The sequence below is a fragment of the Lytechinus pictus genome, chromosome 3 (assembly GCF_037042905.1).
Source record: "Lytechinus pictus isolate F3 Inbred chromosome 3, Lp3.0, whole genome shotgun sequence".
NCBI lineage: Eukaryota > Metazoa > Echinodermata > Echinoidea > Temnopleuroida > Toxopneustidae > Lytechinus > Lytechinus pictus.
The window spans coordinates 75,622,077-75,766,255 of record NC_087247.1 but is presented as its reverse complement, the minus strand read 5'-3'; the positions used below and the strand labels follow the sequence as shown (position 1 = coordinate 75,766,255).

Here is a 144,179-nt window from a genome sequence, read left to right as displayed (position 1 = left end):
TTACACGCACGTGCAAACTCGCAAAATAAGTCATAAGTGGGCAAAAATATGCCTATATAAAATTCACTGTAGCTCTTCAGGGAGTCCGTTGACCCCCAATTTTTTTTTCCTATTCGAATAGAGTATGAAAAGGAGATATGATTTCATGCCACATTTGACCCTTAAAAACATCGTGACGTCATCAAAATGGCGTCGGAACTAAAAATTAACGTTTTCTGTTTCATGATGTCACCACACTCATGTAAATTGATTCTAATTCCGTAAATATTGGTTATTTCTCGCCAAATTTTCAATATCTTTTAGCTTAGAATGTATCCTTTAGACAAGATGTCCATTGTATCATTTTAAAGCTTGTGCTATTCTCAAAACTAGAACTTGTAGAGGTTTGTCATCATGCCAATTTTCTACTTGCAAAAATTTACATTGACAATATGTTTCCTGTTTTGCATTTGCCGTCTGTCGGAAACATTGTGGTCGACTGGATAACGCACCTGACTAGTAAAGCAGGGGTCGGTGGTTCAAACCTTGCCTGCCTTTTTTTTTTTCCTTTTTAGGTGGTCTGTCATGAATATGACAGATCACCTATTATATTCGTCAGATTTTACTTTATTTATTTTTATTGCCAAATTTTGTTCCCACTTTATCTCAAAATCGGGCTTGTCAAATTTCTTGATTTTCATGTCATGTATGGAAATTATTATGGAATCGCGAAACGAAACTTTTCAAGGTTATCAAATCATGATGACGTCATCTAGGCGCCATTTTGTAAAAATGAATTATTGATCATATCACCGCAACTAATCATACAAAATCATCCATATTTGCATCATATCAAGTTCAGGTGACAGGTCATCAGGACATGTCATCAGAGGTCATGCAAAGGTCACGACGCGCACGTACGCGCGCGTCAAAATTTAAAAATTCCCCAAATCAACCGTGGTCAAGTTTGGGTACGTTTCAGGTCATTTTGAGCATGTCAAGAATTTGCGCGCGCACAGGTATGCGTGCGCGTTCTTGCACCTACCATCGGTATGCATCTTCGAGTCATCATTTATTTTATGTCTGTCCATTGTCCATTATCTTCTGATTAATTTGATACCTCATTCAGCCTCTTACGACCAATAATACGGGAATGCGCGTTCATTCAAATTTGCATTACACGCACGTGCAAACTCGCAAAATAAGTCATAAGTGGGCAAAAATATGCCTATATAAAATTCACTGTAGCTCTTCAGGGAGTCCGTTGACCCCCTACTTTTCCTCACTCTTGGATATAGTCAAAATGTCATCTGGAGATTGCGTAATAACGTCAAAATTACGTTAGAGGTGAAAATTAAACTTTTTCGCAATTACGTCAACGTATTTATGCATATTTGACCGTATCTTCGTTATTACTAGTCAATCTTCTCTCAAATTTTGATATGATGTAGTGAAGACAATCTTCTACAAATAATGTGTGAATGATTTTCACTTTCAACCACAGCATTAGTGTGTTATGACCTGTTTAAGTTTTTGCAAATTTGTTCTGGACCTAATTTTTGAGAATTTTTTTAAGAAAATGCTTTATTAATCAATTGTACGGTCTTGCTGAAAATATCAAGCCCACTTGCTTTGCGGTTTTTTATGTAGGACATTTTTTTTAATATTGCCGGAACTTTTTAAGGGGTAGTTTTAACATTGTAAAACATCATTTATGCATTGAAACGCTATTTTGTTGATTAATTTCATTCTAGACATTTTGCGGAAAATCCTGGATTTTTTTTCTATTTGGTTATTTTCTCTAAATATAACATAACAAATTTTCAGATACCTTCTGTTAAATTAAAAATAGTGCAATTTAGTAAAATACTAATTTTCCAGAAATTTTGCGGGAAAATTGCCAGTATTTGAATCTTTTACCTGACTTTTTTCAGTAAAATCATCAAAAAAAGAATTTTCAAGGAAATGTTTAAGTCATACACAATTAATAAATGGATATTGAAAATTCTTGACGGAAAATATTATGTGAAATGTTTAGGAATTTGCAGAAATTTTGCAAATATTTCCCCTCAAAAAATCCTACTTAATTCTTTTATCAAATACACCACTGATGATGAGTTTTGAAGTGAATGCTGTGAAAATGTATCATTGCGAAACTTCTCATTAAAAATAATTGAAATTTAGCAGAAATTTTGAATAAAAATATTTAAGATATTTTAGTTTTCAAAAAGTATCACCTAAGAATTTTCAAGCATTCTGTGAAATTGATACCCACTGACATTGTGGAAATTCTTGCTTGAAATCTTAAAAGAAAAATTGCTGACAGTAGAAAGAAATTTTTAAAAGATTTTGCATAAAAAACATGAAACTGTCCATTAAAAATTAGCTGCTCTGAAAATGAAGGCGCCTTTTATTGCGCAATTTTGGAAAGCCAATTTCGATAAATCGTCTGAAATTTTTGAGGAGTTTTTAAGGCATTTTACGTGCTCCAAACTTAATTTTGTATTTACCGTATTGCATTATCACCACCATCATTATAATCATCACGGTTGTCATCACCACATTAACAATCACATTTAGCAATGGTCAAAATGTATTCCTATGATGTCTATGATCAAGATTATCAATCATATCTAAATGATTCATTTCATACAACATTAGCCGACACTGAATGAAAAATCATGACAGACCACCTAATTCGTCCTCATGACGAATTAAAATCTAGTTATTATTATTATTTTTTTTTTTTTTTCCTCCAATTTTTTGTTCCAAGGATAACTCCAGATCGGTTTTGTCAATTTCTTTCAATTTTGGCACAGTCAAAGGTCATTGTCATAAGACGTGAAAATAACATTTTCAAGGTCATCAGGTCATCGTGACGTCATCCAGGCGCCATTTTGTGAAATCACATTATCAATCATATCTTCATGATGTGCAATCAAAGGTCATTCATATTCATATCACATATACTTCAAATCAAGGGTCAACAGGTCATGTCATCAAAGGTCACCTGGAGGTCACGACGCGCGCATACGCGGCGTACGCGCTCGTCAAAATTTTAAATTGCTCAAAATCACTTTTTGACCAAAGTTGAGTACGTTTGAGGTCATTTTAAGCATTTCAAAAATTTGCGCGCGCACACGTATGCGCGCGCGTTTCCGCGCGTAACGCCTCCAACGCAACGTGGAAACACCGTTTTTTTTATATCATTGCATTGATAATATAATTATGAGCAATTTGATACCTTGATCAACCTTCTACGACCATTAATAACGAAATTAACACCCGTTGAAGTTTGCAGCACGTGTGCGCGCGAGCTCTCACTATAGGCCATATATGGGCAAAAACATGCCTATTGAAAATTCACTGTAGCTCTTTAAATAGTCCGTTGACCCCCAATTTTTTTTTCATATGTGGATAGAATATGAGTTGTAGATTTGATTTCATGTCACCATTGTCTCTCAATTTGATCATGACGTCATCAAAACTGCGTCGGAAGTCAAAATATCCATTTTGCTTGTTATGACGTCATAACAATTATGCAAATTAGGCTCTAACTCCGTGAATATTGGTCAATTTTCGCCCAATTTTCGATATGTTGTAGCTGAAGTCTTACTCTTTCTGAGTTATTGCCTTTATTTTTCATTTTAGTAAACGGATCATCTTGAAAAATTGCAAATAATAAAGGCATGTCATTTTTACTCATTTTGCGTGTAATCTCTATGGGACATGACTTTTTCTCAAAACTAGATTCTACATTCCTCTATTTCGTGAGCTATATCTCCATTTTCTTTTATCAGTTATCTCTGAGCTTTGAATTTGTTGTAGCTGAGATTCTCAGCTTTCGGAAGTGTGCCCTCCATTTTTTGATCAGATGCCGGGATCATGCCCATTTTTCGCTTGCAAAATTGGATTTGCAATTCTCAAATTTGCTTACGTGTAATCTCTATGGGAACGTGTAATCTCTATGGGGAATATCGTGGCTCAATGGATAACGCACTTGACTTGCGTTCTCGGGGCGCAGGTTCGAGTCCTGGGGTGAACAACATGATTTTTTCTTTTCTTTTTTTTTTCTTTTTACCACCTCGTACATGATCCTTTTTGGTATTTAAAAGGTATGAAAGTTAAAATATAGCAAGATTAAACAGATTATAATTACTATTTTCATATCACATGTATTTTCATATATGTGGGCCATCCTGGGAAAATGGGTATTATAGGTGAAATTTTGGATTTTTGTTTTTTTATGTTTTCTGGTACCTGGACACATGTACAATATGTACACAAAATATTAAAGTCTAATTCATATTTAAATTAGAGATATGGCCAATTGAATCAGGGGTACCCCCCCCCCCCCCCTGCCTGGCTGTATGGGTCGTCATGGTAGTCGGGCTTATTATTCATCTTTTCATGATAGGGAAATGTTGGTGCTTTTGTAACGCCAAACATACCTGGCATCTAAAGGCAAGGTGATCTTTTGCAGTTCAGACATAATTTCAAATATACACAGCTAGGCGAATACAATAAAACAAATTATTCTACATATTCAACCACACCCACACTAGAACCCACACACTCACATTACATGCAAAAAAACCCTTATAGAGACTATTTGTCATACTATATATAGTTCGTCATAGCGCGTAGTTTTAACATGGGAGGAGGTTCCCAGATCCAATGACCAGGGGCAGATGGGGTGGGATTATTCATCTGATTTTTTGTTGTTGGGGGGGGGGGGGCAGCTTATCATTTTTTTTGGGGGGGGTGCCCACCCCCACAGGCGCCGCAGACATTTTTTTTAAAATGGGAGGGGCTGTCCATGCAAAAAAAATCACAATCAAATGGTAATTTTTTTACATGTTTATACATGCGTTCTGGGGGAAAAAAGTGGGGCCAAAGCCCCTGCCCACCTCCATCCTAGATTTGTCCCTGCCCATAACCCCCCCCCCAAAAAAAAAAGACACCACCTTGCTGTTTGTCCATACTTCACTTTCTCGCAAAGTAAAATCTAAAAAAAAATCATGCTTAAGCTTTGGAAAATAAACACAAACAAAATTCAATTTTGCAAAACCAAGTTTTTTCGGTGGCAATAAACAATAGTGAAAAGCTGATGCGAGCTACATTTCATAAAGATTTAATATGACAGCAACTCTTGATGAAATATCAACTTTCATTGAACTAGCGTATCAGGAAGCAGAAGGTTCACTGATTTCATGGTAGTTTTCATTCGAGCAAGGGATCATATCAACATTTCATGAAATGGGCCACATTTGGTTCTTTTTTAGGGATGGGGTAGTCATGAAAATATATTTCACAAATTGCTGCCAAATTATCTGGATCACTGAAGGATTTTTTTTTGGTCACTTCGTTTGAAAAGAGGAATAAAACTGTGCATAAAAACTTGGCTCCACATATTAAAACGACAGTTATTATAACTAACAAATAATCACAAATACATAATCTTCTTTTGTCTGCTACACTCTGTACACGTGTGTAATGATATGCGTTGTAAACATCTTTAAAAAAATAATATCAGAGTTTAATTCTTGATATGGAAGAGACTACATACATTTACTCTCTTCTATGCAGCAGTATTAGCAAAACTCAGCAATGTGCATCGCTCTCCACTGTCCAAATTTGCACTAAAAAGGATATAAAACACGATAATCTCTCCTTAGTGTGTGTCTTTAACATTACCACAAACTTCTTAATACAGCAGCAAACTTACCACATTTCAATTTTCTACAATGACATCCTTCTAATGGTTCAGCAAACGTTACAAATTAAGTTTAAGTTTTTTTTTCGAAAAACTTCACAATGTATTCATTGTTCAATTTCCTCTCCTACCGGGGGGGGGGGGGGGGGGCCGAGGTGCCTCGTCCTCATCTAAGATCTTTCCATATATCATATTCCCTCTATTTGGAAAATCCAGTTGATAGCTTATCTGGGAGTATCTGAGGAGAGAGTATTTCAGCAGGGTTCACCAAAGGGGATAATTTTCTTCCTCTGCATTGTTTGCTTTCTTCATGTTCCAGTCTTAAAAATGCCACGTTCCGATGACTCGAATCTGCATGTTTGATGAATACATATATAAAAACACTCACATTACACTCTCATTTCTTCATGATTCATGGACATTTATCAACAACATGATATTTAACATACATTAACTTTTCACTCTTTGACTTTGTGTAAATGTTACTTATAAAGGTGGAAGTACTCCCTGATGTCATATTTTTCTACCAAAAATAATAAGATTAAACTATTGTTGGGTAAAAAAGTCCCTCAAAATTCATGAGATGTTCATATTTAAATGTTTAATTTTGATATATCACTTGCAAAAAGCTTTCTCTGCATGAGCCTTTATCCAAATTCTATTTATTTTTTTTCATTTTTTATGGTTTTTATCATTTTATATTTTTTATTTTTTCCATAATTCTAGATTTCATGTACTAATAGTGGTAAAATTAGTTTTAAAACAATATCTTATAAAACGGCAATTAACCAAATTCGTGGAGAAATCGGTTACAACTGACATGATGAAGTCAAAACTGGCACACTATTTCCATATAGAATATGGATAAAGCATGGAAAGCTACCTGAAGCTGTGGTAATGGTGAATCCCATATCAGAGTCTTAAAGTACTTCTTGAAGGGCTACTGTCAGCTGTATGTTGGTTCTGTCTTGTCCTCACTGCACTAATGCAGTTGCTCTGTAGATCCCGTGCCTTTAACATGTTTAACACAAAGAAGAAAACAAGTCCAACTAGAACTTTAATTCGTCATGAGGACGAATTATCTGTCTCTGATTTTCGTGATCACGAATACAATCACCATGTTTATTGAGATCAATACGATGATCATATTGAAAACTGAACTTTTATAACGAAGAGAACATGTTGAATACCCTTGAAAAGAGGGAAATGAAAAGTTTTGTGAAATAAGTGTTACACATGGTATATGTACAAGTTATAATAAAAGGGTTTTAAAACTATTTTATTGTGCAATATATACCTTGTAATGGTCATAAAGGACCATTTGTGAAATGTTGAAAATAAACAAAAAAGAAAAAAAAATTCTCATATTCACCCCTGGGCTCGAACCCTCGACCCTAAGGACGCAAGTCTGGTGCCTTATCAACTGAGCTACACTATTTCCCATAGACTAATACACATAAGCACTATTTCCCATCGACTTTACACATAAGCAAATTGAGGGGATCTCAAATCCAATTTTTCAAGAAAAATACGGGCATGATCCCGGCTTTTTATCAGAAAAATAAGACCAGATTGCGATAGCTTACAATCTCAGCTACATTATACTCCAAGCTAAGAGAAAACCGACGATTAGAAATGGAGATATGGCTCGCGAAATAGAGGAATGTAAAATCCAGTTTTGAGAAAAAGCCATTTCCCATAGAGATTGCACACAAAATGAGCGAAAATGACATGCCTCTATAACTTGCCATTTTTTAGGATGATCCGTTCCTTTAAATGTTAATATAGCCATTAAGTTAGAAAGAGTATGTATTCAGCTACAACATATTAAAAAACTGGGCGAAAATTGACCAATATTTACGGAGTTATAGTAATATTTGCAAAATTATTAAAACGTCATAAAACAAAAATGGAAAATTTTTGTTCCGACGCCATTTTGATGACGTCATGATAAAATTTAGGGTCAAATGTGACATGAAATCACATCTACAATTCATACTCTATCGGAATATAAAAGAATATTTGAGGGTCAACGGACTATCCGAAGAGTTATATTAAATTTTGTAAAGGCATGTTTTTCCACATATTTGGCCTATTGTGAACGCGCGCGTGCGCGCGTTATTAAAAAATTGATAGAAGCTTATTCCTTTACTACTGGTCGTAGAAGGTTGATCAAGGTATCAAATTAATCAGAATTTCATAATAAATGCATTGATGTAAAAGAAACGGCGATTTTACATTGCGTAACGACGTTACGCGCGTGAACGCGCGCTAAAACGCGTGAGCGCGCAAATTCTTGAAATGCTTCAAATGACCTGATTCGTACTCTACTTTGATCAAAAAGTGATTTTGAGCATTTTAAAATTTTGACGCGCGCGTACATGCGCGTCGTGACGTGTTAATGACGTTTGATCACATGGACAGTTGACCCATGATTTGAAGTTAATTTCATGTTAATATTGTTCATTTTTGATGATTGATGATGGAGATATTGTTGATAATGTGATTTTACAAAATGGCGCGTAGATGACGTCACGATGACCATTTGACGTTGAACTTGTTTCGTACACATCGCATTATAACTGTGCATAATTGATAATAATTTGATGAAAATTGATAGAACAGTTTTTCTGATTTTGGTGGAACAAGAAAAGGGTGGAAAAAGAAAAATAAATAAAAAGAATAAATAAATAAAAAAGAAAATTCGTAGAAACACAAGAGGTGATCTGTCAACAGACAGATCACCTAATTAGTTAACAAATTTTTTGAGTTAAAGTTTATTAAAAAAACACTACTTAAGAAAAAAACTTAAAACAAAAACAATTAAAACTATAATAATTTTTTTAATTTTCAAAAATATGTCTTTTCATTTTTTTTTTATATTGAATGATTTTGTGTAGAAAGTTGGCGAACCTCATGTAATGTAGCTCGACCAGATTGTAGAAAAAAATAAAGAAATACCCCCCACCCGCCCCAAAAATATATTGTTATTTTTTAATTAATTTCTTATAAATTGTGACAATCTGTTTTCTAGTTATAATTTCGATATCATTTGCACAGCTTTGGTGAACCTCATACCAAATGGACCCCACTCCCTCCGAAAAAAAAACCAAATTTAAAATCAGAAGTCCGACAAATAAGAACTTGTTAGGAGAGGGGATTCGAAAAATGTCCATAATTAACCGATTTAAAAGGGTACTCCGAGCTGAAAATAATTTCATCAAATGTAAGCAAATGCTGCAAATTTCATCAAAATCTGATAACAACTAGATCTAAAGTAAAAGGGGTTTTCATGCATTATAAAAACAGTTATATGCACGTCTTAATAAATATTCGTTAGATGGGCTGATGATGACACCTCACTTTAACTTGTCTTATATCAAAACATGAAATCATACTTATTTTATTTGGTCATACGTGTGTGAATGATATGTCACCCTTTTGCATTAATTAATATCTAGTCTTGGAGGGGGGGGGGAATAGAACAAACATAATTTCATGTAACAAGGTGAGACATCTTTGCATCAGTTTGTCAAGTAAATTCATAAAAACATGCATAGAACTGTTTCACCGAAATCCATATCTTTAAATTATCATAGCTCTTTTACTCCTTGTCCAATTTTGATTTTTTTTTAATATACATTTTTTACAAACTTGTTGCATGTGATAGATTTATCTTAAATGGTTACAAGTATGTAACGAAGGCTTATCTAAGTAGGTGCATATCTAGATCTAGTTGATAGCATAGGCAGACATAAGTTAGATCTTAAAAAGGCCGTCAAAGTCCCGGACAAATACCGCGAATCGCTGCAGCAGTCGCATGTAATTTGACGTTTAAAGTCGTTCCTAAAAAAGCTCTCTCTCGATCGATCCACATAAACACGCAACACAAAATTCACACTCACGTGTTTAGTTGCCATGTTCCTCGCATCGCAATTATCAATTAATTTAACAAAACAACTCAATCTGCAACATAATTTAACTTACCTTCATGGATTTCAGCCAAAGGAATTAAATCCAATCAACATATATCCGAACCCGCCACCAAATATATCGAGCCGATATCCATAGTCCTGAAAAATGAAAATGCGCCTGACATTTTTTTTTATTTCCCGCGGGTTGTTTGTTTTGTTTTTCCTCGCGACGCGCGCCAGACAAAAGTTTGATGACACGCGTATTTAAATGACGTCCTAGCGCATTTATTGTCTCTCACCAATAGTCTGGTTTTCGCGCGACGCAACACATATCAAAGAGACCCTTTTCACAGTTCTTTATCATCTCCCGACTTTCACAAGTATTCCATCCATAATGAACATTCCGTTGTCATCATGAAGATCATATTGATCTGCTTGAACATGGTAATAGTGATCATGATGGCGAGAATAAGGACACACCACCTAATTCGTCCGCATGACGAATTAAAATCTAGTTTTTGTTTATGTTTTAAGGAGTTTGGCCATCTAAGCTACAGTTGTCCCAAAAATACCTTGGGAGATAGAGAACCACCTCCTAAGAAAGAGAAGAAAAAGAAAAGAGATCAAGAAGAATCTTCAAAACCGAAGAGAAAATACTATGATTATGATGATGATGGAGACTATGAGGATAGGTAAGATTAATTTACTGGTAATAGAAAAGATTTTAATTTACCTTGCATTTCATTAGAGACGATAGTTACATAACCTTAAAGAAATTATTAGGAGAGGTAACTTCAATTATGCAGTTATTTTGAAAACTTTTCAATCTGATGTACATTTTGTTGTTTTTGTAATTTAGAGATGATATTTAAGTACTCTTTCTTTAATATAATAATTGGTTTAGGCAATTATATATCACCTCCAGAATCTCATTTCCAATAAAGTTCTAATATCTCGAAACCTCCAATCTTCTTCTACACACTTATCTTTTATGTGTCTGTCCATTTCTCTTGAATCCTTGAAATCTCTGTAGAAAATAAATCTCTTCCTAATTATTGGCAATTAATTGTTCCAGTTTTCTCTTATTACTATTCATTGATTTTGTGTTAATAGCATTGTAAATCACTTTGAAATCTGTGTTGCTATACTCTGAAAATATAATATTATGTAGAATTACTAGGTCTACATGTATTTGATAATTTTAGACGTAAAGAAATACATTTAATCCAATAATCCAAAGATGTTTAATATAAATGCTTATACTTACCCCCTCTGACTCAATTTGTTATGTTACTTGATTTTATATCAGTGATAGCAACCATTATTTCAGAGTGCTTAGTTACTTCTGGCATGTGATAAGCACTATATTGCATAAGCAACTATAAGTATTGTCATTCTTTTCCATTGAATATAGATTTTCCATTATTGTTTGCGAACCTGGTTTTTGCACAATTCTTTTAATTTCATACAGTGACGATGATGAACAAGAAGGTGAGGATCCTAAATTAGAAAGCTTACATGCTGCAATTAACAGCCAGGTGAGTTTTAGGAAGTTTATCAATTTCATACAAGATCCAAGTAAATCCAGTTTGGAGGGCTTAGTGGAAAGTGTAAAGCCAAGTTCATAGTCACAGTGAGCAGCAATTTAAAAAAGAATTTCTTGTAAACTCAGTTGATGGTATTCTCATGACTAAACCAAGGTTAAAAGTCAAAGAATGAGTTTAGTCCACATATCCATAGAATACTAGTGTTAATCTTAAATGATATCCATGAAAAATATAACATACAAAAAAGATCATTGAAGTGAATTGTACTCGTATTATCCCTGCCTTCTAACTGCAAAAAAGATCATTGAAGTGAATTGTACTCGTATTATCCCTGCCTTCTAACTGCAAAAAAGATCATTGAAGTGAATTGTACTCGTATTATCCCTGCCTTTTAACTGCAAAAAAAAAAACTTGGTGACTAAAACATGTATTCCATTTCCAGGTGGTAAATTACATGTATAACCATTTCTCTAAGAATACCACCCAATGTGAATTGCTATTGTACTATCGTAGTAAGTTCTGACATTGTTTAAACATGAGATTAGGAAATCTAGCACAAAGCTAAGTACTGCTAAAAACCATTAAAAAGTGGGCATATGTTATATTGAGAGATACAGACAGATCTAAGGATTCCCACTTTTACAACATATTTGGAAAGAGGGAAATGGCATGAAATAATAGAATTGCGAATAATTATTCCTTTTGGGATTTTAAGTTTTCAGTTGTTTAATGCATTGTGCAATGTGATGTTAAATTTGAGTTCAGTTTCTACTTATTTAATATAAAAGTCAAATTGAATTCATCAGGTCACAGTTTTAATAGGTTTGTTCTGTCTTGTTTGTCTTTCAGAGAGAAAAAGCTGAAGAAGAAGAGTATCGACAGATAGTAGCATCTGGTAGTTATGACCTTGCTTCAAGTAGTTTACAACCTATGGTTAAAAGGCCAAAGGTTAAAAAGAGTGCTTATTTCAGTGATGAAGATGAAATCAGTGATTGAGGTAGTGGGTTTGAGGATCAAACATTCTGTGACGCTCTCATTGTGATGGAACCTCCAAAGATGATCTACTGCATCAATCCTGGAAGCCAGTGCAGGAGCATCATAAAACCCTCATTATGCAGGGCTAAATGAAAGATGATGATGCTGAAACTATGGGTCCTTCCCCCTGATGAAGAAACTGATATACAGGTGAATCTATCTGCCAAAGTCAAATTTTGTAAAGTCCACGGAACTTTGCTTGACTTTAAAGAGAAATTCCAGTAGTTGCAGTAAACACTGATTTCATGAGAAAGTCTGTAAAACAAGGCTTAATTGTCAGTATATCATCGAGGATCTAGATCTGGTACAGTTACATAAACTGAACTTTGTGAAATCTTGAAATCTACGCTGAAAAATGTTCACACTGAAGATCACCAACACAGATAGGCACACGTGGGACAGTGTATTATTATTGCTAAAATAAAGACCCGACGGAAGTGACCGAATCCGCGCTTATTTTGCTTATTTCTCAGCAATTACACAATTTCTTCCAGAATCCTTTGGCACATATTTTTTATTCATACAAACAGACACTTAGGTGGTCATTATATTAGATTCTGTAAAAAGTCATTTTAAGATCGTTACCAAAACTGGAATTTATCTTTAATAGAAGATGTACATGTATGTCTTGCATGATCTGGGATCCGTAACACAAAGCTTAGCAATGGTCGTAGAACGTTTTTCTACATTTGATTGCATCGACTACAATGTACACTCAGTCGTGAAAATCAAGCGTACAATTAATGGCTGACCTTTGTGTTATGGGACCCAGGTCTTGAAAATTGCTTTGCCCAATAGAAGGTTGATTTATGCGGCTCCACTGTACATTTGACCTTTAATTGTAGCAGTATTAGCTTCCATGTAAAGCACACACTTCCCAACTGATCCATTCAGATATCTCCATCACAAAGGCATCCTTGAATCAAAATTTTCAAGAAAGTTTGGTTATGGGAAATTAGATTTTTATTGAGTGCAATGGGTTTGTAGATGTTTATTCCATGTAGTCTGTAGAAAGTGAATCAAGATTCAGTGAAAACAGTGATGAGTATACATTGAATACTAAATACAACTTAAAGTAAGAATATGTTGTTTGCTTACCAAGCATCACATATAGGTGTATGCAAGCATGAGAGCATTACAATATCCCCAGGAAGCAGTACACATATCATTTGCAGATCAGCCTTATATGAGCTATTATTTGTAGTTCTTTATTTTTCATTACATCTTTTTATATTTATGCAATGAGTCAGTTATTACTCATGACATTAGTTTTGTTTTGGTATTGCAACCACCCCCCCCCCAACAAAAGAGTAAGGTTGTCAAATAATCGGTAGATATTTTTAAGGTAGCTTCATGCAAAAGCCAATCAATCATGAGGGATCATTTCAATAGTGTGAAATTCAATATTCTGCCCAGCTAGTGCCAAAAATAGTAGTATACTTTTATGAAGCTTTGGAAATAATTCAATTGTAATTTATGTTGTAATTCATGTGGAAAGCAATGATAATATGTGTTGACTTACAAGAAGAATAATATTCAAGAGTAAAGGTATGTGGAGCAACTCTCCATGATTTGAGTGTTTCACACCTAAACCAATTTATATTAATGTCAGTCATAGCTTGGGACTTCCACACTACAAAGAAAACAACATCCAATGAATTCAGTCTGGTATGTCAGTGCATATACATAGATTATGTTGTTAGAAATATGTGAAGCCTCTAGTTAGAAATTTTAAGGAAAAACAAACATCATGCAAACTTGTTATGTCATTGTTTTTTTTCTGTCATGATGGTATTACACACTGCTTAAAAATGGGAATCCACCTTTGAAATATTTGGCTTTTGTCTCACCTGGATAGCAGAGGGAGACTATGAAAGGGGATCCAAATTCAAACAGGAATGAGTAGAAAATCAGACAGATATTAAGAACAACAATTAATTAGCTCAAATCATCACAGAATTGACGGTTCGATCTGTCACAGAGAAGAGCTCCAATTTTCTGCGCCAATTACACATATCCTAAAAACAATCACATTAACAATATCGATATCATAATACTTACACTCTCTCCCACCAAAATACCCCATAGGGTGTTTTCATTTATCTTCAACAAAATATTACATCACATCAAAACAAAGTACATTCACACAGATATCTTCACTTTAATTGGTCAGACTGAATTTTAAAGAAACGCCATGGAATTCACAGCATTAGATGTAACAATATTATTATTATACTTGCTTAGATAGTGCTTAACACTTCCTTTATCAGAAGTCTCTAAGTGCTTTACAATAATCTGTGCTGCATTTCAAGGAATACATTCCTACCAGGAACCTATTTACCTCACCTGGGTTGAGTGCTGCACAATGTGGGTAAATTTCTTGCTGAAGGAAAACATGCCATGGCTAGGACTCGAACCCACGTACCTCAGATTGAAAGATGAGAGTCATAACCACTAGACCACGACGCCCCCTCTTCTACTAAAACAATCTTGAATATAACAACTTCTGAACAGTTGACAGTTATATTTACTTAGAACGATACATTTTTAATAATATCCCCTCTAATGTATTTACTGTTTTAAACTTGGACAAAATGATACATTGTTATATGCAAACTAAATACACAGAAAAAAAGCAACCTAAACATCTGAAAAGACGTTTAAAAAAGAACCTTGAAGGTGACACAACCTTCACTGGTCAAAGTACAATTTCATCACCCCGAGCTGAGACTACAAATTCATATAGTCCCTGTCTGCAGACTCTAGCTGCTGCGAGTTCTGAAATAAAGCTTGTTGAGATGTAAATGGATATGGTTAATGATACGTGGCATGTGGTGGTCCATGATAACTTGCATGTGGGTTGGATGGTGTCATGTCATTCCAATAATATGGCCATGCTCCACTATGTTGATTCTCTCCTGTCTTCCATTACCATCGCTCTGTTCTCCCTCCTACACTCCTCCTCTTCCATCTTCCTTTCCCAGTCTCCCTCTGTTGGTACTCCTGCTTCCTTACTGCTTCATCTGCTAGGTGATGTCTTTTGCCCATATCTTGTATCTGTTCCTTTACTTCATTGTGTAATGTGTGCAGAGCAGCTACAAGCTTCCTTTTGGTATGTTGTCTTTTGCCCACATCTTGTATCTCTTCCTTTACTTTATTGTGTGATGTCTGCAGAGCAGCTACAGCTTTGTTTTGGTGTCCGCTTTCCTCTTCAGCTCTTTTTTCTTGCATTTTTTGTCTTTGGGATCCTTAACTGAAGGGCTTCAGTGGGGCGTTTCATCAACATTTTTGTCCGACAAGTTGTCAGATCTGACATCTTTCCTTGATTTTGATTGGCAGAGCCGCACTGTTACTATGGTAACTGTCTGATATAATGGGACTTGTCGGATAAAACGTCCGACAAGTCCTTTCATGAAACGCTCCCCATGTGTGTCCTTATCTGATGCAGCACCTATGCTTGAACTGTCAGCTGAGGACTTTTCATGGATTAGTGTCTCATCAACCTGTGGCTCCTCTTCCACAGCAATGGCATGTTGATTAGGTTCCAGTCGGTCTGAACCAGGGCTTGGAGAGATACAGATCTGCTTGATGTGTTGCCTTTACATGTCCATTTACACATAACATCCAAAATATAAAGTCATGAACAATACCCAGAGTCAGACACCAGCACAGCTGAGTGACCATCAAAATACAAGAAGTAACAAGTACTGATAGTTGATGCAACTAGCATACATGTATTAGCAAAAATGCTTCAGAAAGTAGCACTCTCAATGTATCAAGGAGCATGTCAAAAACGGGTACACTGTAGAACCTACATGAGTAATAAAAAAAAAAAAAACAGACATGCACAAGTAAATAATGCATTCTATAAAGAACTAGAATTAGAACTTATTGCACTCAAAATATTAAAATGCATAACTGTACACAAGAGCAACAGAGTCATCTGGCAATACAAGAAATATATTAGCATCACAAGGTAAAAAACAGCAAATTTGCTACAGGCATTGATATGTCCGTGGATTAGGATGTACACAGTATTCATATTGAGTCAACAATTTAGAAGATTCACAAGTAAAAGTTGGAATGTTTTCTCCAGAGTCCCAAAGTTCACAGAGAGGAATCAACACGTAACATCAAGCAGGCAAATGTCCACAGTTCAAAGCTATTCACACTGATACCACAGGGTTTGCAGTCGATAGATTTCAAAGCCCAGGCTTTTCACTGAAGTATCAGTGAAGTTGCATTGAAATTTTCAACAAAGTTGCGTGTGACTGTTCGATTGGGGTTGGTATGGGATGATGAACTCCTGGTTGATTCCCCATTCTGCGCAGACAGCTTTCACCCCACCCCAACTCATCAGGAGCAAGACAAGAGACAAGCAGCACATTGACCTTCATCACCCTCTACACTACCTCCATCCAGGACAACCTCACTAATCTTCCAACTTTTGGGGTAACCTGAATTTCGGAAATCCTTGACAGTGCATCTTGGACAACATGCACTTGTCCAGGTCTGTAAACCACCTGAAATCGAATATCCTGGAGCTGGAGGACCCAACGTGCTAATCGTCCATTTTGTTTCTTTTTGTGGAACATCCAACTGAGTGCTTGGTGGTTTGTAACCATACAGCAGTCCCTACCCCCTAAATAATGGTTGTCACCTCTCTACATATGTAGGGCCCAAGCTACAGCCAAGCACTCTTCAGTCATACTGTAGTTCTTCTCAGCAGGAGACAAGGACAACTTGCATAGGCTAGCTGCAAAAAGTGTGGTGTTTTTCCTGCAGTTCATAAAAACCCTCCTGTACAGTTCCTTTGCATGTTTCATGGTTGTGTTTCCCATCTGTTGACCACTGCTGTTATGACATTTGATTGTCAATGATGACATCTGGATAGTTGAAGTGTCCTATTCCTGGACAATTGCCACATTCTCCTGACTTACAGTCGTTCTCATGGTCACATACCATCGAGGCTATAAAGATTCGAGATCTGTAGGGAGTGTGATACCCGCCCGATACAAAGCTTGAAGAAGCAACTAATCATTTTCATGGTATTTGCACAAGCAGGCATGGTATGGAATGTCAACCTGTAGCAGCACTTGGAGTGGCCAAAATTCTGAGAAGTTTGAAAATGAGATAGAACAGGTTAGGTTGTCATACAGAAACATGGCATAGGCTTCCTTGATTGTGGTGAGCATGTATTGCTTCTGCATTATTTTTCCATTTGTTGACCTGGCTGACAAATGATGAAATCGTCCTTCTGTCCAGGGCATATCCCGCATGTCTCCAAATAGAAATTGGTGACTTTCTTCTCGGTTTCAGTCTCAAGACCACAGTTACCCTTTCCAGCATCAGTTTATGGACTCTCTACTGCAAGCCCAACATCATTTAAAGTGATTGGTTAACATTGGTTTGACTTTTTAAAAATCTGAGCTAGAAGGTCACACTTGTCACCTATGATATCATGTTACAAAAATGAAGCCCAGAAAAAATTGCGTTCGAAAATAATTATTTAGTGCTTCAAAAATTGAAATATAAAGTGACCGAAAACACCTTAACATCTTAATTTCATCCCATACACTTATGTGTACTATTTAGGCGTCTATAAGACGCCTATTTACAAAATCGGGACTTGCCTTGTAGTTTTAGCTTTTCTTTCTCAATAATGGTTGTTTTCAGGGTTTATTAGTTCTAATACATGCACTTGTACACATGTTTCATCCTGGTTTGAGAATTTTTTAAATCGGCTGCTCACAAAGTTAAACAATACCTTTAATAGTATACAAATATTCAATGTTGATGAGTGCGATCGTTCCGAATAGTGTGCAAGTTGAAATAGTCTATTCAACGACGCGAAGCGGAGTTGAATAGACTGTTTCAACTTGCAACGAATGTAATATTCGGAACGTCGCACGAATACAACATTGAATATTTGTTTTATACAACACCGATAGCTTACACTTTAGACTAGATCTAGATAGGCTAGATCTATAGGTCTAGCTAGTCTATGACTAACGCGCTTTAGGTCTTATTTTGCTTACAATATTGTCTTTTCAGCGTCAGTAGATTTACTCCAGTAATCCCAGGAGAGTCAAGTCAAGAGTCAAGATCCATAGAGTCATAGATCCATGAAGTCCAATTTGTGAACGAATTCCATAAAACCCAGAAGGAAATCCAGAAGGTACGCAGCCGTACCCTGGGAATAATATGCTTAGCAACGTACGTACGCGCATTGTGTTCAGCTTAGCAACGTGTATGCGCAGTGCTACGTACATCGGTCAGAGATACGAAAACGTGATTACGCGCGTATACTGCTAATTCACTTAACGTGTACGGGGCATGGCCATGGGTTCAGTGTGCCCAGGGATCTTAGCGTGCTATAGCTGATTCCTCTGAATTTCATGTGACACACTTTCATCCAATCAGCTGTCAAGGATCTATCCATGTGTTGTATAACAAGAGCTGCAACAACTGATTTTTGTCTCACCTGCATAGCAGAGCGAGACGTCAACATCAAATCTTAACCTAAGGTTAAGTTTTTTAAATGACATCATAACTTGGAAAGTATATGGACCTAGTTCATGAAACTTGGACATAAGGTTAATCAAGTACTACTGAACGTCCTGCCTGAGTTTCAGGTCACATGACTCAGGTCAAAGGTCATTTAGGGTCAATGAACTTAGACCATGTTGGGAGATTTATTTTCAAAATCTTCACCGAAGGTTAAGTTTTTGAAATGACATCATAACTTAGAAAGTATATGGACCTAGTTCATGAAACTTGGGTATAAGGTTAATCAAGTATTAGTGAACATCCTCCTTGAGTTTCGGGTCATGTGACCAAGGTCAAAGGTCATTTAGGGTCAATGAACTTTGGTCGAATTGGGTGTATCTGTTGAATTACCATCATAACTTTGAAAGTTTATGAATCTAGTTCATGAAACTTGGACATAAGGTTAATCAAGTATTAGTGAATATCCTGTGTGAGTTTCAGGTCACATGACCATGGTCATTTAAGGTCAATGAACTTTGGCCGTAATGGGGGTATTTGTTAAATTACCATCCTAACTCTGAAATTTTATAGATCTAGTTCATAAAACTTGGACATAAGATTAATCAAGTATCACTGAACATCCTGTACGAGTTTCAGGTCACATGATCATGGTCAAAGGTCATTTAAGGTCAATGAACTTTGGCCGTGTTGGGGGTATTTGTTGAATTACCATCCTTAGTCTGAAAGTTTATGGATCTAGTTCATAAAACTTGCGATATTAGAGTAATCAAGTATCACTGAACATCCCCTGTGAGTTTCAGGTCACAAAAACAAGGTCAAAGGTCAGTTAAGGTCAATAAACTCAGGCCATGTTGGGGTAATTGTTGAATTGCCATCATAACTTTGAAAGTTTATGGATAGAGTGAATGAAATGTGGACATGGGTGTAGTTGACAAGTCTTAAGTCACCGTTCAAATGTCATTTATGGTCAATGAACGTGGTATTATGTCATTATATGAATGGTGTTTTTGTGAATGATTATTTTATAGTAGTTTTCAAAGTTAGCACTGCTGCTACATTAAATCGCGTAATGCAGGCGAGACTGCCAGAGGCGTTCCACTTGTTAAAAGAATGAGACCAAGTTAGAATTGCATCCACATGATAAGAATATATCAATAAAGTTTTCTGGAACATTTCAAGGTAATTGCTCCATTTTTCTTAGATTAATGTAAAATGTATTTCAAAAATTTTCAATTTTGGGGAAAAATGACAAAAATGCAGTTTTCTACTAAAAATCTCAGCCAAATTATCTATCTATTCCCTATAAATAGTACCAAATTAGAGGAAATTTATTTCTCTTTCATATGACACTAATTTTGTGGCAATTAAATGTTCATGTCAAAATCTATGTACGAAAATTCAAATTTTCTGAAAATTTGGACGTCTTTCCACTGGGATTTTTCTGGACTTTTAGTATGTCATTTTGTGGATGTCAGGGAAATGCATTGTGGTAAAAAAAATTCTATTGCAATTTGTTTGCGGTTGACCCCCAAAATCAGTTATTTTTCCTGGACTATTTACCCCTTTGACACCAGACATTTCAATTCCTCCTGAAGCCATGTCCCTTGCTCAAAAGTCCAACAATATAGTAAACATCCTCGTCACCAGTGTCATATCTCAACCTTAAATAAACCACGGGTTAGATGGATAAGAATTCAGTCCATATATATTACCAGCATTACTGGTTTATTGTTCCATACTTATAACTGTCAGATCGCTACATCGCGCACATGCGAACTGACCTCGGGGTCATCCAGTTATTCATGACATTCTTTATGTGCACTAACATACCAGACTTAATTCATTGGATATGGCTTTCTTTGTAGTTTAAGGGCATCATTGTCTAGTGGTTGACTCTCATCTTTCAAGCAGAAGGATGTGCATTCAAGGAAATATGGAAAATATATGGGCATTTTATAGATGTGAAGATTTGGAATGTGAAATTTCATAAGATGTTGGGATTGTTTTAGAGGGAAGTATTTTTTTTTGGGGGGGGGGTTACCCTGCTGGTCAACCCTAACTGCCTATTTATTAATGGTTTAAAAAAATAAATGTTATGATTCAGGACTATAAAAATTTATCACTGCTATTGTGAAACTATGAAAAAGGTGAAAATGCAAAATGTCATAACTTAATTAGTTTGTGAACAATTTTTATGATTTTAATAAGTATGTTTCAAGTTATGAAGCAGAGGCTTGTCCTTGTAACAAACGTCATGTATGCATTTGAATATATATTCTGGCTTGGATATAATTTGTATTGTTATTAAATTGATTATGAAGTATGTATATTTGTAGATTCCATTTGTTTCTATTGTTTGCATTTTCATTCTATTTGAAGGTAGTCCTTTTTTACATCTGGAGGCCTTCTAATGATACCATGAAAAACAAATGTATAGGTTAATTCGATTCAAACTACATTTGACCCTATTCAGGCCGGGGGGGGGGGGGGGAGGCCTCCGATTCGCGCAATATTTTCGCCGCACAATATTTTTTTACCACGCCGCTCACTGAATTTTTACTTTCAAGTTTTGCGTCACCCGGGTACGCGGTTCCGAAATTACGCAAAATTATGTAAGTGCATGTCGGACCAAAAATTGCTCAAAAACGTAATTTTGTGTACAAAGTCAATGCAAATTTTGTTTTCAACCAAAAATCATAAATGTATGATTATTTTTAGTTTTGCAGGTCTAAATGTATTTATTTTATGCTGTTTATGATCTCAGATGAGTCCCCAAAAAATTTCATTGAAAAAACAATTAAAAACAAAAGGTCCAATAAACAAATCATAAGAAATTGAAAAAACAATAAAATACATAAGAAACTGATCTGATATTGCAATTTTTTTCATGTACACTTGCTAGGAACTCCAAAAAGAGTTTATACCAAAAACTGGAACATTTGGAGCTTTATTTAGGGAGTAAGAGGGAAAAGTATGATTTTGCATACTAATTATGCATAAATTAGCATAATCCCTTAATAACAATTTGATGAATTAACTTATTGTATAGTATTGTAGATTATGTCCAAGACAACCTGCATGCCAATTTTCGGGGCAATCGCGCGGCCAACGGCCAAGATCTCAAGCCTGGGAGGCCCCCCCCCCCCCCCGGCCATATGAACTCCCAAAATACCCTGGCCTTGATAGGGTTAAGTTCGAAAGTAACCTACAGACATATTACCTCAAAACAGATTCTAAATCCGGTGTGCCATCTATCAATAATTGCCGCAGACAGGTGAATTTCTAAGTTAGGCCAGCAGGGCATAATCGCCTGCATATACTATACTAGTGCAGCACGTGCATATGTACCTTTTTCCCATGAGGCATGCCTGTCCGCTGCAACCGATAGGTGGCGCACTGTATTTTTAATCCACCAGATTGTACCATGGTACAAAACCATAATTTAGGAGGTTTCACATAATATTACACTTCGATTAGGCACATTTGCCAAAAATGTGCATTTATAATTGGACTTTTATTAGAGTACAATATGAAAAGAGCATAATTATTTACGCAAGTCTGCATAGACCAGGTTTCATAGCATTATACAATTGAAAACAATCGATCGGTAATGGGAGAATCTTTAATACGAATTAGTGTCCTTTTGGCTATCCCTCCAGGGGGGGGGGGGGAGGGGGGCACTTCCATTGACGAGTGGATACCATGCATGACCATGGGGTCTCGAAAAGCACCCTAAACACGCATTTTCCATATTCTGAAAATGCACCCCTTAACAAGTATTGGTGTGCGAAACCCTACCCTTAACAAGTATTGGAAACAAAACAATACTCTTGGCAAGTATTCCCTGAATTGACCCACTAAACAAGTACAACAATATTTTTATTGTTATGACACTGATTGGGTTTAGTACAGCCCCTGCACCTCCCACATCTCATGCAAAAGCATACTCTAATCACGTAGTGTTCACTCTTGGAGCAAAAAGTAATCCTTTATAAAACATTTTAGTCTTAATTTTTTACACCCTCGCAAATTTGACCCTAAACACGTAGCTTTCCTAGCAAAATAGATACCCTTTTTTCATTATTATAGTGTTATTGACACCCTTATTACGTTATGTACGTAACGTGCCCTATCAGCTATCTTGAAAAAGACATCCTTTTTACGTGGTTTTTTGGTCGCGCATGGTATCCACTAGCCAATGTAATGTAATGTGGCTATCGGTTGATGGGTCTTTCAATTTTCTTGTATGTGATTTCTTTTATTCTTTTGCCAGCAATGAAATAAATAAATAAATCAGAATAAGTGCCATTAACAGTAAGTGCTTTTCTATGTTCATGGCAAGAAAGAAAATAATAAGATACCCCCCCCCCCTGTCTCACTCTCCCCCCATCCCCCTCTCTTTGCTTGTTATATTTTATGAGTATTATTTCTCTCTCATTTTTTTTCTCATTTGATTACATATATATGGTCATTTTCACAATATATGGTGTAACTCTGAAATTTCAATGTTTTTATCTGTAGCATTCTCATAAAGCCACATAATTTAAAGATGCTTTGGCATATGAGTGACCTCAATGAGTGCTACCTCGGGTAGCATAGACATCTTCATTTATTACTTCGTTCAATTTTGGCAGGCACATAAGTACCCAAAGTTGCACCTTTTTTGTGTACATAAAATACATAGACTTTTTTTGTAATGCCCTGTATTATTTCTGGAATGTTGAGGATTACTTTTGTTATGCAGAATGTGAAGTTAGATGTTCAATGAAAAATACCAGATAGGTTATTAGTGTGATTGCTTCTTTATTTCTGAGAACGGGGTGGTCCAATTTGTTGTTTCGGAGGCTTCATTTTCCGTTAACAATAGCTAACAAACTTTGTATTCCGAGCAGTGGTTTAAAAAAAAAAAATTCTGCTCCCTAGGACCTTTATGCAACATTTGAAGTATAAACTTCCAAATAATAACAAAATATCTTTGATCACACTTCTTTTTACAATTTTTTCAAAGCCTTCATGATGAAGGTCAATTTTCCGTTAACTGTTTTGAAGCCTCCGAAACAAACTTTACAGACCGCTCATATAAATATGAACGAAGGAACATGACCAATCAATACATCACATTGTAGTATCTGGACACCTAGTTCACCTGTCAATAAATAGCAGAGATATTCCTTGCTTTTTGAAAATAAGAGATGATACAAACTTTTCGTTAACAATTGAAGCCTCCGAAACAGTCAAATCACTTGTTTTGATTTTTTTGTTACTTCAATCAAAAATTTTCAGGTTAAATCTGTATTGTAATCATATGTTATGATGTATAGACTGGCCTCAGGTAGAAATTGTATGTATATCAATTCAAATTTTTTCAGAACTCGCTGATAACATAAAAATTCTGTTTCGGAGGCTTCAAACATCAGTTAACACATGTTTTTTTGTTATTCTGAATTCATAGATAAGAGAGTGTTCACATTTTTAAATTTATTTTGGTTGGTTTTGATCTACTAAAGAACAGAAACATATTTGATTTTATAAATTGATATTTTTTAAGTTATACCTGAGCTAAGTATTTGAGATGGTATTTTCCACTCATAAAACATGCATTTCCCTATTTCTAACTCAGAATATATAAAAATTACACATTAACTAAAAGAAAGAAAGTTCACACATATAAACCATGTAACGTTAATATTGTATTAAATATACAGTGGCTCAAAATAAAGCTCTGCATTTTCCAAAATTAACAGGCATCCTAAACTTATGTTAACACTTGTTTCAGAGGCTTCAAAGAAGAGTTAACACCGTATTTTGTGTTATTCCAATGTCCTGGATAAGAAAAATTTGGCATTTTTTCAACAGCACGTTTGGTTTTGATCTCTAAAATTACAGGAATGAGCATGTCTTCATCAGATTTTCATATTTTTAATGATATACAAAAGAACTTGTATTTGTGATTCAATTTTACAGTTGTAAACATGTGTTACCCTCTATCAAATTCAGGTTACTTTATTGTGTGGATACGTGCATACTTACACACATGCGCACAAATATACAATGTAATATTTAGGAACAATTTAGGAACACTTTAATATACAAAGATTTAAAATTAATCTTTGCATATTCTCAAATATCAAGGCATCTGAGACATGTACATGTAAATACATGTAAATTCTCGTATGATTCAGAGGCTTCATTCTCTTTGCCATATACCATTTTAAGTTTTAGGCTTAAAGGAAACTTTCTTAAATTACTTTCTGTGACAGATGTATTGCAATCTGTTTGCCTTGAAGGATTTTCATTTCAGTTGAATTTATACAAAAGCTGCTCACAGTTTTGTCTTATACTTAGATTTCAATTGCCAGGTTGTCTCTACAAAAATATTAAGTTTTGAAAGGTATATTTAGATGCATTTTAGAATGTGATTTGATATGATTTGTTTATAAATACTTTATGTACAGCTTACATGTATGTCTTCATTAAGAAAAAAGGTGGGAAGAAAACCAAGTGCCAAAGATGACAAAAGATCAAGATGAAAGCAAAGCATGATTTAAAACTTAGATATTGAGAAAATAACAAACTAAATCCTTGAGAAGACTGTTGACAATAATATCATATGATTAACAATGTATGTAAATGAATTTTTTTTTCAACTATAATTTGATTAATTTTGTGAGCTTGAGCTCTAGGTAGCTATAGGTGGACAGTTAGTACTATTGCCATAAATAGAATTACCCTAACACCATTCACTACAAGTGATTCCAATACCAACAATTGTTTTGAATTATAATCATGTACATATAACTTACATGTATTGTATGAACTTTTTTAAACAGCTTGTTGTTGTATAATGCAAAGTAAAGTGCTATTAAGTAAATCTGAAAGTGCAGTATCAATAATTGCATGTACATGATTGCTCATGGCTATGTTCCTAAACACTAAACACTATGTTCCTAAACACTAAAGGCATATAACAAATTAATTGCCAACCAACTTTCTGCATTGAACTTAACAGATAATTTGGGATTTTTTTTTAATAATTGGATTTAACATAATAAACAAATGTTTAAATTTAAATAATCTGTTAGCTAAATGATGGAAAATGCAATATGTTAACATGATTGAAGTCTCCGAAACACCCTGTGAACCCTAGCACAGCCACTGAAGCACAAGTTTCGGCATTTCATCACTTGTTTATGCATCATAAATATTCTTTTCTGTAGTTAGATGTATTTCTATTACTATATTCCGTTTAAAGCTGAATGTTTACCTATCTTAGCAACAAGGCATTGGTCTTTGTGTAATAGTTAACATTCGTGAATTACATTTTCCCATTCACGAGACATTAGTTTGTTTGATTTTTTTTACATTCAGTCTTATAACTGATATGCCATATGAAAAAGGTAGAGTTGTAGAAGTAATCAACTTTAATAAGGGACTTTTATAGTGCTAACATGACTGAAGTCTCCGAAACACATACTTTTGTTAACTGAAGCCTCCGAAACACACTTGTGAGAAATTTCCAACTTTCTTACTTGGTATCTGATTTCCATGGGACTTGTGTTAGTAGTAAACCTTCATGGAGAAGTTAATGTACAATAATTTTTGCTTTCCTCTTCCTCTTGGAAGACATGTAATTTTAAACACTTTGTTGTCAAAATCCAAATTTGTGATAAATTTAAAAAACTCATAGAAATTTTTAGAAAACTAATAAAGTTTGATTCCAAAACTTTTAAAAACCTCAAAGAACATTCAATTTGTGAATAAAAAATGGCAAATGAAAATATTTTCCACGAAAAAATTTGTCATTTTGGTAATAAAATCGAAAGACTGATTTTATTCATTTTTTTCCATTTTTCACAGTTGCACATAATTTTTTTCAGGTTTCTCAAGTAGATTAAGCTCCAGAACAGACAGAAATGAAGAATTTAGACATTTATTGACCTGTTTTTAGTAGAAATGTTTATGACAGTCCATTTTGAAATTTTGATCTTGAATTTTGAAAGTTACACCCTTGACCGTGAAAAGGACCATATGTATTTGTTATTTGTTGTGTTATCTATTTTTGAGGGGCCCACATTGTACAAGCATTGCTTTTTAGTGGGTCCCTCTATTTCCATCTTAATTTAATTTCAATTGAAAAATAGTATACATATTTAAAACCTACAATGTGTTGCCCAAATTGTCTAAGTGTTTTTTTTTTCACAACAAATGTAGTACTATTTTTTTTTTCTTCTTTTTTTGCAAAGGATACAAATATTTGTGTTTATATATGGTATACAATTTGTTTTTGTTTGATGGAAGTGAAATAAATAAATTTGAATTTGAATTTGAATCATTACAAGAAAAAAATACAATATGAATTTCAGGTTACTTTACATTGACCATCTGATATTCAGACCACATTTTTTTCTCAAACATAACAAATTTGGGCTCGAATATTTAATACAAATATGTACTTTTTCATAATATTAAACATGTCCATATTGCTTCCTTACCAAAATCTTTTCATGTGTATCTATTTGCACATAAACTGCTTGGTCCATTGTTCTATAACTATTTCCAGGAAATTTATATAAATATTATCGATCAAGATTAAGAATAAATGCTTCTCAATTATGTAGATCCCTGATTACTAATTTCTGCTTCTAAAGGTTGGCAGCCCTTTCCCTGTACATTATGGATTCCTTGCCTCGTCATTTCTTCTTTATCTCTTGTTTTACACACCGTATGAAATAAGAATGAGTACACATACTATAGTACATAGATTTTTTTTAATTTTATTTTTAACACTGACACATGCAGGAAATATCACACAATTCAAGTACATTGTACGTAAATATCAGACTCTTCAGAGAGGAGGTGTAAATTTCTCAACACTCAAAGCATGAATAAAATGTCACATGAAATGCCATCAGCCATAACAGTTACTTTGACTTTTGATGTTTAAAGTGCAATGCATCCCAAAGAAACTTATACATTCTGCAAGAGTCTCAGCAATGCATTCAAAGAATCTCTTTCATAGAAATTGACCTGAAATAATAATAATAATAATAATAGCTGGATTTATAGAGTGATTTTAAGCTACCTTCACCAGCGTTCAATGCATTCAAGGAATTACTCCTGCTGGGAACCCATTAACCTCTCCTGGGTTGAGTGCAGCAGTGTGGATAAATTTCTTTCTGAAGTAAAACACACCAGGGCTTGAATTCGAACCAAGGACTCTCTGTTTGAAAGGCGAGAGTCAGAACCACTTGACCAAGATGCGCCCACAATGAGCCAGACAAAGTTCATTACATCAGTCAGTTCCATGCACCTATTTAATATTCTATCTGTCTACCGAGAGAATACAGTACAGGTATAAGAATAATATGCTGGCTTTAAATTCACACTACTCGTTGTACAGGCAGGAGGTTAGATCACCAAGCATTTAATCATGATAAATGTGTACTTTGAATCTTCTGATTTAACTTCCATACAATTGCTTTAGCACGGTTAACTGTATGAGAAATAAGAGCCTTCTAATGAATGGGAATTGGTGCAGATAACTTGTCCTACTGGTACAAGGAGATCACTGGGCAAACGCTCTCATTAATTATATCAAGATCAATACCAAGATCAATACCACATTAACAGGGTTTCATACTGCAATCTTTAAAAAGTATAGCTTTCAGATCTTGGTTTTTCCCCCCCTGGGAAATAAAGCAGAAAGAAAACAAACTCCAGCCATATCATTTTCTTTTAACAACATAATGTTTCAATGATGGTTTTATTAATGTGTGCACAGACAATACACGCAGAGGAAATTATACTGAACATGAAGACATTTGATCTGTCCGATTGTGTGATGCATCAGAGGTATTGACTCGTATAGGAAGTAATATGAATTTGGAAATGGCATGGTACCCAACATCTATATATTTCAAGTATCATTTTATTTCGTAATTCTCCTGGAGAAATTACAGGAGATCCCGCCCGCGCATGCGCAGTCATTACGTTCGCAGCATTGATTTGGCAGTCATTTTCCGCCATTTGGGGTAAGATAAAAATTTGTTTTTTCTTCCCCTTCTTCGGGTTGGTTGCTGGAATTTATGCGCTAGAACCCTTTTCTATAACAACCTCCTTCTGACATCGACATTGGGTTCGAGTTGGAGTACTTCCTGACGAAAATACGATTATGTATCGTGATCTCTTGAATGTGGATACCAGCCCGCCGGCGACTCAGTCGCAGCGGAGTGCGGTTTCTCCACCGGGCCAGACGCCGGCGAAGCCGGGCGCACGGACCTGTTTGGCGAGCCAGCAACCAGCATCGCATCAACAGTCTACGTCTTCGACTTCGTCGAATACAGTTATAGATAAACTTCTTGATAAGGAGATATGATTAAATCTCCGTCTGGCTTTTCGGGCATATATGGCACTATTGAAAGCCAAGCCCAATAAAATTGTCAAAAAAAACATAAAGATAAAGGAGATATTAAATCTCCGTCGGGCTCTTCGGGCATAGGAACCGATATGACACCATAAAAAGCCAAGCCCAAAAAAGAATAAACCTTCCCCCTCAACTTCAAACTCTGAGTTTGAGGAGAGACTTACTAAATTAGAATCGCTTTTGACTAAAGCACTGGAGAACCAGGCTTTTCAGAACCAGTCAGGGAGCCAGTTACTCCCCAGGCATAGGTCAGCCATTATCAAGATAATATTCCATCTGAGGCTGAGTCTTTTTACGATGATAGTAATTATGGTTATGATGATCAGAATTTTCAGTTCCACGCAGCTAGGTCAGGTCCATGTGACCAATGTCAATGATGACAATTCACAAGCACCAGATTTCGAGAGTGGGGAAGGTGAATGTGATGTGGGCCAATTAAGGCCCAGGCATACCGGCATTAGCCGCTAAGTTTGCCCAGCCCCAAGAGATGGGGCAAGCAATTGATAACCTTGGTCGATGTGCCAAGAGTTAATGCTCCCATTTGGGACAAACTAAAACAAGTAACTAGACAAAGAGACCTGCAACTACAAAAAATTCAACGTTCACTAACAAGAGGTTTGACAGCATTCATGCAATCTTTAGACCCATTGTCATTGAATATTTCTGAAGCTCAACAAGATTGCCTCGCTTTGCTCAGCAATGTCAATTTTGAGCTAAATTGCACAAGGAAACGTCTTATCAGACCTGATATGAATATGAAATTCACACCATTGTGCAAATCTTCCCAAGTGGGCAAGTTCTTGTTTGGAGATGATCTTGCTAAGCGAGTGAAAGACCTGAGTGAGCAACAAAAGGCAGCTGCAGGGATGATGAGAGGCCAATTGAAGGACAAGCAATTCAAGTCTCACACATATCACCCATATGCCAGGAATAAAACCAGTACTCGTGAATCTGGATGGGCTCAATCAGCCCAACATGATTTGTGGTCAGGCAACCGAGAGGGTCCATTTTTAGGGCAGCCCCAGTGGAAACGACGCAAGAACAAGGGTCAAGACCAGTGGCAGAACCCAGGCTCGCAGAGCAGAATGCCTTCCCACAGCCCCCTTTCCCCCAAAGTAGGGTGCACCTTCGAAGAAAACAAAGAAACTTCTTCTGCTGAAGAGGCGAGTTTACTTAATGATTATTCAAAGTTTCCTATTGGTGGCCGACTGAGGCATTTTGTAAACAGTTGGAAAAATATTACTTCTGATCACGTCATCTTATCAGCTGTTGAAGGGTATAAATTAGAGTTTGAAAATGTATCTATTAACCATACCGTTCACTACCCCCACGCTGTTTTCATATCAGAACAGCTGAAGTAAAAATCAAGAAATTATATACTTACTTGAGAAAAAGGTGATTGAACAGTGCTCCCATGAGAAGGGAGAGTTCGTGTCCAACATTTTTACTCGGCCCAAGAAAAATGGTGGGCTAAGAGTTATTCTGGATCTTTCTGACCTGAACAAGTATATGAGCTGTCGGCATTTTAAGATGGATAGCATACATACAGCAACACAATGTCAGAACATTGTTTTCTTGCCTCAGTGGACCTCCGGGATGCTTACTTTTCGGTCCTAGTTCACCCTTCAGATAGAAAGTACTTAAGATTTATTTGGCAAGACACTCTTTTTCAATTTACGTGTTTACCAAATGGTTTGAGTACTGCACCACGGCTCTTTACCAAAATTTTGAAACCAGTGTTCGCCACACCGCACCAAGCAAATCACATCTTAGTGTGTTATCTTGATGACACCATCATTATTATTGTTAACAATAAGGCCAAAGTACAGAAGGCAATTGATGAAACGGTTGGCCTTTTATCAGAGCTTGGGTTTATTATTTACCCTGATAAGTCGGTACTCAACAGGAAATTACTTTCCTTGGATTTGTCCTTAATTCAGTGTATATGTCCATTACACTCCCTTCTGACAAGGTAAATGAAGTTAAAAAGTGTTGCTTAGACCTCCTCCAAACTAACTTGCCTAGTATTAGAGCAGTCTCCAGAACAATTGGGAAAATTGTAGCAACATTCCCTGCTGTCCAATATGGCCCTCTTTTCTATCGGGCTTTGTAATTGGACAAAATTGTAGCACCGAAAATTAACAAAGGTAATTTTGATAGACCCATGCAACTCTCGCAGGCAGCTCTGTACGATCTTGAATGGTGGATAGCAAACCTGCACATTGTATACTCGTCTAGTCAGAGAAAGAACCGGACCTGGAGTTGTACTCCGATGCAAGTGGTTCGGGATGGGGAGCTCCATGTATAGAGCTAAATTCTAGCACAGGTGGGTGATGGAATGCCGAGGAGCTTGTCAAAGCTAAGAATAATGAGATTAATTATCTTGAATTACTGGCAGCCTTTTTCGGACTAAAGTCCTTTTGTACATCTATGAAAAATGCCATATCCTACTACGCATAGATCATGTAGTTCCAATGAAATTGCAAATACAATCTGGAAATGGTGTTAAGAGAAAAATATTTGGCTGTCTATTTCTTATATTCCAGGCAAGCTAAATGTAGAAGCTGACAAGCTGTCTCGGAAATTCAATGATAGGACAGAGTGGACACTGGATAAGCAAGCTTTTAACCAATTTACTCATTACTTTGGCTCACCAGATATTGTCAATTATTTGCATCTCGACTAAATAATCAATTGCCTAGGTATGTCTCTTTGCAACCCGATCCTAGTGCATTCTTGGTTGATGCATTCTCCCTAAACTGGGCCAAGTTGAATTTTTATGCCTTCCCACCATTTTGTCTCATACCAAGTTGCTTGCAGAAAATTCTGAATGACAAGGCTATGGACTTACTAGTTGTCCCAAATTGGCCCTCACAGTCTTGGTTTCCCTTGCTCCAAATTATGACAATAGGGAAACCTGTAGAATTCAAGAGGAGGAAAGGGTTACTTACATTACCTTTCTCAAATGTCACTCGCCCCTTTTGGGATCACATTGATCTGTTATGTTGCAGGATCTCTGGAAACCTTTAAAGAGACTGAATAAAAAGACTACGGAGATCATAATGTCTTCATGGAGAGACTCTACTAAAAATCAATACTGTATCTACATAAGAAAATTTTTTGTTTGTTTGGACAAAGGTTGGAGTTATGTTCAATCATCAGTAGACATTTATTGGAGTTCCTTACAAGTTTGTTTGAACACGGAGCTGGTTATAGTACCTTGAACACTACAAGAAGTGCCTAATTGTCTAAATTTTTAGTTTTAGATGGTCCTTTAAAAGTGGGAACTCATCCCTTAGTGCACCGCTTTATGAAAGGAACCTTTCAACTTCGACCACCCAAACCCAGGTACACTCATATCTGGGACGTTAAATTAGTGTTGAACCAATTAAGGAAGCTAGCACCTGCGAAAACCCTTACCCTTAAGCTCTTGAGCCTGAAAATTATTGTCACCCTATTAGCACTAACCTTAGCGCAGCGGGTGCAGTCGCTTCATCAGTTAAACATTGAGCATGCGACTCTTAAAGATACTAGTAGTGGAGCTAAGTTTTGGTTTGGTCAACTACTAAACAAGACAGACCAGGGCATATCACTGGAGATATGACATTGGAAGCTTACCCTCTAGATAAACGACTGTGTTCTTCATTATCTAAAACATTATATTCGAAGAACAGAACGTCTGAGGGGATCAGAAAAGTTCCTTTTTATCAGCTATCTGAAGCCTCATGGAAGGATAAGTGAACGAACCATCTCCCTTTGGATACGAGTAAATCTAGCTGCAGCTGGGGTAGACACTGATATCTACAAGGCGCAATCCACGAGGGCTGCGTCGGTGTCAGCAGCTGAGAGGTCAGAAGTTCCCATCGCTGCTATTCTCAGACAGGCTGGATGGACTAGTGAGAAAACTTTTCAACAATTCTACCATAAGCCTTTGGATCAGAAAAGTGATTTCTCAGCCTCCTTGTTAGGCAGTGCCTCATCCTCGGTTGTATAGAGGTATTGTGTTGTGTTCACATCAGGGTTGTGACTTGGTGTAATTTTGGTATCAAATATGCCTCCTGAGCTTTGAAATCTCCTGTAATTTCTCCAGGAGAATTACGAAATAAAATAGAAAGATTAAATGAGAACAAAGTTTGAAATTTAATATTTATTTTATGAGTAATTCGGAGGGAGAGATTACAGGCCCCCCACTCCCTCCCATTACTCAAGGACGAAATTAGCTCTAACTTGTTCTCATCTTAGTTTAATCTTTCTTGCTGTTTTTCAGGAGTCATATTTGATGCTTTGAATGATGACTGCGCATGCGCGGGCGGGATCTCCTGTAATCTCTCCCTCCGAATTACTCATAAAATAAATATTAAATTTCAAACTTTGTTCTCATTTAATCTTTCTATTATTTTGTTATTTCTGTACTTCTGGAGGTGAGGACTTGCCTCATTTCATTTGTGAGCTATGGCCTGGTTTACAAATACCTGGCTTGTAGTCTTAATACATTAACAGGGTTTCATACTGCAATCTTTAAAAAGTATAGCTTTCAGATCGGATCTTGGTATAGTAATATACTTGGCTTATATTTACCTCAAATAATGTTTTGATGAAGCAATTTATTCTTGGGGACCTATTTAGGAAGCAATGGCTTGCCTTTCATAGCACCATGACTTCCACCTGGTCCTGCTTACCTCACATACCAACAAACAGTTAAGTTTCGATGTTCATCAAATATCTTGGTACAGTAGTTCATACTGAGGTACATCTCTAGGATCAATGGGGCTTGTCACCATAAGCTTGCCTTTCATAGCACCACGAAATATGACTTCTACCAGATCAATGAAGTCTTGTTTAGTCTTAAAGCTGCCAATGAATTTGGTATGATCAGGGGATCTGCGTCATAATAAAAAAAAAAGTACAAATGTTTTCAGGGACTTCATGGAGGTTTAGTGTCTATGGGGCTTTTTTTTTTAAAGGAAATAATGGACTAGTAAGAGTAAAACTGATAATTTTTCTGCATAGGGTAGGCTTGGGAATAGAACAACAATTTCCACCTTTTTAATATTCCTCCAGTTAGTAGGAATTTTTTATTATCAGTTGTATGTTAACTTTCATAGCAAAACTTATAATAAAAACACTTATCATATCAGAGAGAGAAAACAGATTAACGGTTTCACATATCTATTTCTATTTATGTGAACAACTAGTATGTGACTCACTGACTGAAATCTATTGGTCATGCTATATTTTCAGCCACTATTAGTTCTTGTTAATAGGCATACTATATACTAGCACAAACACTATGTTTAGAGTTTCAGTATTCATATTCATTTTTCAAAAATTCTATGAATACCCGAGTAGTAATATTTGTATTCATTCCCAAGCCTATGCTAGTCTGCAGCTGTATAAAACTGTACTATTAGTAAAAAAAATATATATATCGCTACAGAGATGCTAGTTGGTCTTCCTCTTTACTACTATTTTCATGTATCCATACAAAGTATACTATACAATCATTCTGCATTACATGTATTTATATCTAAAGTATTTCTTGAAATGGAATTCAGACTACTAATATGAAGCCTGATCTATATTTGTACTCACACAGATGTGCAGACATTTAGAAACCTCATAAGAAAGGAAATAAATGTTATACTTAAAAATTTACTTACTTTTAGCAGTCTTGAAGCATGGATCAAAATGAAACATTGCAAAGTTAGTTGACCATAATATTTCCTTACCCGTAATCCACTTTCATGTGTTGTCCATTAAAAAAAAACAATGTTGCTGGAATGAGAGTGATGTCAAAGTATTGTGTATAGACTGGAACTCTGTCAGCATCAATGCAATATATGTCAGCCATCTTTCCCAATTCTTGGCTTGTCTTTGACAGCTGATAACAAAAGATAAGAGAACATTGTGTATGAGATAATTTCTTATTCGTTTACTTTCATATGTTATCATACCCCCCCCCCCCCCACCCCAAGTTTGAAGGGTATATAGGAATCAGTGTACGGTCAGTTTGTCCGGCAGGCAGTCTGTCTGTTGCATATCTTGCAGGTAAAACAACTTCCTCAGTTTTTAACAAATTCTCAAGAAATTCTAAATACGCATTGATCTTGGGATTAAGATGAGCAAGACACATCTTTTGCATGCATCAGAAATTGTGTTACCATGGTACCAATACAAATGGCAAAATTAGATAAAAATCTTGCAGTTCAAAATACTTCCTCAGTTTTCAACAATTTCTCATGAATTTTAATTGGAATATATCAATTTCCAATTGAAACCAATTGGAACCAGTTGGGCGACTGGAAATCCTAACTGGAACCAGTCAAGTAACTGGAATATCTTCCAACTTGAAATGTCTTCTAACTGGGGCACTCGACCAAAAAAGTGGTGGGGGTGTGCCGCGGGCGAGACAAAAAACGGGGGCCTTGGAGCGGGCTTATTATAAAAAGGAGGGTCCTCGGAACGGGCTTCGGAACTACAAATGGACGTTTGTGAAAACAGGGGTCATTGGAACGGATCGCCAGCATGTGAGTGCGTATATGCATCCCTATGGAACGGGCATGCGTGTATGATGCAGCTAGCCCGGCGGCACGGCCGCCGGGTTCTCACGCAGAGGCAATGATCGAACAGTGCTCTGCGGCCGCTTTTCACAAAAATTGCAGATCATTGTAGCGGATCAATGCGACTGGAACAGCGTAACGAAAAATATGCGAAGCTTTGGAGCGGATTTCTTTCTTCTTTTTTTTCTAGAAAGAAAATAATGCTAATCTGCTTTGGAGCGGCTTTCTCTGTTCTTTTTCTCAATAAAACAAAAATGCTATGCCTTGGAGCGGAAATTTGAGTGTAAAAATGGGGGTCCCCTCCGCGGCACATACCCACTATGCGTTATATACCGAGTGCCCCCCCCCCCCCCTCGGGTATAGGCCTATAGAGTTTTTGGTTCAGAATAATGTAGAATTAGGGTTTATTTAGTTTATTACGGTAAAATTTTATGTTCTGCTTTTAACCTTAACATGCTGATTTTTCAACGGCATCGAACCAACTGTCGCCGGAGCAACTGTCATGGATCCATCGAACAAGAAGTCAATTAGTCTGTTTTCTATATTCATTCTTGGCGGGCAAAATTTGAATAAATCATTAACTTTCATATGAATAACTGGGGATGTAACTTAATCATCACCTTGCCAATAGGATGGGGGGTTGGGTGTCCGGACACGTAACAGAAATGAAGCCTTGTTTTTATCTCAGGAATAAACCAAAAATATAGGTTGAATAGTTTTTTTTCACCATCAATATTTGTTCTTTATAATATTTTCTTATATTCTGTGCTAAAAAGAATTAAAGACATTGCTTGTAAACTTGTCAAAATTGAGAGTAAAAGTCATGTGTCCGGACACCCAACCCGTCCGGACACACAACCACTGGGTATTCTTTTTTTTACTCTTACAATTTCATCCAGTTGCATACACACAATATCATCTGAGCGTCCAAAACGAAGTACAAGTATCTTATCTTCTGTCCGCTTGATTGCTTCATCTATCTCTTTCTTTGTTGATAGTGGAGGTATCAAGTAACTCATAACAATAATAATTTAATATATATAGGCTGATGATGATGCCAGGCCAGCTATGCTGTCTTGCACTAGGCTTGGTGTTGACTGTTAATTACAGACACAAAGCGGATCGGTCCTCGGGCTTTGTCATGACGTCAGCCTGTGTACTGTTGTACTGTAGTTAAACGGCTATTAATGTGGTAATGTAGGGAATTTATGAGACGCCGAATGTACCAATATTATATAGAACAATTATTTGTTATAATCATTATTTATTAAATAATAACTATTATTTATATATAATTTACATTTTATTTGTAAATAACTACTATTATATGAAATAGCATTTCTAATTATTTATATATAATTCCAAGTAATACTTCATTATTTGTAAATGATAATAGTTCGACACACTCACACGTATTGCGAGGTTAGTATTAGTATACTAACCTCGCACCATGTACCACGAACCGCGTTTGGCAGTGGATTTCTAACTAGTGGGTCGCGCGTGCTGGGATCTCACTTCTTGGGTCCACAACACACGACTTCTATATGGATTGAATTGTCTGTGCGCGGCGGCATGTATTGAACCCTTGGGTGAGTTCGACATTCCATTATTTATAAATAATGATTATTTGTTTTTCATTATTTATAAATAATGATGATTTATTTTTCATTATTAATAATGATTATTTGTTTTTCATAATTTAAATAATGATTATTTGTTTTTCATTATTTATAAATAATGATTATTTGTTTTTTATTATTAATAAATAATGATTATTTGTTTTTCATTATTTATAAATATTGATTATTTGTTTTTTATTATTTATAAATAATGACTTTACATTACTTCATTATTTATGAATAATTGCAATTCGTTTTCTATTAATTATTTAATTATAAATAAGCTTTCTATTATTTATAAGTAATAATTATTTATTAACAATGCCAGTGCACATTTCTTTATTTATAAATAATTTGTTGAGTTTTCCATTAATTATATATAATGATTATTTGTTAAATAATGAAAACGTCTACTTCATTATTTATAAATAATTTTTTCGAGTGCACCATTATTCTCATTATTTATAAATAATCATTATTTAATGTTCGAGTTTTCCATTATTTATAAATAAAGATTATTTGTTAAATAATGAATTATCTACATCATTATTTATAAATAATGAAAATTCATCGTGTTTCATTATTTATAAATAACAATTTTGTTTCAATATCCCATTATTTATAAATAATCATTATTTATAAACAATTTTTACAGTTTGCCATTATATACAAATAATCATTATTTAAAAAACTCGCTATAACATGCAAATGTGGGACCGCCCGTGATATGAATATTCATGATGCGATTTCCTTTTTCGTGATTTTTCTTCACAAATTTTTGTCCATTTCCTCTTCATAATGACATTTCTTGAAGCAATTTTCTAGTGATAGGGTCTGATTGTAATATTCTTCATTTTCTATATAACTTCGTCTTCGTAGAAATATCAAAAAGTGTAATTTTATACGATTTTCCTACAGTTCACAATCCCCATGGGCGCGCGTGTATTTCACCTTTTCCATCGTAGGGACAACCGGTGAATCGACGGAGTGCTCTTCATCGAAATACTACGTTGGTTGGTCCCCGGAAGTGGCGGGCGGAATTTAGCCCGAATCCTCGATGGAAGTGGATCGAGTGCATATATGAGCTGAGAGAGTGAAATATCAGTGTACCTGCATCAGGCCCTTCTACTTTTTATAAATATTTCTTGTTGCTTTTTTTGTTAAGTTAATTTTTCCTAGTGTAGAGATAAGTTTCAGTTCTAATAATGCACTTCCAATACATTTTTTTTGGAGTGTCTGTTTGGCGTTTGGGGCGATTTCACCCTGGCCCCAAAATGCTCGCAACGACAATACGGGGGCATGCATTAATGACCCCTAAATTGTTAAAAACTGATTTTTCTATTGAAAATTATCACAAAATTCACCAAAAGTGTGCACGAAAGCCTTCGTATTTCACTTTTAAAACTCCAAAAAGTGCCCAAATGACAAGCTTGGTCGCTTTGCTGTGTCGCTTTCAACTTGAGAACGTTTACGCGTCTGCTCCCCCCCCCCCCCTCCGAAAGAAATTCTGTATACGGCCATGCTCTAAAGAGCCTGGCACATTGATTTATGTATACTTCATTTTCATTATTTTTATCTCATTATCATCATGGCCTTACGCAGAATTTTTTCCGGGGGGGGGCCGGGGCCTTGGTGGAGCAGGACGCGCGTAAACTTTCTCAAAAAAATCTTGAAAAAGCGAAGCGACCAAGCTTGTCATTTGGGCTTGGTCACGTGGCTGTCTCGCTTTCAAGATTTTTTTGAGAAAGTTTACGCGCGTCCTGCTCCACCAATCCCCCCCCCCCCCGGAAAAAATTATGCGTAAGGCATGATGATAATGAGATAAAAAGAATGAAAATGAAGTATACATAAATCAATGTGCCAGGCTCTTTAGAGCATGGCCGTATACAGAATTTCTTTCGGAGGAGGGGGGGACCGGATGCGTAAACGTTCTCAAGTTTAAAGCGATCACAGCGAAGCGACCAAGCTTGTCATTTGGGCACTTTTTGGAGTTTTAAAAGTGAAATACGAAGGCTTTCGTGCACACTTTTGGTGAATTTTGTGATAATTTTCAATAGAAAAATAAGTTTTTTAAACTTTAGGGGTCATCCCCTTACAAAAATGTCCTGTGGTAATACCATATAATTACCATAGGACTTTACCACACGATTACCACATATATTGTTGTGTGGTAATGCTGTCTTAATGTCCTGTGGTATTGTGTGGTAATGTCGTGTGGTATTGTCCTGTGGTAAATTGGAACATTTACCACACAACATTACCACAGGAATACCACATGAATGGATTAATATACGGTAACATTTACCACACAAGGGATTAATTTATGGTAACAATTTTTACCACATACCGGTTACCACACAATTTACCACACGATGGTTACTACACACCAGTCACCACATGCATTACCATACACCATTTACCACATAGATTACCACACACCATTTACCACACGACAGTTACCACACCATTTACCACACACCAGTTACCACATGCATTACCACACACCATTTACCACACAAATTACCTCACATTTTACCACACACCAGTTACCACACGCGTTACCACACATCATTTACCACACAAATTACCTCACATTTTACCACACGCCTTACCACACAAATTACGTCACATTTTACCACACACCGGTTACCACATGCATTACTACACACGATTTACCACACGCGTTACCACATACACTACCACACACCAGTTACGTAACTGGTGTGTGGTAACACGTGGTAACTGGTGTGTGGTAAAATATGAGGTAATTTGTGTGGTAAATGGTGTGTGGTAAACACTCACCAGTTACCACATGCATTACAATTACCACACACGTTACCACACATATTGTACATACTACACATAATACCATGCATCAGAGTCATTACCCAAAATTTGTGTGGTAACTAGTGCGATGGTATGTGTGATAACTGATGCATGATAATGTATGTAGCAACTGGTGTGTTGCAATGTGTGTGGTAACTGGTTAGATACATCACAGATCATGGGTATGATTTTGGTAGCAGTAGAATGTGTTCATGACCCTATGGACTTTTATAAGATTAAGAAAATACAACACCTTCAATGAACAAACAACAAATGATTTTACAAGTGATATAGAAAGTACTGGTATTTAGCTCACAGAGTCATCAATTTACAATACTGGTTTACATTTGCTATTGACAAAAAATGTATAACAGCTGCTTTACTGTACAAACAGTGTAACATAACAGTAACTATCAAAGAAATTACAGTGCATATAAATACTTTTAAAAAAGATACATTTCTTCTAAATACTTTAAAAAGTTACCTCAAAGGCTATCAGGCTTTTCAGCAAACCAAATTAACGACCATTGTATTTTTTTTTGCAGGTCACACATACAGAATGGACTGATTACATGTACTCTTTGTTTTATGCTTAAAGACAAAAATGATTAAACTCTTAATCGTTTTTAAGAAAATGAACAAAACATAAGGATGTGTCTACAATAGGTAATATCATATAAGTAGCTGCTGCAAAGTGCACTGTACTCAAAATTGCGTATAACAAAATGCATAATTATCCAAAGTTTACTTCAAGGCCGAAGGGCAAGTAGAAATAGACGAGAGATGATAATATATATTTGGAGTCCACTCAGTTTAGAATAGTGTTCAAAGGAACGAATAATTTGGTCAATTTACGCACCAAAAATGAAAACTAGGACAATACCCTGGCATGTAATATCTGAATTAAAGGAAAATAACACCCAAAACATAATACCACATGATCCCATTGATAAATACAGGACAATCAAAATGAATCCACTCATACCCTAATCCAATTACGGAGTACCACCTTTTCAAAGTTGGCCTCTTACAGTATGGTTCGAAGTTTCTGGATGGAGGTCGCCATTTTCGCGGGGTTAGTTAGAAAATTATTACATCGGCGACGAACTACATCTCTAAACGTTTAGGCATTATATATTCTATTTTATCAATAACAAATCAAATGTACAGATAAAACTCATAAAAATATTAGTTAAAATTTGTTTAATATATGGTAGGTTCAAAATACAATTTGATGAGTTTTAATGATTTCTGATTGATTTTCGCTGCCAATTTGTAAATCGTAGATTAGGGTGTAATTTTTATCATTAAAACTCATCAAGTCGTAATTTGAACCTATCATATAATATTAAACATATTTTAATTAATATTTTATGAGTTTTATCTGTACATTTGATTTATTATCGATGAAATAGAATATATAATGCCCAAACGTTTAGAGATGTAGTTCGTCGCTGACGGAATAATCTCCATCCATAGACTTCGAACCAGAAGATGCCAACTTTAAAAAGGTGGTACTCCATACTGGGAAATCGGATTGGGGGTATATGAGTGGATTCATTTTCATTGTCCTGTATTTATCAATGGTATCATGTGGTATTATATTTTGGGTTTTATTTTCCTTTAAGATATTGTACTGGTTTATATCATGGCATTACAAAGTTCATATGTAGTGCACACTGTGTCAAGTGCACAAACCTATTCAGGGTTCCCACAGAAATTTGAAAACAGAATTCCATGACCTCTCCATGACTAAATTGCTGCTTTCCATGACTTAATTCCTTTCTGGCACAGTTTACAAAATCAGACATGTTATGATCATGAACACCACTTATAATAGTAGAGTACAATCACAGAGTATGAGAGTTGTGAGACATAAAAAACTAGAAAGCTGTCATAGCCAAGAGGTAAATGCAATTCCATGACTTTTCACATATCTCTGACTTTCCATGACCAATTTTTTCCAGGATTTTCCATGACTGTGGGAACCCTGTAATAATACTGCATTGACAGCTATCATTTTTAAAGTTAATTTCAATTTCCTTCAAACATTTTATTCATCTCTTTTTGGTTGGTCCTTGAATATAGATACAATACAATGTTTTGGCAGGTCGTCTATAAAAGCATGTACATCGTAAAAAAAAAAGGCTTTTGGCAGGAACTTTTGGCAAGTAGTCAACAGTATCAATGCATGTAAATTTGGGTGAAAGAATCATACCTGTACATTAATTCTTAAGAAAAGTTTGTGGTTGTATTACACTATCACTTAGAGGTATTAAAAAGACAGCAGTTGCAGCAAACAATTATTTCATGAGAAATTGTCAAAATATTGTACATAATCTCTAGATCTGGTACATTAATGTAAACTTGTATCTTTGTAAAATTACTAATTTTGAACTTAAAATCAATTATTCTGATGATCACTAACACAGAAAAGCATATGTGGGACAGGACAGTGTATTATGATTGATTTGAAAAATACCTGACATTTGATAGAATTACATGCTTATTTTGCTCATTTCTCAGCAATTACACATTTTCTTCCCGAGCTATGATTATGGCACACATCTTTTATATTTTGCTGGTAATTCTATTGGATTCTGTTCGAACTCATTTTAAGATTGTTACTACAACTGGTAATTTATCTTTAAAGTTGTACTTGTATATGATACGGGCTCAACATAATCTAAAATAAAGTAATTTTTACCATGCAAAATAGTGAAAATTTTATCAAAATCAGATAAAATTTATAAAAAAATAATTACAAAAATATTGGTCATCAACACATGCAAGTAGATACATGTAAGTTTATGATATCATGCCCACATTTTTTTTGTTCTCATGTTACCAGATAAAATAATAATTTACTTCATGTGTGTAATAAGTATGTCTTCCAATCCCATGTAGCAAAAGAACTTCCAGCAATAATCAATACAGGTAAGTCACATCAATACAGTTTACAATCCGATTTGTTTCATTCTTGGTAAACAAAATTAAATGCACAATTTTATATACAAAATAATAAGTTGGGGATACGTGTACATGTACAATGTACGTCAATATGACATCATCAGCTTGCTACTTGCATATGCTTAGAGTTCTTTCACCAAAATAATGCAGAGGTTAGAATGTCATACATTATTTTAGTATCCCTTGTCTAATTTGGATGAATTGAGACGCCATCCTAGTCAGCACATGAGATTTTTAAAAATTCAAATTACCAGGCAGTGACAGTATTGTTGTAAGTACAGAGCAAAGATCAGGAATATGGTAGGTCTTCTCAAATTGTATTTGGATTGATCCAAGGTTGTTGACAACTGGAGGAGAGGAAGGAGCTAATTCCATGGCCTTGGAGCAGTAGTGGAGAAAGTTGCATCACCAGTAGCTAATTTGTAGGTGCGTAATGATCACAAAAATAAAAAGGCAAGTGCGCCTAGAATGAAAATGACGCACAAGGGATTCCTTATAATACATGTAATCTGGATCTCTGTCATTGACTTTGAAAATCAGGAGACGGACACTGATGTTCATGTATATCCTTTCCTTGACTTGCAGCCAGCGAAGTTGGCGTATGGCAAATGGCACAATAGATGCAGCATTCTGTACTATCTGCAGTCAGTCCAGATCGCCCTAATTCAAGCACGAAGAGCATTACAATAGTCCAGTTTAGATTGCGCTAAACCATGGACTGCTTTGTGGCAAGTAGAAATATAAAAGGCACTTCCCATTGGCCTTTATTCTTCCAATCTGTTTGATGTTATACTGGTAGGGAGCAGGTTCCAATAGCACTATGAAAGGAGTTACGAAACCAGATGAATGGATGCTGATTCAGGACACCTTCCATTTCAACTTAAGGCATCTGCAAAAATAACAGAAGAAGATAAACATAAAAGCCTTTCCTGCATTAACTATTTAATATTCATTAAAAACTACATGGTTTCAATATCAATTTCCAAACTTTTTAACAAATGATTAAAAAACAATGTGGGGTTTGTTACATATTTATACTTAAAATATTAACATGTAAAGTCAAGTCCGGGGAGGGGGCTTGATGCCCTCAAGATCTGCTGCACCTCCAAACCATCTCTGTATAGGGAAGGACATTCTATTAGAGTAAATTTTTTTTTTTTTTTAATATTTATTTTAATTAAACATGATTTTAATTCATGCTTTTTTTTAATGTGTTTTAAATGGTTATGGGATAATTCCATCAGTTTGAATAAGAAATTACAAGTTGCCAATTTCACATAACGAAGATCAATTCTGATGTGATCATAAATGCACATTAGGTGTTGATGTTTCACTTATGCCTATCTATTACGTTTGAATTGACAACAGCATGAACCCTGTAAGAGCATTACACAAGCTTTGTATCAGAGTGGTTACAAAATCAAAATTATTTAACTGCATCTCATGTTCATGCACATGTAAATAATCAAAATAACACAATAATAATAAAAAATACCTTCCAAAAAGGATAAATTTGTACTCACCATTATATCTGCATGAATATTGTTCTTTTAGTCCACCTATAATGATACAGCTGATGAGAGTTTGAATGATAGTATCAAGATGGTGCTTCTACCAGGGCTGCAAAAAAAAGAGAGGAAAAAAAAATTAAAATGTTAACCTCAATCATGCCAAGAAATTGCAAAATCTACAAGTACATGTCCCAGCCATGGCACATGCACAGTAGGTAAGATGCAAAATATATGGTGTAGTAAGCCTAAGGGTCCTACAAGTAATTCTTTGCATGTGCCACTCATTAATGTGCATGCAATTTCAATGTTCAATTTTTACATGGAACTGTAACAGCAGTGTCAGTGTGAGGAACATATTAATGCAAAGAGTATCCAGCAACTGTTTGCAGCTTACTTGTCACTTCAATTTTTGTCTTTTTAACAATAATAATATGAATCTTTTAAAGTGCATAGCTTTCGTAATGGGCAGGAACCCTTTCAAATGTGGCTGGCAAAATGAGGCATTTAGAAAATTTTGCAGGATTTTTAAGGTAAGTTATGGTCTAACTTTCAGATCTGAGAATTCTAGATCTAATCATCATCTTGATTTTTAACTTCCACAAATTAAAGACAATCTGTATAAAAGCTTTAAATATACAATAGTAATAGGCCCTAAATGTGGTTAAGTTAGGCCTTTCATTATTTTTTTTAATTTTACTATCGGTAGGCCTATGAATATATTATTATTCTTATACTTAATCTTTAGTAGTTTTAGAACACATTAAATTGAATAGATATTTTGCCTAAAAATCTGACAAATTTTGAGGTGAAATTAGTTTTCTGGCATCGCCAGATCAACCGTTGCGAAACTCTATTAGCGCCAAATTACACTCTAAACTTGTCATTAGAACGTCCAAACCGATACACGTCAGCCTGGAATCTAATACTAGCACAATCAGCTATGCATTTGCACCAATTCTCTCTGTATTTTCTTGCATATGGACGTCACTCCAGTTAAAGGTCATGTCATTGTGTTATATAGCTTGGGAATTGCAAGCAAGTGATCCTTCGAAATGTTTACCTGCTTACAATTAACATTTCTTAAGCCTTAATTTTTTATATTTAGATTACAAAGGCTTACAAATTGGACAAATTAAATGTTTGCCCAAAAATTATTGTGGGAAAGGTGGATTTTTTACGGAAATCCATTTTGTGTACCAAGTTCTACAGGCAACAGAGACTTGTCTAGGCTCCGTGAATAAAAATACCCCTGGTACAATGTAAAAATGATAAAAATATCATCACAGAGTCCTCTTAGTACAGTTAGGACCATTGACAGATAAGGTGCCCCAAGATTGCGCACATCCGAATCTGCGCGATTCTGATAATGGAAGATACGCAACGACTCCAAACAAAAAATAAACTTTACACCTGAAAGAGCCTACTGTACTTACTTAGTCTTACCTACTGCCCGATGCCTCCTGACATGTAGAGCAACAACAAAGGACCTCCACTCCTGGCGGCCGGTGGTTAAGGGCCTTCTTCTGGAAACTCCCCCGGGCTAGGTCATATTCACCGACTTCTTCTCCTCAAATGTGATGCCAGGACAGGTAGTTTTGGGTCTCCCTCTCTTTCTCCTGAAATGTCATAAACAGATCTATTCATAAAAAATCTGACTCAAAATGGTTGGAAAATAATGAATTTAGGGCATTGGCAAGAGTTCCATATGCACTCCCCTAAAATTGAAAAACATGAAGAAGGTTCAGAATAATATATCTAGCACAATATAGAACATATATGATGGGGGAGTGGATAGTACTAGGAGTGGAAATACATACTAAAATATGGCTTTATTCCGTCAAATTTCTAGCATGTATGGATGTATCTAGTGTGTGTAATTGTCCATAGACATCGGTTTATTTACTCAAGGGTCTGTGTCACTCTGTGAGTCAAGTCTAGTCGAACTATTGGCTGATAATCGTTAAAATACCCCTTCCGGTATCAGCACTTCTCGCTAGCATAGCAGGAACAGGTCTTGACTGCAAATAAAACGAGGTGATCTCAAGTCCCAACTTAGGTGCCAACACAACGGTAAAAAAAAATTATAGAAAAATCTGTAATGAACGAAATGGAATGGAATTAAGTCTCAACAATCTTATTTTTGATCATGTTGGTGGGGGGTGCATTGGAATTGCATATGGAACTCTTTCCTGGGCATTACATGTGACGGCCTCAAAATGCAGCCTCTGTGACTGCTTTCTTAATCTTATCGAAATCTTCGCATCATGTGTAATAGGTCTGTGTAAAGTGAATAGGTGCGCAGACATTATTAGTATTACCCAGTTGTTGTGAATTGTGTGTCCGGACGATCAATTTTAGAAAGTCATTTGGAAAAAATTACAAGCGAAGTTCCATCAATTTTTAGTACAAAATGTTAGGAAATATTATTTATAAGGAACAAAATAGAAGATGATTAAAAGTATTGAATTCATATTTTTAGTGTAATCCAAAGACAAAAAAGAAGGTGGGGGGAAAGATTTAAAACCTCCATTTCTCAACGCACGTAAAGTCTCACAAGTTTAAACTGTCTAGATAATCGTCAATTACCGGAAGTTAAGATCGGAAAACCTACAGGAGAAGTCCTTCATTTCCGTACCTGATGTGATGTGATGTGATGTGAAGGCCTCAAAAAGATAAACTGTCCGGACACCCGACCCCCATCCTACCACTAATCATTTTGTTCAATCAAAATGACCATGACTGGCCGAGATTTTTTCCCAAGAAAATCAATTATTTCTCGCAATTTTTTATGAAACTTTTTGCACACTTACTCATAAGAATACAAGGAACATCATCAATTGAAAGATTTTGTAAAATAATAGGAAATTCACGTTAAATCTAAACTCAAATCGTTAGGTGTGCTGTGTGCAGACTTTGAGTTTGAGACCACCAGCCAGTGGTCCACATCACAGCAGCGAGCAGGCGCTCGGGGCCGGGCGAGCGCCCGGTTAGACAGGATGGGATTGCCAGTGTCATGTCATTTTCATTGACGAAATCTTTAGCTAGTTGCAAGCCAGGGCATTTAACAAACTATGAAAAGAAAATCATAGAAAATGGTTATCTAACTTACTGTTTAGCCTACTGCAAATGTCTTCGAAGTCGTTGTCCATATCTAACCCGTATTCTTTAAGCAGTTGAATTATTAACGGCCTTCTTCGTCACACTTCTCGATGGAGTTCAATAAACTGCAACGCAACGGAATTCTTTTCAAATGTTGGCGGTAAGTGCGCATGCGCAAGCCTGTCACCGCGCCCCCCCCCCCGGCGAATCAATTTTTAATTTTGATAGGGGGTGAGCTGAGGGGGGTCTAAGATATGGGTGTGATAACTTTTTTGTGTGGTATTTCTGATTTTCAACAGAAGGGCAATAACACACAAATACCACTATTTGAATTGACATTACCACACAATAGCATCATGTGGTATTGCATTCATGCGGTAAGTTTGATTTACCGCAGAGCATAACACCACAAAAATACCACATATTTGAATTTACATTACCACACAATGGGCTATATAATGCGGTAACATATGCTTTCATGTGGTAATTTTGATTTACCACAGCAGTATAACAATACCACACAAATACCATATATTTGAATTAACATTACCACACAATATGGCATCATGAGGTACATGCATTCATGTGGTAATTTTGATTTACCACAGAAGTATACAATACAGTGGCGTAACAGGCGGGGGGGGGGGGCAGGGGGGGCAAGCTGCCCCCCTGGCGGAGCTCACCGGGAAAATAAAAAAAACGGGGAAAATAAAATAAAAAAGGGGGGGAAGAAAGGGAAAGGAAAGGAAAAAGGGGAAAGGGGAACGGAAAAAGGAAAGGAAACGGGAAAAGAAAACTAAGAAAAAACATAAAAAAGGGAAAATGGAAAGATAACGGGAAAAGGAAGGAAAAACGAACAAGTGAGAAAGAACAATTCGCCCCGATATACAAATACATTAGCATGATTAGTAAGACAGGGAAATAAATTAAAGATGACAAAAAGACAAACAAAAGCGGGAAATAAAGGCAGAATGGAATTAGCCAAAATCTAAATTGAAATAAAGAATAGGGACAAGATAACGTACACTACTGGGCTGCCGAGGATTGAGATAACGAGCGGGAAGAAAAATGGATGGTATGTATAGCATAATGTCGTATGAAAGTCTATCATAAACTTGCTAAATATCCAAAGGCTCTGTCCAAGAGTCAAGACCCCGTGCAGTGGGGGCTCTGTAACGGGCCCCTATTATTGACCCTTCCTGCATTAAGCTTTACGTTGAAGTAGTGGCGTACCGGGGGGGGGGGGGTTCCACAGCCAAGGGGAAATAAAAGAAATTAAAAGGAGGCAGCGAAATGAGATGAATGAAAAAAAATATATGACATGACATTTGCTATAATGATGTAAAAATCTGTCACATAATTAGAATTTCATTTTAACAGGCCTTATTTTTTCTGGCTCGCTTCGCTCGCTGGCGACTTTTTACAAATTTTTCCACATTTGCTATGGTGTGCCCCTCACAATATTTGGATGATTACGATACACAACTGCATTGAATTTATGTGTTGAGTTAAAGCTATATAAAATACACGCAATTTGAATAAAATAAGTGGCCATCTGTAAGGTTTAAAATGGCTTTGATATCAAGAGGTTCCAGGGCTCTGCCCTGGACCCCACCCATAAAGCACTGTTATGTGGATGAGTTTGGACCACAGCCCCCAAAAGTTCTACAACCAAAGAAAAAAATTAGGAAAGAAAGGAAAGTGTATTATATTTTTCTGAATATCACGTTAAAATCTATCTTCATGTTAGATTCTGATAAAAAGGTGATTTTTTTTATCTCGCTCGCTTCGCTCGCTCGGGACCTATATTAAGCTACTTCTTGCCAGAAGCGCCATACTCGGCCCCCTCGAGCATACAGAGCTTCGCCCTGATGCTCACAATCATAACAAAAATACTGTTCACCGTGGCGTACAAAAAAAGAGAGAAAAAGGAAAGAGAGGGTGAATATGATTTCATCTTTTTAACATTATGTCAAAATCTATCACAAAATTTGATTTTTGCAATAAAAATGTCAAAAAAATTTTGCTCGCTCGCTTATATATATATCTATTTGCCCGATACGCCATATCGCCCCCTCAAAATTTTTGCCCTATGACGCCATTGCCTGTTCCATGATATGACCGGGAAATTTTTGGCTCTTGCCCCCCCTGGCCACCGACCCCTGTTACGCCGCTGATACAATACCACACAAATACCACATATTTGAATTTACATTACCACACAATGGCATCATGTGGTAACATGCATTCCTGTGGTAATTTTGATTTACCACAGCAGTATAACAATACCACACAAATACCACATATTTGAATTGACATAACCACACAATAGCATCATGTGGTATTGCATTCATGCGGTAAGTTTGATTTACCGCAGAGCATAACACCACAAAAATACCACATATTTGAATTTACATTACCACACAATGGGCTAATGCGGTAACATGCTTTCGTGTGGTAATTTTGATTTACCACAGCAGTATAACAATACCACACAAATACCACATATTTGAATTTACATTACCACACAATGGCATCATGAGGTACATGCATTCATGTGGTAATTTTGATTTACCACAGAAGTATACAATACCACACAAATACCACATATTTGAATTTACATTACCACACAATGGCATCATGTGGTAACATGCATTCCTGTGGTAATTTTGATTTACCACAGAAATATAACGATACCACACAAATACCACATATTTGAATTTATATTACCACACAATGGCATCATGAGGTAACATGCATTCATGTGGTAATTTTGATTTACCACAGAAGTACCACATAGACAACAAATTACCACAGCTACCAGCTGACGTTACCACACAAGGATATGGAAAATTACCACAGATGTTCATGTGGTAACCATGTGGTAACCTACATTCATGTGGTAATTCGTGTGGTAAAGCCGGGTACCACACAGATATACCACACGACATTTTTGTAAGGGTCATGCCCCCGTATTGTCGTTGCAAGCATTTTGGGGCTAGGGTGAAATCGCCCCAAACGCCTCAAACAGACACTCCAAAATGTATAGGCCAGTAGATGTGAAAAAGATGCTCGAATCTGGCAGAAAGTGTGAAATTTGGCATACAGAGGTATTTTTGGGCGCTGATTTCAAAAATTGCCGGCCCCAAGCAATTTGACCATCGGGTCGGCCGCCATTTTGAAATCCAAGATGGCCACCGTGACCAATCATTAAATGTCATTTTCTTGAGTTGTACAAACATGGCATGTGACACTGAAATTTGGCATATAGAGATATTTTTAGGCACTGATTTCAAATATTGCCGGCCCCCAGCAATTTGACCGTTTAGTCAGCGGCAAAATGGCCGCCATCTTGAAATCTAAGATGGCCGCCATGATATATTATTGCAATCATTTTCTCGAGTTTTATATGAACTGCGGTATTGAAATTTGGCACATAGGCTTAAATGAGGGTGCTGATTTCAAATATTGCCGGCCCCAAGTAATTTGACCATCGGGTCGGCCGCCATTTTGTAATCCAAGATGGCTGCCATATGAGAAATCATTAATGTCATTTTCTTGAGTTTTACATGACATGTGACACTGAAATTTGGTATGCCTTTTGTTGGGGTATTTTTAGGCACTGATTTCAAATATTGCCAGCCCCCAGCAATTTGACCGTTTAGTCGGCTGCAAAATGGCCGCCATCTTGAAATCCAAGATGGCCGCCGTTATATATTATTGCAATCATTTTCTCGAGTTTTATATGAACTGCAGTATTGAAATTTGGCATATAGGCTTACTTTGGGGTGCTGATTTCAAATATTGCCGGCCTCAAGCGATTTGACCATCGGGTCAGCCGCCATTTGAAATCCAAGATGGCCGCCATGAAAATCATTGAACTCATTTTCTTAAATTTTACATAATATGTGCCACTGAAATGTGTAGCATATCGGTACCTGGGTGAGTTCATTTAAAAACTTGCTGGCTCCAATTAAGCAATCTGACAATTGGTCGGCGGAAAAATGGCCGTCATCTTGAATTCCAAGCTGGCTGCCATATAAATATTGCAATTATTTTGTTGAGTTTTATATGATCTGCGGTATTGCCATTTGACATATAGAAGTAGTGTGGGGAGCTTATTTCAAATATTGCGGCCCCTCAGCGATCTGATCCCCTGAGTCAGGGTTATACGGGCGTAATTACAACTGGCAGGCCAAAGATATTAATTCGAGCCAACCCAATAATTCTCAATTTTTAATTTTGATATTGCTGATTGACAAAAATGAATGAATATGATTGATAATCTAACACTGATTCTAGGGAGGGTAACTTTACTGAACTTCCTTTTTTTTTTTATTTGGAAGATATATCACCACTTTGGAACTATTCTTATACTGGCAGAAGAAGTATTGCCATTTTACTGCGTCAAGTGATGAATTTGATCCTGTCAGGTGTAGTCTTCATAAATGCCGATTTATTTTTAAAATGAGCTCGTCGAGGTACCCTTTTCTGGTCAGATATGGAATGTCAGACATATATCCTATCTACTAGTAGTAAACATTCAATTCTCGAATTTCATCCTTATTTTTTTTAGAACGCCTCTTTAACACACGAGTCTATGGGAAATGTTTCAGGCCCGTGATACCTTTGCTGCAAAATGGCAGCCATTTTGAAATACAAGATGGCTGCCATAAAAAAATCATTAAAAAATATCAATTATCATAATTATAACGTAGTTATTATTTTGAAATTTGGCATCTTGGGGTATTGAAATTTCCCCCCAGTAATCTGTCAAATAGATATGCTGCAAAATGGCCACCATCTTGAAATCTAGAGAGGATCGACTGTCATGAAAATTCATTAAAATCATTTTCTTGAGTTTTCTTTTTAATTTTTACTCCCCATTGTAACGTTGTGCATCATTCAAACTTGGTAACCATATTGGAATTCAAAATAGCATCTATTTATTGTTTTTTTTTTCATTGATCAAGGATGCAAAGATCAAGTTTTTCTCCAAATACAAAGTGTTACAGCCCATACGTAAGACTTGAGCAAATTATCTTTCATGGCGGCCATCTTGTATTTCAAAATGGCAACCAAACAGGGGTCTGACAATAATCAGGGCCTAAATATATGACTATATGACAACTTTCAGGGCCAGAGTTCATATAAAACTCAAGACAATTATCATTGCTTTTAATTCATGGCGGTTATATTGCCGAAACCCGGTGGTTGCATTGCTGGTGACCGGCAAAAATCAGTGCCACGTACTTCTGTATGCCAAATTTTGGTGTCATATATAATGTAAAATACAAGAAAATTATTTTGATATGGTTTTTCATGGCAGCCATCTTGCCGCTGAACTGATGGTCAGATCACTTGGGGCTGGCAATATTTGAAATCAGCACCCCAAAATAGGTACTCTACTTGCCAAAGTTCAGAGCACATGTAAAGTTTTTTTTTTTTTTTCATGGCGGCCAACTTAGATTTCAAGATGGCAGCTGACCTGGTGGTAAGACTAAACTACACCTACACTGTATATGCTAAATTTCAATACCATAGCTCATACGAAACTAGAGAAAATTATTGCAACGATATTTCATGGCGGCTATCTTGGATTTTAAGATGGCGGCCGTTTTGCCGTTGACCTGGATGACAAATTGCTGGGGGCCGGCAATATTTGAAATCAGTGCCTCAAAATACCCCTATATTCCAAATTTCAGTGTCACATATCATTTAAAACTCAAGAAAATGACATTAATGATTTTTCGTGGTGGCCATCTTGGATTTCAAGATGGCGGCCATTTTGCAGCCGACCAAATGGTCAAATTGCTGGGGGCTGGCAATATTTGAAATCAGTGCCTAAAAGTACCCCTATATACCAAATTTCAGTGTCACACGTCATGTAAAACTCAAGAAAATGACATAAATGATTTCTCATGGCGGCCATCTTGGATTTCAAAATGGCGGCCGACCCGATGGTCAAATTACTTGGGGCCGGCAATATTTGTAATTAGCACCCCAAATTAAGCCTATATGCCAAATTTCAATACCGCAGCTGTTCATATAAAACTCAAAAAAATGACATTAATGATTTTTCGTGGTGGCCATCTTGGATTTCAAGATGGCGGCCATTTTGCCACCGATCAAATGGTCAAATTGCTGGGGGCTGGCAATATTTGAAATCAGTGCCTAAAAATACCCCTATATACCAAAGTTCGGTGTCGCATGTCATGTAAAACTCAAGATTTTTCATGGCGGCCATCTTGAATTTCAAAATGGCGGCTGACCCGATGGTCAAATCGCTTGGGGCCGGCAATATTTGAAATCAGCACCCCAAATTAAGCTTATATTCCAAATTTCAATACCGCAGTTCATTTAAAACTCGAGAAAATGTTTGCAATAATATATCATGGCAGCCATCTTGGATTTCAAGATGGCGGCCATTTTGCCACCGATCAAATGGTCAAATTGCTGGGGGCCAGCAATATTTGAAATCAGTTCCTCAAAATACCCCTATATGCCAAATTTCAGTGTCACATATCATTTAAAACTCAAGAAAATGACATTAATGATTTTTCATGGTGGCCATCTTGGATTTCAAGATGGCGGCCATTTTGCAGCCGACCAAATGGTCAAATTGCTGGGGGCTGGCAATATTTGAAATCAGTGCCTAAAAGTACCCCTATATACCAAATTTCAGTGTCACACGTCATGTAAAACTCAAGAAAATGACATAAATGATTTCTCATGGCGGCCATCTTGGATTTCAAAATGGCGGCCGACCTGATGGTCAAATTACTTGGGGCCGGCAATATTTGAAATTAGCACCCCAAATTAAGCCTATATGCCAAATTTCAATACCGCAGCTGTTCATATAAAACTTGAGAAAATGATTGCAATAATATATCATGGCGGCCATCTTGGATTTCAAGATGGCGGCCATTTTGCCGCTGACCTGGAGGTCAAATTGCTGGGAGCCGGCAATATTTGAAATCAGTGCCTCAAAATACCCCTATATGCCAAATTTCAGTGTCACATGCCATGTAAAACTCAAGAAAATGACATTTTAATGATTTTTCATGGCGGCCATCTAGGATTTCAAAATGGCGGCCGACCCGTTGGTCAAATCGCTTGGGGCCGGCAATTTTTCAAATCAGCGCCCAAAAATACCCCTGTATGCCAAATTTCACACTTTCTGCCAGATCCGAGCATCTAATTGGCCATTTTTTGTCACATAACCGCTCCACTAGTATTGGAAGTGCATTATTAGAACTGAAACTTATCTCTACACCAGGAAAAATTAACTTAACAAAAAAAGCAACAAGAAATATTTATAAAAAGTAGAAGGGCCTGAGGTACACTGATACTTCACTCTCTCAGCTCGTATGCACTTGATCCACTTCCCGCATCGAGGATTCGGGCTAAATTCCGCCCGCCACTTCCGGGGACCAACCAACGTAGTATTTCGATGAAGAGCACTCCGTCGATTCACCGGTTGTCCCTACAATAGAAAAGGTGAAATACACGCGCGCCTATGGGGATTGTGAACTGTCCCAGGACCAAAATCCAATTGAAACCAGTTGGATTTCCAACTGGTTTCAATTGGTTTCAATTGGTTTTAACTGGTTTCAATTGGTTTTAACTGGAATTTAACAATTTCCAGTTGAAACCAATTGAAACCAGTTGGGCAACTGGAAATCCTAACTACAACCAGTTGGGTAACTGGGAATGACTTCCAATTGGAAATGATTTCTAACTGGAACCAGTTGAGTAACTGGAAATCCCAACTGGAACCAGTTGGGCAACTGGAAATCCTAACTGGAACCAGTTGGGCAACTGGAAATCCTAACTGGAACCAGTTGGGTAACTGGAAATCCTAACTGGAACCAGTTGGGTAACTGGAAATGACTTCCAATTGGAAATGATTTCTAACTGGAACCAGTTGAGTAACTGGAAATCCCAACTGGAACCAGTTGGGCAACTGGAAATCCTAACTGGAACCAGTTGGGTAACTGGAAATGACTTCCAATTGGAAATGATTTCTAACTGGAACCAGTTGAGTAACTGGAAATCCCAACTGGAACCAGTTGGGCAACTGGAAATCCTAACTGGAACCAGTTGGGTAACTGGAAATGACTTCCAATTGGAAATGATTTCTAACTGGAACCAGTTGAGTAACTGGAAATCCCAACTGGAACCAGTTGGGTAACTGGAAATGACTTCCAATTGGAAATGATTTCTAACTGGAACCAGTTGGGTAACTGGAAATCCTAACTGGAACCAGTTGGGTAACTGGAAATGACTTCCAACTAGAAATAATTTCTAACTGGAACCAGTTGGGTAACTGGAAATCTTAACTTGAACCATGTAGTTGTGTAACTGGAAATCCTAACTGGTACCAATTGGGTAACTGGAGATGACTTCTAACTGGAAAGATGGGTAACTGGAAATGAATTCTAATTGGAACCAGTTGGGTAACTGGAAATAAAACTGGAACCAGTTGGGCAACTGGAAATGATTTCCAATTGGTTTCCAATTGGAAATTTTCCAGTTACCCAACTGGATCCAATTGAAACCAGTTTATTTGCATATTATCTACCAGTGTGCACAGATTAATGTTTTATGAGATTCATCATCATTAACAATGTATCTATTTTTCTCTTTTCAATTTCAAGTACCACACTTTTTAAAGATAAGTATTTAAAATACTTTGCAGTGAAAACCATGTTCATAAATGTTATAGATTATAATTAAAACAGATTAAAGGATAATTAGTACACCACTAAAAACTGTTACCAAATTACATCAAATAAAAATACATATATCTGAAGATCTTCCATATAAATATATACATATGAAAGTCTGTATTCTATCAATGCCCTTTACATTGGTTTTAATAGACATATAACACTGCTTCTGTGTTGGCATGAGCAATAGTTAGTGCAAATGCTAATTAATTTGTAACTAATTAAGTTCATTCCAACTGGAAGTTCCAATTGGATCCAGTTGGAAACCAATTGGTTTCAACTGGTTCCAGTTGAAACCAGTTGCCTTCAATTGGTTTCAACTGGAACCAATTGAAACCAGTTGCCTCCAATTGGATTCAACTGGTTTTAATAGGGAAATTGGAACAACTGGAACCAATTGACACAAATTGCCAACTGGTTCCAGTTGCCCAATTGGTTTTAACTGGAACCAATTGGCAACTGGTTTTCAATTGGAACCAATTGGTTTTAACTGGAACCAATTGGCAACTGGTTTTCAATTGGAACCAGTTGTTCCAATTTCCCTATTGAAACCAGTTGGCCAACTGGTTTCAATTGGTTTTGCCCTAATTGGTTTTAACTGGATTTTGGTCCTGGGGTAGGAAAAATCGTATAAAATTACACTTTTTGCCCGGGGGGACCACTTCCATTCACGAGTGGATACCATGCGCGACCATGAGATCTCAAAAAGCACCCTAAACACGTATTTTCCATATTCTAAAATTGCACCCCTTAATACGTATTGGCGTGTGAAACCCTACCCTTAAAGTATACATCCGAAGAATCAAAAGTATTTTATAATGACTTTATGTGGTCATCATTGTAAAGGGGAAGTATTACTAATCAGATATATAACTTCACTTTTCAAAATAGTGATCAGAGTTTGCAGAAATCAGCTCTCAAAAATGATTTATTTTCATGCCATATTTCTGCCTTCCACCGGTCCTCTTGCGAGCTCCAGCTGAGTGACGTCACACAATGAGCAGAGCAGCTGAGCTGACAGCAGCCCATTTTTTTGCTCTTAGAATTGTTTATTGCTCTTAATATTGGTCTTGTTATATAGATAAAAGTTTGAATTTACTGAACAGTGAAAAAAAGTGCACATTTAACGTATTTTGGTAACCGATATTTAGCTTAGAATTTTTTTTTTTTCAAGAAATATATGTGAATAAACAAAGCATATTTTCACGTAGAAATCACACTTGCGTCACATTAATATTATAATCAATATAAAGCATAGACATTCTTCTTTATGACTGAACAAAAATTATGAAATTTCATTAAGTAGCAAAGTCAGGAACCACAAAAAAAACACGGCAATATCCATCGCGAAATTACTGAAATTGCAGTTGAATTGCCGAAGCATTATTAGGCAACAGCGGCGAGCGGACTTTATTTGATATATCTTAAAAATGCATTACCGGCAGGGCAATGGTCTGTGGCCAAAGGCGTTGGCCATTGTTTTGTCATGTGCGAGGACCCTGGTTCGAAACTCGGATATTTTTTTCTGGGCATTTTTTTTTATTCCTTCCCCGTCCCTACCCATCGTTTTTTCTCTTTTTATTTTCTTGTGAAATTCTATTCAGACCTGTATTTATCAAATCTTGCTTCTTAATTGCTGCTTTTGATTTTCAAGTTCTTGATTAGATTATTTCTACTCTTATTTGGGATGGGAGGGGAAGAGTTAAAAGTCAAGTCCACATCAACTAAAAATTATTTGAATAGAGTAATTTCCCTTGTTGTTTTTACTCAAAACAGTCATATACACAAAACAATGATATGCAAATTAGAGTTGTCACTCACATCACATTCGTTTCTATTTTTTGTGGCATTTTGTTTTTTATTCTTTGCAGATTTGACGATAGGAAACTCTTCATCTGATCACAATAGGTTATATTTACGGAACTGTTAAAATAGTAATTATATAAATTTGAATCAAAGTTTTTATGAAATTTCCTGCAATATCTTGTTATTTTTTTTTAAATTCAAATGAATTTTTGATTGCGTGGACTTCTCCTTTACTCTTAATGTAGGGAATGCATAGCAAAATTTATCCAGAAACAAAATTGTCTTAGAATATGCAAATCAGTAATTGGACACATGTTCACTTTTCTTTCATCCAGGCCACTTCCTCACATCCACCAGGCTTTCAGTCTTATAACAAAAATGATGAACCATCACACAACAGCACAGAACATTCACAGTGCTTCACAATTAATATTTCTCTTCTGTTCATACATGCAATAAATATTGTGGAAAACAAATAAAAGGCGTACCCATATTCAAATACCGTTTAAAAGGACAAATATATTATACCTTTCGAGAAAAATCAGCACGTTAAATATCTGATAACAAAACATAATTATGGGGCACTGCAAGAAACTTATGTTCAATTGCAAATCAAGCGTAAGTCTTAAATTCAAATTCAAGCGTAATAAGGTCGAGTTGCAATTAATCGCAATTCAACTACATGTTTAATCAAAGGACTTACCCTTGATTTGGGACGTGTGATTGAGTATAACATTTCTCGCAAAATGCCCTAGTAACATTAAAATTGTTCTTTCGTTTTAAATTGTGTGTTATTATTTTTGACAAGCTGTATTCCTGTCCAAGTCAAATTTCTTAGTTCTCTCCAAAACTGTGCTCAAAATTGTTTCCAAGATTGATAAAGAAAATTTTTCTTTTGTATCATATCAGTCCACAACTTGCAAACCGTAGGTCCTGGAAAGAGTGAAGAAAAAAATGGCTATATCCAAATCATAGTAAAAGGACATGATGGAATCTCCCAGATTGAGGTAGCAAGCAGAGACCAGAAGTCACCAGAGTCAGCAATTGTGCAGATCTGTGTGTAGAAGAGAGAAAAAAAGAAATAGTTTAAATAATCAAATCAAAGTATGAATTTAATTATCGTGATGATTGATGACGTGCGGTGGCATGTAATTCCCGGTCAACAACAAATGATAGTAGGTTAAGACACCTGAAAAGTTCCACTCAGAACACTGGTGCTCTACCTCAAGTGATGTTTGTGTAGGCCCCACTCCACTTCACTACCGCTACACTACCGTACATGTACGCCACACCTACCCGGGTAGGTGTGTAGCGTAGTGTAGGCTGTAGCAGTAGTGAACTTGGAGACTATACACGAACATCACTTGAGGTACGGTGCTCTCTGAGTCTCTGTGTCATTACAAAGATTGCATTTATCTTCATTGTTGAAGGCATTACGCATGCATATATGCAGCAACACTCTAATCAGAAAGAAACACCAGACTCTAATTTTGGCCCACTCAAGGGTTCATTACATGCCGCCGCGCAAAGAAAATTCAAGCCATAGAAGTCGTGTGTTGTGGACCCAAGAAGTGAGATCCCAGCACGCGCGACCCACTAGTTAGAAATCCACTGTCAAACGCGGTTCGTGGTGCGAGGTTAGTATACTAATACTAACCTTGCAATACGTGTGAGTGATTTTGGCCAGGAATCAGGGTAATCACTGCTGAAAATTTGTCTGGCTTCATGACATCGGCATCATGGTGATATATTTCTGTGTATAATAAAAACTTAAACATTCCTCTGAAACAGCAGATTTTCAGCCATGGTCCATACCAGTGCTCCTAAATAATTTAATCGCCTGCCTGAGTCCTGACCAGTTTTAGAAATCTGAAGAAAAAATCTGCTGGAATTGTGCAAAAACCACTCACACGTTTTGCGAGGTTAGTATTAGTATACTTACCTCGCACCTCTCTTGTATCCTTCCTCCGTTAAGGTCGGAGATCGCTGGTAACAGTTGAAAAATGTAGACACTTCCTAAGACGAACCGCGTTTGGCAGTGGATTTCTAACTAGTGGGTCGCGCGTGCTGGGATCTCACTTCTTGGGTCCACAACACACGACTTCAATGGCTTGATTTTTCTGTGCGCGGCGGCATGTAATGAACCCTTGGGTGGCAAAAACATTATTTCTAAAATAAAGACTTTTTAATTTTAATAGTATACGCCAAAATGCATGATTCTAAACTTATATCAGATCTGTATCTGTCATCTGACCTGAATGCATCGTCAGAACAAGTATTTTCCAAACATGCTTACCTTGACTTTTGACTGGATCAAACAGCGTAACCTGCAACATGCATCGGGAGCAAGTGAATGGGACCGTGCAGCTTGGAGTTTTTCAATAGTTTTTCAATCGAGTGGACAAAATCGATCTTTCCAGTTCACAATTCAATAAAAACCGGGCAAAATATACAGTTCTGGTTCCCTTATAGTCTGAAGTTGTCAAAAACAGAATTCGGATATCACAATACATGAAGAAAACGGTAAATTGAAGAAAAATAGAGACCAGGAAGGTGAATCAGCTATCAGTGTACTGCTGGCTTGCAGCGGCTGAGTGAGTCGATCATCATGTGACGTCATTATTCTCGACTGTATTTGATCGCGTTAGTGTGTTTCTGGGGGCGGCTGGGGGGCTAGCTGAGAAGGGTCTCTAATAATTTCATTTCTTGCATTTCCACGACATCAATAAGACTTTTTAGTGACATATTTGTGTATAAAAAGACAAGACCTTTCCATTCATATATAATTTGTCTATAATCATCACTTTCGTGAATTTTCTTTGGATGTATACTTTAACAAGTATTGGAAACAAAACGATACTAATTGCAAGTATTCCCTGAATTGAACCCCTAAACAAGTACAGCGGTATGTCACGGACGTCGGTCGTCGGTTTTACCTTTACCTACATCATTGCATGGGTTTAACAGCCCAACTCGCGCAAATCATACTCTACACACGTAGTGTTGACTCTTGGAGCAAAAAGGACATCCTATAAAACATTTTAGTCTTGATTTTTATACCCTCGCAAATTCGACCCTAAACACGTAGCTTTCCTAGCGAAATAGATACACTTTTTTCATTATTTTAGTGTTTTTGACACCCTTATTACGTTCACGTGCCCTATCTTGAAAAAGACATCCTTTTTACGTGTTCAACTTGATTTATTCGGAGCTTACATCTTACAACCGCACGCCACCGCAGCTCCCAGCGAACTGACGTACTTCTCCAATAATCGCAAAGCATATCACAACTAAAATATCGCCTTCTACGATTAAACTATGAAATACATCTTAAAGGTATAACTCATTATGCTACACAGCCCCTCCCCAAGTCTGGGCTGTCCTCGGACCAGGTATATATTAACAACAAAACATAAAAATGAATTTCTTTAAATGTTATCTCGCTCTTCCAAAGAAGAAAATAAAACATTAAAACATCGTTAAAAGTATACAGGTATATACATTGGCATAGTACATAAAGGGAGTACCGTTCTTACATTAACAACCAAAACAGTCTATATACAGAAATAGATAGAAAGAGCAAACAGAGTTGTATTGAGATCAGAAAATGTCAAGATGAGAATGACATACGAAAGGTTAGAAAAGAGGAAAAGGAAAACATGGAAGCAAAAATATAAAGCATACATCAAGGCATAAAACAACATTTTGAATACAAAATCAAATGCATCAGTCTTTTACTGTTTCTGGCACAAAGTTATGGCGAAAGTTATGTCCAATATCTATTCTGCGGATTGAAGTGCTAGAGGATTTCTTCTTGGGGGTTTCTTCAAGGCGCGTGTATAGAACTACTTTTCATCATCTCGATCTCTCTATATAAAGACTTCTTTGGAGGCCAAGGCGTTACCCTGTCGTTACAATCAGCGGATGTGCATCCAACGCAATTCCTTCGAACTATCTATCTGAAGAACAACATCACATGCCATGTTACATTCCGACCTTGGTCACAGAGTATGTCTTGCTTCATCTCTAGCTGTGCATCCTCCAATAGGACTTCTCCACACTATAGACTTTGAAGCCACCGTTGACCAATCGGGCCGGTCGACTGACTGATGCTCTGCTTCCAAGATCTACCTGATCGAAGGTTCTTTCTGTTGGTATCTGCTCATTGCTGATGTCAAGTTCCACGGCAACCACCCTTGCCTCTGCAAAGATCCAACCAAGTGCCCGATGATCCGTCCTGATCTCCGCCCATAGAAGTTCTGTTGCAGCTCCGAAATACTACCATGGCCCATGACTCCTTTTGATCCCCATAGTAGTATTTTCTCTGCTTTCTGAATGCAGTACCCCACTATATAGCATAGGATATGACTTGCTCCTTCCCAACATAGGACAGCTCCAGTTCCTTCGTTGCTAGTATCTGCATATCCAACAAGTACTTCTCTTCGACGTTCAGAGATCCCCATCTCCACGCTGCACTTATCCTGCAAGGAATTTCAGATCCATTCTTCATAGCCACTCGTCGTAGGCGCTATACATTTACATGTATAGGCGCTATCCACGCTGTCGTCTACACACCGACTCAATAGGCGCTATTCACCCACGTGTATAGGCGCTATATCTCCGCCACAACACCCAAGGCGCTATTCACCAACGTGTGTAGGCACTATCTCCGCCACACACATCCAGGGCGCTATTCACCAACGTGTGTAGGCACTATCTCCGCCACACACACCTAGGGCGCTATTCACCAACGTATGTAGGCTCTATCTCCGCCACCATATGGAAAACTAGCGGACAGAAGGTCCTCGCTGCACGCACGCACCCTTATAACACGCAGAATTCCCTTGCATTATACCTTTTTTTCACAAACAAATGTGTATCAAGGACAAGCGTTGATTCAGATAGAATTTCCGCCCCCCTGAAATGAATGGTAACAACTTCTTCTATCAGATGACCATAATTTTTTTTACATTCAATTGGTGGGAAATATGGCACTTTATTACATTAAAATCACTAGAAACCATCCATAGTCAGGAATATGTATTGGGATAATGGGTTTGGGGGACATTTTTATAGTACCCAGGTGGATTATATCCGTCGTCACATCGGTGGGTGGTGGTATCATGAATTTCCGCCCAGATTACAATAAATGGCACATTGTAAGGCAAATACTCATGAAAGAACCATGGAGATTGGTTAATAAGGAAATAGGGCACTTTTATCATCAAATCAGAGGAGATTTTCTTTGTGATAGTGATGTCCGAAGAGCAAACCTATACTCGTGACGGGTCCATTATGTATACGAGGGGTGCATCCTAGCTTACCACTGCATATAGCTAAGTCTGAAAATTAAAGGGGAATCCAGCCTTGGCCATAAAATGTTGTGTTGGGAAGGAGAAAAATAAATTAAACAGAATGGTGAAAGTCTGAAAGAAATCGGACAAGCAATAAGAAAGTTATAGCTACTTTAAAATTGAGATCACTAATACTATGTAGATTTCAAATTGGCAACTGGGTAAGTAAATTATGACAAGGGGCAAGGACAACTTTCCCATAGGCCATGTACTTTATTATCAAGGATTTGTGGTTTTCTCCTAAGTACCCATTCCCCTGGGGCAGTAATCTAAATATAACCCAGGTAGTATATTGTTTTATATCCTCATGAAAGAAAAATATAATTTGAAATAAAACTTTTGGGAAAAATGACATTTTAGCCATAATATGTATTGGAGTACATGGAAGAGTAGTCCTTGCCTTACATCACTATGACATCCCATATGCGGCCAATTTGAAGTCTCCATGGGTATAGTGATTACCAATATTTACAACTTTTAAAAATTCATAACTTTCTTGTTGTTTGTCCAATATTGTTCAAACTTTTACCTATCAACTTGTCTGATTTTTCTTTTCCTTATAAAAACAAGTTTTTATTTGGGTTGGATTCCCCTTTAAGTTTTGCTTATTTCTTTCATTTTATAATGATGTTTAAATGTTCAAACAACGATAATTCATGAAATTTGACTCAAAATATTGCGAATCAAGGGGAAGCGTGCTGAAACATTATCTGTGTATACATTTTATCCCTCTGTAATGCTATTTCCCCCATAAAGCCGCAATGGAACATTCCGCACCACTAGTCATACGATGATCGCGAGGTCTGCAAACGTCGTCTGCTATGTTTTTACATGTCCGGTACACTGCATACAAGTTTTCGATATGCACACCCAGGGCGCTATTCACCAACGTGTGTAGGCACTATCTCCGCCACACACACCCAGGGCGCTATTCACCAACGTGTGTAGGCACTATCTCCGCCACACACACCCAGGGCGCTATTCACCAACGTGTGTAGGCACTATCTCCGCCACACACATCCAGGGCGCTATTCACCAACGTGTGTAGGCACTATCTCCGCCACACACACCAGGGCGCTATTCACCAACGTGTGTAGGCACTATCTCCGCCTCACACATCCAGGGCGCTATTCACCAACGTGTGTAGGCACTATCTCCGCCACACACATCCAGGGCGCTATTCACCAACGTGTGTAGGCACTATCTCCGCCACACACACCCAGGGCGCTATTCACCAACGTGTGTAGGCACTATCTCCGCCACACACATCCAGGGCGCTATTCACCAACGTGTGTAGGCACTATCTCCGCCACACACACCCAGGGCGCTATTCACCAACGTGTGTAGGCACTATATCTCCGCCTCACACATCCAGGGCGCTATTCACCAACGTGTGTAGGCACTGAGCACTTTTAGAAATGTACGTCCACATAGTGAACTGGTACGCGAAATGACGTAATTTTTTGGCCTGCCATATGCCTCACGTCCTCACACACGTCCACTCTCAAAATCGAGAACCTCGCCACATCCATTTTGCGGTTCTCCTAAATCATAGACGACGTGCACGTGAGTGACGTCATTTTAACCGTTCAAGCCCAGCATGAAGATCAACCTTTCCCTTTTAAAACACAGTTTTCAGCGACTTTTCACAAAATTAATTTAAGTTGTACGATGAATTATGTTTATCATATTTGAAATTGCTTTCTGATCTCTAAAATATACATCGAAATATATCCTAACTCGCGTAAAAAGGAATCAAAGCAAGTGAAAGGGCACATGTGCACAAGTTGCACCTTCGCATCACCCGAACGGGTCGCCAGGCGATGGTGCGCCAGATCTTCCGGGTCGGGCAGCGTGTCATGACCCGCTGGCCGGTTATCGCGCTGTTTCATGTGGACGTACGTACACTTACAAGTCGAGTGAAATCTAAAGTATTCGCATCTGTAGTGAACAAGGGCAGACGACGACATTGACTCGAAGGATCAGAGGACTGCTACGTCGTTCACGTTCACTGTGCACTGCTCCTAAAACCCTCTAGTAGTCCGCCACACACACCCAGGGCGCTATTCACCAACGTGTGTAGGCACACCCAGGGCGCTATTCACCAACGTGTGTACGTGTAGGCACTATCTCCGCCACACACACCCAGGGCGCTATTCACCAACGTGTGTAGGCACTCTCTTCTTGCCTCTCTCCAGGCTCCCTTCCTCTGCGCTATCCACGCTGTCGCCAACACACACACTCCGGGTGCTGTTCACCAACGTGCATAGGCGCTCTCTTCTTGCCTCTCTCCAGGCAATCTTCATAGGCGATATACGTGGCGCTCCCTGTAATACAGGCGCCTATAAGTTGTCTGAGCTTCCAATACCACGTTGTTCAATCCCACCGCGGCCACCAGTGTGGCGTAACCGAGCTCTGTCGGGGTAGCGTTCTGCCGTCTCGCAGTCTCCAGAACCCGGTCCACGCTTCTCCTCACGTTTATATCTCGTTTTGGGCAGGTTCGCTCACAAAAGTATATTATGCAACGTGGTACACTCTCTCGCTCCTCTGAAATACACCGAATCACCCGCTCACTCACCCTAAATCATGCAAATGAAGCAACTTGGGAGATATTCAATATACAGTTCAACTTGATTTATTCGGAGCTTACATCTTACAACCGCGCGCCACCGCAGCTCCCAGCGAACTGACGTACTTGACCAGCGTGGCCAGTGAAAAAAATCAAATTATGCCAGAGGAGCAGCAAAATTATGCTAAATCGCGAAAAATTATGCCAAACCGTTTTGGACCCTAGGATTTTCCACAGGGGGGGGGGGGCAAAAAAAAGCCAAAAAAATTTGACAAGCAAAAAAAAAAAAAAAAAAAAAAAAAAAAAAAAGGTCTTCAATCACAAATAAAGGAATTTCGTACCAGAAAAAAAAATGACAAGCAAAAAAAAAAAAAAAAAAAAAAAAAAGGTCTTCAATCTTCAAATAGATCTAAATTATGCTAAATATGCTAAATATGCTTGAAAAAGTTTATTATGCCCTAAATTATGCTGTAAGGGGTCGAAATTATGCCAGAAAAAAAGTCTAATTATGCCAGAATTATGCTGAAAGGGTCGAAATTATGCCAGAAAGCATAATTATGCCAGTTCTGGCAACGTTGCGTACTTCTCCAATAATCGCAAAGCATATCACAACTAAAATATCGCCCTCTACGATTAAACTATGAAATACATCTTAAAGGTATAATTCCCCTTACAAAAAATTCCTGCAGTACTTTAGTGGTACTCTGTTGTACCTGTGTGATACTTCTGTCATACACGACGGTACCTCAGAATTACCACAGGACTTCTGTGGTATCACTCTGTGATAGTTCTGTCATACTTCTGTGGTACAGGAAAATATGAAAATTTCCTGCAATACCTTAATGGTACTCTGTCGTACCTGTGTGATACTTCTGTTGTACAAAACTGTATATAGAATTACAACAGGACTTCTGTGGTATCACTCTGTGATAGTTCTGTCATACTTCTGTGGTACAGGAAAATATGAAAATTTCATGCAATACCTTAATGGTACTCTGTCGTACCTGTGTGATACTGCTGTTGTACAAAACTGTATATAGAATTACAACAGGACTTCTGTGGTATCACTCTGTGATAGTTCTGTCATACTTCTGTGGTACATAAAAATATGAAAATTTCATGCAATACCTTAATGGTACTCTGTCGTACCTGTGTGATACTTCTGTTGTACAAAACTGTATAAGGAATTACTGTACTACAGGACTCCTGTGGTATCACTCTGTGATAGTTCTACTTCTGTGGTACATAAAAATATGAAAATTTCATGCAATACCTTAATGGTACTCTGTCGTACCTGTGTAATACTTCTGTTGTACATAACTGTATACAATATCACTCTGTGATAGTTATGTCGTACTTCTGTTGTACATGAAAATTCTAAAATATCCTGCAGTACTTCTATGACAACCCTGCGATACTTCTGTTGTATATGAACATTTTTTAAATTTCCTGCAGTACTCCTATTACTAAGCACTTCTATGGAAACCCTGTGATACTTCTGTGGTACATGAACATTTTGAAATTTCCTGCAGTACTCGATCCTATTAAAGACACTTCTATGAAAACCCTGTGATACTTCTGTGGTAAATGAAAATTTTGAAATTTCCTGCAGGACTCAATATAGGCACTTCTAAAATTCTATGGCAACCCCAGTGCTATACTTTCAAAATTTCCTGCGGTACTTCTCATGCAGCCACCCCAGAAATATGACTGAAACTGTATCACAGACGCTACTGGTGTATTTTCTGTGGTACAGTACATGAAAAAATTAGTTTCCTTCAGTACTTGTATGGAAGCCCTGTTTGTACAACAGACTAATTTTTTTATTTCCAGTGAGGGATTTATCTTTTTTTTCAGTTTCGGGAGAGGTCAGTAGCGTATTGAGTCTTATATTTTTAGAAGGCCATATGGCTTAAAAGGGCACCATTCATTTTAAAAAGTACAATTTTTTATATGAAAATTTAATTTTGTGATAGCTAGATTGTGACATATAGGCCCTATTTCAAAATTATATTTCACCCTGTCCCATTGTGTAGGTCTATATCAGCGAGGGGGGGGGTTATGCCTACTGAGACTCAGAGGTTTTAAGTTTGATAGCTTCTATTTCTACGAGAAAGGGTACTATACGTACTAGATCAAAACTAGGAGCAAAGCGCGAATTGAAAAATGCGAAAAATTATTGACCCCAAAATGGGCAACTTATATTTTGAGGACTATTGTTCGTTTTCAGGGTTATTTCTTTTTCATGCGCTCTTTTAAATTTCAATTATCATTTTTGTTTTGTTTGTTCGCCACTTATTTTTCATAAAAAACAGGATGAATAATAAAAAAATGACTATATTTAAAAGGGTACGTGTTGAAATATACAGGACACACCTAACACTCTTAGAGCTTAATGGTTGTGAGGAAGCCGGGTTGAATTTCAAAGAGATATTGTAATGAATAAAAATATAAGCATGAACGTATTATTCTACTTCATCCATCTCTTTCTACAAGAAAATAATTGAAGGGGAGGTCAACGCTAGAGATAATCAATAAATAGAGTAAAATTCACAAAACAAAATGCTTACAATTTATTCAAAATCGGATGACAAATAACGAAGTTAAGTTGAATTTTAAGGATTTGCAATATTCCCATGAAACAGTTTTATTTAGGCATGTCTCATGAATATTCATTAGGTGGGCTGATGATGTCATATCCCATGTTCTTTTGTACAATATATGAAATTAGATTTATTCAACATATTTCTACCAAGAACTTAAACAATTGGAATGACGACTAATTAACCGCATTAGTTATTTAATGCAGCAACTTTACAATGGGGACACATTATTTACACATGTATTGAAAAAATAGATAATCATAATTTCATATCTAACATTAAAAAAGAAAAATGGGAATGTCACATCATCAGCCCACCAAATGAATATTCATGACGATGTGCACACTATCTGTTTTCACAAAATATTGATAAACAATTAACATAAGAAAGTTCAGCGTTGAATGTTGATTAAAAAATAAATCTCAGTTAAAATGCTATCTAAGATTTTGTTTTACACGTTTCATAACCAAGTTTTAATGCGATTCTGACCCCTTAAAGTTTTTATTGCGAGAAAATACATTTTTCCAAGTTTCCCATCTATTTTTTTATTTATTTTTTTTTAGTAAAAAGGACCTATTTTCTTACAAATATATTATTATAAATAAAATTACTTCAATATTTGTTCTCCTATTCACAATATTTTTTACAGGTGGAATAGGATAAACTAAAAATAGGATATTTAATTTCCATTTTAAGGCCTATTTTTTGCTTTATATCCCCGGTTTATATCTTTGCCACCTTGCAATATGTTAGCCAGGCTGGTTTATATCTATTTCTTTTTAAATCAAATAAAATTGGATATTTTCAATCTATTTTTATGATGCGAAGCTATATATAGTTTGTAAATATGTTTTTTAATTGCAAGAACAATCTTGTATCTCTGTTCACATATGATGGCAGTTTATTTTGCTTCTTTTTTTCTAATTTTTATGAAGTTTGTATCTATATATTTTCAAACTATTTTCCATCCTTAAAGTGTCACAACCGATATCATATTATTTTTTACCTCGTTGGCAAAGTTATTATCTTTTCTTATGTTTCGCTTCAAAATGGTATCTTTATATTTGCTTGTCTTGCTCCTCCACCCCTTATCAAAATACCCTGCCGGCACTTGATCTACGATTATTTTCTTTTACTACTTGAACCTTATAAAGGGATCTTTCCTTCGATCGCAAGAAAGGATAAAATGTGTGTTTTTGAAAAGAAATAAAATTAAAAATACATAGGATTGGAGCTGTGATTTTCCTCATTGCTTTCTTTGTCATCCTACTTGCATACTAGTAGGCCTATATACTAGTAACATATTTTCAGTAAAATTGTGAGACATGTTTTTAAATCCTATCCTTATATTAAAAAAAAAGAATAAAGAGAAAGAAAAAAATTAAAAGACATAGAAAAGAAAAAGAAAGGAAGAAGAAATAAATATTTGAATTTTACTTTATTCAATTCCTTTACGTTAATAATATGATATATAAATGATGGCGAAAATAGTCAAATTGTCTGGTTGCCAAGTAAAAAGTAAGACCCCCCCCCCCCCCCCCCCCTCCGAGCTCCCCGGCCCGTACAAACGCACGGACTGTACCGTATACGTGTTTCCGGTTCCGCCATTTGAAAAAAAACGTTCGTAACTGCTCAGCTGAACCCGAAGCTTGATGAAGAAGGCCGTCAATATTTCAACAAAAACTAACAGAATATGGATCAGATTCGGACAACGACTTCTTAAGACATTCACACAACAGGCTAAACAGTAAGTTAGATCCATTTTTCGTAGTTTGGCGCGGCATGCACTTAAATTTCTTCGAATGTTTAATCATTACCGTACGGCCACTGCACTGCCGTTGTTCCCGATCGCTTATCGGGTGGGGGCTGATCTGCGGTGTGCGCGGCCGGGGACGGCCAACGGCTGGCTAAGTTAGTAGTATATTGATGGCGGCGGTGAGGATGTTTGTATTGTCATGATTGTAGCCAGGTCAGGGGTGGGCGCTAATGCAGTTTCGCACCGGCCGATTAATACCAGCATACCTCATCACCAATATTTGTTCCCAAATGTCATGACAAGTCTCTCAGTCACATTTGAAGTCAATATATCCACCACTTTTCAAAATATCGTGATCGGGAATGGCTGTAGGCCTAGCCAGGCGGCTTCTAGAGAGTGAAAATCATTTACTAACGTAACTTCGTAAGGTCACTCTCATATGAAGCCAGGGATCCTTTCTCATATACCCACACAGAGGAAGCCAAAACTTGAAACTTTCACCCCCGGCCCCGAGATTTCTACTTTCCTTCTAAAAGATCTAGCCTAACGTTAGACCTAAATCATGTACATGGGATAAAACTTAATTTCCAACATTTCTACGCTCTCGTCGTTATTTTTGAAGAAGAAATTCATTCCAAAAAATGCGAAAAATATCATGATTAGACGGAAGAGACTTGCCCGATGTTTACGCCGCCATCTTGTTTTCTATTGTTCTTCGCCAACGTTACAGACGCGAACTTCGAGACCATGAACTCGATCTGATATTCTGAGTGACAGAGGTGGGATTTTATGGGGGTGGGGAATATAAAATTCATGCAACATCTTGATTTTTAAAAAGAATTAAAACTAATATTCTTACTTTACACAAAGTTTCATTTAGTTCCATGCTTTTATCAGTCTCAAAATTGGTGATTTAGAGCCAACATGAAGTTCCTCACACATATTTATAATTCGCTGCCGATTTCAAAACATTGCATGCGGATGCAATATTCGCGAGATACCGGGCCTGGTCTGACCCGACCGACCTCACACGCATGCGATGTATTGAATATTGATACGTGTGAGAAACTTCATGTTGGCTCTAAATCATCAATTTTGAGACGGATAGAGGCATGGAGAAGAACTGAAACTTTGTGTGCAGGAAGAATATTAGTTTTAATTTTTTTAAAGAGCGTGATGTTGCATGAATTTGATATCCCCCCCCCCCATAAGATCCCACTTTTTGTCACTCGGAATAAGACAGATCCAGTTCACGGTCTCAAAGTTTGGGTAGGTGGAGCGTAGTGTAGCAATAGTGAAGTGGAGTGGAGCCTGCACAAACTTCACTCGAGGTAGGCAATCCCACAAATTTAAAAGAGGTTTCTATAAAATCAAGTCCGGCCTTCTATGAACATGACAAACTTACGAAAAGATGTGAAGTCAATTCACCCTAAATATCATCAATATCCCTCAAATAGCTTCATTTAAGCACTAATTTCTCTTCCGGTTGATAAAATATGGATCCGTCTTTAATTTCCAAAATTGTTCGTCTAACTAGCTAAAGGACGCATGTTTTATCTACATATTAAAGACACTACATAGAAAAGACTAGGCACAAAGACTATTATACATGTAAATCGATGCAAAGCATTACGCGATGTCGGCAAAGTGCCCAATCTTCTTATTGTAAAGACTTTAGCGACAATAACAGACTGTGAGTAAGGTTAAAATGCTCCTCTACTTTTAATGTTTTCATTAGCGCTGTTGTCGGGAACAAAAATCCATGTCGACATGTCGCTTAAAAATTAATCCCGACATCGACAATGTCGACATGAAAAAGGGACCGTAATTTAGCCTGGGCTCCCTAACATAAAAAAAAAGCATTCGATCGTGGAACAACACTCTCAATCAAATATATTCACCTTGACACGAGTGATATCCCCACACTAGATCTATATAATACAGGCTCAGTTCGGGAATTGAGCTTCCAAAATCACCGATTTAATCCACATTTTTTTTCTGGAGAATCAAGTTTTTGTACCAGGATCCGGTTTCGAAAGCATTGCTCAATAACACTCGTAGCCAATTTGAGAATCACCAATTACAACAGTGATCATTGCTGCAAACGCAAGCTCCTCAATTTGACAATGAAAAGTAATGAAAATCGACCGATAATTTCAGTATCACTTCCGCGGCGATCCGTGCAATGATCTCCAAACGAATGAAGGGAAGTTTTCTGTGACTTCGTGATATGAAGTAAGCGCTCAATTGCGGCAGTCACAACTTTGACAAAAACACGTGTTCGCTGCTGCTCACGTTTATGTGAAAAGTAATGCATTGAGGAGCAACGTATTATCAAGCACGGTGAATAGCGCGCGATGGGTACATATTTCCGTGGATGGGTACGGTGAATGCTACTCTCGCTATAACGGGATATCGAGGGCGACTCGATCGGGCAGGCCGGCCCTGCACTGACGTATTTCTACTGCCGCACAGCTCGCAGATATTCTTTTTTCATTTAATGCGCTGCTAAGCTGAATAAACCTTTTAATCGCGCCAATTACTGTGGATAAATGCTTCTAACTTTTCAGCTAATCTTTACACTCGTGATTGTAGGCTAGACCCCTTTTTATTTTATGTTTACATGTCGATGTGGGTGCGTGCATGTCGACATGTCGGAATTTTGAAAATCCTTCGTATGTCGACATCAATGTCGATATGAGGCCTATCGACAACAGCACTAGTTTTCATTGATTTTATGTTGAATATTATTAAAGAATATGACTCTTTGCACCTGAATTGTAACACTGAAATATGGAAATGAAGAAGTTTTATCATGTATTTTTATTACATCATGTATTTGTATTAACCTGCAAATAAAATTTTACTATGTCACTCAAATTCATTTCATTTCATTAAAGATTCAAAGAGGGATCTCTGGATGATCGAGCAGCAAGTCCAGCATTATGTGGGAAAGATACTACAGGTGTACACAGAAAAGGCCATGTTCTTGTACAAGACACGGTTGGAGTTCATAAAAGGTGATTATATAGGCATTCACTTCAGTAGATATTATAATTGCAAAATTAAGCAGATTGTATTCATGCAGTGGCATACAGTGTAATCCTTGTTAGAAGATGTAGATTTATTCTTCATTGTTTTATTAAAGAGTTTCAATATGTGCTTATGACAATTTGTTTGCATTATAAATTGTTTGTCACTCTTCGGCTTAGTTTGCTTTTATAAGCAAGAATATGCTAAGAGAGATAGCCGCAAGGACCTCATTATCCGATAGATGTGTACTTGTGAAAAGAGATCTAGATGGGGGCAAAACACCTTATTTCTTGTATTTTTATGTTGTTCATGTTATCGTAATGGTCTGTGTTTTTTTTTCTACAGATTAAGCTGCCTCGTGCTATACAGACTTGGATAAAAACAAGCTGTCCAATGAATGGTGACTACTCAAGAGGAGCCAGAAAGTCAACTAAAGCCAGGGTATTTTGGGAGTTGATATGGCCGGGGAAGGGGGGAGGGGGGGTTTCCAGGGCCCCCCCCCCCTTCCTTGAGATCTTGACCGCACAATCGCGTCTAACATTGGCACATGGGTTGTCTAGGGCATAATTTACAAAATTAAATTGTAAATTATGTCACGCAAATTGTTAGTAAGTGATAATACTAATTTATGCGTAATTAGAATACAAAATCATACTTTTTCCTCTATTGCATTGACTTTGTACACAAAATCACGTTTTTGAGCAATTTTTGGTATGACATGTACTTACATAATGTCACGTTATTACAGAACCACGTACCGGGTGACACAAGATTGGTCTCAAAAGATGCACAAGACTAGAAAGAGGCATGTTTTAAAAAAATTGTGCGACAGCATGGTCGCAAAATTTTTGGAAGGGGGGGGGTCAAATTGGTCCAATTTAACTAAGGGTTAATAACTGGGAGGCTGTTAGCTGCCTTTTTACTTTCAAGTCTTGCACATCTTTTGAGACCAAATTTGTGATGCCTGGGTACGCTGTTCCGAAATTTCGCAACATTTTTATGTATTAATCCAACACAAATACTGTTTCTTGCTAAAAATTCACAATTAGTATACCAGTAATATACATTTATCAAGTCAAATTATTTAATTACATTTATAATCATAAAAGCTTTGATAAAGTATAAAAAAAAACAAAGAGTTGTATGTAGGCCTGGGACTTTCGGGTTTTTTCTCTTCGGGTACCCGTGGTAATTTTCGGGTGGGTACCTGAAAATCATGTCACTTGAAATATGACTGGTGGAAAAACCCCATAGGTGACGTCATCAAGCCAATGCGATGCAAGCCAATTTATGAATGAAAATGTAGTAAGCATGCGCATTGCAAGCCTCCCGTGCCCCACGCAGTATTCCATCGAAACAAGTTTCAATACTCTGTCACCTCGTACCAAAATCGACCTAGAATTCCACTTTCCTATATATCATATGAATTATAAAAGGTTTTCTCACCGATACTGCACAGGTAAGCAAATTTTTATTCTTGCTTTTCCGTCAAAATCTTACGAAGTAGCATCGATATTACATCGTGTTCGTGAGTTTGTATCGCTACGTGAACAAAGTCTATTGATTTCCGGGTTTCGGAGCGTCAAATGCGCCAGCCAATCACGATCGTGTTCCCATTTTCGGTTTATGATGAACTAAAAATGGTAACAAGAACGTGATTGGCTGGTGCTTCGTAGGTCGATTTTGGTATGAGGTGACAGAGTATTGCAGACTTGTTTTGACGTAATACTGCGTGGGGCTGAGGCTTGCAATGCGCATGCTTACTATATTTTCATTCATAAATTGGTTTGCGTCGCAGTGGCTGGATGACGTCACTGCGCTGCAAAAGAAACATGGCGATGATTGAACGATCTCGGTCACATCATCATCACTTGAAAACTTGTATATTTATGGATATTTAGAGGGTAATTGGTGAAATTCAAAATGAGGCTTGTGTACTTTTGTAATGAGTTACAATCATGTCTTACACTACGCAATACAAATCAAATACATGTACATTATACTGGTGAGCAATTTTCGGGTATCGGGTATTGATTTTTCTACTCGGGTACCCGGGTTTTAGTCCCAGCCCTAGTTGTATGAAAATTTTCAAAAATAATGAAAGGTAAAAGAAAACAAGATTACAATGTCCATTGCAAGGGGGCTAGTCTAGCTATTCAGGATAATTGGGATTTTATTCAGTTTTTAATTGACATAACATTATGACAAGATCCCTCCATTTAGTGTATAAACAGCACATGGCCATGATTGAAATTCATATAACATTAAAGTATGCAAACCAGGCAGCTACATGTACATGTAGGACTCACTGCTTGTCAATTCTATTGTCTGCCAGGGTCAAGTGACATACAGTGCACATGTATAACATGTGTGAAAGTACATAAGAAAATCAGCTTTTTATTTTTGTACTGTAACATTGGGTGAACTGGTGATCACTTTGGATATGATGCTCTTCATATTGGTTTATTTTATGTATATGAATTTTTGGATAATCATTAAGAATTAAAGCCATTTACTTAATATATGGAAGCATAAGCCCATCAAAGAACAGAATTATGTCATGTACAGCTAATTCATTTTGCGTGATATTACAATTGTAATTGTTTACTTGAGCAAGTAATTTGAATTGCTGCATGACCTAAACAATGACATGTTCCAATTCGAATAGTAACATGACCTAAAGAAGAGTTACTCCACCTCGATTGAGAGTGCTTATGTTAAATAATTGATGTTGCTACTTCAAATAATTGAGGTCAATCAAATTGGTCATAATTATTCAAGTCAATTTTGAGCTATATGTCATAATTAATTAGGTCATATACTAATTGAAATTACTAAATGACTCGAGTAGGTATGAATTCACATTGCCACATGACCTTAATTATTTTATGTAGCAACATCAAGTATTGAACGTCATTTAGTTATCAATTATGACATGTAGCAAATCAAATTACATGCCGCAATTTCGTGTTTATGATGGGCTCATGCTTACATTCATATATAACCCTTCAATACGTAGTTGGAGCAATTCTTAGACAAGAAGACTGTGTAAAATGATATGCCTATTCAATGTCAAAAAGGTTAATGTCTCAATAGATTTGATCTACGTTTTGGCAAAGTAATCTTATGTTCATATTTTTTCTAACCTATGGTGAACGTTCTAAATCATGTGAAATTCATTCAAAAATATCTTTCAGTATTTATGGACTTAAGTGAATTCTGAGCAAAATGAAGTGATTATGATTACGTTCATGTACTTTAAGTTTATACTGGTGATCAACACATCATAATTTCATCCCTTACTGTATGTGCACCATGCATTATCTGTACATGCAGAAGTGGTTATCCATTGTTTCATAACATGGTTGAGTAAAGGATGTTCTGCTTTTAGTATTAAGCCAATCGGGTGTTGACAAGAAGGGAAAAATGCAATTGCTCAGCTATTACAGTTTTTTTTGCAACCATAATACTGGTTAAGCCTTGGTTACATTCGCCGGCTCGTGGCCTTACGTCGAGTCAAAATTAACAGTCTTAATCATCCTTGTACCAGCTACACGTGGGTGGTTTGTACAGGAATACCTAAAACTGCTGATTTTGTCTCGCCGTAAGGCAACCGGTCAAGGAATGTGACCAAGGTATTAATAATAATCGCTTATTGTTGTGTTAGAGGGAAGGATTCTGGGTCGAATCTAGCTTTCTTTATGTGATCTCAAAATGGCAGCAATGTATGAATAGTGAAAGTAGTTCATGTGGCATCTCAATGTTCATGGATATAAATCTTTGTACATGTCTTATCCTAAAGATGAAATGTTACTGCATTATTCTAGCAGTCATTTATGATATCAAAGATGTTCTATACTGTGCATAGTACAGCTCATACATAATAAAGGTATGTGAATATGCTTTTAACGTCTTTGCAAATTTGTGGGTTTTTTCACGCCTCTTTTCATTAGTCAAGATGTCAAAGTTGTTGTGCTGGATCACAGGAAATTCTTACAAACTACTACGCCTAACAAACCAGTGCAGGACGGTGTCGTGAGAAAATCGCACAGACTACTACAGGACAATACCATAGGATTGTCACAGGAAATCAACAAGAATACCCCTGCAGGATTACCACAGTAAAGTATCACAAGAAGGCTGCAGGATGAGACCAATAATGCCACAGAAGATATCAAAGATCAGTATCACAGGAATACCACAGGACAGTACTGCAGGAATTGTCCTGCGGTAAGGTCTCTTGGTATTCCTGCAGTACTGTCCTGTAGTACTGTTCTGTAGTACTTTCCTGTGATACTGGTCTGCGGAATTCCTAAAGTACTGTCCTGTCATACTGTCCTGTGATACTATTTATCACCACAGGATAGTATCACAGGACAGTACTACAGGAATACCAGACCAGTATCACAGGACAGTACTACAGGAATACCAGACCAGTATCACAGGACAGTACTACAGGAATACCAGACCAGTATCACAGGACAGTACTACAGGAATACCAGACCAGTATCACAGGACAGTACTACAGGAATACCAGACCAGTATCACAGGACAGTACTACAGGACACAGTACCAGAAGCCTGCGGTACTCCTGTAGTACTGTCCTGCGATACTGTTCTGTAGTACTTCCCTGTGATACTGGTCTGCGGTATTCCTGTAGTACTGTCCTGTCATACTGTCCTGTCATACTATCCTGTCATACTATCCTGTCATACTGTCCTGTCATACTATCATGTGATACTATCCTGTGATACTATCCTGTGATACTGTCCTGTAGTACTAATAGTAGTGTGGTAGTGGTTGTAGCGGTTGTAGCGGTTGTGGTGATCGTGTCCTGTCATACTTCCTGCCATACTTATGCGGTTATTACCACAGGAAGTATCACAGGACACGGACCTGTTGTACTCCTGTTGTACATTTCTGTAGTACCGTCCCAAATTACGTGCACGTAATTCCTGCAGTACTTTCCTGCGATACTTCCTGCAGTACATATCACAGAGTACTACAGGAATTTTTTGTAAGGGTCATTATGCTACAATATCATGGGCGGTCCCACATTTGCATGTTATAGCGAGTTTTCCATTATTTATAAATAATGGTTATTTGTATATAAATAATGATTATTTGTATATAATATGGCAAACTGTAAAAATTGTTATGGGATATTGAAACAAAATTGTTATTTATAAATAATGAAACACGATGAATTTTCATTATTTATAAATAATGAGGTAGATAATTCATTATTTAACAAATAATCTTTATTTATAAATAATGGAAAACTCTAACATTAAATAATGATTATTTATAAATAATGAGAATAATAGTGCACTCGAAAAAATTATTTATAAATAATGAAGTAGACGTTTTCATTATTTAACAAATGATCATTATTTATAAATAATGGAAAACTCAACAAATTGTTTATAAATAAAGAAATGTGCACTGGCATTGTTAATAAATAATTATTATTTATAAATAATAGAAAACTTATTTATAAATAATGGAAAAACGAATTGCAATTATTTATAAATAATGAAGTATGTAAATTCATTATTTATAAATAATAAAAAACAAATAATCATTATTTATAAATAATGATAATTTGTTTTTCATTATTTATAAATAATGATATAATGAATTTACATACTTAAACAAATTATCATTATTTATAAATAATGAGGTAGATAATTCATTATTTAACAAATAATCTTTATTTATAAATAATGGAAAACTCGAACATTAAATAATGATTATTTATAAATAATGAGAATAATGGTGCACTCGAAAAAATTATTTATAAATAATGAAGTAGACGTTTTCATTATTTAACAAATGGTCATTATTTATAAATAATGGAAAACTCAACAAATTGTTTATAAATAAAGAAATGTGCACTGGCATTGTTAATAAATAATTATTATTTATAAATAATAGAAAACTTATTTATAAATAATGGAAAAACGAATTGCAATTATTTATAAATAATGAAGTATGTAAATTCATTATTTATAAATAATAAAAAACAAATAATCATTATTTATAAATAATGAAAAACAAATAATCATTATTTATAAATAATGATATAATGAATTTACATACTTAAACAAATTATCATTATTTATAAATAATGAAAAACAAATTATCATTATTTATAAATAATGATTATTTGTTTTTTATTATTTATAAATAATGAATTTACATACTTCATTATTTATAAATAATTGCAATTCGTTTTTCCATTATTTATAAATAAGTTTTCTATTATTTATAAATAATAATTATTTATTAACAATGCCAGTGCACATTTCTTTATTTATAAATAATGAACAATAAATAATCATTATTTATAAATAATGAAAAACAAATAATCATTATTCATAAATAATGGAATGTCGAACTATTATTATTTACAAATAATGAAGTATTACTTGGAATTATATATAAATAATTAGAAATGCTATTTCATATAATAGTAGTTATTTACATATAAAATGTAAATTATATATAAATAATAGTTATTATTTAATAAATAATGATTATATAACAAATAATTGTTCTATATAATATTGGTACATTCGGCGCCTCATAGGAATTACGCCAAAGTCACTCGCCCAATTTATATTTACATACAGCTGAGCTTCAAAACAGATCATCTGCCCATGCACAGTATACTGCAATACCTCGCTGTCACGTGACCATGACATTTTTGTCAGGTGATCAAGTTCTCGACTCTAGCTAGCTCGAGACCTCTGTCAAGGATTTCAGTAGACAGGAATAACCGTCGTTTCTGGGGATTTCCTTAACAATTCCGACATTTCACCACATGTGGAGCCAACGTAGTTCAGCGGAACAGCTTTTGGTCTAGGATTTCAGTAGCTGGAAACTGTTATTGCAACTTTGTTATACGGTGCCCAGTCCCCAGATCTGGGCTAGGCTTGCCTGCTTGGGTCAAGAATTTGAAGAATTTAGATTTAGGCCATAGGGCTAACGTCTTTAACGAGGGGCAAATACAAGCTTCCAGCTTTATGTCTCTACATCCAAGTAAATCCAACTCCAAGTAAGTACCGGTACCGGTAGTTGGATGGGGGGGTCGGGTGTCCGGACACATTATATTTTTGAAGCTTTCTTTTTTTGTCTTTGCCTTTGGATTAAATGTATGAATTCAATACTAGGCCTAGTTGTAATCATCTTCTAATTAGCATGATTAGTAAATAGTAATTCTATTTTGTTCTTTATAATATTTCCGGCCATATCGTGAATGCTGACTCCGGAGCCATATAGTATAGTGTATACAGTACCTGAATTTCACTAAACTCCACTTAACCTCGTTGATTTTCAATACTATAGTAGGCCTATAGATTTATTTCGTTCAATGCGAGCTCACTCGGCTAGATCTCTCACGGACAAGACTCTCGCACGTGGGACAATTTCTCTGTTGACACGACATTGCATGATAACTCTCTCATCATCACACCCCCAAATCATAATGGATCATCCCAGATGATATGATATCATACACAGTCACACACAATAATTTTCAGCGTACTATTACTTTATCTTCCTTTTTGACTCCAGCGCGTGTTATTGTGTTGCCAACACCCATTGACGGAGCCAAAAAGGAGGATATACTAACCTTGCATGTTGTGTGAGTGGATAAAACCTAGAATCTTAACTTTATCGTTCTTTTTGGCTCCGTCTATGGGTTTTGGCCACGCGATAACACGCGCTGGAGTCAAAAAGGAAGATAAATAATAAGCTTGTTGAAATTGTATTGGATAGATAGCTAACTGTCTAAAAGTGGTAGAGTAGTTTTGAAGAGAAGGGAAAAGAGGGGTTGATGGAATACAGGTTAATTACTGTGCGTATCGTTAAAAAAGTGGAGTCAAAAAGGAGGATAAAGATATAGACAGTTTGAATTGATTTATTTAGTGGATAGCCTACTGTCTAAAAGTGGCAGAGTGGTTTTGAAGAGAAGGGAAAAGGGCTTATTATAATCACTCGGGTCGCGTTCGCGTTCGAAATCACTCGGGTCGCGTTCGTAATCACTCGGGTTTTGGATTTTTGGCGATTTTTTTTATTTCGATGCGATTTGATGTCTTCAATGGGACAAACACGCTGGGAAAATGAAATGAAATTGAAATTCTAGTTTCGTGTTAAGCCGGCAAGTGCTTTAAATAAAATGCACTCGCCTACTGCTTAACATAACAAACAAGCAAATCAGCCATGTGGCTCAACTATCCTAGAATACATCCAGACTTCTACTGTTTTTATACGAGGACTCCGAGTCGGAACTTGCCATATCTGCCACATCGATATTACATCATCATTCCCATGTGCGGACATGCATGCCTGCATGCAATGGCCCCAAGGCGGGACCCGGCCACGGTCGGACACGGCGTGCATCGGTAGCATGGAGCAAGGTAACGTGATCTACGCCGATATTTTATATCCGATTTTCCCTTCAAGGGGCATGATTGAAGATTGGCAGGTGATCGCCGATTGTGGTAAAATCGGGAGCCGATTTTAAAATCGGTTAATTAGAACAGGTACAATTACGATTTTAAAATCAATTTAAAATCGATTTCCAAAATCAATTTTAAGATCGATCTAAGATCAATTTTAGATCAGTTTTAGTATTAGTTTTTAAAAGCCCATTCACATTTTTACTGATGCTGACGAAAAGTTAGTTTGGTTGTCAGAGCATTATTTGTCCTGCGTCTAAATAACTATGTCCGATCGAGGGACCGTTTTAATTTCGGAAAGGTAGGAGAGACAGAGAGAGAGAAAGACTGATCCCCGTTCAGCTCAACGTATACGTTTGGCACGCGAGCACAAAGAAGATCAATTAAGCACATCACCTAATGCAATGTTTCGAGAATTGAGGTAGGGAAATTTTTAAGTCTCCAGTTACTTAAAACATGATATGGCCATTTTATCTATAAAATAAGACAAATTTTATGAGAAATGGACAGTAATTAAGAGCAGAATTTTAAAACGCCTATCGGAAAGATCGTCCTCAAAGCTCATTACGTATTAGACAGCTGGCAGCCGTCTGTTTCGAGTTTTTTAACATTTTTATTTCTCCTCGTACACAGACGGCTCGCTATGGTGCAACCATCATTACGGGGTTAACAATGCAAAATCCCCCAGACGGCGCTCATCGATTTTTGTCTTTATTTCATAAAAATATATGAAAAGAACTGTATCAAATAAAGATTATTATTCCGTTTTGTCCTAAAATGCACCAAAAAAAGGGAAAATAAACTTAAAAGGGGAAACAACAGTAACTAATTGCTTCGGCTGTCGCGCAACTTCACTTCCCCGTTTTATTGGAACTTAATGCATAACATATGGCCATTGAGTCCCTGTACAGATCGAGCTAGAACTTCCGTCTCTGTATTGGTGAGTGGAGCTAACGGAGTTTAGCGGAACAACGAACATTGCAGAGACCGAAGCTCTTGGTCTAATTACGTATATATGCATTAAACCACGGATGGCTGGCTATGCATACCGCTGAATTAAATACTTTTGGACGAGCTGCGGACTGACTGGCACTGTAACGTGGGATCTAACTCGGCTCGACTCACGTTACCTTGCTCCATGCTACCGATGCACGCCGTGTCCAACCGTGGCCGGGTTCCGCCTTGGGGCCATTGCATGCAGGCATGCATGTCCACACATGGGAATGACGATGCAGGGGCCGCGGAAGTGGGGGGGCTGAGGGGGCTTCAGCCCCTCCACTTTTTTCCAAAACCGTGTACAAAAACGTAAAAATTACCATATGATTGTGATTTTTTGCATGGTCAGCCCCCCCCCCCCACTTTTGGCTCAGCCCCCCCAGGATAGTTGAGCCACATGGCTGATTTGCTTGTTTGTTATGTTAAGCAGTAGGCGGGTGCATTTTATTTGAGGCACTTTTCAGCTTAACACGAAACTAGAATTTCAATTTCATTTCATTTTCCCAGCGCGTTTGTCCCATTGAAGACATCAAATCGCATCGAAATAAAAAAAATCGCCAAAAATCCAAAACCCGAGTGATTACGAACGCGACCCGAGTGATTTCGAACGCGAACGCGACCCGAGTGATTATAATAAGCCGGGAAAAGAGGGGTTGATGGAATATACAGGTTAATTACTGTGCGTAATTAAGTTGGAAAAGTGGAGTAAAAAAGGAGGATAAAGATATAGACAGTTTAAATTGATTTATTTAGTGGATAGCTCGATAGCCTACTGTCTAAAAGTGGCAGAGTGGTTTTGAAGAGAAGGAAAAAGAGGGGTTGATGGAATAAACAGGTTAATTACCGTGCGTATCATTAAAAAAAGTGGAGTCAAAAAGGAGGATAAAGATATAGACAGTTTGAATTGATTTATTTAGTGGATAGCCTACTGTCTAAAAGTGGCAGAGTGGTTTTGAAGAGAAGGGAAAAGAGGGGTTGATGGAATATACAGGTTAATTACTGTGCGTAATTAAGTTGGAAAAGTGGAGTAAAAAAGGAGGATAAAGATATAGACAGTTTAAATTGATTTATTTAGTGGATAGCCTACTGTCTAAAAGTGGCAGAGTGGTTTTGAAGAGAAGGGAAAAGAGGGGTTGATGGAATAAACAGGTTAATTACCGTGCGTATCGTTAAAAAAAGTGGAGTAAAAAAGGAGGATAAAGATATAGACAGTTTGAATTGATTTATTTAGTGGATAGCCTACTGTCTAAAAGTGGCAGAGTGGTTTTGAAGAGAAGGGAAAAGAGGGGTTGATGAAATATACAAGTTAATTACTGTGCGTAATTTAGTTGGAAAAGTGGAGTCAAAAAGGAGGATAAAGATATAGACAGTTTGAATTGATTTATTTCGTTGATATCCTACTGTCTCAAAGTGGATTGCAGAGTGGTTTTGAAGAGAAGGGAAAAGAGGGGTTGATGGAATAAACAGGTTAATTACCGTGCGTATTTAGTTGGAAAAATTGAGTCAAAAAGAACGATAAATATATAGACAGTTGATACTGTGGACTTATAAAAAGTTGAAGAGTGAAGAGGAAAAAAACGATGGGTTACTTAAATGACAGTGAAATTTCTATGAATACAGTGTAGTAAAAAATAATGTAAACTCTGCTTAATTATCACTGACTAAATAAAATGTAAGATTGATATATATATGTAGGGTTATTTTATAATTAGATTTTTTCATTTCTTACATTTAAGATAGATTGTTAGTAGTACAGTCCGGGGCTGGGGGAGTTTATTCAGCTGATCGGGTACAAAAGGTTTGATGGTCCCAACATGTTGGCATGGTACCAGTGGTCAAGAAAATATGTTGCTGCCGGGTCATATCCTGTACGGAAGGCCCAGAGGACCCCATTTTTGTCGGCCATCTTGGATTTTTCATGAAAATCAATTATTTTCATTTTTTCGCACAAACAAATGAAAAATATTATGTAAATACGCATTTCACAATGATTTAGATAGTACAAATCGATTGCAATCGTTTTCTGGACAGTCCGGTTAATATTTTTTTGATAAATATAAGAATTTATTCCAAAATTTCCATGTTTTTAGGCAACAATTTGCATGTGCATTGATATCTTTCTGTTTTGTCATTAATATCAACAATTAATGCAAAATATCAGCACTCTACACGAAAGAGGATATATTAACGAGAACATTGATATGCTTCATGACCGTATTAATGTCTTAACTTGCTTAGATACAGGGAAAATACCCCCAAATGTATTCCCCGATATTGCGATAAAATGACACCAAAAAGCAACCTCCGTCACTAGTCACACTAGTGATACCGACTACAATGCGCTCGCTGGCTTTCCTTTCAAAAGAGTACAATAGACTCGATCGGTCTTGCCTCGCCTTTGTTGGTGTGACTAGCACGCATAAATGCATGTAATTAGCGTCGCGTTAGAAAAGTGTATATTACATATGGGTATAAGGGCAAGAGGCGTTTTTTACATATTAAAGCAACTTTTATGTTAATGAAACCTCTTGGAAAAGTTAGAGGAGGCATTGCTCTGCATGTCGCAAGCAATTACATTCGGGCACCTTAAAACATAGTCCCGCAAGAGCCTGTCGAAGGTACCACACCCTTATCCGAAGCTTGACCATTAGAATATCTTACCTTTTGGAGCCCTCATTGTGGCAAAATGATGCTTCGGATAGGTAAAAAACAACATTTATCTTCTTGAAATCACTTAGAGACGGAAGAGTAGGCTTTTCTCTATCAGCTACATTTAAATAAGTGAGGGCACAGCAAAGCCTACACTCTCAGGGGGCTGCCCCAAGTCACCCAGCCCCTTTTTCGTATTTTGCCCATTTCTTGGAAAATTCGACATTTTGGAGCCACATTGATAAAAAAAAAAGTGATTCTACTATGTAGTGAAGCCACTTTTATTGTTTTAAACCACTTGGAGACAAGAGTAGAAATTCTTCTAGCTACTACATATAAAGAATTACTGGAAAATCGAAGCCACCCCCGTCAGTGGGTTGCCGAAGACACCATCCCCTTTTTCCGTATTTTGCAAATTTATGGAAAAATCTGCAAATTTGGAGCCCCCAATGAGGCTAAAGGGTGTTTCTGCTAAAAAGCAATCCTTTTTCATTGTCTTAAAACCACATGGAGACAAAAGAGTTGCCTTTCCTCTATCAGTTACATATAAAGAAGTGCTGGTACAGCAAAGCTTACCCCCGTCAGGGGCTCCTGAAATTACCCACCCCTTTTCTCTTAGATTACCTTTTTACTAGAAAACCTGCGAATTTGGAGCCCACATTGAGGCAAAAAGATGTTTCTCCTATTATAGCAAACCACTTTCATCGTCTTAACACCACTTGGATAAAAAGTAGTATTTTTTCTATCTGCTTCATATAACAAATTGCTGGAACATCAAAGCCTACCCCCTCAGGGGGCGGCTGAAGTCACACAACCCCCAATTTCGCATTTTAACAATTTATAGGAAATTCTGTCAATTTGGAGCACCCATTGAGGCAAAGAGGTGTTTCTGCTATATATCAATCCATTTCATTGCCTTAATCCACTTGGAGACAAAAGAGTAGCATTTATTCTATCAGTTACATATAAAGAAGTGCTGGTACAGCAACGCCCACCCCTGTCAAGGGCTCCCAAAATTACCCAACCCTTTTCCGTATTTTACCTTTTTATTAGAAAATCTGCGAATTTGGAGCCCACATTGAGGCACAAAGATGTTTCTCGTAATAGCAAACCACTTTCATTGCCCCCTTGGATGCAAAAAGTTATTTTCTCTATCTGCTACATTATAACGAAGTGCTGGCACATCGAAGCCTTACACCCTCAGGGCACGGCTAAAGTAACCCAACCCCTATTTCGTATATTGCCCATTTCTAGGAATATTTGCCATTTTGGAGCCTCATTGAGACAAACGGCGTTTCTGCTTTGCAGAAAGTCACTTTTATTGTTTTGTAACTCATGGGAGACAAAAAAGTAGAATTTTCTCCATCAACTTCATTTCAAGACGTGCTCGCACACAGAAGCCCACCCCCGTCATAGGCTGCTGAATCCCCCCCTACCCTTTTGCCTATTTTCCCACTTTATCAGTTTATTGAATAATTCACAGTTTTTGACCCCCTCGTTCAGGCAAAATAGCATTCCTGCTTTATAATGAAGCCAATGTGAATTTTAAAGCAACATAAAGATGAAAGAATAGGCTTTCTTCTATCAGCTACATGCACAAAACGTGCTGGCGCATCGCAGCTACTCAATTCAGGGGCTGTTGAAGTCACCCCACCTTTTTGCCTATTTTCCCTCTTTATTGGAAAAATCTCAGTGCTTAGCCCCATTGATGCAAAAAATGTATTTCTGCTATGAAGTAAAACCACTTTTATTATTTCAACTTCCCTGGGCTATGGAATGAAAGAGTAGGCTTTTTAAATAAAGAAGGGCTGGCACATCGACGCCTACCCTCTTCAGGGGCTGCCGAATATTAAGTCACCCCATCCTGTTTATCCATTTTGTCTAATTATTAGAAAATTCGTCATTTGGAGTCACCATTGAGGCAAAGGGCGTTTCTGATATAATAGTAAAGTCACTTTTATTCTTTAACCACCTGGAAATGAAAAAGAAGGCTTTATTATATATCTCTTACTGTGCCAATACGAATACCCCTTGACTGCCAGGGGTATTCGATGGAATCCTAAATTGACCGAAACGTGAGCAGCGACTGATTTTAAAACGGTCATAATTTTTTACCCGTACGTTGTATAATAAAACTTTCTACACATGAAATGATGCATGGTTCATGGGCTTTATAATCGTGTTATTATCTTTCATATTCGCGTTTGGAAAAATTGAGAAAATATGTAATATTTTACATCGTTTTTTTTCAATAAGTAAAACCTAGAAAATAATGATTTCATGAACATTTCAAAGAGTAAATAACCTGAGGAATTGTAGAGATACCAAGAAATTACGAAGATAAAATGAAAGTTCAATGTTTAACCTTTCAAATGACGTATCTATTTATGAAATTGAACAAACAGAAATAACGAAAAAGTATGCTCTTTTGAATGAAATACTATTTTGCTATTCAAGTTATTTCCTCTGAAGTACGAGAGAGTATGTATAAAGGCATTGTCTTCGATCAAGTGACCAATCACAGCACAGCTGCGATCCCCACGCAAACACACACAATGATATATTAGTGCCATGTATCTTCAAAGTGCGGCCAACCATACCCTTTCATTCGTGTAGTCTTCAAAATAAGACTCTGTAATTTTTTTTATTCGTAGTGTAAAAATCAAAGTTATTGCCAGTCAGAAGGAGACAAAATATAAAAGAACTAAAGATGATATATTGAAATATAGATAAAGAGGGGTCGGACAGATTAAATACTTACAAGTTTGGGGTATAAAATCCCACAAAATAATATGGGCGTTCTTGGCAAAGTGCACAGAAGTAAGAAAAAAAAAGTTTAAATTTTTTTGTGAATCAAAGAAGAGGGAATGCAGATCAGTTACAAACAAAAAAATCAATACAAATTTTCAAAAATAAAATAGGCCTATTTGTTCTGTAGTACTGGTCTGACCAAAGTAGCCACCTGTTAACATTCTACGTGAGTACATTCTTTTGTTCATGCCACCAAGTCATGAACAATAGATGCCCAGACTCTCTTTCATGAGGAATCTCTAATCCGCGCTCCCTCCTGACCTATTATCTAAAAGAAGAGTAATTTAGCACAGGATGTTCATAGAAATCGGGGCTCACGCGTGTCTTTTGATTTGACTTTTGAATACTTTCAAAGGTTCCGGTATTGATTTCTTATGGGTGACCCAGGTAAAGAGAAAACAATTTGCCCCCCTACAGAAAAATCCTGCATCCGCCCAGGGCCTCCCCAGCTCGTAGCACTATCCATGGTAAAAGAAATAATTTGTTCAGATAACATAGTGTACAATAATATGCGTGGTATAAAGAATTGTAATATTCAACCCGTTATCATCATTATCATTTCCATTTCTACTCTCTAAAGTCGATTTAAAATCCCCTTGATAGTGACGTCAATGATGCAGCAACTAACAGGTCGGTCTAATCGGTTTTGTTAATGTATCCCTTTCTTTCTTTTCCTAAAAAACATCTGATATCACTTTATAAACTCCGTTTACTTTTTCTCTGACCAATGGTTTGATTTAGCAAAGGAAAAACATCCACCTTGAAAAAAAATAAATCTTGAGACGAATAAAGCGGTATTATCGGCCGTTTTAATTATTACATTTATTTTTTTGCTTCTTCCTATTTAATTCGAGGAAAATATTGAACGATTCATCTTTTTTTTGAGAAGTTTGAATATGATATTGATAAGCATAACAATCATTTTTTTAATGATTTGGGCTATAAAAACACAAACGAATATGAACCGTTATTTACCTGATCTTAAGTTTATGAAGAGAGAGTTTGGCTGCAGAAGGAATGCAATTGATATGATTACAACAATTATTTTTGAATATAATAATCATGATGATGATGATGATAATTCTGATGGCAATAACATTAAAAATAATAAAAAGAAGGTGAAGGAGAAGAATAATGATAATAATAACAATAAAAATAATGATAATAATGATTATGATAATAGTAATACTAATAATGATAATAATGATAACAATAATAAATGAATAAATAAATAATGAGTGTGATTATTGCAGTGCGCAGACGAGAGTTGGAAATGACAGCCTTCTTTACTCATATATTTATAACAAGAACATTTTTGTGAGAATGCTAAAAACAAAGTATGAGACCTTTCCCCCGCCCCCTCCCCCATCCCCCCCCCCAAAAAAAAATATATCTCCCAAACCGTGCACATTTGCAGGCAGAAAAAGCCTTGACACAAGAATACTACCATACGGGCCTGCAAAAGACCCGATCGATAGCTCATGAATATTCATGTAACAATAGCGAATGGGCGAGTAGTGTTGGGTGAGGAACATCGTACCGCTCTGTCATTGGTCAATTCCGAGCTGAATGCCTTCGCACATTCGCCTTTGCTCTGCCCATAGAAGTATGTGTATTGCTACACACAACCGTTATATCACACGTGTCTATAGGGGAAATCTTGATTCAGATCGCGGCAATATCCGAAATCAACTCTTCAAAATAATGATGCAAAAATACAATTTTACTCAAAAAATGTCTATGTAAACCACTATTTTTTATATGATAAAATGAATTGTGAATTAATTGCCAGTATAACAACATTAAAAACACAGAATATGGTGTTGATTTTCTGGCTGTAAAATTGGTTAAACAAAAAAAAATATTTGGGCACGTATACGTGCCAATGGCACTAGAGGGCTAAGGGCACGCATAGCTGCCAATGGCTCTTAAAGAGATATATATCAGCTACATAATTTATAAAAAGGTGCTGGCACATCGATGCCTACCCTCTTCAGTGGCTTCAAATTGGCAGATTTTTTCATAAATTGGCAAAATACTGAAAGGGGGCGGGGGACTTCAACAGCCCCCTGAGGGGGTAGGCTTCGATGTGCCAGCACTTCGTTATATGTAGCAGATAGAGAAAATACTACTTTTTCGTATCCAAGTGGTTTTAAGACAATGAAAGCGGTTCGCTATATAGGAGAAACATCTTTTTGCCTCATTATGGGCTCCAAATTTGCAAATTTTCTAATAAAAAGGTAAAATACGGAAAAGAGGTGGGTAACTTCAGGAGCCCCTGACGGGGGTAGGCTTTGCTGTACCAGCACTTCTTTATATGTAACTGATAGAGGAAAGGCAATTCTTTCGTCTCCATGTGGTTTGAAGACAATGAAAATAATTGCTTTTTTAGCAGAAACACCTTTAGCCTCAATGGGGGCTCCAAATTCGCAGATTTTTCCCATAAATTTGCAAATTACGGAAAAAGGGGATGGTGTCTTCGGCAACCCACTGACAGGGGTGGCTTCGATTTTCCAGCAATTCTTTATATGTAGTAGATAGAAGGATTTCTATTCTTTTGTCTCCAAGTGGTTTAAAACAATAAAAAAGGCTTCACTACATAGCAGAATCACCTTTTTTCATCAATGTGGCTCCAAAATGTCGAATTTTCCAAGAAATAGGCAAAATACGAAAAAGGGGCTGGGTGACTTGGGGCAGCCCCCTGAGAGGGTAGGCTTTGCTGTGCCCTCACTTCTTTAAATGTAGCTGATAGAGAAAAGCCTACTCTTCCGTCTCTAAGTGATTTCAAGAAGATAAATGTTGTTTTTTACCTATCCGAAGCATCATTTTGCCACAATGAGGGCTCCAAAAGGTAAGATATTTTAATGGTCAAGCTTCGGATAAGGGTGGGGTACCTTCGACAGGCTCTTGCGGGACTATGTTTTAAGGTGCCCGAATGTAATTGCTTGCGACATGCAGAGCAATGCCTCCTCTAACTTTTCCAAGAGGTTTCATTAACATAAAAGTTGCTTTAATATGTAAAAAACGCCGGGTATTTTCCCTGTATCTAAGCAAGTTAAGACATTAATACGGTCATGAAGCATATCAATGTTCTCGTTAATATATCCTCTTTCGTGTAGAGTGCTGATATTTTGCATGAATTGTTGATATTAATGACAAAACAGAAAGATATCAATGCACATGCAAATTTTTGCCTAAAAACATGGAAATTTTGGCATAAATTCTTATATTTATCAAAAAATATTAACCGGCCTGTCCAAAAAACGACTGCAATCGATTTATACTATCTAAATCATTGTGAAATGCGTATTTATTTAATATTTTTCATTTGTTTGTGCAAAAAAATGAAAATAATTGATTTTCATGAAAAATCCAAGATGGCCGACAAAAATGGGGTCCTCTGGGCCTTCCGTACAGGATATGACCCGGCAGCAACATATTTTCTTGACCACTGATATCATGCCAACATGTTGGGACCATCAAACCTTTTGTACCCGATCAGCTGAATAAACTCCCCCAGCCCCCGGACTATAGGTTAATAAAATTTGTGGCACTGACTAAATAAATAGGCCGATCATTTTATTCAGATTTCGTCAATTAAGTCAGTCAGTCATGAGGCCTGACTTGGCTGACAAAATAAGACAGAACTTTGAATTGGGAAGATCATCAATCTGATTGTCGACCACTAACTAAATAAATTTAGGACGATTTTGATTCTATCAACTTTTAGTAGACAACTGTAAATTCTGCTTTCTGTCAATCAACAGGTGTGCATGAGAAATTAACAAGCATGCATGTGGCATGTGCACATAACAAGCCGTGAAATTTACATGTCTATTGAATTAGGCATTCCTGCACACTTGTAATATACATATCATGTAAATATCATTTTGGGGGGAAGTAATTACTTTGTGAAAGCTGTGTATCAAGCTGCGGGGATTATTCAGATAAAAAAACTTCCATCACAGCACAGAGCCGAATTACAAAAAGTTTTTACAATATAAAAGATTGAAATTATAAGGAATAAGCAAAGTGTGGCATATAACAACAAAAAACATAATACAATAAAACAACAAATATGGTACAAGAAAAAAAAAACTTATTCAAGACAAAAAGTGTTCAATATGACGTTAACGTCAATAGCGTCAATAACGTCAACTAAAACAAAAAATACAAAGTCATAGATGAGACATACAAATTATGCACAAAAGTACCAGATCATATACAATTAAGGAATAAATTAAATATATGAATACACAAGAGATGAAAGATAAGGAGGAAAAAATATATAGGCAGAATAGCAAAAGTGAGGAGAAGAGGGACAGAAGAAAAAAAAATGAAGCAGCAATTATATTTGAAGGCGGATGAAAAAAAAAAAAAAAAAAAAAAAAAGAATAGTATAGTAAACGAGATGGAGTAATTGGTCAATAGTGAAAGCAACTTAATTTGGAATACAACGTAAATATACAACGAAAAAAAAGGACAAGAGAGAACGGTAGCGAGGCTACTAGAAAAAAAAACCTGTTTAAGTTATAATTAGAATTCAACGTAGTGAACTGTGAGGATAAAAAAGTAGAATTTGTCTGTATTGTACCAGATTACATCGTTAAAAAAAATGATAAAAAATAGAGTGCATAATGTTTAGGTTGAAAAAAAAAGAGAATGGTGAAAAGCGAGAAAGGAGGAAAAATCGAGAAAAAAAAACCCTGAAAAGTGGAGAGAAGGACTGTGATAATGAGAAGGAAAAGGAATAAACAGCCAGAGACCAAAGGTCATGAAGGTAAAAAGAAAGAAGCAAGGGTAAAAGAAAAGGGAAGGAGATAATGAAAAGAATCAAATGATGAAGAAGGAAAAAAGGAAGAGGAAAGAAAGGAAGGAAGTAGTAGAAACAGAATGAGGGGAAGGAGAGAGAAATAGAAAAGGTAATAAAGAGTCAAAGGGAAAAGTGAGACACGAAACCACAAGCATTAAGGGATTGACAAGTCCAAAGTGTACATGTAGGTAGGAAGGAACAAGTAGCATACTCGCTCATCACTTATTCTGGTTATTGTTAAGTATACGAATGAGATACGGTATTGCACTATTGTGCATTCGTTTAGTTTTGCATTTTGGCTCAGGGATTAGGGGTTTACGTCTCAACAATCTTGGATTATCTGGAGGGAAAAACGATTCGAATTGGTCTGTATTAAGTAGAGTTTTCTTAAAGAAATTCAAACTCGAATCTTCCCTTCCTATCAGAGAGTGATTGGAGCTTCAATTCCACCAAGACATTATCGTAAGTAGAGTAACGGGTGCCCATAACTACCCTTAAAGCCCTTTTCTGAACTCTTTCTAACCTTGTGATCTGTTCATTGGTGAGTCCCCCATTCCATACAGGAGCTGCATATTCCAGCACGGGCCTAATATAGCACCTATATATTGTCAACAAATCATCTTGGGGAAGACCATGGCGTTTCAATAATCTAAGCATGTGAATTTTGCTGTTTGATCTCTTTATGATATCATTTGTGTTTTGGTCCCATTTTAAGTTGTTTTGGATAATGACTCCCAGAATTTTGGTTGATTGAACAGTTGCCAGTTCATGGGTACCAATATAAACTAATGGGTGCACTTGGAAAGACCTTTGAAAGCAAACATTCATTTGCGCACATTTTTGGGGGTTCATTTTCATATGATTGCGTTCACACCAGGTTAGAATATAGTCCATAGATTTCTGCAATTCAGATAATTGGTTATTGTTCCTACATTCTACAACAGAAAGATCATCTACGTATTTGAAGGTAGATGAGTTCTTGGAGGATGGCTTAATTTCATTGACCATCGCTAGGAATATAATTGGCCCCAATTTAGTTCCCTGAGGGACACCTGCATGTAAGGTTACCCAATCAGAATGCGTTGAATGATATCTTACACATTGCTGACGTGAACATAAAAAATCAGCAATCCATGGGATAATGGCAGATCTGGTACCAAGATCAATCAATTTCCTTACTGCTATCGTGTGGTCCACCCTATCAAATGCCTTACAATTACAGAGGATGTAGCTTTAGGTTTGTCAGCATTTTCGTACATCAAATGAAGCATGTTGATCAGATAGTGATTAGTTGAGAGGAATTTTCTGTTACCAAATTGGTTAGGGTCAAGTTTGGGTCTAATATCCTGTAGAATCCAGTTTGCCATGAATCCTTCAGCTATCTTGGCAAAGTGGCTGGTTAGAGAGATTGGACGAAGTTTATCTATCGTTGGGGGTTGTGTCTTAGGAACTGGAATAACGATGGCTCGTTTCCAGTCACTGGGAACTTTGCTTTGGCTGAAAGAGGTATTGATTACGTCTGCCAAGGGGGTCGCAAGTTCAAGACAGAATTCCCTGATGATCCTAGCTGATATACTATCAGGGCTGCCAGCCTTAGACTGTTGCACTTTTGATAGTTCTTTATAAACTTCCCAAGAAGAAACAGTCGGGCAAGGGCTCTTAGATGGTAAGTATGATGGGAGCTCAGCTAAGTCGAGTTGGTGGATATCGGATGCTACAGAGGCAAATGACTGGTTGATGGCAGCAGCTATTGCAGCTTCATCGCTTGAAGGTATATCCGGAACTTGAATAGGGTTAGGATCCTTAGTATTTCCGGTTATCACTCGAATTTGACGAAACCAAGCTGAAGGGTTGTTTTTCTTCAAGCGTTGAACCCGTGAAGCATAGTATTCCTTCTTAGCATGTTCTATGCTCACTTTCAAGGTTGCCTTTAATCTCTTCCAAACTGCAATGTCATTTCGATGGAAAGCTCGTTGTCGTTCTTTGATGAGATGCTTTATCCGTGGGGTCATCCATGGTTTGTCACACTTGTGAAGCTTCACCCTACGAATCGGAAAGAAATGATCTATTGCAGATTGGAGTGTTTGAATGAATAACTCATATTTTTCATTGATATCCACCTTGTTGGTAACGTCAGTCCAATCAACACTATTCAACCACATACCGAAGGACTGTATTGCACTGTCAGGCATAGGATGAGTTGTACGATAATGGCTAGCATTGCTTGGAGCTACATGGTCTCGTGGAAGCCAAAGTACTGAATTATGATCCGACTGACCTATGGGAGAACAGATAATAACTTCTTTATATCTATCGCTGATGTTGCAAATAATCTTATCTAAGATCCTATCACCTCTGGTCGCTTGTCTTACAACTTGTTTAAAACGGGGATCGGCGACTAAGGCGGAAATGTCCAATCGGTTGAAGTCACCCGTTATGAAGATTGCAGCTTCCGGATGGCGGGTCATGATATCATCGATAGCTGCAAGGAGATGTTCAACCAGTTGTGCTTCAACTAAATTGTCAGGCTGAGGGAAGTAGACAGCAGCACAAAATATGCACGATAAAGATCTAGGCAGTCGGTGATTGCGCAATTTGGCCCAAACTACTTCCAAGTTGTCAGGTACCTTGATATTACTGGGTGACGTTGCATTTAAAGGCGACCGCACACCTTACGATTGGTCTGCGACTCAATTTTGGAATAAAACGTAGTAGAATTTGATGCTAATATTGAGACTTAAAATATCTTACTGTGTAATGTTCGAAATCATCGTACGAATACCTATGTTCAAATCTGTGACTATGCTATCATCCTTCTTAGAGTAAGAGCAAATTTAATATCTAGTCGGAATGACGTCATTGCAGTCGTATGATTGGCTACGATTTGAAACTAATTTGGCTTTTACTCCAAAATAAAGGCTTGCAATCTTTAAAAATGGTTATACTAGTATTCTTTCAATTAATATTAACCTCAAATAAAATGATATGTTCCATTCACATTTTCAGAAATTGAGCAAAATGCGATTTGTTCCAAAATCGGATCGCGAATAGTCGTAAGGTGTGCGGTGGCCTTAAGTGATGCTTGGCATACAGGGCTACTCCTCCTCCACTCCGATGCTCTCTAGACTTGACAAACATTGAATAACCTGGAATGGAAACCAGTCCAAGTGGAAGATCATGTTTGTACCAGGTTTCCGTGATGGCGCATAGGTCAACATCATGAACTTGAATAATTGCACTGAGTTCATCAAACTTATTAACAGCAGATCTTGCATTGCAAAGGAAGATCGAAGGGAGTTCTGACTTATTTTTATCATTATTATTATTATCATTATCGATCCTTTGTATTGGGACAGTTACAAGGTTCGACGTATCACGTGATCTGAGTTCAGGAGATTTCACAGGGAATTGGTTCACTATTACTTGTATCGGGAGGCGGTTCTTAGCTTTTCGTCGTCCTGCTCTTGTACCCCTGTGTCGAGGCCTAAACAGTTTTCTCTCAATTTCTAATTCTTTGATCGTGTCCTTTACGGTTTCAGTTAGGCCTATATCAAATTTTCCTCTGTTACACTTGGCCCCAATGGTATATAACTCATTAATGCTATAATGGTAGTTGGTTGAAGAAAGTTCAGTACGATTATGAGCATCCGCTGGATGGTTAGAGGGTCCGGGATTAATCTCTATATCCCCACAGCGTATTATGGAGAGTTGAAAGGTTACACAAGCATTCGTATAGTAGGGAACACGGGCTCTGTGGTACCCTTTGGTAAGAATATTTTGACACCATGCTCGTTCAGGATGATCGTGAAGATAGCCATGTTCAATTACAGGTGTTTTCTTGGGGCAGGTACATAAGAGTAAAAAGAGTAGGACGATTAACTTATGTATCTCCATCGTAGCGTTTATGACTTTGCAAGTGACTTTGACCCTTGCCTTAGAATGATGTTACCTTCTATTGTCAGAAGGGATTCTGTGCTATTGTTATCTTGTGAAAAGGGGTAGTATACTATTGTTCTCTTGTCCACCACTCACAGTATATGGTAAGACGATAACACGGACATGGCTACAGTACATACCAAACGTATCGAAGTTTTCTTCCAAAACAATGTCACAACATGGAATGTCCATTTGATAAGAAACTTTTCCTGGTGCTTCTAAGATATATTCTTTCTCCAATGGTCAACAAAAAAACACAAAACACTGAAATGATGACGATTTCAAAGTTAAAAAATGAGGAGCTAGAGAAACTGAGCTGACAGCCTGTTAGGCGCATGCGTAAATATTGATATTCATTTAGTTTGTTGAAAGTCAAAAATAATTTGACAAAGTGTGAGGCATTTTCCTCGATAAACACGAATTTTAATTTTAGTCAGTATTATCCCGTCAGTGAAAACAACGTTCTGGAAAAAAAAGAGCAGAATCAAACAATCCACTTTCCAATAAGTTTTTCTTTATTTTAGTCCAAGCCAACACTCGAAAAGCGAAAAAGAAAATGAGAGATATTTGAGGGAGAGAGAGAGGATAAGAAAGTATAGCCTCAATCGTGCGGACGCACAGATTTTGATCGTGAGCCAACTCGAGCGCGGATGGAACTTCAGACCCTTTGTCGAGACTATAGGCGTTGTAAGAAATTTTGTACCCCAGATCTTTTTTGTCTCCGGAGTCAGAAAGCACGATAATGCCATATTTCCTAACATTTTGTACTAAAAATTGATGAAACTTCGCTTGTAAATTTTTCCAAATGACTGTCTAAAATTGATCGTCCATACACACAACCTGTCCGGACACACAGCAACTACCGGGTATAAAGGCGGGGCAAGTAAAAGTTAGAGTTGGGCAAGTGTTTTGAAGTAAAGACCAAAACAACTTGCCCAAATTGGGCAAGCAAAATTCTCACAGGAGAATGACCAAAAGTAGGGTCGATATGATATGATATTGACCCTAATTTTGGTCATGGCAGGCAATATAAAAACACTTTGGAAAATGAAATGCAATAACATTAACAAGGTAGATCAGTTCATGCCAAAAGAGAGAAAAGGGTCAATGGTCTATAAAACCGCAAAACTTTCTTCTGAATAGGTAAAACTTTTTTTCCAAGGATTTTTTCGGGCAAGTGAAATAGACTTTTGGGCAAGTGTATTCCAACTATTTAAAAATTTACTTGTCCGACTGGGCAAGTGCTTCTAAAAAGTTATGTAGCACCCTGTATACAACGATAATTACTGAAAAAAATATTAGAAAATGGAAAGGAGGGTGAACAAGAGAATGAAGGAGAGAAAGAAAAGAGATGAATTGAGAAGAAAGAAAGAAAAAATGAAGGGGAAAATGAAGGAAAACAATAAAAAAAAAGAACAAAAGAAAGTTAGAATAAAAGAAGGATGAAAGAAAGAATAAAAAAGAGAAAAAAGGTTTCCTTCATTCTTTGAATTGAATATAGAAAGAAAAGAAGGGAAGATGAATAAATGTGTTAAAGACAAAATAAAGGAGCAAAAAAAAAGAAAGAAAAATGGAGGAGAAAAGAAAGAAAGAATACAAAAAAAAAAAATGCCATCGGAACTCAAAATATCAATTTTGCGTGTGATGACGTTATCATAATCATGCAAATTTGACTCTAACTCCGTGAATATTGGTCAATTTTTGCCCAGTTTTGGATATGTTGTAGCTTAGGTCTTACTCTTTCTGAATGTTGCCTTTATTTTTAATTTTGTAAAAACAAATCATCCTGAAAAATGACCATTTTTAGAGGCACGACATTTTAATTTTGTGTGTACGGTACTCTCTATGGGAGATGATTTTTCTCAAAACTGGATTCTACATTCCTCTATTTCGTGAGCTCATCTCAACTAAGGAGTCAGGTGAGGGATGGAATGAGTGGAACACCTGAATAGAGAAAGAATGAAGATGACAAAAGAGAATCAGAGGAAAAGAATCCAATGTGGAGAAGGGTGAATGAAAACTGAATATAATCAAACTCAAATAACCTAAGTTCAGACTACAAGGGCAGTGCTGAAAAGAAATGCAAATGAACTCAAGTCTAGGCGGAACAGAAATGTAAAACAGCTGAAGAAAACACAAGTTAAAGAAAATGAACAAAATAGGAAAATGACGAAATAACCATCCTACACGGGATCATGCCCGTATTTCACTAGCAAATTGGATTTGAGATTCTTGTATTCTAGATTCGTGTAGTCTATGGGAAATATTGTAGCTCAATCGGTAAGGCATCAGACTTGCATCTCATTCCGTCATGCGGGCACGGGTTTGCGTCCGAGGGTGAACATATTTTTTGATGATCTTTTATAACAATTCCAATGAATAACTAGATTTTAATTCGTCATGCAGACGAATTAGATGGTCTGTCGTAGATAGATAAATAGACAGACATACATATTTAAATAGATACATATAAGAAAGATAGATAGATGGATGGATCGAGAGATTAACGATAGGTGGATAGATTAATAGAAGATAGATATATATATATTATATAGATATATAGATATATAGATAGATAGATCATAGATAGATGGATAGATAGATTTATAACTATAATCTGTTTTATTTTGCAATATTTTAAATATTATTAATTGGAATTGTTATAAAAGATCATGTGCGAGATAGTAAAAAAAAATCATGTTTACCCTCAGACTCGAACTCATGCTTGCTTGACTGAATGAGATGCAAGACTGATGCCTCACCGAATGAGCTACAATATTTCCCATATACATGTACGCAAAATACGAGAATCTCAAATCCAATTTTGCAAGTGAAATAAGGGCATGATCCGGGCATCTGATCGTAACACAATAGTCTGTAAAATTTCACTTTATGCTTGACAGTAATTAAAAATACATATAGCACAAAACATGAACTAAACCTTTTGCTTGAAATTAAAACGTCTACAGTTCCATGATGTAGATGATTTCAAAAGATAGAATCTTAGCCCCTCACACACAACCCCAAATCATTTTCAGATTGACAAAAATGTTTCCTAATGTCTTCACACCATTGACTCTATCCATGTTTCAGTGATTTTGATGAGAATTGGCAGAATTTTGTGGCCATTCATTGCATGAAATGCCTAAAATTTCATATTTTCCACTGTAGCTATTTTGAGTCAGATTTTTTAATGAATATCTATTTATCTATATATGTAAAGCTAGTGGAAATCGTGGGTCTTCTTTTCTTAGATTTGCACAGATATTCGTATGCGTAGACAAGGGGCGCTGCACAGACTTGGGGCACCTTACCATACTGTTAGGTCTGATATACTGTTGGTAGCTGTGATTAATTAATCATTTTTATCTCGCCTTCATAGCAGAGTGGGACTAAAGGCCCCGCTTTTCTGGCAATGGCGGCGACGGCAGCGTTGTCAACATTGAAATCTTAACCAAGGTTAAGATTTTGAAATGTCATCATAACTTTGAAAGTATATAGACCTAGCTCATGAAACTTGGCCATAAGGTTAATCAAGTATTACTGAATATCCTTCCTGAGTTTCAGGTCACATGACAAAGGTCAAAGGTCATTTAGGTTCAATGAACTTAGACTATGTTAGGGGACTTGATATCGAAATCTTAACCAAGGTTCAGTTTTTGAAATGTCATCATAACTTCTAAAGTATATTGACCTAGTTCATGAAACTCGGACATAAGGATGATAGTGTATGACTTAAGATTCTGCCTGAGTTTCAGGTCATATTACTGAGGTCAAAGGTCACTTAGGGATCAATGAACTTTCACCATGTTGCGGGTATTTGTGGAAATGTCACTATAATGTTAAAGTTTATAAGATCTAGCTTGTTCATGAAACTTGGGACACAAGAGTAAACATGTGTTGAGGCCAAAGTCGGCCGCAACCATTCACTCATCAAGGGCGACAAGAGGACAGATGAGAGCGAAGGGACAGGCAGATGTGTTGTGTAGTGTTTATTAATCATAAACAGAAGAAAAAACGGGAAAACCCCTGCATTGTACAGAAGACAAAAGAACACATCATGAGTATAAAATAACATAAATTGTTACAAGTTGTATCATCAGTTATCAGACTTCTGTACAAAGTAAGTAGTTCAATTAAAGTAAATTGATATGGAATATCAATTGTAGTTATTTAACCAAACAATGTAGAAATTATTATCATATAATATCACAAATTGTCGTAATACAGTATTCATTATCATATAATATTATAAATTTCATCTTCCGGAAAGGAAAAACACCTGAAATTATGACATCAACGTATTTCTGACTCGGATTGTCATATGTTAGAATTTAGCGTAAATCACTAGGTTAAATAACGCACCCTAGTATAATAAGGTCCCAGGAATATATGTCTCCTGGTCAGCTGCGCCCATGGTCAGCAGCCATGAACACTCAACAGCCTCTATATCAGCGGCTATAAAAAGGAATAGATCCGTTATCTACTATGTATTTCAACATATAAATCGTTACTTCAAAAACCCAACAATTAATTTCGCAAGACCAAAGCGGGTCTGATATTTTAGACTAAGCATCAATCTAAATATTGTAAGCAAAGATCGCAAAGAGTACGCTTACGTACATAATTATACATTCCATCGTTTGGTGAATGAATTTAAACATGTCATATAAAAAATGCAAAGTGATTAAATATCATCACTGTCAATCACATAAGCTGCATGAAATATTAAGCAGTTTATTTTGTGGTACATAGTAAATATTAAGGTGTGTTCAAAGATTCAAAAATTATAAGCTGGATATACATAATGACACAATTCAAAATGTAAAACAGTGTGTTTTCTAACACTACTTTGTCCGGCTAGAAATGAACAATCCCATAGAAATAAGATTATTTTCCGAGTAACGAGATCCTATAAATTCTAGCAAAGTAAAACATACATCAGATAAAATTCAATTAACATACCTGGTAAATAACAACTGCAAACCTACAGTCAAAAGCTAATGTGCAGCTTCTAAAAGGGTCAACAAGCCGCGACGACTTCGTTTTGAGTTGTGCGCGGGATAATGTCACTGCCCAGCTACCGGGCCTTGCCTAATATATATCCGCATTTAGATATTAATGACGTCACACTCTAATGCATCAAAATATGATATGCTAGTGAATATTAATTTAAATCGACATTAATGTGTAATATATACATGTATATGCATATTTATATTCATGCATCTATGTCCAACAATTGTATCATAATACATGTTTTTTTAAAATAATAAAGGGGAGGACTATTTTTCCTCAGCGGGATGACACTAGACCCACGTGACCCAAAAGTGATTAGGTTTCGCGGTCTGTGATAAAATTTTACCACACCCGAATTGGTCGTAGGGTGGTCAAAAATAGATAAATCAAACAAAAAAAATTAAGAAATTAGTTTGGTCACTACATTAAATCCCCCCGTAGTAAGCAAGTCATTTTAAAAAAAATCACTTGTTTACGATAATTATACAATACTATCACTACATATAATGCCAAAACACAAACTATTTCGCAATCAATGTATCTTATAAAGCCACTTAATTACTGACTGCGGCTATATAACGTTTGGGGAAATGGACCTTCCTCCCAGATCTGGTTTGACGGACCGAGGTGCTGGGGGTGGTGACTACTTCCTCCTCTGGTGCAGCATGCTGCTCAACATACGCGACCTTTAAACGATCGATACTAACTCGGTCGCGCTTCCCGTTAAGCTCGATCGTAAAGAATTTTTCATTGCGCTTTACGACCTTGTATGGCCCTTTGTAAGTTTGTTCCAAAGGCTTACGCACTGCGTCCACTCTAACGAAAACGTGCGAACATTTTAGTAGGTCTCGAGGAACGTAACTTCGGCCGTCCTTCGCCCTTGTCGGTGTGGCTGTATTCGTCAGCCATGTGCTGACGTAAACGCGACACGTAATTGCCTGGATCCACTTCAACCTGCTTGCTTGCTATGAACTGTCCAGGCAATCGCAGAGTAGTCCCGTATACCAACTCTGCAGGCGAGCATGACAAGTCTTCTTTTACTGTGGTACGGATACCAAGAAGTGTCACAGGCAGATGCTCATGCCAAAGCTTAGCATCGTCGTGCGCTTTTAGTGCGGCTTTGAGCTGTCGGTGGAATCTTTCTATCATCCCGTTCGCGGCCGGGTGATATGAGGTTGTACGTATCCGCGTGGTTCCTAGTAATTTCATAAGTTCGGCGAAAAGTTTCGATTCAAACTGTCGACCACGATCGGTGGTAATGACATCGGGCGCCCCGAATACCGCAATCCACCTTTGAATGAGGGCCTTTGCAACTTGTTCGGCAGACATGTCCGTTAACGGAATAGCTTCAGGCCATCGCGTAAACCTGTCTATGCATGTAAGCAAGTAGGTATAGCCATTAGACGGAGGCAAAGGTCCAACTAAGTCAATGTGCACGTGGGCAAATCGTGCATCCGGTGTGCTAAACGTACCAAGCGGTGCTCTGGTGTGTTTGTGCGTCTTAGACCTTTGACAAGGTAAACACTCTTGTGCCCACTTGCGAACAGTGTTGTTCATGCCGGGCCAAACGAAACGCGACCTAATAGCCCGTTGCGTGGCGCGCACGCCCGGATGTGACAAACCATGGACAGCATTGAACACGACCCTACGATGACTCTTCGGCACAAATGGACGAGTGCGTCCATGAGACACATCACAGATAATGGTTCCTCCGGACATAATACGGGGCACCGATTTGAGTATCATGCTGGTATCGGATCCAGAATCGAGCAATGCTTTCAACTCTGCATCGGTCTTTTGCGCATCGGCGATTGTGGAGTAATCAACGCATGTGTCCGTGTACAAAGCATTCGTGCTTGGTCTGGACAGCGTATCGGCCACTATGTTGTCCTGACCTTTGACGAACCTTACGTCAGTCGTGAATTGCAAAATAAAATCTAAGTGGCGGATTTCGCGCGGACTGTGACGGTCTGGTTTGGCATTAAACGCATAGGTCAGGGGCTTGTGGTCGGTAAACACACAGAAGGTGTGTCCATCAAGCATGTAACGAAAGTGTTTGATTGACAAGTATATTGCAAGCAGTTCGCGTCCAAATGCACTATATCTGGTTTCTGCTGGCTGCAATTTCTTGGAGAAAAATGCGAGAGGTTGCCACGCGTCGTCCTTCAACTGCTGAAGGACTCCGCCGATAGCTCTGTCAGAAGCATCGCATGCGATACTCAGAGGAAGATCGCTGTTGGGATACGCTAAGAGAGTTGCTTTGGCTAGCTCTATCTTAATGCGCGCAAAAGCTGCTTCACACGCTGGCGTCCACTGAAGTGGCTTGCGTGACCTTCGTGGTTGGCTCTTGAGGAGGTCAGTGAGCGGCATCAAGATTTCGGCGCAACGAGGCACGAATCGCCAATAGAAATTCACAAGACCGAGGAAACCGCGTAGTTCCTTAAGGTTATTCGGAACCTTGCACTCTTGGAGAGCCTCCACGCGCGCAGGAAGAGGGCTAACGCCATTGCAGTTGATATGATATCCGAGAAAATCTAGTTCGCTCTTCGCAAACTCGCACTTCTTCGGATTAACTACGACACCGTATTTCCGGAAGCGCTCAAATAACTTGCGTAAATGCTGTTCATGCTCAGCTTTGCTGTTGCTCGCGATCAGCAAATCATCAATATACGCATATGCAAACGGTAGGCCTCGCACTACTTCATCAATAAACCTCTGGAAGGCTTGCGCCGCATTCCTAAGACCGAAAGGCATCCGCAAGAATTTGAACATACCAAACGGGGTGGTAATTGCCGTCTTATGAATATCATCGGGATGCACTGGTATTTGGTGATAGGCTCGTATCAGGTCGACCTTCGAAAAGATCTGCGCGCCTTTCAACCCGGATGAAAAATCTTGAATATGCGGACCGGGGTACCTGTCAGGTATGGTTCTGTTATTCAACGCCCGATAGTCACCGCAAGGTCGCCAGTCACCTTGGGTTTTCTTCGGAACCATATGCAGGGCTGAAGACCACTGGCTGCTTGACGGTCGGATAATGTTCAAGTCTAGCATGTGCTGAAATTCATCTCGCGCTATTTTCAGCTTATCCGGAGCAAGTCTGCGTGGTTTTGCGTTCACTGGCGGTCCGCGGGTGTCGATGTAGTGCGCTACATCGTGCTTCAGCGCCTGCGCTTTGTAGATGGGTACAGTGGGTAAGTGTCGATTGTCGATTCATTGACTGCCTTCAGTGTCATGTCGGATTTACAGGCGCGCTGTTGTTTAGTCACGGGAAATACCGAGACTGCTGCGCCGGTATCAACAAGAAATTTTGTGTGAGCATCAATATCTCTAACGTAAAACAGGCGGCTCTCCGCTATCCGCTGGTCTACTAGTTTTCCGTATGATGCGCGCACGGCGGACGGCAGCGATGAGCATTATCGCCATACTTGCTGTGGTACCAACAAAGTTCGCCGGCTGCTGCACCGGTAGACTGCGCATCGCGTCGGGCGCTTGTGTCACCCCTATGACTCCTACTACGACTTTGGCGTCGCTGCATGTTTCCAACAACGGTCGTGAGTTCCCTAACTAACCGAGTTAGCTCACTGACTTGATTTTTCAGATCATTACGCGGTTTGGCTTCTCCGGATTTCTGCGCGACAGCCGATATTGCGCCATAACTTTCGGGCTGCGCTTCGATTATTTTGTCTGCTAGTTCCGACAAATCGCTCAGCGATAACGCTTCGCTAGTTGACGCCAATATTAATCTGACGTCGACAGGGAGCCTTTGTAGAAAAAGCTGTTTGAAAATGCCCTTTTCTAGCGTTTGGTCGCCTAATAGTTGCTCCATTCGACGGAGGAGTTGTGAGGGTTTTCTGTCCCCAAGCTCTTCCTCCGTCAAAAGCATCTGAACGCGCCGTTGCTCAGACGCACTAACACGTGCCATTAGTTTTTCCTTTAGCGTTTGGTATTGATTGTTTTCAGGTGGACATATCAGTATGTCACGCACTTCTTGTGCCACTTCCTGCGGAAGTGCTGCGATTACATGTGAGTACTTAGTTGCCTCACTGGAAATGCCTCGTGTAGAAAATTGCGCTTCTGCTTGGGCAAACCATACTAGGGGGTCTGTCTTCCAAAAAGGGGGGAGCTTTATAGCCAAAGCGCTAGCTGCAAATAAATCACTCCACCACCGTTAAGTTACCTTTATACAAGTTAAAAAAATGATTCTTATACAAATTACATTTATGACAATATTTTACAATAATATACCTATACTGTGTTTAATAACACGAGTGGCTTCTGAATTCCTCAGAGTTCTAGATAAATCTATTGTGATGTACGTCAACCGTGCAGGTTTAGATTGTTCTGCTTTGAGGCTTAGAGTTCAGTACAGTGGATGCAGCCGTGAGTTTGTCGGCTCTGCTATACGGACTGCGTTCAAAGTCGAGCTATGATGCCTCGTCAGTCTCACTTTCGGCCATGCAGTCTGTTCCGCAGTGCAGTCGGTCTGAAATCCCGTCGGCTCTGTTGATGATGTAGCCTCGTCATCTCATCGGTCGGCTAGGCACGTCACCCTCGGCATCACGTCGGGATCACCACTTTGTTGGGGCCGAAGTCGGCCGCAACCATTCACTCATCAAGGGCGACAAGAGGACAGATGAGAGCGAAGGGACAGGCAGATGTGTTGTGTAGTGTTTATTAATCATAAACAGAATAAAAAACGGAAAAACGGGAAAACCCCTGCATTGTACAGAAGACAAAAGAAAACATCATGAGTATAAAATAACATAAATTGTTACAAGTTGTATCATCAGTTATAAGACTTCTGTACAAAGTAAGTAGTTCAATTAAAGTAAATTGATATGGAATATCAATTGTAGTTATTTAACCAAACAATGTAGAAATTATTATCATATAATATCATAAATTGTCGTAATACAGTATTCATTATCATATAATATTATAAATTTCATCTTCCGGAAAGGAAAAACACCTGAAATTATGACATCAACGTATTTCTGACTCGGATTGTCATATGTTAGAATTTAGCGTAAATCACTAGGTTAAATAACTCACCCTAGTATAATAAGGTCCCAGGAATATATGTCTCCTGGTCAGCTGCGCCCATGGTCAGCAGCCATGAACACTCAACAGCCTCTATATCAGCGGCTATAAAAAGGAATAGATCCGTTATCTACTATGTATTTCAACATATAAATCGTTACTTCAAAAACCCAACAATTAATTTCGCAAGACCAAAGCGGGTCTGATATTTTAGACTAAGCATCAATCTAAATATTGTAAGCAAAGATCGCAAAGAGTACGCTTACGTACATAATTATACATTCCATCGTTTGGTGAATGAATTTAAACATGTCATATAAAAAATGCAAATTGATTAAATATCATCACTGTCAATCACATAAGCTGCATGAAATATTAAGCAGTTTATTTCGTGGTACATAGTGAATATTAAGGAGTGTTCAAAGATTAAAAAATTATAAGCTGGATATACATAATGACACAATTCAAAATGTAAAACAGTGTGTTTTCTAACACTACTTTGTCCGGCTAGAAATGAACAATCCCATAGAAATAAGAATATTTTCCGAGTAACGAGATCCTATAAATTCCAGCAAAGTAAAACATACATCAGATAAAATTCAATTAACATACCTGGTAAATAACAACTGCAAACCTACAGTCAAAAGCTAATGTGCAGCTTCTAAAAGGGTCAACAAGCCGCGACGACTTCGTTTTGAGTTGTGCGCGGGATAATGTCACTGCCCAGCTACCGGGCCTTGCCTAATATATATCCGCATTTAGATATTAATGACGTCACACTCTAATGCATCAAAATATGATATGCTAGTGAATATTAATTTAAATCGACATTAATGTGTAATATATATATGCATATTTATATTCATGCATCTATGTCCAACAATTGTATCATAATACATGTTTTTTTTTAATAATAAAGGGGAGGACTATTTTTCCTCGGCGGGATGACACTAGACCCACGTGACCCAAAAGTGATTAGGTTTCGCGGTCTGTGATAAAATTTTACCACACCCGAATTGGTCGTAGGGTGGTCAAAAATAGATAAATCAAACAAAAAAAATTAAGAAATTAGTTTGGTCACTACACATGTATCCCTGAATATCTTGTGCTTGTTTCTGGTCACATAACCAAAATCAAATGTCATTTAGGGTCAATGAACTTTGGTGGTGTTGGGGGTATTTGTTGAATTAGCATCATGACTTAGAAAGTTTATGGATCTCATAGACATACTAAAGGGTAATCAAGTATGAATTATTGTTTTGCACATGTCTTAGGTCACATGATCATGGTCAAAGGTCATGTTGGGTCAATGGACATAGTATTTTATTATCATATGAGTGTTTTCTTTTGTGAATAATTATTTAATAGCTGTTTCCAAATTCAGCACTGCTATATCGAATTGCGTAAATGCAGGCGAGACTGCCAGAGGCGTTCCACTTGTTTTTAATTCTAAATCATATTTTCAAATGAATAAATGTTTAAAAAAATTAAGCGTAGATCAAGCTTACAACTAACACCAGCATTCACCATCACCTACTCAATGTATGTGTATAGGTTATAATAAAAACTGTTATGAAATAGCAAAGAAGACCAGAAAGTGATCTAAATGGTCGGAAGATATTTGCTACACATATAAGCACTTACTGGTTTGTCTACACCTAATAACATTTTCTTTTTCTTTCAGATATGAAATGAAAACTATGCTGATAATATTCTGAGGATGGGGCAAACTTTTGATTTTGTATCTGACGTTGACTGGCATCATATCTGCTGCTTGTTTATCAGTAGTTTAATACTCTTAAACCATGCATCCATTTGTTCAGCTACCATTCAGGTAATTTTTTTTTTATTCTTTGGAAAACTGGTTCAAGTTGTAGCATTATCTCTGTCCAGGACTATAAAAGTATATTTCTTTCAGTCATGTTGTTTGATAAATTCTTGAAATTCAAAGTGAATTCGTTGTGCTTGTGCAAACATCCTGCCTCTGTTTTTTAATTTTGTTTACTATGCGGTTTTGCCTAATTTGAAAATGAACATAGCTATTTTAGTGTAATACAGTGCGTCCCAAAAAAGTGTCCCTCTGACATAGGACTGAATTAATTCTAAAATGTGGTAGTATTTTCAAATAAATGTTCATGAGTAGAAAGCTCATTTCATGATCTAACTTCTATGAAAATTTCATTGGTCGTGCTTCAGCGGTTTTGAATACACCCTCTGTTACGTAACAGTGGTGCATTTGAGCCCATTCCAAGTTTGCAGCATTGATGCTTATCTGGATTGTCTATGGCATGTTAACCCCCATTTTTACATCCAGGATCTGAGCAGGGACATTTCCCTAATCATATCCAGGCTCTTCAAATTATAAACTTGGGCATGTTCAGAAGGACAAGAAACATAAAAAAAAAAATTAAAAAAATAATGATTGATAAGGGGAATCAGTGCACCAACTTGAAAGAAAATGTGAATGCTGGATGAGTAAAATAAGCTGAAAAATAAAGGGGAATCCACAAGTTAATCACCCTTTGCGAAAAAGGAACTTTACCACAGAAAAAATTGACTTTTTTCTTTTAAAAATTTACATTGAATTAACTTGACCACAGTAGCTTATTAACTAAAAAAAAGTAATAAAAACAAAAATGCAGTATTAGGCATGAGTTAGGCATGAAACAGACATGACCTGTTGGCTTAATCATTATGCATCTCCCGTTTTCAAACATGAAATGAGCTGTCAAATATTGTTTATGCCCTTCTAAACATGCTCAAGGTTGTGATTTGATGAGCCTGGTTAGATCATAGAGATTTCCCTGGTCAGATCAGGGAATTCCTTGGTCAGAATGGTCAAGGGGGGGTTGATATGCTAGAAAGTGCACAACACACAGTGGTGCTGCATGCATGCAAACTTGAAATGGGCTGAAAAGCACCACTGTTACATAATAAACTGTGTATTCAAAACCACTAAAGCGAGACCAATGAAATTTTTATAGAAGTTAGAACATGAGATGAGCTTCCTAGTTCTATACATTTAATTGAGAATAATTTTTAATTTTTTGAAGTAATTTAGCCACATATAAGAGGGACATTTTTGGGGAGATGCGCTGTATATGTCATCTCTCATGTAGTAAAAACAAAACTGAAAATATTTAACCTACCATTGTTGAATTAAAAGTATCTCTGTCTTTATTGTATGATATCCCCTCTCCCTTTAACATTGTTTATCTGATCAGGAATTTTACTCATTGGAAGATCAGGAAGCTTACATAAAGTACTACAAGCAGTTCCCTGGACCTCTCCGTAATTTTACAAATGAAGGGATGTTCATGGTAGCAAAATGTGCAGAGCTTACAATAAAGGAATATAATGACAGATATCAAGTAAGTATCCTCACAAAAAATGTGTCAAAGCTTTATCTTAAGTAGAATATGGGAGAATGGAGAGCTAAATTTAAAATTTTCTATAGATTTGATTCAATTTTAAAAAATTAAAATTCCATTTCATTTTTGTTGTTTACAATTATGTCATTGAACCATGCTGGAACAAAGGGTAAATTAAGTACCCAGTGCTGAAATGAAGCTTATTCAAATGAATTAAGAATTACAGGTTCACGATCCTTTGATTCAGAGGGCGCTGTTTAACATGCGTACACACTACGTACAGTGCAGCTGCCCATCGACAACAACGTTATATGATGCTCACGCAGATGGCAATGCCCAAACTCAGACAATGCTAAGTTCCCATATGCTTTTGCTGCTGTTCAAAGATCTTGGCTGGTTGGCTCTGCCTCATTCTGCTGTTTACAGTGACATCAGTAGATGTTTGGGCCTATGCAGATGTAGCCAAAAGCAGCGTAGTGTACTGTGTATTTGTGCATGTACTGTGTGACTAGCTGATGATTGACACCTAAATTACGTCAATTGTGGCAAGTACGAAACCATCCATCAGCTTCAGGGATCATGCGCCTTTTAGCAAACAAAACTGGAATATCTTTGAAATTAGACAAAAATATGAAAGTTAAACCATTTTTAAATTTGTTGGATTCATCAACAACAAAACAGTGAACATGGCTTTGTCCAAACGAATAAGGTAATGGTCATTACGTCAAACCCCCGTTTGAGAACGTACCGCAGTTCAGATTGCAAACTGCGGTATTTCACCCCATTTTGCATTTGAAAATCTAAAACATCATTTCCAAGCCCAGGGGGCCGTTTCATAAAGCTGTTCGTAAGTTAAGAGCGACTTAAAGAGCGACTGGTGATTATCGCCAATGGTGTGTACCATTTACCGCAAGACAGGATCACCAGTCGCTCTTAACTTACGAACAACTTTATGAAACACCCGCCTGATCAACCCCGCTTGGCCAGGTAATCCCCGCTGTCTCAATTTCACCTCCACAGGCCAGATTATGAGCGTTGAGCCAAGGACGAAATGATAAACAACAGCTGTGCTATTACGTAAGACTTCTCTGCCTGTAGTAGGACCTTCTGAATGAAATTATTGTATTCGATATTTAATCACGTTTTCAAAGGCATATTGTATTCAGAAATTCAATGTTAGTTCATTTTTAATTTCGAACGAAGAAAATCGACCTCGAAATAAGGAAAGTAAGCAAATAGAAATGACGTCATGCTTACCGGGTCCGCACTCAGCGCTGCGCATGCATCCCATCGTGTGTGGCCCCCTGCTGTGACTGTATATGCCGGGCTGTTGTGTTATCTTCGGACCGAGGTCAAGAAACAGGTGTTTTGTTACTTACATTGCATGCTTGGGGCAGTAGGGTTTGTAGTACTTGGAGAAAAGAATTTATTGCAAGGGAAACTGGGGTATAGTGTTCTCAAATGGAGGTTTTTCGTCATGTGTTGCAGCCAACATTCTGATATGTGAAACACCATATATTTCCATTTTCTTATTGAAGAGTATATAAAATGGTTCTGGGTATTTTTCCCAAATATATTCTTCCAGTACTTCAAGTTCAAGTTCTTTTTTTTTTTTTCACCAAGATATAAAAACAATATACATGTACAGTATGTACAAGAATGAAAATTACATGTAAAAAAATGGAAACTATTGAAATCCATATATGAAATGTTGTGAGTTGTAGCTCCCAGTAAAACAAGGTAAAATACATAAAATTAAATTAAAAATATACACACAGTATCAGCAATTACCAGCATACATACATGGGGGACAGGGGACAGTGGTAGTATATATTTAAATATATTCTATATATATCCTACAAGGAAAAATTCTTAAAGCTGCTCTATGGAATTGAAATCCCTCAAATGTCATGTAATAAGCTTCATGGTGTAGCGGATCTGACTCTCGCCTTGTAATCAGATGGCAGTTTGTTTGAAACTCACCCTAGCATCATTTGGCAAGGCATTGATCCACACTTTGCCACTCTCCACGCAGGTGTTAATTGGATACCTGGTAGGATGCTAAAGCTTAGTTATAGTATGCCTGGCAATTGAGTCTTGGAATACTCCCCATGGAGTGGAGAAAGAAGGTATATTGAGTTCGGGCATGCCATGATCCGATGACCAGGGAAATAATATTTATTGGGTAAAGCCCTTACATAAGTGTATATCAAATGCTCTTATGCAAATGTAACTAATTATTGATGGGTCAATCCATATCAAATCAACCGATGCTTGTCACCCGACCCCCTCCGATTTTCTTTAAACTCGCACCAAATGTGCCCCCAAGTGTCTGACGGAAAATTCTGGAATATTTTGCCCCAAGGTCAAACGGTTGCTAAGTTACGGCCTCCCTTTGCAACCAATGTCTGGCCAAACAATAAAGTTTAAATAAAATTAGCTATTTTTGATTGACTGCTGGAGCCAAGTTTGATGACGCAGTGTTCTAATTTTCTGTAAATTGGAAGAACTTTTTAGTCTTAACACACACAATATAATTTGACATGGATCTGACCAGCCATTATTGCGCACAAGGTCACCGAACATGGTGTTAAGCGTCCAAGTCAATGTTTTTGGGTGCATGTTTGGAGGCACATAACTTCTAAATTCAATTAGCTTAGAACCCAATATTATGCATATTTGAAGACTATGACTTGCTCAACAGACCTACAAAAAATTGGCCCTACCATGCGTGTCAATTTCTTGTAGGGCGCCCTCAAAGTTGGATTTTTTCTAAAAGTTGCCAAGTTCAAGGTCACAAAGCACCCCTCGTCCCATCCAAGTGCGACCCCAATTTCTGTATACTGATAGACATTTACCTATATTTTCATGGGATACTTAACATTTTTTGTGACCGAAATGTTTAATAGCTGGTTTACGCATTCGAAAATGGTCGTAAACACCCCAAAATCGATGTAAAACGACACATACAAGTTTTCAGCACATTTCAAATTAGGATAAATCCAAAATGAAAAGGGAGCAATCACTGGTATTGTCTGTAATGAGTACTAAAAGGATATGCATCACAAATAGTTTGTCTTATTTGCAATGCCCTTGAAAAACACAGCTGAAAATCATCAAAAACAATAAATCGCGTCAATTTTCCGTAATGATAGGGCGTTAAAATGTGTTTACACCCACTTTCACTTGTTGGTCATTTCAATACTAATGGTGACTTAAAGCTGATAATTGCAAATCATGTTCCTTTCTGGTTCTATTTTAAGCTCCAAATAATATATAAAGTCATATCTTTATCTTTTGACCTTGACATTGATCTAAAAATAGCTGTAAATGCCTTAAAAATTGGCATATTCACAACACCTGTGAGTTTTACAACACATTTCAAAATTGATTTTCTCACAGACTGAATGCCTGATCATATGGATATGTGCAGTATTGGTAGTCCATAATGAGTACTTTCAAGATATAGTATTAATTGATTGTTCTTACATGACAATGACCTTGAAAATACAGCTGAAATTTATACAAAAAATCAATAATCTACCAATATCCCATTATAGGTTGTTTACACCCACTTTCACTTGTGTGTCATTTCAATACTAATGGTGACTTTAAGCTGATAATTGCAAATCGTGTTCCTTTCTGGTTCTATTTTAGGCTCCAAATAATACATAAAGTCATATCTTTATCTTCTGACCTTGACATTGATCTAAAAATAGCTGTAAATGCCTTAAAATGGGCATATTCACATTTTAAGGCATTTACAGCTATTTTTAGATCAATGTCAATGTCAAAATATACATATATTACTTTATGTATTATTTGTAGCTTAAAATTGAACAAGAAAGGAGCATGATTTGCAATTATCAGCTAAAAGTCACAATTAGTATTGAAATGAGACAAAAGTGAAAGTGGGTGTAAACAACCTATAATGGGATATTGGTAGATTATTGATTTTTTGTATAAATTTCAGCTGTATTTTCAAGGTCATTGTCATGTAAGAACAATCAATTAATACTATATCTTGAAAGTACTCATTATGGACTACCAATACTGCACATATCCATATGATCAGGCATTCAGTCTGTGAGAAAATCAATTTTGAAATTTGTTGTAAAACTCACAGGTGTTGTGAATATGCCAATTTTTAAGGCATTTACAGCTATTTTTAGATCAATGTCAAGGTCAAAAGATAAAGATATGACTTTATGTATTATTTGGAGCCTAAAATAGAACCAGAAAGGAACACGATTTGCAATTATCAGCTTAAAGTCACCATTAGTATTGAAATGACACACAAGTGAAAGTGGGTGTAAACAACCTATAATAATGGGATATCGGCGGATTATTGAATTTTTGTGTGGATTTCAGCTGTTTTTTCAAGGTCATTGTCATGTAAGAACAATTAATTAATACTATATCTTCAAAGTACTCATTATGGACTACCAATACTGCAAATATCCATTCGATCAGGCATTCAGTCTGTGAGAAAATCAATTTTGAAATGTGTTGTAAAGCTCACGTGTTGTGAATATGCTAATGTTAGGGCATTTATAGCTATTTTTAGATCAATGTCAAGGTCAAAAGATAAAGATATGACTTTATGTATTATTTGGAGCCTAAAATAGAACCAGAAAGGAACATGATTTGCAATTATCAGCTAAAAGTCACCATTAGTATTGAAATGACACACAAGTGAAAGTGGGTGTAAACAACCTATAATAATGGGATATCGGCGGATTATTGAATTTTTGTGTGGATTTCAGCTGTATTTTCAAGGTCATTGTCATGTAAGAACAATTAATTAATACTATATCTTCAAAGTACTCATTATGGACTACCAATACTGCAAATATCCATATGATCAAGCATTCAGTCTGTGAGAAAATCAATTTTGAAATGTGTTGTAAAGCTCACGTGTTGTGAATATGCTAATGTTAGGGCATTTATAGCTATTTTTAGATCAATGTCAAGGTCAAAAGATAAAGATATGACTTTATATATTATTTGGAGCTTAAAATAGAACCAGAAAGGAACATGATTTGCAATTATCAGCTTAAAGTCACCATTAGTATTGAAATGACCAACAAGTGAAAGTGGGTGTAAACACATTTTAACGCCCTATCATTACGGAAAATTGACCCGATTTATTGTTTTTGATGATTTTCAGCTGTGTTTTTCAAGGTCATTGCAAATAAGACAAACTATTTGTGATGCATATCCTTTTAGTACTCATTACAGACTACCATTACAGACAATACCAGTGATTTCTCCCTTTTCATTTTGGATTTATCCTAATTTGAAATGTGCTGAAAACTTGTACGTGTCGTTTTACATCGATTTTGGGGTGTTTACGACCATTTTCGAATGCGTAAACCAGCTATTAAACATTTCGGTCACAAAAAATTTTAAGTATCCCATGAAAATATAGGTAAATGTCTATGTATACAGAAATTGGGGTCGCACTTGGATGGGACGAGGGGTGATTTGTGACCTTGAACTTGGCAACTTTTAGAAAAAATCCAACTTTGAGGGCGCCCTACAAGAAATTGACACGCATGGTAGGGCCAATTTTTTGTAGGTCTGTTGAGCAAGTCATAGTCTTCAAATATGCATAATATTGGGTTCTAAGCTAATTGAATTTGGAAGTTATGAGCCTCCAAACATGCACCCAAAAACATTGACTTGGACGCTTAACACCATGTTCGGCGACCTTGTGCGCAATAACGGCTGGTCAGATCCACGTCTAATTATATTGTGTGTGTTAAGACTATAAAGTTCTTCCAATTTACAGAAAATTAGAACACTGCGTCATCAAACTTGGCTCCAGCAGTCAATCAAAAATAGCTAATTTTATTTAAACTTTATTGTTTGACCAGACATTGGTTGCTAAGGGAGGCCATAACTTAGCAACCGTTTGACCTTGGGGCAAAATATTTCATTTTTTTCCGTCAGACACTTGGGGGAACATTTGGTGCGAGTTTAAAGAAAATCGAAGGGGGTTGGGTGACAAATTGTCTAAAAATTGGTTGATTTGACGTGGATTGACCCTGATATTATTATAAAATACAGAAGAAAAAACAGGTCTGTCTGCCCTCTGATTTGTATATGCTTTTTTCACTATTTCACCAAATATTGCAAAACTGCAATCCTTTCACTGTTTCACACAATTATGCAAAACTTGAATGATGTGAGGATTTTGAATTTTTAACTTGTTAATTTTCATTCTTATTATTATACATAGTTAAATAGTTTGTTAGCTAATATTATTAATCCATTCAGTGGCATAATGAGTCAAAAATTATGAGGATGGCCATACACTCATTACATTTCATTATCTTTGCCATAATTTTCAAATTATGCTGTCAAATTTCATTTACAAATTTATTTATTTACCTGAATTATTTTGTTTTTCATTTAAACTTATTTTACCTTTGAATTTTCCTTCATAAGTTTTGTCAACCCAAGTAAGAAGATTTGCATTATTAATTGGGAGAATTTGTAATTATTCAAATCCTTTTATTATGTGAAACAAATTATGTTATGGTACCTATAAAAGACATGAATCCTATTTTCAAGAAGTTATTGAATCCTTCACCAAGTTTAATTATGTGCTTGGCAGGACAAACAGGAAAGGATTCATGTCTTTCAATGGCAATGGTGTAGCCTATTGAGTCGATTTTGAAGGAGCAAAATATGGCAGATCGGGTAAAATGTATTAAAATGTTGTGAAGCAAGCAAGCAAAAAATTTCCACCTTTTTATTAAAATATCCAACTTTGTGATTTTGACATAATATTCAGAAAATGATATCATATTTCACTTTCTATGTTTTCTGTTATTTTCCTTTCCACTTTTTTTCTTGGTCACGATTATTTAATTTAATTTTTTTGGAGGGGGGGGCACCCCAATCCCCCACCCATCAGTATGCCATTGTTCAAAGGCACCATAACCTTTGTAGGATTTGAAAGAAACAATACACACTCTCCCATACTTAGGTTTTAAAAAATGTTCTTGCCTAAAGAAGGAATATTCCAAGCTGAAAGAGAACATACAAAAAGGAACAACAACAGAGCTATTCAAGCAAATAAGTAGATTTGGAAACAAATTTTGACCGCATAATTCAAAATTATGGCAAAGATAATGAAAAGGTTAAGAGGAAGTCTGCTGATTAGCAAGAAGTCCAACCATCATATTTATCATTTTATGCCATTTTGGCGCAAGCCTCCTTTTTAACCCCAGACAAAAACATTCCGTTTTTGCTCAAGCATGAACGACACTAAATTATTTTGATTGAAGGATAAGACCTTAGAGCACCTATTGACACAAAAATATAGAGATCATAATTTGAAACAAAAATTTTATAGACTTTTCAAATCTGTCCCGTTTCTTTTTTATACGCACTGTAGTTTGACACAATACTGAGAAAACATTATTATTTTAAACCTTTTTTATTTCCTTTACTTTTTCTATTTTTCATCTCCCCTTGATTATTGAATTCATTTTAGGGAAAGTCCCTATCTGTATGCAGTGAATTTATCAAAGATCAGACAGGATAAAATACTACCAAAGATCACAGTAAAGGGATTTATGATGTGCATGACTCTTATACAATAATCAAGGATAAGAAGTTGATCCCTGGTTTGAATGTTGGTCTTGTTCAAAGAACCACATCATTGGTATCATTATAATGATACAAGCATCATTGAGATGCTACCATAAATCTGAATGATTTTCTGTTTATTATGTATTCTATTGCAGGTTGCATACCAGCTAAGGTACATTACAGATGCATGGATAGAAGACCAGAATGATCTGATAAAATTAGTGGTCATAGTAGAATCAAATAATCTTCAATATTATGAGATGTACCTTGAGGCAAAATCCATATTGACACCCAAGTTTATCAGTACATCAATTGTTAAAGCAGGTAAAACATCCTATTTTTCAGATGATTGCCCAAATATGCATATACAGTATATATATATATATATATATATATTCATTCTTGTTGAACGTCTGCAACCAGCAGCTTCATGCCCTTCCTTAAGACAATCTTCAGGTGTGAATATTATGATGCTGTGCTATTTAGCATTGCGCACTTTGTACAATCATCAGTATCCACTCACACACACTATATTAATATAGAGTTACCTCAAGTGATGTTCGTGGAGGCTCCACTCCACTCTACTACCACTAGACTACACTATGCTACACCTAACCGAACATCAAGGTACAAAACTCGCTCTGATACTCAGAGTGACAAAGGTGGGATTTTAAGGGGGGAGAATATAAAACTTGTGCAACTACACGACCTTTAAGAAAACTAATATTCTTACTTTTCACAAAGTTTTACTTCTTTTCTACACTACTATCAGTCTCAAAATTGGTGATTTATAGCCAGTAACATTTTCCTCACACGTACTACTTCACTGCCGATTCCAAAACATTGCAAACGCAAATTTCGCATGCGCAGAAATCGCAGCTCAATTCATCAATGTAAATTGATTTTATTCCTTATGCCGAAGCAAACTATTTCTATTATATCTCTCTCTCTCTCTCTCTCTCTCTCTATATATATATATATATATATATGGTAATAATAATAATAAAGATGACCAAAAAAATGACAATACCAAACAATGGAACGACCTTTTAATAACTTTTGTTGCCTAACAATCTATTCTGTCTTCTTTTCTCTGTTCACCTAGTAAGACTTGTTAGGTATTGCTTCCAAACAATATCATATTTCTTGGTTTAAAATTAGAGCCTTAAAATTTTGTACCAGAAGCTACTAAACTTTGATATATAACCTGTGATATTTTTCTTAAAAAATTTTCAGCATTCATTCTAAAGAAAGTAGACAATTCTTGTGATAAGTTGAGCTCAAGAGCAGGATGCACAGAGGTAAGTATTGCTTTCGTTGTCTTTCATTTCATTCTTTGAGATTGTGTTGGCTTTTATGAAAATATTAGAAAGGGGGTAGAGAATTAAACATAGATGCTAGTGGAGGTAAAGATCTTGAAATAGGCATGGCATTCAAGCCAGGTGTTAGGTGTTTTTTCTCAGCAATGATAATATGTTGTCCTTCAGGAAATTATCTGTATGTTTTCTGCTTATATTTTATGGTTTTCATGGGCGTAAAGATGGGGCAAGAAAAAAAAAGAAAAGGTAAGGGTAAAATATATTATTTTCTGAATATTGTATTATTATAATCTATCACAAACTTGGATTATTGTAATAGAAATGTAAAAATCATTTGTTCGCTCGCTTAGCTTGCTCACAACTTGTTATCAATTTTATTTGATATGCCATATCGAGCCCCCTCAAAATTTTTGGCCAATTACGCCTCTGATGGTTTCGCAAGTAAGGTATGTATAGATCTATGATGACTATTAACCTTGGGATTTTTAAGACTTTCTCATGAAATTATTGAAAACATTTTTTATTTATTTATTTATTTATTTATTTATTAATTCATTGCAACCATGACAGTTGGATTATTGACAATGCAAAGAAGTACAATTACATGTACAATTACATATGAAATAAATATTTAAAAACTAGTGAGAAATTTGTAACAATATACACTGTACATTAATACCAAAACAAACAGGAAATAATCAGTTTAAGAAGGAAAACGGAATATGAAGAATAAGCAGGGAATGAAAACAAGAATATCTATTCAAAGTTGACAAAATACTCACATGAAACGGGGGGGGGGGGGGGGGGCAAACAACCTGAACCGCATTTCTTAATAAATGGTCAAACCAGATCATTCAGGATAAATTAGGATAGTTAATAGGTAATTCGGATGGGAAGGAGGAAGAGATGAGGGAAAAAGTAATAAGGAATATGAGAAGAAAAAAAAAGGAAGGAGAAGAAAAAAAGGAAGAAGAAAGAGAAGATGAATATGAAGGAGAAGCAGAAGAAGAAGAGAAGAAAGGGAAGTTGAAAAAAAGAGGAAGAAGAAGTAGAAGTATTGCAGCTATATTTATTCAAGAGCCTGTAATCATCATGTATATGAATAATTGATGAATAAAACATTTAATGTAACATTAGTCTGATCGATGTTTATAGTTCTGGGTTTTTGTTGTATTCTAGATTTCTGTTAACTCACCTCCAAAGAATAATGGCAAGGAGGTGATTAGTGATGTTACCCGCTGATATTGATAACAAATTCATTTTATACTGTATGTCAAGTAAACTTTTTGTTTGTTACAGTGTACACTGTTTGAACGCTGTGCCAAAGGTCATGTTCCTGCTCATCCATGGCTAGACTTTGCTCTTAAAACACAACAAGAAATACAAGTAAGATAATAGCAAGATTTTTATTTTCTTCTTTGTATTAATGATACTTATCATCATAATATTCATAATTTAGTAGCTTCTTATTTTAGTATTTACCCCTTTTCATTTCCTTTATTTTTTCCTTATTTTTCTTGGTCACGAATCTTCTTTATGCCAGTGGTAGTAGAAGAAGTAGTAGTCATTGTAGTAGTAGTAGTAGTAGTAGTAGTAGTAGTAGTAGTAGTAGTAGTAGTAGTAGTAGTAGTAGTAGTAGTAGTAGTAGTAGTAGTAGTAGTAGTAGTAGTAGTAGTAGTAGTAGTAGTAGTAGTAGTAGTAGTAGTAGTAGTAGTAGTAGTAGTAGTAGTAGTAGTAGTAGTAGTAGTAGTAGTAGTAGTAGTAGTAGTAGTAGTAGTAGTAGTAGTAGTAGTAGTAGTAGTAGTAGTAGTAGTAGTAGTAGTTGAATTAGTAAAAGTAGTAGAAGTAGTAGTAGTTGTAGTAGAATTAGTAAAAGTAGTAGAAGTAGTTAGAGTAGAAACAGTAGTAGTTGTAGTAGTAATAGTGGCAGTAGTAGTAGAAGTATTTAAAAAAAAATGTTCCTGTGCACACAACAATAACAATATGTTAAGGATGAAGAAGAAGAAGAGGAGGAAGAAGAAGAAGAGGAGGAAGAAGAAGAAGGAGGAGGAGTTTTAAAAAAACTTTTCTTTCTGTGAAAAAAAATCACCTAATTATTTATTTTCAGGGCAGAAAGCTCCCTTATGATAAGCTTGCTAAATTTGCTCCCTCACTTTCATGTTCTTAAACATGCTTCTTGTTTGACCCTGCAGATAATGTTTTTTCTTAGTAGTAACAATAATTGTATTAGTACATTTGTACTTTTTACTGTTTGTCCTATCAGTATTAAATGTTTATATTCTGTGTTTATTACATATATCCTAGATTGATCAGGAGTTTCCAAAAGTACAGATGCCAGCGGTAAGAATTAAAAAATCTTTGTTAGCTTTGCCAATGTTGTGAGAGTTCCACTTTTGTATACGCCCGTCCTAGATGGGACGTATTATGGTATCACTCTTGGTGTCCGTCCGTCTGTCCGTCCATTAACTTTTCCTTGTAATCGCAATAACTTCAGTCTAACTTAACCTAGGCTCATATAATTTGATGTGTATGATACTCGCATGGTTCCCAGGAAGCCTAACGATTTTGAGGTTAAAAGGTCAAAGGTCAATGTCACACTGACATATTTTCATCTTACCCTTCTGAAATCCTTGGAAACGTGATAACTTTAGTTTAACTTAACCTAGGCTCATATAATTTAGTGTGTATGATACTAGCATAGATCTCAGGAAGCCTATTGGTTTTGAGGTCAAAAGGTCAAAGGTTGAGGTCACAGTGACCTATTTTCATTGTACTCTTCTGCCGTCCTTATAAACACAATAACTTCAGATGAACTTAACCTAGGCTCATATGATTTAGTGTGTATGATACTAGCATAGATCTCAGGAAGCCTATTGATTTTTAGGTCAAAAGGTCAAAGGTCAATGTCACACTGACATGTTTTCATCTTTCCCTTATGGAGTCCTTGTAAACGCGATAGCTTCAGTTTAACTTAACCTATGCTCATATACTTTAATGTGTATGATACTTGCATGGATCCCACGAAGCCTCGTGATTTTGAGGTAAAATTTCAAAGGTCAAGGTCACAGTGTCATATTTTCATCTTACCCTTCTGCAATCCTTGTAAACGCGACAATATCAGTTTAACTTTAACCTAGGCTCATATAATTTAGTGTGTATGATACTAGCATAGATCTCAGGAAGCCTCTTGATTTTGAGGTAAAAAGGTCAAAGTTACACTGAAATGTTTTCATCTTGCCCTTCTGCAGTCCTTGTAAGTACACGTTATTTCAGTTTAACTTAACCTAGGCTCATATGATTTGCTGTGTATGATACTAGCATGAATTCGAGGAAGTCTATTGAGTTTGAGGTCAAAAGGTCAAGGTCACAGTGACATTTTTATCTTACCCATCTGCAATCCTTGTAAACACGACAATATCAGTTTAACTTAACCTAGGCACATATAGTTTGGTGTGTACTAGCATAGATATCAGCAATTCTATGGATTTTGAGGTCAGAAAGTGAAATGTGAAGTTGCCACCTTCCACTTTTCTTGCTTGACCAATAACTCCATTTCCCGCGTTACAGGCGGGCGTATTATGTGCTCGCCTTAGCGACACTCTTGTTCAGCTTTATTGTGAAGTTCCTCCATAGGATCTTTTGCCATCTCATCTTCTATTCAATATTTATTTATTTGTTTGTATGTTTGTTTAATTATTTATTCATTGCAACCATGTATCCATATTGCAGGTTGGGATTGTATTTACAGATGAAATGGTTGATAGTTATGCATTTGATGTTATAACTCTTTATTTGTCATCATCGCTCATTGAATTCTTAAACTTTCAAATATGATTGGAGGAAAAGATACATTACAAAACTAGCAGCAATACATGCTTCTGATTAGTTCAAAATCAAGTTTCATTAGATTGTCAAGAGCCTATGCCAAGAAGGCTCAATTAGGCAAATATTTTTTTATATAATGTTGCATTAATTATCAGTGTTGTGTCCGAGACCAAGGCCGGATCACCTGAGGACAAGGCCAAGGCCGGCTTGTCCAAGGCCAAGGCTGACCCACCAAAGGACCAGGCCAATGCCAGAAAGGTTGAGGCCAGACCGAGGTCAAATATTCCAATACAACAAACATGCATAAATTAGATTGCATGCAGCGCGCATTATTAGTTGTTATTGATTGCGTAGTGTTGCCAAATTATTGTAGCAATGATTGCCAGGGGATGTTATTTAATTTAACATGTTCACAATCAATCAAATAAAAATAAGAATAAAATAAAATGAAATGTTGATTACATTTATTTTGAAGACACTCGTTACAAAAAATGTTGAACATGAATTTGAAAATGAGAATACCAAGAGATTGATGTAATTGCGCACGCGCAAAGCATTTTTTTTGCAGTACTAGCATGCACACGTGCATTGCAAAGTTTAGTCTCTTTCACATCATTGTCAGTGCAGCTGCGCTGCATGAATTGGCTTTGACATATCAAGAACAAATAGAAAGACAAAAGAAAGTAAGAAAGAAGGGCATACTCATAAAGGTGGATTGGCGTACTCGACAGTCGACTCTCCCTCTCTTTCTGTCACTATTAGTTTTAATAATATTTTAGAGAAACTGACAACATTCAGAATTTGCACACCCAAAAATTCTCCCAGCCTCGACCCTGCCTTGACCGAGGATTCCTTCAGAGGCTGAGGACAAGGCCGAGGATTAACCTCCGTCCTTGATTTTGTGGCCTCTAGGCCAAGGCTGGCCTTGAGACCCACAACACTGTTAATTATCCATACCTCCCCCATCCTAGTCATTGACCATACAGTTGATATTTATACACAATTAATTCAATCACTTATCAAAATCAGCCTCATCAACAATCACCAAGTGTTGTAGTACTGGGGCCCGTTGCAGAAAGAGTTGCAATCAATCGCAATGCTAAAAAATCATGTGCAGCTTGATTTTCAACCAATCAACAGCGCGCATTTGGGACTTGCGATTGATTTTTTGACTTGCGTTTTAATAAGCACAACTCTTTCTGCAATGGGCCCCTGGCCCCTGATCAGATCTTTTTTGGGGAGGGGGGATTCTAGATGTGTTTTGGGGAAAACTCAATTTTATATCTTTATCTTCCTTTCCCCATAATGCAGGGTGCTACATAAGCACTTGCCCAATTGCCCGGGGCAAGTAGAAGTGAAAGTCGGGCAAGTGTTTTGAAGTAAAGAACAAAACTACCTGCCCGAATTGGGCAAGCAAAATTCTCACAGTAGAATTACCAAAATTAGGGTTGATATGATATACCGACCCTAAATTTGGTCATGGCGGGCAAGATAAATCGCTTTGTAAAAAGAAATGCAAGAACATGGTACATCAGTTCATGTCAAAAGAGAGAAAAAAGGGTCAATGGTTTCTATAACCGTAATATTTTCTTTTGAAGAGGTAAAACTTTTTTCAAGGATTTTTTCGGGCAAGTATATTCCAACTATTTAAAAATTTACTTGCCCGACTGGGCAAGTGCTTCTAAAAAGTTATGTCGCACCCTGCCATAATGTATTTAATTTTATTAACTTTCAGTCCACAAGCAATAAACAAATACAGATTTAATAATGTGTGACCATCAGGTTTGTGTGGATGACCCAAAGCTTGGGGTTTAGATATCAGACTACACTTTTTCAATTTGCTTGTAATTGTATTAGCCTCTTTGGTTTTCGTTCAGGATTACATGTATCTTTCAAAAATTATGTCAATGATGTCATTCTGCCTTGTATAATATGTTTCTATTTAACAGGCCCATAATGCTTTCAATAACAGAGCTGATTATTATGGAGGTAAGATAAATAGCAAGTTTACCCTGATGTAAAGGTGGTTCCATTAATAGTAGAAAAATGAGAGTATTTGTTAAGATTTGACAGAAATCCACAAAAGAAAAACAGTTTGGATCTCCATAGATTTAATTTTTGTGATATCACAGCTGAGCGGCTCCCCACATAGATTACTCAGAGTGCTATCCTATATTGTCTCATGATAATGATAATGATAATAGAGGGTATTTATACAGTGTGCAGTAAATTGTAAATTTTGAATGGATAGATTTTTTTTCCATTTAAAGATGTTTAGTAATATATTGAATATGCATGCAAAATCATCATTATCAAATTTCTGAGAAAATAGTATATTCCTACTGCCCAATGTATAATGCTGAATGTATAGGCTTACTGAACCAAGCATTTACTTTTCCTAATCTGTTTGACTCTATAGTTGTTGATGACTGTCCTTGGCCCCCGCCATATAGTGCTGAATGTATAGGTTTAGCTAACCAGGAGTTTAGTCTGACTGATATGCTCAACATGGGTATCAGGTCATTAGAGATTGATCCATGGTGGTGTTTTGACGAGGTAAGATTAATTTTTTTTTCTTTGAACCTGCTACAAGGGACTTCATTTACATATCTATAATAAAATATATGAATCACAAAAAATATGAAAATACAAAAGTAAATCAATGCAATCGAATCAATTAATGAATTTTAACAATTTTTGTCTCGCCTGCATAGCAGAGCGAGACTATAGGCGCTGCTTTACTGGCGGCGGCGGCGTCAACATCAAATCTTAACCTAAGGTTAAGTTTTTGAAATGACATCATAACTTAGCAAGTATATGGACCTAGTTCATGAAACTTGAACATAAGGTTAATCAAGTATTACTGAACATCCTGCCTGAGTTTCAGGTCACATGACCAAGGTCAAAGGTCATTTAGGGTCAATGAACTTAGACCATGTTGGGAGAATTATTTTCAAAATCTTAACCAAAGGTTAAGTTTTTGAAATGACATCATAACTTAGAAAGTATATGGACCTAGTTCATGAAACTTAGGCATAAGGGCTCACAGGCCTAATTCATTTCTCATAGACTCGTGTGTTAAAGTGGCACTTAAAAAGAATTCATAAAAAATAAGGAGGAAACATCGAGGGTTGAATGTTTACTACCAGTGGATAGGATAAATGTCTGACATTCCATATCTGACCAGAAAAGGGTACCTCGACCGGCTCATTTTAAAAATAAATCAGCATTTATGAAGACTACACCTGATGGGATCAAATTCATCACTTCAGAGAGTAAAATGACCCTAATTCTTCCGCCAGTAAAAATATAGTTCCAAAGTGGTGATATATCTTTCCAATTTGGAAAAAGTAAGTTCAGTAGGTACCCTCCGTAGCATCAGTGTTAGATTGTCAGTCATATTCATTCATTTTTGTCAATCAGCAATATCAAATTTAAAAATTGAGCAATGGGTTGGGTCGAATGAATATCTTTTGCCTGCCAGTTGTGATTAGGCCCGTGCAACCATAAGGTTGATCAGGTATTAGTGAACATCCTGCTCGAGTTTCAGGTCACATGACCAAGGTCAAAGGTCATTTAGCAGACCTTCATTTTTGAGGAGCGCGATCGCGCCGGCACTCCTACCGCGCTCCTTACAAAAAATTACAAAAAATCGCGCTCCTAAAAAAAAAAAAAAAATGCAAAAATTTCACATTTTCTCCATAATTCCTTGAAATTATTTTGATTTAGTTGAAAACTATCAGAAAAATGAAGAATATTCACCTCTTTCCCGACTCTGATTTGAATTTAAACTCGGTAAATATTGTAGTCCCATATGTAGATTTTCATGGCAACACCATGGAAGTCTACATGTGGGACTACAATAGTTTTCAACTAAATCAAAATAATTTCAAGGAATAATGGAAAATAGATTTGAGCAGGAGCGCGATATTTTGTAAACGTATTGACCCATGCAGGCCTAGTTTCACCACAGATTGATTAATAGCTACACAGCTATTGCATATACGATGTTAAGAAAAATCTACAATTTATCAAACATGTATTGTATTGAATTGATTTGAGGTCCTCAAGGAGAGCGACTTATTGAGCTCCACGAAATTATAAACATGAAGGTCTGATTTAGGGTCAATGAACTTTGGCCAAGTTGGGGGTATTTGTTGAATTACTATCATAACTTTGAAAATTTAGGGATCTAGTTCATGAAACGTGGACAGAAGGTTAGTCAAGTATTAGTGAACATCCTGCCTGAGTTTCAGGTCACATGACCAAGGTCAAAGGTCATTTAGGTTCAATGAACTTTTGCCAAGTTTGGGTATTTGTTAAATTACCATATCCTAACTCTGAAAGTTTATGGATCTAGTTCATAAAACTTGGGATATAAGAGTAATCAAGTATCAGTGAACATCCCCTGTGAGTTTCAGGTCACAAAACCAAGGTCAGTTAAGGTCAATAAACTTAGGCCATGTTGGGGTAATTGTTGAATTGCCATCATAACTTTGAAAGTTTATGGATAGAGTGAATGAAATGTGGACATGGGTGTAGTTGACAAGTCTTAAGTCACCGTTCAAATGTCATTTATGGTCAATGAACGTGATATTATGTCATTATATGAATGGTGTTTTTGTGAATGATTATTTTATAGTAGTTTTCAAAGTTAGCATTGCTGCTATATTAAATCGCGTAATGCAGGCGAGACTGCTAGAGGCTTTCCACTTGTTCAATTTCTTTTGTATTCTTATTTTTGGAAACATATTTTTAACTTAAATAACATTCCAGTTTCATTTTCAGATTCATCCATAACCTATTTACATTAACAAAGTAGTACCCCGTCTTCATACTCGTTTCAATGTAGTTTGTATATATGGCATATTGAGTAAAATTCAAATTATATTAATCAACCAATATTTCGGTTCTTGTATATCCAATCCTATAATCAGCATATTTTAAACACTGATTTTTGTTTTAGAAACTGAAAAAAAATCACATCTACCATTTTCCATAGAGGTTTTATGTTTTCACATTTTATCAACATGCATGATTGTTCCCTTTTGTAAACAAAGATTACATTTATCATCATTTTTTAAAATTCCAATTAAATAAATTGGATTGAGACAGAATTATTTTATGTAAAAGTTTAAAATTCAGATTCAGATTCATTTATTATTGATCCATGATAAAATACATAGAAATTTGGCCTCCACTGGCTGTACATACAAATGATATAAAATATATATACAAACACAAACGACATATACATTGGGAGAATATAATGAAAGAAAATATCCATAAACAATTCAAACATATATTGCAATTCAACATAGAAGGGAGTTTAAGATAGAAGAGACGTTTAACATTCAACATAGAAGAGAAGTTTAACTTAATTAAACTCTCTAATCTTGTTAACTTTTATCTCTTTAAGTTTAAAATACATGATTTTGTTCCAATTAAAATACATCAAAAGTCTCACTTAATTCTGCCAAAACACAAAAAATTATGCTTCTTGTTTTGTTTTTCTAGAAAGTAATTATAATAATTTTTAGCTTTAGTAATGTGTATATCTATTAAATCACCATTTGAGATCTCAAAAAGATAAAGAATAATATTTTTTACTATGCTTTCTATTTCCTAACCAAGTGTTGGGGAAAGCTTTATTTGATTTTTGTAACTCAAAATTATATAACAATCTTCTGTTTTTGTCTCACCTGCATAGCAGAGTGAGACTATAGGCGACGAAGGCGGCGTCAACATCGAATCTTAACCGAAGGTTAATGCATCGAATACATTGTTAAATCGATTATATCTGTTGCAAAAGCGTGCATTACGTATAATTGGTAAAACTCGTTATCTGGCTCACACAAAATACCTTTTTAAACAATTTAGAGTACTAACTATATGGTCATTTTCACAATATATGGTGTAACTCTGAAATTTCAATGTTTTTATCTGTAGCAGTCTCATAAAGCCACATAATTTAAAGATGCTTTGGCATATGAGTAACCTCAATGAGTGCTACCTCGGGTAGCATAGACATCTTCTCTCATTACTTCGTTTAATTTTGGCAGGCACATAAGTACCCTAAGTTGCACCTTTTTTGTGTACATAAAATACATAGACTTTTTTTGGAATGCCCTTTCTTATTTCTGGAATGTTGATGATTACTTTTGTTATGCAGAATGTGAAGTTAGATGTTCAATGAAAAATACCAGATTGGTTTTTAGTGTGACTGCTTCTTTATTTCTGAGAACGGGGTGGTCCAATTTGTTGTTTCGGAGGCTTCATTTTCCGTTAACAATAGCTAACAAACTTTGTATTCCGAGCATTGGTTTTCAAAAAATAAAATTCTGCTCCCTAGGACCTTTATGCAACATTTGAAGTATAAACTTCCAAATAAAAACAAAATATCTTGGATCACACTTCTTTTTACAATTTTTTCAAAGCCTAACTGATCAAGGTTAATTTTCCGTTAACTGTTTTGAAGCCTCCGAAACAAACTTTACAGACTGCCCATATAAATATGAACGAAGGAACTTGTCCAATCAATACATCACAATGTAGTATATGGACACCTAGTTCACCTGTCAATAAATAGCAGAGATATTCCTTGCTGTTTGAAAATAAGAGATGATACTAACTTTCCGTTAACAATTGAAGCCTCCGAAACACTTGAAGCCTCCGAAACAGTCAAATCACTTGTTTTTATTTTTTTGTTACTTCAGTCCAAAATTTGTAGGTTAAATTTGTATTATAATCATATGTTATGTTGTATAGACTGGCCTCATGTAGAAATTGTATGAATATCAATTCAATTTTTTTCAGAATTCGCTTATAACATAAAAATTCTGTTTAGGAGGCTTCGAACATAAGTTAACACATGTTTTTTGTTGTTATTCTAAATTCATAGATAAGAGAGTGTTCACATTTTATTTTTTTGTTGTTGGTTTTGATCTACTTAAGAACAGAAACATATTTGATTTTATAATTAATAATATTTCTTAAGTTATACCTGAGCTAAGTATTTGAGATGGGATTTTCCACTCATAAAACATGCATTTCCCTATTTCTAACTCAGAATATAAACATTAGATATCAACTAAAAGAAAGAAAAGTCACACATATAAACCATGTAATGTTTATTAATATTGTAATATACAGTGGCTCAAAATAAAGCTCTGCATTTTCCCAAATTGACAGGCATCCTAAACTTATGTTAACACTTGTTTCGGAGGCTTCAAACAAGAGTTAACACCATATTTTGTGTTATTCCAATGTCCTGGATAAGAAAAATTAGGCATTTTTTCAACAGCATGTTTGGTTTTGATCTACAAAATTACAGGAATGAGTATTTCTTCATCAGATTTTCAAATTTTTAATGATATACAAAAGAACTTGTATTTGTGATTGAATTTTACATTTGTAAACGTGTGTTATCCTCAATCAAATTCAGGTTACTCAGTGTGTAGATACATGCATACTTACACACATACGCACAAATACAATATTTAGGAACATTTTAATATACAAAGATTTAAATAAATCTTTGCATTTTCTCAAATTTTCAAGGTATCTGAGACATGTATGTATATATGTACATGTAAATACATGTACATGTAAGTTCTATGTTTCAGAGGCTTCATTCTCTTTGTCATACCATTATAAGTTAAGGTTTTAAGTTTGTCATCCAAAAACCATAAATTGGTGGACAGACCATCCTTTTATAGATTCTGAGGAAGTAATAGTGTTATTACCACAAATGACTAGATCATGATGAACATGTATTGGTATGGAGAAGTTTATGTAAATATTTTAAGCAACATCTAATAGCATATGTATCTTCAAGATAGGCATGAATACCAAATACAGGGTTCTCATTCTCCAAGCACTTAGTCCATAATAGTACATTTGCTTTTTTCATTATCATTATTTTATCAATATTTTCTGCACAATTTGTTTTGATGGAATTGTGAATTCAAGTATTTTCAAAATATAAAAGTCTGTCACTACAATTTATTTCAATGAGCTCTTGGTAATAAGTACATAACAATTGGCATTACACTTTTTGAGTAATGTACATGTATGAGCAATGCAGAGTGACACAGCCTTATCATGTTCGCAATCAGTGATTGTGAATTGTGATCATCCATTTTGTACATTGATTTCTTCTGAAATACAGGTTGGTTAGACTGTGACCAGCCACCCCAAACCTACAATAAGTCACTAGGGAAGGTTCTCTGTAAATAGCCAGAATATTATGTTTTTGTAAAAAATAGAAGAAAAAAAACTAATTGGAAAGAGTAATTTTTCTTCTTCATATACAGTCAAAATCTCAAGCAGTAAACTTAGATAGAAAATCAGATAAAATAGTCTTGACAGAAGTGTTTGTGGACTGTTTGGACTTTTCTCTGAGATCGCTGCATCTTAAGCTTGAATGGACCCTAAACTTTGAACATTGTTTTTCCCTATTTAAAAAGTTTCTTCTGCATTCAATCAATGACTTACATGTATGTGGGTTATAATGGATTAATTTTGACATGTTATATACCTTTTAAAAGCTTGAGATGAAATAATTTAAACTCAATAAAGATTTCATAATTCATTTTGGCAACATATACACTGTAGTTGGATTCGGGATGGCTGGTCACAAATTACCTATCAAAGCAATGTTAATCCCATTAACTTTCTCAAATAAAATTACTATCTGTGAGAGTTGTATCAGTTTGTCTTGAAGGATTTTCATTTCAGTTTTTAGAATATGATTTGAAATGATTTGTTTATAAATACTTAATGTACAGCTTACAATGTATGTCTTGATTGTCTTTTTTAAGAAAAAAAAGTGGGAAGAAAACCAAGTGCCAAAGATATGGTAACATGAAAAAAGATCAAGATGAAAGCAAAGCATGATATAAAACCTTTCAAGTATAATTTGATTAATTTTGTGAGCTTAAGCTCTAGGTTGGTATGCAGACAGTACTTGTGCCATAAATAAAATTACCCTAACTCCATTCACTACAAGTGATTCCAATACCAACAATTGTTTTGAATTATAATCATAACTTACATGTATTGTATGTACTTTTTTAAAAAGCTTGTTGTTGAATGATGCAAAGTAAAGTGCTATTAAGCACTAATTTGAAAGTGCAGTATTAATAAATTCAAGTCCCTAGCATAGAAAATTTCACTAATCACACATACATGTACATGTTTGCTCATGGCTATGTTCCTTAACACTTCCATTTGATAAAACAGTAAGGAATAAATATTCAATTTTATATTGTCATATCAACAATATGGTCGAGGTGTCGCGGCCAAGTGGTCTAAGGTGCCTTGCTATCCATGTACTTGTAAAGTCTGGAGTTTGATCCTCGGCCGTGGCACCTATGCCCGTTAACAAGGCATTTAATTGACAATGCTCTTTTATCCTGCAAATAAATGGAAATGCTATTGGTATTAACTAGGTGTGCATTTGTTTAAAAAAAATCATACATTTCTAGTGTCAATTCAATTCAAATCCAAACTGCCTTTTAATGTGTGACTTTGATGCACTTACTTTACTTTGGTACTTTGGTATTTTGGGTAATGCACATCTACCTAACAAGCAGAATTTAAATATAGAAAATATTTCCTGGACATGTTCATTGTAAAAATATTGGATATTACTTTAATATGCATGTATATGTTACAGAAACTGTTGGACTATTAACATCATTGAAGTCTCCGAAACATACACTGTTGTTACCTACAATGTAAAGGCATACAAAAAATAATTGTCAACCAACTTTCTGCATTGAACTTAACATATAATTCTGGATTTTTTTACAATTGGATTTAACATAATAATAAACAAGTGTTAAAATTGAAATAAGCTGTTAGCTATAAGATGGAAAACGCAATATGTTAACATGATTGAAGTCTCCGAAACACTCTGGGAACCCTAGCAAAGCCACTGAAACACAAGTTTCAGTATTTCATCACTTTGTTTATGCATCATGAATATTCTTTTCTGTATGAGATGTACTTCTATTACTATATTCCCTTTAAAGCTGAACAATTACCTATCTTGGCACCAAGGCATTGAAATATGATGTCTTTGTGCAGTAGTTAACATTCGTGAATTACATTTTCCCATTCACGAGACATTAGTTTGTTTGATTTTGTTTACATTCAGTCTTATACTGATATGCCATTTGAAAAAGATAGATTTGTAAAAGTAATCGGGACTTTCATAGTGCTAACATGACTGAAGTCTCCGAAACACATATTTTTGTTAACTGAAGCCTCCGAAACACACTTGGGAGAAATTTCCAACTTTCTTATTTGGTATCTGATTTCCATGGGATTTGTGTTAGTAATTAACCTTCATGGAGAAGTAAATGTACAATAATTTTTGCTTTCCTCTTCCTCTTGGAAGACATGTAATTTTAAACACTTTGTTGTCAAAATCCAAATTTGTGATAAATTTCAAAAACTCATAGAAATTTTTAGAAAACTAATAAACTTTGACTCCAAAACTTTTAAAAACCTCAAAGAACATTTGATTTGTGAATGAAAAAGTGCAAATGAAAATGTTTTCCACGAAAAAATTTGTAATTTTGGTAATGAAATCAAAAGGCTGATTTTATTCAATTTTTCTCATTTTTCACAGTTGCACATAATTTTTTTGAGGTTTCTCAAGTAGATTAAGCTCCAGAACAGACAGAAATGAAGAATTTAGACATTTATTGACCTGTTTTTATTAGAAATGTTTAAGAAAGTCCATTTTGAAATTTTGATCTTGAATTTTGAAAGTTACACCCTTGACCGTGAAAAGGACCATATACGATTTGTGTAAGTTACAACTTGGAGAATTCATGTACAGGTCTGAAAAGGGATTACTACCAAAATCACTCCAAAATTGGTTTAAATGCAACAGTGATGTCCATTGTCATAATACTCGTAACTCAAAGAAATTACATAGCATATATTTTAGGACCACTAGAGGACAGAGAAGTGTGAAATATCAGGGCTATCTAGTATGGTCTGCTTTAGATGATAACATCAAACAAAGTCCGTCATTACGGCAGTTTAAGATGAAATACAAAAGGTATCTGTGCAATTCTAAATAATCATTAATTAAAATCAGTGTGTAACTCGTTTTTATTCCCTTTTTTCTGTCCCCCCCCCCCCCCCTACTTCCATTAGGTTGATTTTAAAGTGTTCACTGGAGGAGAGAGCTACTCCGGGAGCTTAGTTGGTCACCTGGTCACGGTCAGAGTGCCTAATGCCTCTGACCGTACATGCTCCCGGGGTGGGCCTCTCTTTCCTTCTCGTATTCTCCATTTCTGCCGGGGCTAGACTCGATAAGCTCTGCTTTTTCTAGCCCCATTCACATTATTTACCATCGTACTTTAATTTTGTTGTATGTTTTTTTCTCTCTCTCTCTCTTTTATATATACATGGAGTAATTTCCCTTTTCTTTCTTATGTAATTGTGTGTATTGGTTTTTAATGTGAAATGAATGAAATGAAATGAACATTTTTTTAAATGACAGCATTACTTAAAAACTATATGGACCTAGTAGATGAAACTTGGCCATAAGGGTAAACAAGTATTACTGAACAATCTGCCTGAGTTTTGAGTCACATGACCTAGGTCAAAGGTCATTTAGGGTCAATGAACTTTGACCAAGTTGGGGGTATTTGTTGAATTACCATCATAACTTTGAATGTTTATAGATCTGATTCATATAACTTGGGCATAAGAGTAATCAAGTATCACTGAACAACCTGTTCGATTTTCAGGTCACATGACCAAGGTCAAAGGTCAATGAACTTTGGCCAAGTTGGGGGTATTTGTTGAATTACCATCATAACTTTAAAAGTTTATGGATCTGATTTATAAAACTTAGACATAAGAGTAATCAAGTATCACTGAACATCTTGTGCAAGTTTCAGGTCACATGACCAATGTCAAAGGTCATTTAAGGTCAATGAACTTTGGCCATGTTGGGGGTATTTGTTGAATTACCATTATAACTCTGAAAGTGTATTGGTCTAGTTCATAAAACTTGGATATAAGAGTAATCAAGTATCACTGAACATCCTGTACGAGTTTCAGGTCACATGACGAAGGTCAAAGGTCATTGAACTTTGGCCATGTAGGGGGTATTTGTTGAATTACCATGATAATGACCATGAATTACCGGGAGGTCGGGGGTTCAAACCCCGGCCGCGTCAGACCAAAAGACGTTAAAAGATGGGAGTTGCTGCTACCCTGTTTGACATTCAACAATTAAAGGGATAGAGCCTTGTCGATCTGGCGCTGCACAGCGGCTGCCGGGCCCACGATCAATTGGGCAAAGCAAATTTTCTGAGTATTTCATTTCATGTCTATTTCGAATAATAAAATATGGATTTTCATTTTCATAACTTTCAAAGTTTATAGATATAGTTTATAAAATATGGATATAGGGGTAATCAAGTATCATAACAAGTCTTAGGTCACATGATCAAGGTCAAATGTCATTTATTGTCAATGAACATAGTATTGTATCATTATAGGAATTGTGTTTTTTTTGTGAATAATTATGTTATAGTAGTTTTCAAAGTCAGCACTGCTGCTATATTGAATCACGTGATGCTGGTGAGACTGCCAGAGGCGCTCCACTTGTTTAAAATCAATTAACACTGTACTGGGGTACTTACATTTCCAATGTTTTATAATATGGATAGCCATTTATACACCACATTTCCTCCATTTACTAAAATTTAAAGTTTCATTTGTATCTTTATTTTACTATTCCATAACATTCAATTTTCAACCTCAGTTTAAAAAAACCTTTATTTAAAACTTATTTAAAAAATTGATGTAAAAGGGGGGTAGGTTACATCTTTTCCTTAAACTAACAAAGTCTGCGTTGTTACAATTATAACATAAATACATTTAGACCAATGAGAACAAATAGTCTTCCAAGCTCCCTCCAATTCATTCATATATTTATAAGTCCATGATTAACGTATAGATGAAAATTTGGCTTTCATATCATCCATCCTTAATCCACCATCAATTTCATTATTCTTAACTTTATCTTATTTGGAAATCCATAAAAATGTACATAATGTTTTATTCAATGTTTTTATAATACAATCAGGCACAGTAACTGCCAATGCAACATAAACAAATTGTGAAGCAATTAAAATCTTAATAACATTTATTTTTCCTACGTAGGTAAGGTTTCTTACTTTCCACATATTGAGTATATTTTCTATTTTCTGAATTCTCCCATCAAAATGTCTTTTTTCTACATCTACATGATTTTTATCGACATATATTCCCAGACATATGACTGGATCGATCGTTCATTTTAAGTCCTTTAACTCTGTTTTCATCTAACTTCATTATTTAAGATTTTCACCAATTTACTTTCGGGCCTGCTATCTTTCCAAATCTATTTATCTTGACCATTACATTTCCAAATGAGTTTGCTCTATTGGTGAATACTACAGTATCGTCAGCATATTGAGCTATACGAATCTCTTGAGTCAGTACAGTTATACCTTGAATATTCGGGTTTTGTTTAATTTTTGCTGCTAGGATTTCAGAGATAACCAGGAAAGAAGAGCCGATAACGCACACCCGTGCCTTACACCATGATCAAAATAAAATTTCTGTGATAACCAACTATTATTCAAAACATTACAATTTGCATCTGTGTATAACATTCATATCCATTGAATAAAAGACTTACGTAACGTGGTAGACAGAAAATCATGTCTAATGTTATCAAACGCCTTTTGAAAGTTTATGAACATTAAAACTCATGATTGATTATTAATTTTACAATAATCAATAACATCTTGTACAAGTTGCACATTGTCTAAAGCCAACCTAAGTTTCCTAAATCCTGATTGATCATTCGAAATAATAGGGGGTGTAATTTCTCTTTGCCAAGACACCTGCAGCTATTTTATAATCAGTGTTAAGTAGGGATATTGGTCTCCAATTTTACAATAAAGCTTTATTCCCCTTTTTATATAATAATGTAAGCACAGCCTGACATTGAGAGGAAGGCATTCTTCCTTGCTCATAACCAGCATTTAAACTACTGATTAACATATTGTTTAAATCGTTCCAGAATACCTGTAAAATTCAGCAGTCAGACCATCACTACCTGGTGCTTTGTTCGTGTTCATTGACATGAGTATGTCAAAACATTCCCTTTACATTTTACGTCCTTCACCTAAATTTGTTTGCTCTTCTGACAAAGATTTTACTTCCAATCCTCTAAAATATTCATCAAAGTCATAGTCTTGACATCAACCTCCTTCATACAAGTTTTTATAATATTCAAATATATGTTCTAAAACTTTTCCACCATCGTTTACTTGTTTGCCTTTTATTTCCAAACCATTTATTTCCTTTTTTACACTCCTTCATTTTTCTAACTGTAAAATATATTTCGTGCATTTTTCACCTTGTTCCAGCCATTTATCCCTAGATCTCACAAATGCCCCTTTACCTCTATATTTGTACCAAACACTGTACCAGACATTTGCTCCTACATCAATTCTCTGGCAAATATATGTATATTCTTTTTACCAGTTTGGAGTAATACATTTTCTTTTTAATTTGTTTTTCTTGAATAATTAAGTATTTAATAATTAATTGTTTAATCTTTCTCTAACATCTCAGCTGATCATTCAAATATGAATACTCTCTTTTCACTTTCTGTATAAGATGTTTTATCTTAGCGCATGTATTTCCTGTCACTTAAAAGAGAGCTGTTTATTTTCCAATATCCTTTACCCATTTTTTGTTTACATATTTTCAGTTTAAGTGAAATGGCATTGTGATCGCATTTCAAAGCTGGTCTGATATCTGTGGAGTATACCTTACCAGCCTTGAAATCAACCAGTAACGTAATCATGAAAAGATACCTTAAGACATTCGTCTCCAAGTGAACTGTTTTCTTCATGGATAGAGTTGTCTCCAAATATCACTTAACTTATTTTGTTGAAAAAGCTTAAAAACTTCATTTTTTTATATGTATACGACATTCCACAGGTTATTTCTTTTTTATTCTGAACCATATTCCAATCACCACGTGTAAAATTTATATCATCTTCATCTTTTAAAGGAGAATGAAACCCTTGAAACCAGCTGAATCCATATTAAAGAGAAAAATCAAAGAAACATATTGTTGAAAGTTTGAGGAAGATTGAATGAATAACAAGAAAGTTATGAGCATTTGAATATTGAGATCACTAATGCCATGTAGATCCTCCCATTGGCAATGCGACCAAGATCTGTGATGTCACACACGTACAACTCCCTCATTACTTTAGTACTTATTTCACTTATATTCTCACTTTTATAGAGTCTATCACAAGGTGAGGTGTTCTCTTTATGAGAGGACAAGTACAGAGGTTTCACAACATTATATCATTGATGAATCGTTTGTCATATGATTAGAATGAGCAAAAAGAGATGTTTTGGGGTATATTTTCAGTGTCCAAAAGGGGAGAGTTGTTCATCTGTGACATCATAGATCTTGGTCGCATTGCCAATGAGAGGATCTCCATAGCATTATTGATCTCGACATTCATATGCTCATAACTCTTCTATTGCTATTCCTATTTTAATCAAACTTTTGTTGATCTTATTCTTTGATTTTTCTGCTAACTTGCTCCAAGAGTTTCATTCTCCTTTAACCATGCATTGAGCTTTTATAAAATGTGTTCTTTTCATTGTTTTGTTTTTTGTTGGTGCATACACATTAAGACATAAGTACTTATTTTAATCACCAATAAAACAAACCGCAATGATTCTTTCATTATGCCTATGGTGAACGTTAACAATATTTAAGTTTGCATTTTTTCGATTAAGGATGGCCACTCCACTGGAGCGATGAGTGCCATGATTGAAATAACACGGTCTATTCCATTCAGCATACATGTATATAGTCTTTTCAAGATCATTTGACAAGAAAGTTTCTTGAAGAAATATTACATAACTTGTCTGTTGTCTAAACCATAACAATATCTTATTTCTTTTTTGCTTATTTCTTATTCCTCGAATATTCTATGCGGCAAAGTGCATATGTGAATTCATGATGCCAGTTTGTTACTCCATTGATTTGCAATCTATTCTTTATTTATCTTTACTTGTGTTTTTGCTTCTTTGCTTCCACTTGACTGCCTTTATTGTGGCTTTATTGCCCGTTGGATCTACTGTTGGGCTTTTGGGTGATACGATGGACTCATTGCTTTCACTTTCATCATCAGCGCTATTTCCATCACTACACCGTTGTTTACTTTCATCTTTCTTATTCTTTGGTGTCTTCCTTGCCGCCTTTAAACCGACGCAACCGCGGAGTGGGATGCATACATAGCAACAGTATCAACGGACGCTTTCCTTTGTTGACGCAAGAAAACGATGAGTAATGCCTGGCATTTCTTCTCAACATGATTTTCTCTTTCTCCGTCAGATGATCTCGGTTGATCATCAACATTCACGAATACCGTCTCGTTGCTTGCATCCTGGGCGTTACGTAACACTTTTTCGTTTTGTTGACATTGACTTTGCACATGCCCTGGTCGTTTGCGGTATCTGCATATAGGCTCTCCGGTGCACCTAGATGAATGATGTCCCACCATGAGATACCAGGAACATGTAGCATTCGCTCTAGGTTGCTCAGGCTGCTCGTTGTAGTATGACTCTTCTCACGAAGGTACCCCCGAAGGTCGTCTTTCTGGGGAAGGGCTTTGTAGGATGGCTAATGTGCAGAACTCTGTCTCCATTCAGGCAAAAAGTAATTTCCCCTTTGAGTCAGAGGTTTGGGCACAAAATATCTCCTTTTATTTCATATTTCATGCCCTGAAGCTTGGCTTTGATGAGGTCATTGCCTACAGAGAGGGGGATGTCTTTGAAGATTATTCTAGTTTTATTCTCCATTACGTCAAACCCCCGTTTGAGAACGTACCGCAGTTCAGATTGCAAACTGTGGTATTTCACCCCATTTTGCATTTGAAAATCTAAAACATCATTTCCAAGCCCAGGGGGCCGTTTCATAAAGCTGTTCGTAAGTTAAGAGCGACTTAAAGAGCGACTGGTGATTATCGCCAATGGTGTTGTGTACCATTTACTGCAAGACAGGATCACCAGTCGCTCTTAACTTACGAACAGCTTTATGAAACACCCGCCTGATCAACCCCGCTTGGCCAGGTAATCCCCGCTGTCTCAATTTCACCTCCACAGGCCAGATTATGAGCGTTGAGCCAAGGACGAAATGAAAAACAACAGCTGTGCTATTACGTAAGACTTCTCTGCCTGTAGTAGGACCTTCTGAATGAAATTATTGTATTTGATATTTAATCACGTTTTCAAAGGCATATTGTATTCAGAAATTCAATGTTAGTTCATTTTTAATTTCGAACGAAGAAAATCGACCTCGAAATAAGGAAAGTAAGCGAATAGAAATGACGTCATGCTTACCGGGTCCGCACTCAGCGCTGCGCATGCATCCCATCGTGTGTGGCCCCCTGCTGTGACTGTATATGCCGGGCAGTTGTGTTATCTTCGGACCGAGGTCAAGAAACAGGTGTTTTGATACTTACATTGCATGCTTGGGGCAGTAGGGTTTGTCGTACTCGGAGAAAAGAATTTATTGCAAGGGAAACTGGGGTATAGTGTTTTCAAATGGAGGTTTTTCGTCATGATCTCTCAACCTTGCGAATGAGTTTACATCGTAGATGGGGGCTATCGCCCTTGTATGGGTAGACCATCCCTGATGAGCTTCACATGCTCGTCGTGTGAGTTGAGATATATTCTCCAAAGTCAGCGTATCTGCTGAATTCCTGCGATGTGTTGGATAGATATGACTTTTGACAAAAAGAGGTATAATTCCTCCGATGATATAGCCTTGTGTTCTGCATTTCTTACATTGTCTGCCCGCAGGAAAACTGGTTTTGGCCACTTTGGGAGGAATGACTCTGTGCTAGGCTCTGTCTTACCAGCATACATAATGTAGGCTAAGTGTTAAAAAAATAAATTGGAAATATCTCGTTCAATATAAATCATAACGTAAACCAATTACCTCCAAAAGAAGATTTATTCCGATTTGAAATCCTTTTTACGGAAGGAACTAAAATTGATGTTGTGACACCAAAAGAGTGCCCTGTAAAAAATTCATTAATAAGTAAGGCTATGGAACATCTTTTGAAATGTGGACTTACAAAAGACAGGATGAAGATATTTGGGAAATGATTGTAGACAAATAAAGAATTATTGTATGTGGCAAGGTGTTCACAAACTACAATTGGGCGGGAAAGTTAAACAACCAAAACCTGAGACATATTACTAGGATGCATAGCCTTATAAAATATATATATTGGAGGGAAGATTAGTTGAACTAGACCAAGAGAAAGGCTAACAGATCAACAGAACATTACAGAACAGAGAGAATGTCAAGATTGGAAGTTTACTTTACCTAGGGAGCATTTCATGAAAGGACTTGTCAGACATTTTATCCAAATAGTCCCATTTTATTTTACAGTTACCATCATGATGGTAACTCTCAGCCAATCAGAATCTAAGAATGTTGTCAGATCTAACAACCTATCAGACAACAAAAGAATGTTGATGAAACTCTTCCTAGGATTAAAAAAAAAAGAAGCTAGATTGGAACTCACAGTCAGCTTTCAATGGGGGGGGGGGGGGCAACACTCAGATAGATGTGGCATTCAAAATATATAAAGAAATCTAGTATTTTTAAACCTACTTGAGTAGTTTTTTTTGTCTCGCCTGCATAGCAGAGCGAGACTATAGGCGCCACTTTTCCGACGGCGGCGCACAGTGGGCCAGAATGAACCCAAAGTGCGCCAAAACCCATTATTCACACATTTGTACATAGGAGATAGGGGTAATTTCACCCGTAGAATTCAATAAAAGTATTTTCAAATATTGATGACGTCGTTAAAATACTGTTATCTGATTGGCTGTTAACATTTGAGAACAAATTACATATTTCTAATTCTACAATAAGTTTCAAATTTTCAGAAACTAGTTTTAGAGAAATTTCAGTAATAATTAAGCATATTAGCAAACAGCAAACACACAAACAGGCAAACAAACAAGAAAAGTCTGTGCTCAGGATACAAATAATTCAATTGGTGACTTTGAGTATCGCTTAAAGAGGAAGCCCTATCATTAATCCAAAGTGAAATTGTAAAAAAAAAGTATTTTCATTCCCTGGGTACAATGATTAACCACACCTACATGAATTAAAATGGATTGATACCAGAAGTGGACAGTGAAATCTTTAAAATAATGATTCCAGTGATAAATAATAGAGGCCGGGTCCTCTGCAGGTTAATCAGTACAAGGCCCTACAAGGCCTACCTATTTCACCAAGAACGGCGTATACAAAGTTATTCCGAATCAGAGTCTCTCTCTACTATCTCACCAACTATTATGTCTTTGGTGAGAGGATCTTTTAGCATACTTTGAACATCAGGGGGAAGAGGCTGTGATTGTTGTACTCTACCGGTAGGAAGTAATTCCTTAAAAAGCTGTGTGCGCTATGAACGCCTAGCTTAGCCGGGTAATATAGGAGCGCCTTGAGCACCTAACAAGGTGGATATGTGCGCAATATAAATACCCTATATTATTATTAAAAACTTGCTACTAATCACAATGTCACCTGTTACCATTAGTCTGTGGAATACATATAAAGTCAATGAGAGTCATAAACCAAACAATTCTTGAAATGATAATATACACTTCCTTCTTGATCGATACTAACGATTATAGCAAATTTAGAATGAGCCAAGAGATAAACGAATTCATACGTGTATGTGAAGTTACAAACCCTTTTGGGGGGATAAATACTAATAATGATAATGCAACTTAAACGTATATATAATAATAATAATAATAATAATAATACAGGTATATTTACCCAGGGAAGCCGCTTCAGTTCCGAAAACTGTTCTCCCAGCGGGCCCTGCTATTATTATTACCCCGGCTTTAGCTGGGCTGCCTAGGCGCTCAAAGCATTCAAGGAATTTCTTCCTACCGGGTACCCATTCATCTCACCTGGGTTGAGTGCAGCACAGTGTGGATAAATTTCTTGCTGAAGGAAATTACGCCATGGCTGGGATTCGAACCCACGACCCTCTGTTTCAAAGTCCGAAGACTAATCCACTGGGCCACAACGCTCCCATCTCTGTCCTATACACATTTTCATATTTTGTCAGAAAACTGCGTGAGACTTTTCACATCCCTAGTCATGTGTGTTATAGTGATATACAGTAGCCCCTACTTGGTTTATGAACAACAAAACAAATCTTACCTGGGAATCTTCTCAGGATGACAGCATATCAGATATGGAACACGGGATAGAACAGTTTGGCGTCAAAATGAAGTTGTGTTACATGTATTATTATATAGTTAGTGGAATTGGAAATGAAAGCTTGCCTTTACGAGTTTACGTATGTTTAACGAAAATATTTTAAAGGCAGACACCAGTCACAAGAGCCAGACACTGTCTTGAGCCAGACATCCCCCCCCCCCTCTCTCTCTCTCCCAGCACGCGATGGGGAGTTTGTTTAATGTCACCCGCAACGTTTGGCATGGCATAATGGGACACTAACTTGGAACGATTTTTGTGATAAATACGGCGAACATGTGGTTGGAAAATTGGTTATATCTCCAGAAAATGCAAGTATGTGCAGCTAAATTTGGTATCGGTGTAAAGCATGAACTATAACAAAGACCGTCATGGTATTTACAGC

The 144,179-nt window shown here is 36.5% G+C and overlaps 4 protein-coding genes and 3 long non-coding RNA genes across 7 annotated transcripts; 3 read left to right on the top strand and 4 right to left on the bottom strand.

Moving 5' to 3' along the window:
- Positions 1-7,360: 7,360 nt before the first annotated feature.
- LOC129258050 (zinc finger CCHC-type and RNA-binding motif-containing protein 1-like) lies at positions 7,361-16,012 on the top strand. Its single transcript, XM_064097736.1, has 3 exons — positions 7,361-10,301; positions 11,081-11,147; positions 12,006-16,012. The coding sequence occupies exons 1-3, from the start codon at positions 10,024-10,026 to the stop codon at positions 12,150-12,152; spliced, it is 492 nt and encodes a 163-aa protein (XP_063953806.1). The 5' UTR covers positions 7,361-10,023; the 3' UTR covers positions 12,153-16,012.
- Positions 16,013-27,459: 11,447 nt separating this feature from the next.
- On the bottom strand, positions 27,460-36,853 carry LOC129256687 (thioredoxin-like protein 4B). Its single transcript, XM_054894848.2, has 3 exons — positions 36,572-36,853; positions 34,854-35,005; positions 27,460-34,005 (listed from the first exon to the last, which is right to left on the bottom strand). Exons 1-3 carry the CDS (start codon positions 36,701-36,703, stop codon positions 33,840-33,842), a joined length of 450 nt encoding a protein of 149 aa, XP_054750823.1. The 5' UTR covers positions 36,704-36,853; the 3' UTR covers positions 27,460-33,839.
- A 3,568-nt stretch (positions 36,854-40,421) lies between these two features.
- Positions 40,422-47,858, bottom strand: LOC135153688 (uncharacterized). Its single transcript, XR_010293196.1, has 4 exons — positions 47,720-47,858; positions 46,044-46,226; positions 44,623-44,719; positions 40,422-43,988 (listed from the first exon to the last, which is right to left on the bottom strand). It is a non-coding gene; the product is annotated as an uncharacterized LOC135153688 (long non-coding RNA).
- A 10,888-nt stretch (positions 47,859-58,746) lies between these two features.
- On the bottom strand, positions 58,747-60,845 carry LOC129256084 (uncharacterized). Its single transcript, XR_008583911.2, has 2 exons — positions 60,544-60,845; positions 58,747-59,301 (listed from the first exon to the last, which is right to left on the bottom strand). It is a non-coding gene; the product is annotated as an uncharacterized LOC129256084 (long non-coding RNA).
- A 9,528-nt stretch (positions 60,846-70,373) lies between these two features.
- LOC135153687 (uncharacterized) lies at positions 70,374-77,471 on the top strand. The gene is made up of 3 exons (XR_010293195.1): positions 70,374-70,520; positions 73,430-73,549; positions 73,908-77,471. It is a non-coding gene; the product is annotated as an uncharacterized LOC135153687 (long non-coding RNA).
- Positions 77,472-80,211: 2,740 nt separating this feature from the next.
- LOC135153686 (uncharacterized) lies at positions 80,212-127,326 on the top strand. The gene is made up of 9 exons (XM_064097735.1): positions 80,212-80,622; positions 108,979-109,128; positions 110,519-110,665; positions 118,426-118,594; positions 119,507-119,571; positions 120,889-120,975; positions 121,894-121,929; positions 125,364-125,403; positions 125,834-127,326. Exons 2-9 carry the CDS (start codon positions 109,015-109,017, stop codon positions 126,028-126,030), a joined length of 855 nt encoding a protein of 284 aa, XP_063953805.1. The 5' UTR covers positions 80,212-80,622; positions 108,979-109,014; the 3' UTR covers positions 126,031-127,326.
- Positions 94,478-95,764, bottom strand: LOC129258052 (uncharacterized). Its single transcript, XM_054896506.2, has one exon. It carries the CDS (start codon positions 95,762-95,764, stop codon positions 94,478-94,480), a length of 1,287 nt encoding a protein of 428 aa, XP_054752481.2.
- Positions 127,327-144,179: the final 16,853 nt, after the last annotated feature.

Bases quoted from the DNA above. Each gene is read 5' to 3' on its own strand.
- LOC129258050 (XM_064097736.1), top strand. From the start codon at position 10,024: ATGAAGATCATATTGATCTGCTTGAACATGGTAATAGTGATCATGATG. The intron at 10,302-11,080 runs GTAAGATTAATT...AATTTCATACAG, and splicing joins GATGGAGACTATGAGGATAG to TGACGATGATGAACAAGAAG. The intron at 11,148-12,005 runs GTGAGTTTTAGG...TTTGTCTTTCAG, and splicing joins ATGCTGCAATTAACAGCCAG to AGAGAAAAAGCTGAAGAAGA.
- LOC129256687 (XM_054894848.2), bottom strand. From the start codon at position 36,703: ATGAGTTACTTGATACCTCCACTATCAACAAAGAAAGAGATAGATGAA. The intron at 35,006-36,571 runs GTAAGAGTAAAA...TTTTGTTATCAG, and splicing joins GTATGCAACTGGATGAAATT to CTGTCAAAGACAAGCCAAGA. The intron at 34,006-34,853 runs GTAAGGAAATAT...ATTATGACGCAG, and splicing joins CACATGAAAGTGGATTACGG to ATCCCCTGATCATACCAAAT.
- LOC129258052 (XM_054896506.2), bottom strand. From the start codon at position 95,764: ATGACCCGCCATCCGGAAGCTGCAATCTTCATAACGGGTGACTTCAAC.
- LOC135153686 (XM_064097735.1), top strand. From the start codon at position 109,015: ATGGGGCAAACTTTTGATTTTGTATCTGACGTTGACTGGCATCATATC. The intron at 109,129-110,518 runs GTAATTTTTTTT...TTATCTGATCAG, and splicing joins TTTGTTCAGCTACCATTCAG to GAATTTTACTCATTGGAAGA. The intron at 110,666-118,425 runs GTAAGTATCCTC...ATTCTATTGCAG, and splicing joins AATATAATGACAGATATCAA to GTTGCATACCAGCTAAGGTA.